The 126,282-nt window shown below is 45.9% G+C and overlaps 1 protein-coding gene across 12 annotated transcripts; it reads left to right on the top strand.

The window, feature by feature from the left end:
• The first annotated feature begins 13,346 nt into the window (after positions 1 to 13,346).
• On the top strand, positions 13,347 to 118,114 carry BCAS1 (brain enriched myelin associated protein 1). 12 transcript variants are annotated; one of them, XM_078443932.2, is made up of 14 exons: positions 13,351 to 13,494; positions 24,071 to 24,147; positions 27,119 to 27,197; positions 48,976 to 49,547; positions 70,038 to 70,196; positions 71,184 to 71,228; positions 73,664 to 73,798; positions 78,414 to 78,590; positions 85,067 to 85,108; positions 92,880 to 93,053; positions 100,895 to 100,960; positions 106,495 to 106,758; positions 114,148 to 114,218; positions 117,398 to 118,086. In XM_078443932.2, the coding sequence occupies exons 2-14, from the start codon at positions 24,076 to 24,078 to the stop codon at positions 117,462 to 117,464; spliced, it is 1,923 nt and encodes a 640-aa protein (XP_078300058.2). In that variant the 5' UTR covers positions 13,351 to 13,494; positions 24,071 to 24,075; the 3' UTR covers positions 117,465 to 118,086. The 12 variants fall into 12 exon arrangements, with proteins under 12 accessions (XP_078300061.2, XP_078300058.2, XP_078300060.2 ...); XM_078443935.2 differs by lacking the exon at positions 73,664 to 73,798 and having other exon boundaries at positions 13,347 to 13,494; XM_078443934.2 differs by lacking the exon at positions 100,895 to 100,960.
• The last annotated feature ends 8,168 nt before the right edge of the window (positions 118,115 to 126,282 follow it).

The raw sequence follows: 126,282 nt of genomic DNA, 5'->3' as shown, positions 1-126,282 counted from the left end.
AAATTTTACATGGTATATAAAGTGAGCTTTAAATAACAACAAATCACCAACGAAGAAAATGAGAACGTTATTCCTTCTGTAATTTTGTTTTTCAATTATCACTGAGGGCTTCTAGTTGTGTCAAAGAGAAAGTCTTCGTTTGATGCCAGAATTTCTTTAACATCTTTTAACCGCGTGAACGGGACTCCGCTGTGGGTCTTGGGCAGGCGGGATATACTAGCTAAAATGTAAGACCTTTCTTTGCGGTTGTTGCGTTATTTTTAATGTTACCTTTCATTCGTGGGAAATAATACTGGCTTTTGTTTCCTTGGTGACCCGGGTAAACTAGGCAACATGTGTCCCTTTAGAAAGCACAGCCAACATTTCAGTTCTGATCAGTTATGGTAAGAGAATAACGCCAAGTGGCCTTATCCACTTTCCTTTGTAAATGCATTAAGTAAGATTTAAGTCAATTTGAAGAAAATATGTACATAACTGTTTAAGTGGCATGGGGTTATGGTAAAAGCCATCAGTGAATAACTCACGTTTGGAAAACCCTGCGCCAGGAAGAAGAAAATGCAAACCTAGCTATACTGAGAATGTTCAAATCCACCTGTGGAAAATTTACCATCTTTTTTCTAGGTTTCTGGGTTTTTTTCTTAATACTTTCTAATGTTTATTCTTGAGGGGGGGGGGGTGTGAACGGGGGAGGGGCAGAGAGAGAGAGAGAGACACAGAATCAGAAGCAGGCTCCACACTGTCAGCACAGAGCCCAACTCGGGACTTGAACTCATGAACCATGAGATCACGGCCTGAGCTGAAACCAAGAGGCAGATGCTTAACCGACTGAGCCACCTAGGCGTCCCCAAACTGTGAATTTTTATATGCAGTTCTCTGCTTATTGAATGTTGGCAATTAATTCTTGCTTTTAAAAAAACCATTCTTTCGGGGCGCCTGGGTGGCTCAGTCAGTTGAGCATCCGGCTTCGGCTCAGGTCATGATCTCACGGTTCGTGAGTTCGAGCCCCGAGTCAGGCTCTGTGCTGACAGCTCAGAGCCTGGAGCCTGCTTCAGATTCTGTGTCTCCCTCTCTCTCTGCCCCTCCCCCACTCATGCTCTGTCTCTATCTTAAAAATAAATAAAACATTAAAAAAAAATAAAAACCACTCTTTCCTCTCCAACATCGTGAGGAATTAGTCACTAAGATCATGGCCCTCATGCCCTTTATTTGTACTCTCCTTGGAAGACTAATGAAACTCAACCAGCGAGGAGCTCCAGCGCTGGCCTGAGAGAAAAGTTAGGTGTCAGGACCCCGTTGTTTTGGCAGCTGACAAAGAATTAAGACAAATGCCCAGAAGCACATGATGACATTTTCAACCTCATGTTACCAAGGGAAAAATTGATGAGACAGAATACTGGTAAGAGACCATTTTCTTCTACTAAGCAAATACAAAATAATTTAACTGCTAAGGCCCGATTTTAACCTGGACACAAAGAAACAGTCCCTCTCATACTTTGATTTATTCATTCATCCATCCCACTGTGGAAATACCAATTTGAGTGATAGAGACCCAGCTCCTGGCTCACAGAAGGTCATTTAGTTGGAGAGGAATTTGGCTGGCTGGCGATCGATTGATCGATCGATCGATCGACCTATCATCGATCTCATGCTTTTAAAACATGACTACCCTTTGATCCAACACTTTACCATCTGGGAAGTGCTTCTAAGAGAAACATCCAGAAAATGGCTGCAATCCTATGGTTGCAAGAATGTTCATCTCTGCCATGATTATAACAGAAGAACGTGTCAAACACTTAAATGTCCAACATGGCCAGATGGTTAATTCATCTGGAACACAGCTGCTCAAAGGGATACCTGACCTCATTTAAATGACATATTTGGCATTGTATAGAATGGTAAACCAACCAACAAACAAATAAGTTGTTGGCCCTAAAACAGTAGTTCAACATTTTATTTATTTATTTGTTTATTTATTTATTTATTTAGACGAAGAGAGAGTGGGGGGAGGGGCAGAGGGAAAGGGAGAGAAAATCCCGAGTAGGCTCCACGCCCGGCACAATGTGGGGCTCAGTCTCAGGGCCGTAAGATCATGACCTGAGCCAAAATCAAGAGTCAGACGCTTAGCCGACTGAGCCGCCCAGGCGCCCTCTAAGTTTTGATCTTTAGAACTCTTTCACACGATTAAAAGTTCTTGAAGACCCCAACATGTTTTTATTTATTTTCGTTAGGGCTATCAATGTTAACCGTATTAGAAATTAAAACTAAAAATTTTTAAATATTATTTCATTAAAAAAATAATAATAAATCCATTCCATGTTAACAAAAATAACATCTTGATGAAAAATAACTGTTTTCCAACAGTTTCAAACAAAACTAGTTTGTTTGTTCCAAAACGGGGGGGGGGGGGGGAGAAAAGCAAAAATACGGTATGATCTTACATTTTTTGCAAATCTCTTTAATTTCCGCTTTAATGGAAGACAGCTGGAGTCTCATACTTGCTTCTGCATTCAGTATGTTTCCATAAGCTGTTTGGGTTCAGGTACATGAAGAAAACCCAGCCCTGCCCAGTTTTGTAGCTGGAAAAGAAAGAAGTTATTTTAATAGCCTTTTCAAATCTAACGTGTGCTAGGATACTACACTTGACAAGGGATAGTTTCTTAAAGTTAGCTGCAGTGCGAAATCTGAAACCACTTCGATGAACACTTTATTCTCTCTCCACCTGTGAGGAGAGGGGAGTGGAAAAGACAAGATCAGTATTATAATGAAGATTGTATGACTTCACAGATGCCCTGAGAGGGTGGAGGACGTCCATGGATCCCTGGACCACACTTTGAGAATCACCGTGTAAATGATACACAAACAAATGTGTCGCTCTGGGGAGGTAGCCTAGGACGGCTATAGCTCCAGCTTGTGGTTGCTGTTTGTTTGCATTTGTTAAGATGACCTTTTGAATTATTCTACTTTTCCCATGTGCATTTTAATGTCAAATATCAACTTTTCCAAAGGCCATCATCACAGACTGCTCCTATGGGCAGCGGATTCTGAGGTGGAGATTTGCCTGTAGGGAGTCCATCCCGACATGCTGTTGTGAAGCACCAGGAGAGGGAGGGAAGGAAGCGTGGTTGGGCAGCAGGAGGAGGCAGACACCGTGGTGTGGTCTCACCATGCCCTCCGTCAGATGGGGAGCTCCAGACTGAGTCACCCCTTGAGAGATGCCCCCAGTGAAGCAAGGTGACCAGGTCTTCATATCTCTATACCAACAGGTCATTGGGGGCCGACTGCCAATGGTCTGGGGAGAGGGCAAATTCCAGAGAGAGAAAGAGCCATGCCCAGCCAACCCTTCCAGAAGCTGGGGAATGAGCAGTCGGTCCCGGAGTGGTGGTCCGGGCAGGGTACCGCAGCCACATGGCTGTCAATGCCAGAGTTGGGATTAGTTGGCCGTCTGGTTGCCTCCTGAGACTCTGTAAAGAGACCCTCTGGACACTTGCTTCATCTAGTGTAGGCTCGATGACCATCACACCGGACTGATCTCAAGTTAACAACAAGAAGAAGAAAGGATGGTGTCCACACACCCTCCAGTCCCGCGTGACTACAGCTGGCCCTCAGCTCTCTGCTCCCCTCGCTAGGAGAATATGGTCCACCTGTCATGTGCAAATATGAAAATCAGGCTCATGTGCAATTCTCTCTGGGTCCCCCCGGGGTGTATTCTGGGAAAGTGGAGGACTTTTCCTGAAGGTGCCCTCACTGTCACCATGGCGGTGGAGAATGAGCTAATTGATCAGGAAGGAGAAAGGTAAAGGTAGAAACCATGCGTTGAGAGGATCATCTTGAATCTGAAGTGCTAATGTGAATAAAGTGAAACCGTTGGCATAGAAATCCGCGCCCGTCATTTAAGACTTGGGGGGTGGAGGGTGGGGGTCACAGCTACCGGGGTTACAAACGCGTCTGACACCCACAGAGCCATAGCGAACACAGTAGCTGCCTGTGTCTGGCCGGCACAGTAACCTTTGCCCTATCCTGGATGCCGCACATGAAATCTCTAACTGGCTTCTGTCTTACAGCTCATGTTTGCTCTAATATGGAGAAGAAACACCAAGGACGTTTACTGACATGGTTGCTCCGGAATGCCACCCACTTTCCTGAAGGCAGGAAGAGAAAACCCAACGAACCCTGCCTGCCCTCGAGTGGGTATTTTCTGCCTCTTATTTCATTCCCTGCAGGAAGGAAAATCTCCTGAGTGTCCACATGATGAGGGAGAATTATTAGCACCTCACCATACCATATTTCATCTCTATTTGCAAGAGTATTTGCAGATGCTTCTGAGAACAGCTTTCTGACCAAAGTCTCTCCGTAGCAGAGCATATCGACAACCTTGCAAATATCCATATGGGTAGGTTCACCGTAATGAAGACTTGGAACAAGCTGGAAAAGGGGCAGAAAATAGATTCCTGTCCTCTTGCCACGCCCAAGGACACCATTCAGCATGGAGACCATTAATTCTAACGATCAAAAGAAAGAACCCAGGGGCGCCTGGGCGGCTCAGTCGGTTAAGCATCCGACTTCGGCTCAGGTCATGATCTCACGGCTCGTGAGTTTGAGCCCCACGTGGGGCTCTGGGCTGACAGCTCGGAGCCTGGAGCCGGCTTTGGATTCTGTGTCTCCTTCTCTGCCCCTTCCCCACTCACACTCTCTCTCTCTCTCTCTCTCAAAAATCAATAAACATTAAAAAAATTGTTTTAAAGAAAAAGAAAAATAAATAAAAGAAAGAACCCAACTCCTGACACTGTGGGGGTCGAACACGGTTTAATTTCCTTGCCAGTTCACGCAGATTCATGCACTGTCTCAGTGGCCTCTCGGGGCTGTGCTGTCCCTCCCGTGGCTTTTATCTCGCTGTAGACTTGAGCAAGCAGGGGGCGGGGTGCCCTTGAAGCTGGTGTTGGAACCCAGTCTTGCCAAATCACGTGGGTTAGATTAGGTGAACCCCCTACCCACCCACACTCTAAATCTAGTCCCCAGGTCTACCCTAGGATCCCTGAAGTCAGTGTCTCCTTTCCCATCAGTGCTGTCATATAGGAGCTAACGTGGCCCCTCTCTTCCCAAACGCAGACCCAAGAGTGGCAAGGATTCTATCTCCCAAGAGTGTTGGATCACATGTAAGTGGGCCGCTCTTTCAAGTTGTATTTATCTTGAGAGAGAGCAGACAGGGAGAGAGAGCGAGGGAGAGTGGGGGAGGGGCAGAGAGAGAGAGAGAGAGAGGGAAAGAGAGAGAATCCCAAGCAGGCTCTGCACTGTCAGCACAGAGCACGATGTGGGGCTCGAACATGCCAACCCTGAGATCATGACCTGAGCCAAAATCAAGAGTCAGTCGCTTACCCAACTGAGCCACGCAGGTGTCCCCAAAGTGGGCCACTCTCAATAAAAATATCTACGAACGTTTGTGGAGACTCTTCTCTAAGAGTCTGAAGACACCGTTGGGCTTCTGTGTCAACCAAGGGAGCATCTTCCTGTGGATTTCCTGTTCACTAAACAAGAAATGTTCTATCTAAGCCCCTGTCAGTTTCCTGCTCTTCCTGGCTAAACGCACCCTCCTTGGTCTGTGGGTCACCGTTCCTTCCCCCCCGAGTGCTCCCTCCTCAGCAACGGCCCCAAATCACAGTTGCCGGATTTGGCAAATAAAACTACAGGACACTCCGTTAAATTTGAACTCCAGATAAGCAACAAATAATCGTTTAGTGCAACTATGTCCAAAAGAGTGCACGGGACATATTCCCACCCATCCATGCAACATTTGGGATATATATTTAAAGCTGTTACTCATTCGTTTTCTGGCTTTCTGGGAAAATTCAAATGGAACACGCATTCTGTATTTCCTTGTGATCAAATATGTGGGACATAACGTTTACCGTTTGAACCGTTTTTAAGTGTGCAGCTCGGGGGCGTTCCACACCTGCCTATCATTGTGCGGCCAGCCTCCCCCCGAACTGTCGTATCTTCCCCAACCCCAGTCTGTCCCCACTACCCGGTAACCGCCACCCCTCCTCCCCACGGCCTGGGAACCGCCATTCTGCCCCCTGTGTCTGTGAGCTGGCCTGTTCTGGGTTCTGGGTGCCTCATGGAAGTGAGGGTCGCGCAACATTTGTCCTTTCGTGCCTGATCTATGTCCCTTAGCATAAAGTCGTTAGGGTTCATCCATGTTGTAGCAGGTGTCGGAATCTCATTATGTAGTCTGGCCGACGCTCCCCCGAGGTGTTTAAACACCTTCGAGGGTAAAGCCCAGACTGCAAGGAAGCAAGGTAACAATCAAGCTCTCCTGATCTGGCCACGTTCACAGCCTTGTCCTTTGGTGTGAATGGTGGCGTTACGAGCCCCAGTAGTGATGTCCTGCGCTCCCCTGCCGGGCGACCGCATGACCCCAGAGCCTGCTGTGTGCTTCTCCGCCCCTCACCCCTCTCTGGAATATCTATCCTGCTTCCTCCAAGGCTCTTATCCTTCTGGGTTTGCAGGTTTCGAGAGCTCACGTATACCTGCAAAGCGGTCCCCACGCTCGCCCACCCTTTTCCCCGGTGGTTCTCAGCAGGGGTGATTTTACTCCCCGGGGGTCATTTGGGAACGTCCGGGGGCACTTTGGGTTGTCACCACTGCTACTGGCACCCAGCGAGGCCCCAAATGCTGCCGGACATCCCATATGGTCCAGGACACCCCCACAATGAAGGAAAACGTCAGCGCAAAGTGTCTACGAGGGCGAGGGAGCCTGTTCCACCTCAAGCAACACAAGTGGCTTCTCCCTTTCCATAGTCCTTGTCTCATACCTCAGGGATATTGTTAATAATAATAACAGGAGCTGCCCTCCGCTGACACCCGTCACAAGTCACGGACCGGGCAGCGTCCTAAACATCCGAGAGCCACCAGTCATCGCATTCCCGTGTCACATCGAGGAAACAGTCCCAGGGAGCTTAAGAAACCTGCTTCCATTCACCTGGCAGGTCTGCGGCAGAAAGAGGATCCAAACCCAAGTATGGTCTCTCCCACATTGGATTCAACATCCCATGAGCCAGTTAACAAACGAGGCAAGGTGCCGACTTTTGGCTGTCACTCCACGTACACGAGCAAGCGAGATGCTATTTTTGCAAGGAAAGAAGGTGCATGGTCCCGGGGAAGACACATTTAGTCTCTGAGTCAGTGATTGCATCGTGGTCTTAAGCATCCACCCATTTCCGTGGGCTGGGTGATAGACGACAGCAGCAGGTAGCCCTTAGCGTGGGCCAGCGTCTGGGCTTGGGTTTCTGTCTTCGGAAACATGTGATCCTCAGGGCAGACGTTAACGCTCCCATTTTAGAGCGAGGAGGTGCACCCTAGTCGGTTTCTCACAGTCTGGACGCAAGAGCCAGGATCCAAACTGGGGTCTGACGCCAGGGGCCCCGTTCGTCACCACTCTGCTGATGATCGCCAACCCTCTCTCACGGAGGCCAGTAAATCACACGGAATGATGGACACCATGGTTCTGGATTAGGGGAAATGGCAGACGTGGCCTTTGCAGGGGACGGCAACATAGCCCGACTCTGTCACCAGGGCCAGAGAATGAGCTGAGTCAGAAATCTGTGCTTTGAACTGAAGCGTCTCGCTGACCCGTCCTTTGCAAGGTGTTCTCACACGCCAGTGGGAGTCGGAGGGTGAGACGTGGGAAGGCATCCAGCGTAGCTCCCCAAATATTGCTTGAGTTAGAAACATGATTCCGAGACAGAGATTGCACACAGATGAGCGTAATCAAGTGATCGACGTTCCCTGCGGTCCGCGCGTGGGTTCTAGATCGCGTGTCGGCCTTGTTACTACTATTTTTTTCTCTCCTTTTAATGACCTGTGTGTGCCTTTTGGTGTCTTTACGCATGGATGTATATATCGTATTTTTATATATATCCAGCTGTTGAGAGCCCAGGTCCGGAAGTTACATGCATGTGTTTAAACCCCAGCCCTACCCGTTAAGTGGCTGTGTCATTTCGTTAAGCATCCTAGGTGCCAGGCACAGTGCTGAGCAGTCCCTGCAAATTAGCTCACTTAATTCCTACAACCCCTCTGTGATTTGGATGCTGCCAATAGACTCGTCTGATAGACGATCAAACTGAAGCACAGAGAGGGCAAGTCACCCGCTCAAGGTCACACAGCTAATCAGCTGCTGGAGCCAGGATTCTTTTTCAGACTGTTTGACTCCAGAGTCTGGGTTTCTAACCGAGACTGGGTCCCAGGTTTAGCCTTGGGAACTTGATTCCAGCATCAGCCCCTGGTCTGATTGAGGGCAAGACATTATGCTTCTCTGAGCCTGTTTTCTCCTTACCCAAATTATAAGGAGCATATTGGCGAACATATAAGCAAGGGCTCGGAAGAATGGCCAGTGATGGGTGGACACCCAAAAAACAAAGGCGTGTACTAGATTTTCTGTCTCGGCACACATGACCACGCTGTGATGTCTGGGTCATGTCCCAGTCTGGCTCAGTGATCAAGCACACAGCTGAAATGGGCTCAGAGGGAGAGAGAATCCCGCACATAGGAGGAGGGAGCGTTGGCAAGGCCGTCCAGGAAGAGACCCAGAAAGGGTGCCGGAGAGGGTTCAGGTTTCAGATTTCCAGTGGACTCTTTTTGGACACAGTTGACCGGCTGCAATACAGATTCCAGGAGAGCAGTTTGACTGCAGGAGCTGACAACTTTATGAGTTCGTCAATATTTGAAGAGGGGGTGGAGACTGTAAAGGGCGAAGATTAAGAGGCAAACTGAGTCACGAGGTGTGACGGTGACCACCACCGAAAGTACGTATGGCCAAGAAGAGCTCTCTACTTAGTGAACCCCCGTGGTGGGGGGGACACCAGGAAGTAAATCCTTCCACCAAAAAGTTCGTCCTTCTCAACGCTCAGGACCCCGAGTTTGGACTAATGCCCTGCAGTCACCATTTTGAAATCCTTAATAATTTCATCTCTGGACTCTTGCTGGTGGAAGTAAAATGCGACAGGACAGCCCGATCTGGCACCCCGGCCACATGATGTGCGGCCACGGATGTGGAGTGACATGTGGAGTGACAGGACTTCTTGGTCACTGCTGGTGGGAAGGCAAGATGGTGCACACCCTTTGCAAGACAGTTGGGCGAATTCTTGTAAAACTAAACACGCTCTTACCATATGGTCCAGTGTTTGTGCTCCCTGGTATTTGCCCCAAGGAACTGGAAGCTCATGTCCTCACAGACACCTGCTCGTGGGTGATTCTAGCAGCTTTCTTCATAATCGCCAAAACTAGAAAATAACCATGACATCCTTAGCAAGTGAATACTACTCTTATTATTACGGTACTCGGCACTGAGAAGAAACAAGCTGTCAAGCCCTGAAAAGACATGGAAGAAACTTAAATGCATGTCACTAAGGCAGAGAAGCCAGTCTGAGAAGGCAACATCCTGTTTGAGCCCAGCTGCATGACATTCTGAAACAGACAAAGCTAGGGGACATTGAAAACAGTAAGGGTTGGGGCACCTGGGCGGCTCAGTCGGTTGAGCGTCCGACTTCGGCTCAGGTCATGATCTTGCAGTTCATGAGTTCGAGCCCCACGTTGGGCTCTGTGCTGACAGCTCAGAGCCTGGAGCCTGCTTCGGATTGTCTGTCTCCCTCTCTCTCCACCCCTCCCCTGCTTATGTTCTCTCTCTCTCTCTCTCAGAAATAAATAAACATTAAAAATTTGAAAAAAAAGTAATGGTTTCCAAGGGTTGGGGCAAGAAGGGATGAATAGGTAGACTACAGAGGATCTTTAGGGCAGTGACATTATTCTGTACGACACTACAATAGCAGGTGGATGTCATTACACATTTGCCTAATCCCGCAGAACACATAACATCAAGAGAGAATAACTCTGTGGACTTCGGGTGAGTATAGCGTGTCCGTGTAGGTCCATCAATTGTAACCAATGGACTACTCCAGTGGGGGATGTTGATAAGCAGGGATGCTCTGCATGTGAGGGCGCAGGTGTGACTGCTCTAAAAAAAAGCAAAGTATTTTTTAAAAAATCTGATGGACACTGAGGCGTCTATGTGGGCAGAGAAGACACGTCCATGCACACGCCCCTGTCCATTGCCGTCCCTTTAGCACATCACATTCATGATGCCTCACAGGCAGATAATTCTAGAGGACCAGCAAGCCTCAAAGTGAATGCAAGACGTGTGCGTGGTATCTACAATGGAGCTTGTAGGGCCACTGACAGCCCCGAGAGGTCATGCTTTCTATTAAATTGGAAATCGCTCCCAATGCAGAAAGAAGGCAACGCATTCTCGAAAACACGAACAACAAAAGAACTCCATCTTGTCCTTTCTTACTCATGTTGTCTCCTGTTACTAGCCAGTGTACTGGAAATGAAGTCACAGAAAGGGAGGCAGAGAGCAACCCACAGCTTCTTTTCCTTTTAACCCTTCCTTGCTCATCAATAAACTGAAGGTAGAGAGTGTTGGTAGCATGTACAAGTATCTAGAAGTGAAATAAAAACCACTGAGTACGTGGCATTTACTTTTAGTAAGAACGAAACACAGCAATCCCTATCAAAGTAACACCAGCATTCTTCACAGAGCTAGGACAAACAATCCTAAAATTTATATGGAACCAGGAAGACCCCGAATAGCCAAAGCAATCCTGAAAAAGAAAACCAAAGCAGGAGGCATCACAATCCAGGACTTCAAGCTATACTGCAAAGCTGTAATCATCAAGACAGTATGGCACTGGCACAAGAACAGACTCTCAGATCAGTGAAGTGAACAGAGAACCCAGAAATGGACCCACAAACCTATGGCCAACTCATCTTTGACAAAGCAGGTGAGAATATCCAATGGAATAAAGACAGTCTGTTCAGCAAGTGGTGCTGGGAAAACTGGGCAGGGACGTACAGAAGAATGAACCCGGACCACATTCTTACACCATACACAAAAATAAACTCAAAATGGATGAGAGACCTAAACATAAGACAGGAAGCAATCAAAATCCTAGAGGAGAGAGCAGGCAAAAACCTCTTTGACCTCGGCTGCAGCAACTTCGTACTCAACACGTCTCCGGAGGCAAGGGAAACAAAAGCAAAAATGAACTACGGGACCTCATCAAAATAAAAACCTTCTGCACAGCGAAGGAAACAATCGGCAAAACTAAAAGGCAACCGACGGGATGGGAGAAGATATTTGCAAACGACATATCAGATAAAAGGATGGTTTCCAAAATCTATAAAGAACTTAGCAAACTCAACACCCAAAAAACAAATAATCCAGTGAAGAAATGGGCAAAAGACATGAATAGACACTTCTCCAAAGAAGGCATCCAGATGGCCAACCAACACATGAAGGCATCCACATGAAAAAGTGCTCAACATCACTCATCATCAGGGAAAGACAAATCAAAACCACAATGAGATACCACCTCACATCTGTCAGAATGGCCAACATTAACAACTCAGGCAACAACAGATGTTGGCGAGGATGCAGAGAAAGAGATCTCTTTTGCACTGCTGGTGGGAATGCAAACTGGTGCGGCCACTCTGGAAAACAGTGTGGAGGTTCCTCAAAAAACTAAAAATACAACTACCCTACGACCCAGCAATTGCACTACTAGGCATGTATCCAAGGGATACAGATGTGCTGTCTCAAAGGGGCACATGCACCCCCATGCTTATAGCAGCACGATCAACAGTAGCCAAAGTATGGAAAGAGCCCAAATGTCCATTGACTGCTGAATGGATAAAGAAGATGTCGTATTTGTATACAATGGAATATTACTTGAGCCTGAGTGGCTCAAATCCCTAAAGAGTAAAATCCATCCACATGGCAGTCACCGTCACAACTGTTAAGAGTGAGCCGGTCCAATCAAGAAGCGCTTGTCGAGCACCCACCCTGTGGCAGGAAGATGGCCATCTCGTTTTGCAGAGTGCTGGGAGTGGGGGATGCAAAGACAACCACAACGCTGCTCACAGCCAAGGGGGGGCAGCAGAGACAGGGGGCAAAGTGGCTGCTCCCGTCACGTAGCCGGTCAGTCAGTGTTGCGATCTGAACCCAAGCTCTTGAGCCCCCGGGCCAGAGGGCCTCTGTGATTTCGTTGGCACAGCGTGTGTGCGTGACAAATGCTTAATAATTAGATTTATGACATTCCAGATTTAAAGATAGAGCGCTGAGCTAGAATCCTGTTTCCAGCCCTCACTGTGGTGAATCTGATTGTGAATTCAGTATCTGTTTCAATAGTATGTTTGTCCCTTAAATGTTGCTCTCTGAAAGGGGCTTTCTCTGGCTCTCCCTGCTTCTCTCTCTTAGCAGCCTGGGCTTTGTTTCATAATGAGGATCACACTCTGTAATTCTATGTTTATTTGTAGGACTCCGTGTTCAATTACAGTGAGCCCAGGGAGGGCGGGGACAGGGTTTCTTTTCTTCTGCATTCTTAACCCAGGCCTATATATAGCCTAGTGTTCAACAAGTATTCACGATGAGTACTTAGATGAGCATATTAATGAATAAAGCCACAATAATTACTAGTTTGCATTTCTCCCGAATGTTTTCTCAAGAACGCCGAATAGTATTTACCATGTTTCTCTTTTTGCACTGGCTGTTAGGAAGCTCAAAGCCATATCTGTGAAGCCATCGCAGCAAGTCTGTAAATCCGCGTGCATATTTATTTACTATCCTGGTTCCTCGGACGTACCCACTCTTATTTTCCTATCTTCATTTGCTATTTTTAACTTACGCTCCCATACTGGGCTGCATATGTCCTTGTGAGAAGCTTTAATAGATATCATTGTGGAAATGAAATAAATTAAGCAGGCTGTCTTAAATTTCTAACCTGCAGAGAAAAAGAAACGCCCTTTCCGATGCCACAGGCTGTCTTCAGAGCCATCAGCCACCCTTAGATCACCTGCTTTCCCGTGTCCGACGCCCTCTGGGAGCGATGTTTGGGGGGCAGTGGGTGAGATGCTATTTCCTTCCAATTAGGCTGGTGAGGTGGCGTTGCAGGCGGTGTTCTAGAATAAATGAAGGTGAAAGGCAGACAGAACTGCAAAGCCTTACACGACGTGTTTTCCCTGCTCTGAACGTGGCCCGTGGTTACCAGGGAAGGGAGTTAGCGACCCGGGTGGACGTGAGCCGCTGCAGTGGGTGAGAGGCCCGGGCAGGATGCTCGGAGTGCCCTGCAGGCATTAGTGCGAGAGGAATCAGGTGCTGGGTTTTTATTGGCGAGGCGAGAACAGCCCCCGGATCCAGGAAGAGAACCTGCTTCTCTAGGCCGATCAGATCACCGGAGAGGAGGGCCCCACCCGGACTTGTGTGTTTGCCCTGCTATGTGTATTCAGCCAGCAGGCTCCGGACCAGGAGGCAAAGGGCAGGGAGCCGGGCTCAGTTGACCGCCTGGCACCAGGCAGCACCAGCTGGAGACAAGGCGCGCTGAGCTTCTAGAAGCATCTCCAGGTGACACCAGGGGACTGAAGACACTCCCACCGGGGACTCGACAGGTAACGGCTTCCAGGTCCTTCCAGCAGGCCATGGGGCTCGTTGTTTGGGGCAGGCAGTGAAATGTAGAAGCTGGGCGTCAGAGAGGATTGAGTTTCACCCCAGCTCTGCCACTGATTCCCTGTGCGGGCTTGGGTATGCGTGAGCCTCAGTTTCACCTTCTGCAAAATGGACCCAAAGATAGCCTTACCTCAAGGGGTTCTAGAAGGATTAGATGACAATGTAGGCGGTGTCAGGTACGAAACCATAGCTCCAATTTGCGTGGAATGATTGAGGGCCATTTCGAGTTAAGACTTGGGGTGAAAAACCAGCGAACGGAGGGGTATGCTATGTGATTCGGGGACTACTGGCAGGACAAGAGTCCCCCCCCCCCCCCCCACCCAGGTAAAGCTGGCTTTGAGTCTGTGCCAAGGGGCATTGTCTAAGGAAGTGGAGCAGACGGGGAGAAGGACTCCTTGTGTGAACCTGGCTCTTTACATGAATTGTGTTATTTAACATTCGGAACGATCCTTCGAGGTAAATGCTGGATTCAAATCCCAGCTGTCGGACTCCAACAGTCGGCATTACTCTGTGCAGCTCCTTCCTGCCTCGGGTGCCTTGGGGCAGCTTACTTACCTCTCTGGGCTTCATTTCCTCATCTGTAAAATGGGCACATATTACCGCGATCCAAGCGAACTTTGTGAGGGCTGAGACTGATTTCACGGACACTTACGCCCTTGAAATCAACACTGGCTCTCGCTTCTGCTGCCGTCATCGTCTTGATTTTACAATTCAGGAGATGAGGGAGGGACCTCTTCCCAGGTCTCACCGAACGGAACTGAGACCCAAGCCGTTCGGGATTTGAGTGAGGCACTCGTATGGGTGCAGAATTTAAGAGACACCAAAACTCTCAGTCATCAGGATAAATTCCGCTTTAAAGCACGATTTAAAATTGTTTTAAATTCATGCCAAAGCACCCACGGTGAACAAAACAACAGCATGTTAAGTAAAGATAGGATCAGTAATGGCATAGTTGTGGTTATTTAAACGCTGTGATGTCAGGTCCTCCTCGGGAGGAGGCTTTTTTCCCAAGATTTCTCAAACTTGCGAAGGGCTGTCTTTTTCCCAAGAAGGCATGTGCTTCTGGAAAGCAAGCATCCTGGCTGGTTTCCCACGATGGCGGGTGCTCACAGGGAGGGAGGGAAAGGGGCCCGGGAGGGCCGAGGACCCTGCTCCACGCAGGCTCATCTGTCTCGCCGGAGTGACACGTTTGCTGATCGCGGCACTGTTGGCGGCTTCTGTCACCTCTGCGCAGCAGCTCTGGGCGAGGTAAAGGACGTGAGGAGCCCGAGTCACTGGAACCAGGTTTGCCCCCAGCTTTGCCTCTTTGCAGCTTTCTGAGGGGGGGGTGTCATGACTCCTCTTATGCATTTAATCACCAGCGCCAATTAAAGATGGGCAGGACAAGGAGGCACCTGCCCTCGTGGAGTTTGCATTCTAGGCGGCAGGGGACTGCATCACGGAGCCTCAGTCTCTCCATCTCTGTAATGGAGGAGTAATGGGATGCTGCGAGGAAAAACGGACACAATAGAAGGAAAGGTCCTGGCCCTAGGACCAGGACTAGCGGGAAGCAAGCGAGGCACCCGGGGCAAAATCCAGGGCGGGTGCTCATTCCGGAGTGCGGATTCTGCACCTGCCCAGACCTCCCATGCCTCCTTGCGTTTGGCGCCTGTGTGCCTCCCTTGCCTTACCCTAATCCTGGCCCTGCCTGGCTCCGAGTAAGCCTTCAGATGATGCTACCCGCTACGCTAGTAGCTTAAAGATGTCTGCTGCAACACTAAGAAGGAGATAGTAAGCTCTAAGCCTTCCGGAACATCAACCATTTGTACAAACGTAACTGAGTGTTCTGACAGGAAGACGTCAATTGCCAAGCATTCCTGAAACCCCCAGTGCAGTTTTGATAAAGGCACGTCTCCCCCTGTGCCCACGTGGTCCCATACTGGAGAACGGGGCTTGGGGAGCACAGCGAAGGCTGATTTTCAGTCCTCACGTGCCCCCTTGTGACGTAGGCAGCCTGTACCACTGCACATGGACGCCCTCAGAGTATCTCCCCTTCCCAGCACTGTGCTGGGGGCCACAGGGAGATGCAGGGTCACGGCACCTGGCCGAGCAGGTCTGGTCTCTTTACTCATATTGATCTCGCCCTCGGAGGTGGGGGCCGGAAGGCTTGTTCCGCTGGCTGTGCCAGATGGCTGTGTGGGCCCTGCCCTTGCCGGGGCAGTGAGGAGGCCCCACCTCCTTGCCTGCATTCCATGGCATTGATCAAAGGTGTTTCTGCTTACTTGGTGACTAATTCTGTCACCATTCCGCCGTCGAGGACCTGCCCTTTCCACCTGACTGTCATTTAGCTGCTTGCTGGCCGGGCGGCTTCAGAAACGCTCTCTCCGGGGCAGCTGCACTGTGTTTCGTGTTTAATCTGTTCCCCGGAGCAGGACTTGTTAACCTGTAACTAACCCGAGGTGACGCGAACACCAGTCATCGGTGTGAAAGAGGAGGGAGGCATCCAGGGGCAGCTTCCGGTGTGGCTGTTTCACGCATGGGTCAGAACACAGAGCCAATGGGATCGTGACATTAATAAGAGAAATAAATAGAGGGCGCCGGGGTGACTCAGTCAACTAAGCATCTGACTTCAGCTCAGGTCATGATCTCTCAGAGCCTGGATCCTGCTTCGGGTTCCGTGTCTCCCTCTCGCTCTGCCCCTGCCCTGCTCGCACTCTGTGTGTGTCTCTCTCTCTCTCGAAAGTGAATAAACACTTAAAAATTAAAAAAAGAGAGAGAGAGAGAAATAGTATCAGTAAGGACTAACATTTTCTCACCTGACTACTGCCAAGCCCTTGTGCTAAATCTCTGCACAAAGATACTTGATGACCCTTCAATTTTGCATTCATCCTAAAATATGCCTTGACTTTAGAGCAGACCACATTCCTTGACCAGTTATGATTTTGATGTCTTGTCGCAAAAACAGACAGGCGATATTTCATATTCTGTGTTGTATTACGTTGCATATAAATATTTAATGAGATAAAAGCATAACTTCTAGGGCAGAGGACACAGTAGAAGGTGAGAAATAGGAAGTTAAGAGTTTGAACTGTGGTACCAGGCTACCGAGGGGTAAAGCCTGCTTCAGCCCCTTACCAGCACGTAATCTGTATCAGTCAGCTCGTGCTGCCGTAACAAAAATGCCATTCGCACAGTTCCAGAGGCTAGAAGTCCATGATGAAGGTCCTGGCAGACTCTGGTTCTGGCGGGAACTCTCTCCTTGGCTCTCTCGCGCCACCGTCCTCTCGCCGTGTCCTCGCACGGTGGAGAGAGCGCACGCTCTCTCTCGGTGTCTGCTGTTCCGAGGACATTAATCCTCTGAGTTCGGGGCCCCGCCCCGCTAACCTCCTCCGACCTTAATTGCTTCCTCAGAGACCCCATCTCCAAACACAGACCCAGGGGGAGTCAGGGCCTCGCCATGTGACTTTGGAGGGGGCAACAGTTCAGGCCATAGCATGATCGTGGGCAAGGAAGGTGTGCATGAAGTTTCTGCGTCTATAAAATGGGACAATGAAAACACCGGCCTGCCCGCCTCGGGGGTTCTATTTCGGACGTGATACGTCAATATAGGAAAACACTCAGAGCTGTGTTCAGCGTAGAGTAGGGACCGGAGAAGTATGAGGTGTCATTTTTACAAAGACACGGCACACTTTATTTGCCCTGTATAATAATGGCTGATCTTCAGTCCCTAAAGGGTATACACCAGCCGCTGGGCTAAACACCATGTGGACTGAACCCTTTTGATCTTCGCCCGAGAGTGAGGAGGACGAATGTGTCACGATCTTTCCTCCCCCCCTCACCCCTACAGAGCAGGAGCTAAGGCAGACAGCTGGTGTGAGCCGGGACGTGAACGCAGGACGGAGCGTTTACCGTCTCACCATTGGGACTAAGGTCGGCAGGGACGCTGGGCCACAAGCAAGAGGAGAAGGCTAAGTCCCCCCGCCAGAGCGGGATGCCTCATCCTCCACACTGGTGACATTTGGGGCCAGATCACTCTCTGCTGGGGGCCGTCCTGTGCTCCACAGGATGTTCAGCAACATCTCTGGTCTCCACCCCCTGGGCGCCAGTAGCAGCCCCGCCCTCGCCCCCGCCCTGAGCTGTGACCTGGAGGGCAGCACAGCCCCCCCGCCCCGTTCTAGAAACACTGCTCACCAGTTATTCTGAGAAACAAAGAGAAGCCTATTTCTAAAGCGAACCTTTGCATATAACCAAGAAGTCTCAGCAGCTCCCATATGCGAAATATAAACATAGAGTCCTGGGAATTAGGACCAAACACCCCAGCCCTTGGGTATGTACGTACCTCTCCCTCTCTCCCCTTGTCGGTGCCTGCTCCGTGCCGGGCACAAGGCTCCCTCATCGAACCTTCCCCGCAAAACTGGGGAGAGCAAGGGCTGCTGGGGGAAGTGCCACAGCCTCTCTGTCCTCAGTTTCTCAGCAGAAGATTGAGGGCAGAATAGCGTCCAACCCAGAGGGCTGTTGCAGGGACCCGGGGAGTCAATACACGCAGATTGGGAGCGCGAGGCGCATGGAAAACTCTCCAAGCTTGGGGCGCCTGGGTGGCTCCGTCGGTGGAGCGTCCGACCTCGGCTCAGGTCATGATCTCGCGGTCCGTGAGTTCGAGCCCCGCGTCGGGCTCTGTGCTGATGGCTCAGAGCCCGGAGCCTCCTTCCGATTCTGTCTCCCTCTCTCCCTGCCCCTCCCCGGCTCACAGTCTGTCTGTCTGTCTCTCTCTCAAAAATAAATAAACATTAAAAAAATTTTTTTTTTTTAAAGAAAACTCTCCAAGCCTGCTGATGGTTGTTCCCACTAGGAAGACCGTCATTTCCCACAAGGAAAATGCATTCAGAGGGCCCGGTGCCTTGTCCCAAACCTCGCAACTATGAGATGTATGGAGGCCTGGCTCGCGCCAGAGGGTTTCCCCTCAGGGACAGGCCGCAGTGCCCAGGCGAGCAGGGGGTAGTGATTACTGCCCGCTCAGGCCACCCTTCTCCCTCCTCCCTGGGGGCCTTGCTCCTCACTTCTCAACAGCCGCCTGGGAGGGGGAGGCTGGCCGGGGCCACCGTGCCCTGCACACCCCTTCTCGGGGAAGGACAGCTGGAGACTCCAGTTGCCCTGCATCTGCAGGCTAACAAAACACAAGACCCGCGAAGAGCGCCCTGACGAGGTGGGGGAGGTTTCCAGACGCCTGGGCTGATGATGGTTTGTGGGGCCTGAAGCACAGGGCCTTCCTCTGAGAATCCCTGTGACAGGCAGCATCCAGGGGCCAGGGGCCCCCCAAATATCCAAACCAGTGACCTCGGCTGCCACGGAAATCACCTGAAGATCCTGAAAAGGTACCGGTGCCCAGACCCCACTGTGGAGAGTCTGAGGGCACCGGTCCAGTTGGGGCCTGGGCCCCAGGGGTTTAAATCCGCCCCCGGTTGCCCTGTGCCCACTGGTTCTAATGTGCAACCCAGCTTGAGGCCTGGCCTCACGGACACAGACAGATGTGGAGAAGCTAAAGGGCTTTCGCATCTGGATGACCCCCAAGCAAAGACTGATGCCGTGCTCTCAAATGCTAAGGCCTCAAGCATGAGTTCGTTTTCAAAAACAAAACGCCTTGCCACATGGCCTGGCTTGTGTTCAATGTCAGAGTAGGTCATTAAAAACAAAACAACTAACACTATTAGTTCGTGAAAGAAAAGGCGTCACCTTCAAACTTTCTTTCTTTCTTTTTTTTTTTCCTCAAAGTAAAATCTGGCTCTTTCTTTTTTTTTTAAATGTTTATTTTTGAGAGAGACAGAGACAGAATGTGAGTGGGTTAGGGGCAGAGACAGAGGGAGACACAGAATCCGAAGCAGGCTCCAGGCTCCGAGCTGTCAGCACGGAGCCCGACGCGGAGCTCGAACTCACGAGCTGTGAGATCATGACCTGAGCCGAAGTCGGACACTCACCCAACTGAGCTACCCAGGCGCCCCAAATCTGGCTCTTTCAAATGAATACAGTGTTCTTGATGAAAAACTCTTGATCTGATTGATCTTTCTCGTTTGTGGGAGACCAGAGAAAACTTCATCACGGACAGGAATTATTGTCTGAACCATCAAGAGCCTCAGTGTGGCCGTCCGTTAACTGGGGGTAAAGAGTCCTTGCCTCACAGACTCCTTGAGTGGGGTTAGAGGGAGAGGGAGATCAGCTCAGCCTGGTTTGCCAAAGGCTTCCCTAGTTTCAACACAAAATTCCTGTACCCCCGAGCACCTTCTTTCCCAGGACAGCCCAGATTGACTCTCACCATCATGGTATTTGTTTTCTTTTGTTTTTAAAGTTTATTTATTTATTTTGAGAGACAGAGAGAGTGCACATGGGAGGGGCAGAGAGAGAGAGGGAAAGAGAGAACCCCAAGCAGGCTCCACAGTCAGCGCAGAGCCCGACGTGGGGCTCGATCTCACGAACCGTGAGATCGTGACTTGAGCCGAAACCAAGAGTCGAGTCGGATGCTTAACCAACCGAGCCAGGGGCGCCGGGTGACTCGCCTTCTTATCCTGTGTCCCAGAATGCTCAGCACTGGGCAGCCACATGGCAAGCTCTCCGTACACATCAGATATGACTATCATTATTGTTTTATTAGATGTACTATCTCCGGGGCATGAGAGGACTTGCCAGTCTCCTGCCAACCGTCAACAGAGGATGTAATTGCTAACTGTGATACTGTTTCCCTGGACCTCCCCAAACATTCTGACCTCGCCCTGTGGGCCGGCCGAACGCATTCATTTCCGTTGATACCAACGCTGGCCAATAGGTGGCAGGGACCTTTTGGTTTTGTCCCACGTAAATCCTGCTCTTTGCAAAATATGAAGGAAGAGCAGGAACGATTTCACGACACCTGTGTTATAACTGTGGCTGGGAAGCAATGTTACCCGAATCTAGGTAGTCCCTGCAAAAGACGGGCGAATACAGTGTGCTTCTTTTGGTCCACTCGGCCCTGAATCCGCCAAGAGGCTACTCCCAACGCGCAATGATCAGGAAAATGGAACCCCAGCTCCACGGGACGAAAAGGTTCTCCTGCCCACTCACATCACACGTCTCCCAGCCCACAGGTTTTCTCGTAACCCTCGAACATCTTTTGAAAGTAGCCCCCAAACGAAGTCCGAACTGAACAACGAGAGCTTTACACGTTTGCAAACCCATTGGTGAATCGCTTTTCAATTCTGTGGAAAGCCGGATTCCGGTGGTGATGTAATCTGCAAAATCAGAATGGTGTTGCCACTGCCTTGCTGATTTGCTGCAGTGACTCAATGAGTTTACTACAAGTCAAGCCCTTTGAACAGTTTCTCAACACATGGTAATCACTCACCAGATCTGTTGCCGTTGTTGTTGTTGTTGTTACTATTTTATCATCTTTGGTTGTTAGAGCTGTCATTATGTTTATATACAGCAGGTTCAACTCCTGGTCAGTCTTACTACCGGCAACATTTGTCTCTCAGCTGCCTCTCCCCCCTTTTTTGCAAACTAGGTATATACACTACTCAGTATATATCTCCAACAGCAGTTGATGAACTTTCCAGAAAGGGCCTATCTTGGACTTTTCAGGCCATAGAGTCTCTTGCAACTGTACAACTCTGTCTTTGTAGCATGAAAGCAGCCACATGGAGACCAAACATGAATGAATGGGCGTGGCTGCCTTCCAGTAAAATTGTACTTATGGATACCAAAATTTGCATTTCATGTAATTTTCATGTATCGTGATCTGTGATTCTTCTCCCGATTTTTTCTCCAGCCACTTACAAATTTTTTTAATGTTTATTTTACTTTTGAGAGAGAGAGAGAGAGAGAGAAACAGAGCAGGAGCAGGAGAGGGGCAGAGAGAGAGGGAGACACAGGATCTGAAGCCGGCTCTAGACTCCGAACTGTCAGCACAAAGCCCGACATGGGGCTCGAACTCACAAACTTCAAGATCATGACCTGAGCTGAAGTTGGATGCTTAACCGACTGAGCCACCCAGGTGCCCCTTTCCAGCCACTTATAAATGTAAAGCCCGTTCCTAGCGCACTGGCCACACTAAAAACAGGCGGCAGGCTGGACTGGCCCCACAGCTGTTGTCTGCCAACCCCAGTCTTGAGGATTCAATATTATAACCATTATGTCCCATTTATAGATGGAAGTGACAGTCCATTACAACTACGTGCATCATGGATTTTATAAACAGGAAATGTTGCAAAATAACCTAACATCCTGTAGGTTTTAGCATTGCTCAGCCTTATTACCCGGTATGATTAGAAAACATAAAACCCCCAGATTCTGTTACTACCAAACTCCCCCAAGAGAGCAGGTGGTCAGATCTATGGCCCTTTTTTGGCCTCCGAAATTTCTAATGACTGAATGTGTCTATTCCCATGGCAGGGAACCTCATACCATGGGCCAGAAGCCCATGGGAATCCTTGGAGATGCACTGGCTGTTTTCAACCAGAAATGAAAAGTCCCAGCTCTTATTCTGAAAGCCACCAAAAGCTGATGAGGCAGCTCATCCAACATACATTATTCTGCTTGTGAAAAAGAAACTTTTAGGTAGCAAGGCAGCACGTGTTCGGAATGTCTGAAAGAGCCCTACTTCTGAGAGCAGGCATACTCCGGGTCAGACCCTCACTTGGCCGCATTCCGGATGTCTGTCCTGGGTGAGTGGTGGAGAACTCATTCCCTCCTTTCGAAGGAGGGAGAAAATAATATGCGGAACATCCCGGTGGTTAGCAGCACGGGCGGCCTGTGTTTGAATCTTGCCCCCGCCATCATTAACTGGGTGACCTTTGGAAAGTAATGCAGTCTTCTTGTGACTCAGCCTCCTCATATCTAGAAGGAGGTGATGAGAACACCCACTTCACAGGGGTGCTGCAGGGTTCAATAGAACCAGACAGGGAGTGCATTTGGAACACGGTGCTGGGAACTGAGAACATGCTACATAATTGTTGACCTTTATCATTATTACTAAAACAAGGCTCAGTTAATGGTAGGAGCGGCACCTGCCGGGTGAGAGGTAGTTATCAATGATTATTCCCTCCATCCAACCAGTAAGTAATAAATTAGCATCTGATCAATGCAAACACCATGGTGAATGCAGAAGACACAACGATGGGGATGGGGGGGGAGGAGGGTGCCTGCGTGGCTCAGTCGGTTAAGCATCCAACCTCGGCATAGGTCATGATCTCGCGGTTCGTGGGTTCGAGCCCCGCATCGGGCTCCGCGCTGACAGCTCAGAGCCTGGAGCCGGCGTCCGATTCTGTGTCTCCCTCTCTCTGCCTCTCCCCCGCTCGTGCTCTGTCTCTCTCTCTCTCTCTCTCTCAGAAGTAAAGAAATATTAAAAACAATTTTAAAGAAGAAGATACAACAACGGCTGAAGACCAATGGTCTCTGGCCTCATGGCGCTTACAATTTGTTGGGGGAAGAGAGACAGAAGCTAAGTGTTCTGTTTTGCCCTCCCAGGCTGGACCAATTGTTACTGCATTCGAGAACCATCGTTAGTAGCACGGCCACCTCCGGCCCCCCCCCCCCCACCCTGGCCCCTGTTATATTACCAGTTTACTTTTATTCAAGGCATTGAACCCCGCGTGTTTGGGTTGAAGAAACACTGAGATATTACTTACTCTGAGCCAGACAGTGTTCTAAACATTTCACAAGCATTAATCGTCAAGTCCTCGTAGCAGGTCTATGAGGCACAGAGAGCCTAATTAACCCATGCAAGGACACACAGCGAGGAGAGGCAGGGAGAGGGTTCAAGGCCAGGTTGTCTTGCTTCGGGCTCCTGCTCCTAACCACTGTGCCATGCTGCCTTGAGCTATCGGAAATGGCCTGGCTTATGGATTTATTGTCTTTTTATTATCTACCCACAAGACTTTAGCTCCGTGAAGTCAGGGGGCCTAGTCTGTTTAATACACAGTCCTAGCCCTCATGACTGGCACAGCGTAAGGTGTAGAGTTAGTGCTCAGTACCTACTTGTTGAGTCAATGAATGAATGAAAACACAGCCAAATAAATAATTACAAGTAGCACTAAGTGTTATGGGAAAAAAAAAAACAAAAACAAAACCCAAACACCACCAGTGCTATGAGAGGTTTTAGCAAAGGATCTAATTTCGTTTGAGGATCAGAGAATACTAAAAATTCTAAGTATTATTTTAATTATCCTCTTTCTAAAATCTCCTTGATGCAACAGCTGTGATGGGCTCAGAGGGAAGAAAATGTTATCTGGACTGAATACACTTTTCATGATGATAAACATCTCCTCTCAGCAATGAAATGCAGTTGAAAATTGGAGCTGCATTTGACTTAAATTCTGTTGAATATATAAGTCCCAAACCGCTTCTCATCCCTCAAAATAAATATAAGCAATTGACCTAACTTGGGCTTGTGTTGACACATCCAGAGTAACTTGTCAAGTCTCTGCTGCCTTAACTTTAGAGGTGGGAAGAAGGTTTTTGTTTGTCTTGGGTTTTAATTTCTCTCTCTCTCTCTCTCTCTCTCTCTCTCTATTGCAGGAGTAATGGGCAACCAAATGAGCGTCCCACAAAGAGTCGAAGACCAAGAGAATGAATCAGAGATAGACACTAACAAGGTAGGTAGCTATGCTCACCGGGTGATTCGCCACTAGCAGGTGGATTTGGGAACGATGGCAAAATAAATGGCCTGTTCAGAGCTCATCACACAGACAGTATTGATGAGGATGATGTGCTGATATTCCCATGGAACAGTTGTATTCAAGTTCAGTCGGAGTCAAACCTCCAGAATCCATCAAGGAGCTTGTTCAAGATGGCGGACTCCGGGGCGCCTGGGTGGCGCAGTCGGTTAAGCGTCCGACTTCAGCCAGGTCACGATCTCGCGGTCTGTGAGTTCGAGCCCCGCGTCAGGCTCTGGGCTGATGGCTCGGAGCCTGGAGCCTGTTTCCGATTCTGTGTCTCCCTCTCTCTCTGCCCCTCCCCCGTTCATGCTCTGTCTCTCTCTGTCCCAAAAATAAATAAAAAATGTTGAAAAAAAAAATTAAAAAAAAAAAAAAAAAAGATGGCGGACTCCACCTAAGCCCCGCCTCCTCCCCCAGGCTTACTGAATCCAAGACTGCAAGGCCGGGGGTCTATGCAACCTGCGTCTTTAAGGACCTCCAAGGTGCATCCCATGGGGCTCATTTTGTACCTACTCGCAGGTGGTTCTCAACTGTGGGTGATTTTGCCTGCCCCTACCAGGGGACACTTGGCAATGTCTGGAGACGTTTTTGATTGTTGCAACTCAGCGCTGCTGATCTAGTGGGTGGAGTCCAGAGATGCTGCTTCACGGTGTACAGGAAAGCCCGTGCAACAGAGAGCGACCTGGCGCCAAACATCAGTGGTGCCTGGGATGGGGAACCCAGGGGGGGGGTCGGCAGCGGGCCGGCTTGGCTGCACATGGGGATCATCTGAGGTATTAAAAGATTGTGATGCCAGAATAGCACCCTAGACCAATTGAATCAGAATCTGTGTGTGGGAGTGAGGGCAGGCAGCCACATTTCTAGAGCGTCTAAGCTGCTGCCAGTGTAGCCAAGGTGGGGAGCCGGGTTTAGGAACCCTTCCTTCAGGAGACTGCTCTGGAGGGCAGAGGCCAGGGACTCCCAATCACTGCTCCTTGGATCTTCTACGACCCAGTCGCAGAAAGCCGACATTTCCACCATCCAGTGGAATCTGAATTCGATTCCATGTAAGACTTGGAGCCCGGTTAAACACGGACACCTCTGTAGGAGGCAGATAGTACCTACGAACTAATGTTGAGAATATCGTTGGAGAATCGCTGCTCAGAAGAGGCTGGATTTGGAGAAATGGGCTAAAACTCTGGTGCCTGTGTACTGGGGGCCAAGCCTGCCTGTGTAGTATGTCATCTGGGAAAGCTTTGCTGTCTGGCCCCACCGCCAGCAACCGAAACACAACGTCTGGATTAGCCTCAGGCATCAGGAGTCTCTCAAGCTCCCAAGCGACTCCTAGTCTGGGAGCCTCTGGCCTCTAGGAGCTCAGCAGTGACAAAAGTCAGTGAAGGGGGCAGGCAGGGCCCCCGGAGGAACGGAGACCGAGGGTCTATTTGGAAATGGCTGGCTCTGGCCGACAGGTACCATCCAGATGTCCCCAGAGTCTGGTTTTTCATTAGTAGTTAGAAAACAGTGTGAAAGAAAGCTGATTTTTAAAGATGGGCAACTGATTCCCAAAGACTTGAAAACAAAAACTCGGTAAGTCAAATAAACCAAATCGGCACATCCAGGATTGCCCCTGGGGGATGCCAGTTATGAGCTCGGGGCCAGACCGTCACATGGGTTAGACGTTTCCTTGTTGTGATTTCTTTTTTTTATGTTTATTTATTTATTTGGAGAGAGAGAGATTGAGAACAAGGGGCAGGGGGGGAGAGGGAGGGGCAGAGAAGAGGGTCACCAATGATCCGGTTTCTTTTTTTTTTATGTTTACTTATTTATTTGGAGAGAGAGAGATTGGGAACAAGGGGTGGGGGGGGGGGGGTGGAGAGGGAGGGGCAGAGAAGAGGGTCACCAATGATCCGGATCAGGCTCCGCACTGTCAGCACAGAGCCCGACACAGGGATTGAACTCACGAACCGTGAGATCACGGCCTGATCTGAAGTCGGACGCTTAACCGACTGAGCCACCCAGGGGCCCCTGCTTTCTTGCGATTTCTTGGGAGGGTTGATGATCTGATTCAAGACCACAGGCTTATTTTAAACAATGAGACCATTACAAACACATGAAGAAAGGGAAAAGCCTTCTGTGTCCGCCCCAGGAGGTTCCCACCTTCAGGAGCTGCCATTCAGTCTTTTGCTTTTCTTCTGTGCACTTACCAATCTAGAGAATAGGCTTAGCAAAATCCCCTACCACATGCAGAGTACTTAGCACATCATCAATATCCAATTAATGCCAACTATTAGTGGTATAATGTAGATGGTCTTATCACTAAAATAGCACCAAGCAACTTACCTTCTCTCTCGTAACATTTTTCTTTCTGTCCGAGTATATTCGTATGTATGCACGCACACGTATATACGTAAGCATAAAAGCTTTAAAAATACTTGCAAGAGATAACAAGAGGAAAAACTGTCAGGGCAGTGGCCTGAAATTGGAAAGAGGTTCCAGTGAAGACGGAGGGAGTGGGTGTGGAACGGAACCGAAAACGGCCAACTTCCTGCATTTGACAAGTTTGTTGACTAAAGGTCCGGCTGGGGACGGCGCTGTGCGTGCAGGAAAGCGGCACGCAGTTAACCTCACAGCGTGAGGAATCGGTGTGTTAAGTTCTCGTTCCCCACTGGTTAGATGAGTGGCCCCAGTTAGCCTGGGCGTCCCGTTTGTACGTTGGGGTCCCTCCTGCCTGTGTCTGTGGGGCTCACCGAGATGAATGGGTTATGTAGCTTCCCGGAGGCAGGATGGGAAGCTGGGTGGTTTCTGGAAACACAGCCTTTAAATTAAGTTTAATTTGGTGATGCGCCCTGTGGCCGTGAGTTTCTTCCTTGACTTCTGATTTTCCCCCAAAGACTTGACTCCTAATGCCAGAACCAATGTTCTGTTCCAGGCGGCGTCCGAGAGTAGATGTGCACAAAACGGGGTGCCGGTGATCATATCAACCCGCGACATTCCTTGCTATGATGAAGGTCAGTGCCATCGGGGAAGTGAGCCACTCCCCTTGGGGTGGGGAGGGGTCTGCCCATCCTGTTTACGGTGAAAGGAAAATGCAAGGCTTGAAGCCACAGGCTGGCTTTGAAAACGTTCGTATTCGTGTCCTGGGGCTGCCCTGACAGTGTCACAAACTGGGTGGCTTAAGGGACAGAAATGTGTTGTCTCACAGCACTGGAGGCCAGAAGTCTTTTCTTTCGATTGTATTCACTTTTATTAAAAAGTAAAACCACAGAAACAAAAATGAACGTACAAACAATGAGACGGGGTGGGCGAGGGGGGTGGGGGGGACCGCCTAGGTAGGAGAGAATATGAACACAGTGATGGAGATCCCAGCTAGGGGACAGTCCTCCATACCGTGGACGATCCTCGTTACCACAGCATCACCACATGGGCAGCGTGGCGCCTTCTGAGCACCATCGAGGGGGAATCTGTTCTCTGTCTCTGTCCTGCCTTCTGGCAGCCTCAGGCGTTCGGTGGCTTCTGGATGGTATTCTCTCTACGCAGGTTTGTCCGTGTGTCCAGATTTCCCCTTTCATAAGGACACAGTCACGTGGGATTGGTGTCCACTCTAATTGACCTCATCTTAACTTGGTCATTTGCAAAGACCCTGTTTCCAAATGGGGTCACAGGCACTGGGGGATACAGTTCACTCTGAACAGCACCCACTCCTTCTGGTATTCATAACCACTGGAAGGGGCCAAGGATCTACAGCAGATGAGATAAAAGCCAGAGTGAAAATGATAAGAGGTGGGCTTTTGGGTCAGACACACCTGGTTAAAATCGTTGCCGGTAACCGACTAGCTCTGTGACCTGAAGGAGTCATCTGACTTTTTTTTTTTTATGTTTATTTATTTGTCGGGGGGTGGGGTGCAGAGAGAGAGGGGGACAGAGGACCCGAAGCAGGTTCCGCGCTGACAGCAGAGAGCCCGACGCAGGGCTCGAACTCACAAACCTCGAGATCATGACCTGAGCTGAAGTCGGACACTTAACCTCCTGAGCCATCCGGGCAACCCGAGTGATCTGACTTTCAAAACCCGGATTTTCTCACCTCTCCTGTGGGGATAAGAACACCTACCTGACAAAATTCCTGAGAGCGTTAAAGGAGACCGTCCATGAAGTATTTACATATCACCCAGCACGTAGGAACTCCGCAAGAAACTAGTAAAGGATACAAGGCCACAGAATTTTCTCTACACAAGGGCAGTTTTAAAATGGGACAGTACACTTACCTGTTTTATTTTATCCTGCAATATAAGACCATAAATTCAATGCATCAAAAGTGGCTGGGTTCCACTACGCAGAGAATATGTACATAACTATATGAGAAGAAGTGGCAAAGGGCAAGAACTCTGGAATCAAACTGTTGGCTTTGCCACCTACCAGCCGTGTGACCTTAAGCAAGCTACTCAACTTCTCTGAACCTCAGTCTCCACGTCTCTAAAGTGGGATAACGACAGTACCTACAACACAAGTGTCAGATTTAATAAAGCACATATTTCAGTGCTTGCCGCGTAGCAAGTGCTGTAAGTCTTAGCTGCCATCATTATTATTTTATGATGATGGTTGCGGTCATTTGCATGTAAGTTTCTGGGCTCCCGTTTCCTCTTCTGAACAATGAGGAAGTGAGTTTTATTACTGGTTCTGGGGGTTTTAGAATCTCCTAGGGTAAGGGGGAGAACTCCTTTCTTTATACTCTACTACTCACACCACATCTGACATCACAAGTGTGGGACTGCCCACTAAGCCGAGACAGCAGGTGGGTGTCCCTTACGTCAGCGCAGTGCTCGCTCTGTTCACCTAAAGTTCATATCAGCCTCCATGGGCGTAAGCCTCAGTCCCACCAGATTTCCGTTGCCGGTTGCAAGCAGGGGGCCCCCAGGCTACCCACGTGCTCCCGTCCTACTTGGCTACAAGTCAGAGATTCCCATGACCCCCCTCCTCATCTCCTCAGGTTCAGTTATCTGCTAGCATGGCTCACAGAACTCAGGGAAACAATTTAATTGCTAGGTTGCCAGTTTATTATACAAGGATTCAACTCAGGAGCGGCCAGATGGAAGGAACGCAGAGGGCAGGGTAGGAGGGCTCCGGGGGAGTAGGGAGTAGGAGGGGGAAACTTCTGTGCCTTGTCTGGGCACACCACCCTCCCATGCCGCCCCCCCCCCCCCATGTGTTCACCAGTCCAGCTCTCCCAACCCTGTGCTTCAGGGAGTTTTGTGCATGCCTTATTACTCAGGCATGATTGATTAAGCCATTGGCCATTGGTGATTGAACTCGATAATCCAACCACTCCCCCCTCCCCAGAGAGGGGGGAAGGGGCTGAAAGTTCCAACCTTCCAATCACAAAGCTGGTTCCCATGGCAACCGGGGCCCCCATCCTTAGGGGCCTTCCAAAGTCACCTCATTAGCATAAACTCAGACGTGGTTAAAAGGGGCTGGGCTTGTGATGAATAACAAAAGACATCTCCATGGCTCTTATCTTTCATAAGATAAGTTGTAGGAGTTCTGGGCCAGGGCCAGGAACGGGGTTGAAGACCAAATATGGATTTCTTATTCTATATTACCATATCATTCCCGAGGAGTTTCTTAAAAGCTTAGGGATGCCAGGTCTCCTCCAGTAGCCTCTGTCCACCATTAACCTAAGGCTGGGAGCTTTCGAGAGGGGTCTGACACGCAGCCAGGATTGGCAACCACTGGCTGAGACAAGGTCCCAAGTTTCCTCCTGCCTTTAAACCTTGTGGGTCAAACTTACACTTTGATATACACAAAATGGATCGCACATACAGCCGCGACCTCGGACGAGACTGGTATGCAAGCTGGCCACTGAGAGGCACCGGCTTTGAAGTGAGAACCGTACCGTTTACATACTTTACAAACCGTAGATGTTTGTTCTTGAGAAACTGAGAGGCGTTGAGAATATAATGTGCCCCCCAGAAATCACTTTCTCTATCATAACGATATTACCATTCTCCTGCTTTCAGTATAGGGCACAAGGTCAAGGCGTGTGTACGAAGAAAAACACAGTGTTTGCGAATTGAGGAAGTCCCCGCGCCCCCACCTTCCTCCCTGGGTCCCTCCCTCCCTCCTTGTCTACGTCTTTCCCTGCTTTCCTCCCCAACAAATACATAGTCTTCCTACAAGGAAGAAAACAGGTAACAGAAATACAGGACGGCGGTCTGGAATAGCATATTGCTGTGACCTACACATGACGAGGGACACAGAGAAAGATAATGGCATTTTGGTGAGGCATGAGTTGGTTGTATTTAGCTCTATTGCCCTGCAGCCTTCCTTTCAACTTATCTGGCACCCGCCGGAGAATCTGTAAAGAGTTTAGATTAATCCTCTGAGGTCAGAATTCTGCCTGTCATTCATTGACAACTTGAGCCCAGCGCAACTCGCTTTGGAGTGATTATCCCATTTAATGAGGAAGGCGGCCTGTTCCCGCCCTCTTGCTGTTTTCCCCAGGTTATTAACTGAGTTATAATTTTCAATGCAGTTTTTAAAGGGGTATAAAAGTAGGATTCCGGGGGACTTTTTTTTTTTTTTTTTTTTTTTTTTTTTTTATCCTTTCGACAGAATTCTCTGACCATATCTTTTGAGACACCATCTGTTTTCATCTCTGGCAATGGGTACGTATACACATGCCCGTAGAGAAAAGTCACCAGAGAAACAGATAAATGGGATTCTGAGTGACTGTTTTCTTTCTTTTTATCTAGATTTCCCCCACTTTTTTCCTATTATGATGAAACAGTTCATCGCCATGCAGGAACGTTTCCTGTGAGGGCTTACTAAGAAGCAGGGGTGGGGGTGACTGGGCGCACAGCCTAGGAAGCCAGGGCGCTAAATTTGAATTGTGGCTCGGTTGCGTGAGCTTGGGCAAGTTTCTGAGCCTCTGTCCTTTCATCTGTAGAACTGGAACGATACTACTGGCAGAACCAAGCTTCTAAGGACCATTGTGAGGCTGAAATGGGTTGATAGGCATGAAATACTGAGCATCGCGCCTGGGATGTGGTGAACACGTGGGGAACGTGACTTGTTCTGGGTTGGAGTCAATGCTGATGCTCAAAGAGGTTGTCATTACAGTTGGAAGTCAACTGGATTATCTCCAGCGTAACTTTTATACCCGGGTGGGCCCAATGTCCTCTCGAGGGTCCTTATGAGGGGGAGGCAGGAGGGTCAAAGTCAGAGAGGGTGACGAGAGGGATGGAAGCAGACACAGAGAGAGACTGGAAGATTCTGCAGTGCTGGCCTCGACGTGAAGAGGGGGGCCATGAGCCAAGGAAAGCAGGGGGCCTCTCAAAGCTGCAAAGAGCAAGAAAGCAGATTCTCCCCTAGAGCATCCAGAAGCTGATCCGTTTCTGACTTCTGACCTTCAGCATTGTAAGATAATATATCTGGGTTGTTTTAAGGCACAAAAATCGTGGTGGTTTGTTACAGCAGCAATAGAAAACTAATGTGCGTGCACTCACGCCTTATTTTTTTTTTAATGTTTTTATTTTTGAGAGTGAGCACCTGCACGAGTGGGGGAGGGGCAGAGAGAGAGAGGGAGAGAGACAGACAGACAGACAGAATCCAAAGCAGGCTCCAGGCTCTGAGTCGTCAAGCAGAGAGCCCCACACGGGGGCTGGAACCCACAAACCTGGTGATCATAACCTGAGCCGAAGGTGGACGCTTAATGGACTGAGCCACCCAGGCATCCTGCGCTCACAGTTTAGAGTCTAACAGACCTGAGCTAATGTCCTTGCTCTGCCACTCACTAGCTGTGCAACCTTGGCAAGGAATTTGCAATCTCAGAGAGTCATCTGTAAAATGGGAATAATGACAGTAACTTCGGAGAGAGTGAGAAGAACAGTGGCTGGCCCAGGGTAAATGTGAGGAAATACAGGAGATGGGAGAGGCTGATGAGCAGAGTCTATAGTCACGTGTGTGCCGTATGTCCCGCTTCACCCATCATGTCACCCGACCAGATTTCCCCACCTGTATACTTATGCCTAAAACCTCACTGATCTTTGGGGAAATAAAAATGCCTCCTTTTTCTCCTCCTTCGACTCCTTTCTATCAAATGTATCACATTAGTTCCTGCTTTTTAAAAAAAAAAAAAATTGTTCAGTCCTCACTGCTATTGGATGGCAGAGACAAATGCATGATTTATCGGCCAGAACACATCGTTTTTCAGAAACAGGAGACTGTCTCTGTTTCTCCTGGATAAGAAGTTTCTCAAATATTAACACCTTCCCTTTCGGCTCCCAGTCGATTGTTCCAAAAAAGAATTGCCCAATTTTGCTTTAAAAAATAAAGAAAATTAAAAAAAAAAAAAAAAGGTGAGTCATCTCATGGGATTAGAAATTCTTACTCGAGTCCCCCTGCCGATGCGACAACATAATGAATGAGAAGACGCGCATCTGCCGATAGTGATGCTTGGACAAAGTGTCATGGGAGGCCCCAGGCCAAAACTCAGAGCTCCCCGAGAGGGGGAGAACGTGGGACCCACATCACTGGTCGGGAGGGGAGCAACTACATGTGTCCTTTGAGCATCTGAGCACTATTAACCCCCCAGTTGGCCTTCCCGACACTCAAATAAAAGTCCCTGAGAAGGGGGCGCGAGCCTTCCCCTTGTGGTTGTAGCGAACAAATGCACGACGGCAACTAGGCCAGGGGCAGCCGAGGGGTGAGGAAAGGGGGCTGATGAGAAAGTTCCTAGACCCCGACGTGTGACGCCACAACGTAACCCTGACTCAGGAAACACCCCTTTTAATTGTAACAGGAAGGGGGCGGGGGGGGGGGGGGGGGGGGGGCTCCAGAGCGTTTCAGCGCGATACCAAACAAGCGTGCCCGTGAGGTCACTGCTGCTCACAAGAGGGCTGCCACCGCCCCGACACCACATCCTCACACGATGGGATCCAAAAGCGGGAAGAGAAAGGCCAAGAACAAAACAAAACGAAGCAAAAAACCCACTAACAAACCATAACAGGAAGAGAAAGGCGAAGATCGGCCGCCATTTTCCCCCCTTTCATTAGCACGGAAAGAGCGACCTTTCCCAGAAGCCCCTGCCCCCAATAGGCATCCTCTTCATCTCATTGGCCGGAATCAGGTCATGGGGTCACGCTGGTCACGTGGCCAGGCTAGCCGCACGGAATGCTGGGAGGCCCGCATCTCTGGGCAGCAAGGGAAGGAAACGGGGCCGGCGTGGATAGGCCGTGGGGAGGGTAAGTGCCTGCCAGCGTGGATCTGAGAGAATTACAGCAGAGCAATCGAGAGCAGCACACATCTTTACTCAGGCCTCGCAGAAGACGTGAAAGGGCTCTAGCTCGTCTCCCAAGCCTCCCTTTTCCCCTCTTCTCCCCACATGTGCTATAGATTTCCCTACCCAACAAGCTCTTTATCCTCGGCCGTGCACCTGAAATCCTGCTCTGCCCCCATCCACGCAGGCCCTTGTGTTCTTCTCCCTTGCACGGCATCGCCTCTCGGTAGACAGCAGCGACCGAACGTTCGGGAAAACTGGCTCTCCCGGGGGGCGCCCAGCGGCTCCTTGCCCCTCCTCCCCCTTGGAAGCATGCCCTGGGAGGTCTCATCCCTGGTGCTTTTTCTCACCAAAAACTCTAGTGGAGAATTTCTGTCGGATAAAGTCATCTTGCCTGTTACACTGTGGTGGTTGACCGTCTCCAGATATGCACACCCCGACTTCCTCCCCTCCCTGCCCCGAATAATCCATGCCTCCCTGTTGTAGTTTTCTCGCATCGAATCTGGGCTGGCCTGGCCTGCGTAACCGGTAATAGAGTGGAGAGGAGGACCCATGAACTCCAGGCCTAAGCCTTAAGAAGCCCTACAGCCTCTGCCTTTGTCTCTTGCACGGTAGCTCTGGGGGACACTAGCTGCCAGGTCGGAAGTCCAAGTACTCTGAGACTGCCCTGCTGGGGTGGGGGGAGCCCAAACTGGTGCCACGAAGAAGCCGTGGGGCAAGAAAGAGAGCAAGGCCCAGCGAGTCCCCAAACGTGCATCCAGCCCAGCCCAGGGCACATCCCTGGACTACACAAACATGCCTCTCGTGCAACCGGTACAATCTTTAATTCATTGTTTTTTGACAGCTACAAAATGTTTGAAGGTGGGGGTATGTTATAGTTCATTCAGCCATTACCCCCATGTTGGGCATTCATTATTTTTCTTTCTCTCCGCTTTGAACGCTGTTGCAGTGAGTATTCTTGTACGTGTTTTTTTTTTTATCCTTTGCATTTGAGATAGTTTCTTCAAGAGCAGGTGCTTTCTGGACAGACCGCTTGAATCTGAGGCCTCGCCCCGCCTCTGAGCATCTGTGAGCTTAAACAAGAGACTTAAGTCCTCCCATCGAATGGTGTTATGAAGAGTAAATAAGATAATGCTTGTAAATCCCTTTGCTTCGTGCCTGAAACAGTAAATGATGGCCATTAAAATCATGGGGTTCCCAATTTTTAACGCACATTAAAATCACCAGGGGAATTTTGAAAATCCCATTACCGGGTCCCACCTAGAAGGAGTTAAATCGGAGGCTCCGGAGGGTAGGGCCCAGGCATAAATCTTCTTTCAGGTTGCCCCGCGGGCATAAGGATTTTTCGAGGGGCTGACGTTCGGCAGCGTTAGAAACCGTTGGGAAGGCACTCGCACAGAAAATTCCTTAGTCAAACGTTTTTCAAAAATAAAACATGGGCAGTCCTGTTTTAAAGTCTCCTGGGACTTTGGACACAGCTTTTTGTTCCAGGGTTCCCACGGTCTGATTTCATTAACTTCCACTAACTTCCACGTGGCCGCTGCCCACTGACACACAATCTGCTCGTGGCCTCTCTGGACCGCGAAGGATCCAGAACGGCACACTGGGCCCCGAACGTAGAAACAGCGACATAGTTTCAGAAGCATGAGCAACGTGAACCTGACCTCCTCTTGACGGGGAGGCCACGACAGCCCGAATGAGACCCAGAGAAAGCATGAAAAACAGCAAAGAGAGAAACAGGATCATCACAGGGGAGCTGAACTTCATTTCATTTCTCTTCCCCAGGGCGCATTTGAACCAGATCGTGACGCGGAATAAATGCGTCCACCGTAGTTCTTATCCTCGAGTGGACTTTTCTAAATACCTTCCTTTCACATCCTTTTACCACACTGGGGAGAACTGGCCAACGCTCGTCGCTGAACAAAACTTAAAAAAAAAAAAATCAGTGAGACCAAAGAAATGCTAAAAAGCCCTAGAATTTCTAGAAGTCTAACAATCAAAGCAGCGTATTGGTGGGCGGGATCGGCTATGCGCAGAGCCGACCTCAAAGACCAAATGTTTCGGAGAACAAGAGATGGGAAATGTGAACAGAGTCTGGCTGCATCTGTAGGTACAAAAGCTGTGATGCATAACTGACTCTCAGATGCCCCGACCCGCCGCGTCCGTCACCTTGAACAGGTCAGACCAGCAGATTCTGGGGCGCCAGCCCACACCTTGTGAGTCAGAAATGCTGGCGCTCAGAGCTCCGCTCAGCTTCGGGCGTGGCTTCCCTGGGGGAATCCCTCAGCAGATAGTAAGATGTTTCGGTGAAAGCCCCATTTTAGGGTTTTCAAAAGAAATTTCCCAATTCAAAAAAATCTAAACACCCTGCTGGGCCAACACCGTACTAGCCGCATTAGCAGATCTGGAAGTTGGCCACTTCTGAGAATGTAAAGTTGTTTTCCCTGCTTTTTGTATCTCAACGAAAGTAACTTTTAAAAAGGTGTGTGTGTGGTGTGGGGGGGGGGGGGGTGGTATCTGGGTGGCTCAGAGTCAGTGTCTGACTCTTGGTTTTGGCTCAGGTCGTGATCTCCCAGTTTGTGAGTTCAAGCCCCGTGTCTGGCTCTGTGCTGACAGCATGGAGCCTGCTTGGCATTCTGTCTCAATCTCTCTCTCTCTCTCTCTCTCTCTCTGCCCCTCCTTCATTTTCTCTTTCTCTCTCAAAATAAATAAGTAACCTTTAACAAAAAAGTGGGGGGGCGGGGAGCTGGGTGGCTCAGTCAGGTAAGCATCCCACTCTTGATCTCGGCTCAGGTCATGATCTCCCGGTTCGTGAGATCAAGCCCCACATCCGGCTTGGAGCGGAGTCCGCTTGGGATTCTCCACCTCTCTCTGCTCCTCGCCCACTAGTGTTCTCTTTCCGTCTCTCTCGAAATCAATAAATAAATAAACATTAAACAAAATCATCATGGGCAGCAGGCTATCCCAGCTTGAAGCAACTAAACATTTAATAGCCAATTCTCAGTGTGCTTGCTTGGCCTCTGGGCCCACCAGGCCTCCTGTCCTTGCTAGAGCTCCTGTATATGTTGTCACCAGGGAGGAACTGTGTGGGCCGAAGGTCACCAGTGGCTCCCTCCCCTTTGAAGCTGCCTATGCACTTCATTCATGAGTCCTTTTCAAGCCATCTCTACGCCAGCGTGGGGCTCGAACTTACGACCCGAGATCAAGAGTCACGTGCTCTACCGCCAGCCAGCCAGGCGCCCCATGAGTCCTTTTTAAAATGACCTCTGAAGGGTACGTCAACCCCAGGTGACTTAAAAAACTCAGACTCTCTGAGTTCACAGAGTTTGTGAATTTTTAAATGTTGATCTGTCTTACTAAATTATCCTCCAAGGAGACTGCCAAAATACATGGCCACCAATGATATATGCAGCTGCTTTTCTCATAGTCTCCCCCTCCCTACGCAGGTCACTAAACGTCTCCTTTTTCACTGGGTTGATAGGTGGAAAACTAAGTCTCGGTGTAATTTTATTTTGCTCATATTTAACTATTTGTGAAGTTGAGCATCTTGTTTTATGCTTGAAAGCCAGCTTTGTGTCTTTTCTCTTAACTGTGTGCTCACGTTGGGGGTTCATTTGCCCATCCTGTTCCCCACTGTCTGATGTTGATTTATGCAGTGTCTCCTTTTTCAAAATTGAGATATAATTCATATACGACAAAATTCATCGTTTTAAAGTATACAATTCAGGGGCGCCTGGGTGGCTCCGTCGGTTAAGCTGCTGACTCTTGATTTCGGCTCAGGTCACGATCTCACGGTTTGTGAGATCGAGGCCCGTGTCAGGCTCTGTGCTGACAACGTGGAGCCTGTTTGGGATTCTGTCTCTCCTGCTCTCTATGCCCCCCCCCAAATGAATAAATAAACTTAAAAAAGAGATAAAGGATACAGTTCAGTGCTTTTGAGTATATCTACAAGGTAGAGCAACCATCCCCACTATCTAATTCCAGAACATTCTCAGCACCCCAACCAGAAACCCCGCACCCATTAGCAAGTCATTCCCCGTATCCCCTTCCCCCCCACTCCTGGCAACCACTAATCTGCTTTCTGTCTCTCTGGATTCACCTCTTTTGGATGTCGCATGTAATCAGAATCATGTAATAGGTGGTATTTTATATCTGGGTTCTCTTACTTAGCGTCGCATTTTAAGGTTCACCCATGTGGAAAGTGTGTGGTCATGCTTCATTCTTTCACATGTCTGCATGTGACTCCACTGTCCGGACAGGCCACCTCTTGTTTATCCATTCATCAGTTGATTGAGGTTTGGGCTGTTTCCACTTTCTCCGCTATTTTGAATAGTTCTGCTGTGAACTTTTGTGTACAAGTTCTTGTGCGGACGTACGTTTTCATTCTCTTGGTTACCTACCGAGGAGCGGAATTACCGGGTCACACGGTAACTCTGTCTAACTCACGAAGGAACTATTACACTTCTTTCCAAAACACCTGCACCGTTTTACGTTCCCTCCAGCAACACATGTGGGTTCTGGTGGCTCCACGTCGTCGCCCACACTGGTTACTGTCCGTCTTTCTGACTATGGCCGTCCTGGTGGGTGTGAATTGGTACCATGTTGAGGTTTCGGTTGCCTTTCCCTAATGACTGATGCTGTGGAGCATCTTTTCATACGGGCCCTGATCGTTTCTGGAGAACACGATGTCTCCTGGATTCGTTTGCTTTTCCCGTTCTTCTTCCCTGAGCCTCTCGTCCCATACTGCCTTCTGGCTGGCTCCTCTTAGTGCACCAGAGTCCCAGGCTCATAATTGTCAATCTTCAGCAGTGTTCTTTGTGGCATGAATTCTGCTCACCCCACCACCCATGTCCAAGGCTAACCTTTGGCGTTCCAACAGCTGAGGACCCTCATAGAATAATATGTGGCCTTTCCTGGTACGTCTTTTACCATTTAAAATGTGCTTTATGTTATAGATCTGATCAGTGTCCTTGCTGCTTCACATCCCTGCTACCCTTGGGGGTGGGAGAGAGACACTCTGCTACTTTGCTGCTGAAATACGCATCTCTAGAGCCTATTTATGTATTTATTTTGAGAGAGAGAAAGAACGCAAGCAGGGGAGGTTCAGAGAGAGGGACAGAGAGAGAATTCCAAGTGGGCTCTGTACTGTCAGCATGGAGCCTGATGAGGGGCTTCAACCCACAAACCGTGAGATCATGACCTGAGCCGAAACCAAGAGTCAGACGCTTACCCTACTGAGCCACCCAGGTAGCCCTCTAGAACCCTTGTTTAGGAAGAAATCTGGCAGTGTCTATTTTTAAAACTTAAATGCACATTGATTTGGGAGCAACAGTTCTACATTCTATAGAAATAAGGCACTAGTGGGGCACCTGGGTGGCTCAGTCAGTTAAGCATCCGACTTTGGCTCAGGTCATGACTCACGGTTCATGAGTTCAAGTCCCGCATCAGGCTCTGTGCTGACAGCTCAGAACCTGGAGTCTGCTTTGGATTCTGTGTGCCTCTCTCTGTCTGCCCCTCTCCCACTCACACTCTGTCTGTCTGTCTGTCTCTCTCGGAAATAAACATTAAAACATTAAAAAAAAAAGAACTAGTTTAGGATTTTTGAACATGGAGGTTTATCTCAGTGTTGTTTGTAATAGAGATGGAAATGGAAACAATGACTTGAAAACGATCAGAATGTTCATTGATTAGGGCAATGGCTTAAATATCTTTTGGTGTGTGCATATAAGGAATATTAGGCAGTGTTTTAAAAAATAAGATAGACTTGGACATGTGGATTCTGAGGAATGACTATGGTTGTCTCAGTTTATTTAGGCTGCTCTAAAAAAATGCCACAGACTGGGGGCTGACACAGCAACCATTTGTTTTGCGCAGGTTGGGCAGGTTGGGAAGTCCAAGATCAAGACGCTGGCAGATTCCTTGTCTCATAAGACCTTGCGTTGCAGAAGGCCATCTCTTCGTTGTGTCCTCAAGCAGTGGAAGGGGCAAGGCAGCTCTCTGGGGCCTCTTTTATAAGGTCACTAATCGCATTCATGAGGACTCCACCCTCTCGATATAATCATCCCCCAAAGGCCCTGCCTCCTAACACCACCAGAGTAGGGGTTAGGATTTCTGCCCGTAAGTTTTGCAGGGGCACACACGTTCAATCCATAACAATGATATATAAAAGCGATCAAACCCTACATCTGTTCTGATCCAATTTTTATAAAAACGAGCAAGCCCCTGTGTACGTGTATCTGGAACACTTGTATGTATTTATACGAACATGGACAAAGCTTGATAAGCCACGCTGGGTTGCAGACGCTAGTTACGTTGCCATGAGGGTGGAGGGTCTAGACAGAAAAAGAGAGCTCAGAGATAAATCGTTTTGGATAGTAAACCCACGTAGAGTGTGTCTTATTACCAAATGGAGAAAAAAAAAAAGAACAAAAAACAAAATCAAACATTAAATGCGTCTTTGAGTGATGATATTGGCTCCCATTGAAACGAAGGTGGTTTTGTGCTTGAATTATCTTTGTATGTTCCAGACTTTTGAAGCATATGAATCATAAGAAATCTGTGAGCAGAGAGGAGAGTAGAAATTGTGATCTTCACTAGTACGGTCTTGCACCACAGTGACAGGAGGTCACAGCTGACTTCCGCGAGAGCACGGGGTGAGGAGTTACCTTTTGCCCACATGATGTTGGAACCCAACATTTCAAGCCAGCATTTACCTCACTGGATGTTCAGACATGCCGTATCACGCCAAGGGTTGGGAACCTTCAGCTCTCAGATGCCCCCTAGCCCATTTCTCCCTTTTATTTATGCTGGAATGTCTTGGCGAGGACATCGTGGCCTTTTCATATTGAGATGCAAAGCATGAAACGTGATCATTCCGTGAAATGTTCAAATCTAACATCTTCCTCCGAGCTATAAGTATCTGCCACATGAATCCTTATTTCAAGGCCTATAAAACAACAAATGCATTTGCACAACACAGAAAGCCACAGTCCTTTGATGTGTCATTTGACTCTTGCAGCGAGACCGCAGAAGGGTCATTTCGCAAAACATTTTGAGGTCTTCATCAGTTTTCCCAAGGGCCTCTCATTATCCTTTGCATTCAAGTAGAATTCTCTTTTGAAGAGCTTAGTGGGTCGTCGCCTAGTTTCCCTTCTACCTTCCTGTCTTCTTGGGTGAACTCTTTGAACTCTGCCTGTTTCTCACCCAACAAAACCACGTGTGTGATCTGAGTGGTACTTTCCAACACTCCACGAACTCCTGCATCTTCTGGAAGGTGTGCGATTCCCCTTTGCAACTGGTGTGCGTCGTACTTCCCCCGTACTTGTCCCTTCTCCTGATCGATCGGGGTATTGACACATAGGACGGCATTGCCCCGGAAGGGATGCCCGAGTGGGAGATGACCTTTGTAAGTGGACACTTTGTGAGTGAAATTATGATGATGGTTTCTTTAACCCTAACAGTCGATAGGAGGATTTGGATAATGGAGTCTTAGAGGAGGAGAGCTCTTCCTCCCCCACCGCTAGTATCACAAGGGTTGTTACTCTTGCCATGGTTATAGCCAGGTTCCCTTGGTGTTTGGTACGCCCCGGGCTCTGTGCTGCTGCCTTACCTGTTCCCTGACTTAATCCTGTTAGGTGCCAGGCACTTCTGGGGGCAGTGGAGACGCAGCTATGATCAAGATGGACCAGGTCTCTATCTACTTGTGCTTACGTTCTAATGGGGAAGAAGCAAGCAAGCGATGAATGAATGAGATCATTTCAGAGACTATGGAATGCTCTGCAGAGTCCAGAGAGGGAAGGGGGGTGAGTAGGAGGGTGACTTCAGAGAGGGTGGTCAAGGAAGACCTGACCTGAGACCTGAATGATAAGCAGGTAGCCATGGGAAGAAAGATCAGAGGGGAAGCATTCCCAGGCGGAAAGACCGACTAGTGCAGAGGGCTTCAGGTGGGGATGAGGTTGGTGTGTCGAGAGGAGGAACACGGGATGAGCTGAGGGTCTAGCTGGTGTCCTCCGTGGTAGAGTCTGGGCTGGATTTCAGTGGTGCTGAGGCCCCTCTTTGAATAGTTTTATGTAGATGAATGACATGATCTAATTTTTATTTAAAACAAAACAGAATCACACAGCAATGTTTCCCAGATGTGAGAAAACACAGGCTTTTTTGTTGTTGTGCATAGTGTTTTCGTGCATAGTGTTTTCTTGAAAATCCACTAATTCTGTTAACCAAACTTTGCTTTGTTCCCTCCCTCTCTTCTGTTCTTGCTTCTACTCCAACATGTCAGGGGGTTGAGCTTTGGAATCAGGCAAAACATGGGCTCACATCCTGCCTCCACCCTTAATACACCACTGTATTTAATATTTCAGAGTCCAACCGACGTCCTCTGCTCCACCATCTAAGTTCTTAACAATTAAAAGCCACTTGAAAAGTGACCTTACTTCTCAGAGCCTTGGTTTTCCCATCTGTAAAATGGGGGGGGGGGGGTGATGATAGTACCTAACTTAAACCCTTCCTGTTATACATAAATAAAATGCTTCTCATTACATACAGCATTTACCATAATGGCTGGCATATGGGAAACGTCCACTAAATGTTAGAGATGGTGGTTACAGTGGCAGCAAGTGAAAATTTCAAAACTCTGGCACATGAAAGAAAAACAACCCCAAAGATGATCCTTCCTCACAAAATCTGAAAAGATACTGTGTGTGTGTGTGTGTGTGTGTGTGTGTGTGTGTGTGTTTAAACATACAGTAGAACTTTGAGGAAGCAGCTGTTTTGACTGAAAATACTTGCTACTTAGAAAATGATAAGCATTCCTGAAACTTCTCTGGCCCAGATTCTTAGATTTCTGAAGAGAAGTTAATTCCTATCATTACTACTTTTGAACGTCTTTCCAGAGCACTCAAGTTTGTAGGTTAAACCATTGGAATAATTTTTTTTCTTATAACCTATGTTTAGAAATATGAAATAGTGATTATAGTAATAATATATATAGAACACACACACACACAAAACCTAATTTTTACTGAGGGTCCACCACATACCCGCAAGCAGTAAAGCACTTTGTAGGAAGTATTTCATTTAATCCTAAAAACTCTTTGAAGAAGGCACTATTGTTTTCTTGCCCATTTTATAGGAAAATTGAGGCATAGAGATATAAAGTAATTCACCCAGATCACAGTCAGATCTTCCTCAACTTAAGATGGGGCTACCTCTTGGGGCACCTGGGTGGCCCAATCAGTTAAGTGCCCAACTCTTGACTTCGGCTCAGGTCATGATCTCACAGTTTATGAGTTCAAGCTCTGCATCAGGCTCTGTGCTGACAGCATGGAGCCTGCTTGGGATTCTGTCCCCCTCTCTCTTCCCCTCGCCTGCTTGCTCTCCATCTCCCTCTCAAAATAAATAAAAATAAACCTAAAAAAAGATAAATCGATTGTACACTGAAAATGTATTTACTATACCCAACCTACTGACCATCATAATTTAGCCTAGCCTCCCTTAAACGTGCACAGAGCATTGCCATTATCCTGCCGTTTGGTAAACACATCTCACACAAAGCCTATTTGGTAATAAAGTGTTGACTATGGCACGAAATGTACTGAAAACTGCAGTGGAAGGGAGAGACGGGGTGGCTCTGTGGTAGGATGGTTGTCAGCCTACGGGTTGTTGACCTTCATGATTGCGTGGCTGTCGGGGAGCTGCCGCTGTCCAGCATCAGGAGAGAAGGGCTCCCCGCGTGTCGCTAGCCCAGCAAAAGATCCAGGTTCAAAATTCCAAGCACAGTTTCTATTGAATGAGATTCACTTTTGCAACTCTGTAAAGTCGAAAAACACAAGTCCGATCGCTGCGAGTCGAGGACCATCTGTATTTAAATATTTTTTTAAATTTGTGTTAATGTTTACTTTTGAGAGAGAAGGAGAGACAGAGCACGAGCAAGGGAGGGGCAGAGAGAGAGGGAGACACAGAATCCGAAGCAGGCCAGGCTCCAAGCTGTCAGCACAGAGCCCGATGCGGGGCTCAAACTCACGAACTGTGAGATCATGACCTGAGCCGAAGTCGGACTCTCAACCGACTGAGCCACCCAGGTGCCCCAAAGACCATCTGTATTTAATATTTTAGAGTCAAACCGAGGTCCTCCGCTCCGCCATCTAAGTTCTTAACAATTATGCTGAAAAGCCACTGGAAATAAGTTTTCAATCACATGTCTGCATAAGATGGCTTTCTTCTAAAAAGCCACACACATAATACAAAATGTATTTTCTGCAGTAGAAAGATCAAAATTTTCAACCCTCCTAGATAGTTGGGGTCTGTCATGTGCGTTCCTGCTTGATTCCTTTTTATCTTCCTTAAACTCTTACGCATTTCTTTCATGGAAAGTAAAATCTCTTTGGTATGTCATCTGTTTGTCTGCTTTAGGAGAAAACTTTTTATTGGAACCAGATTCGGGAGGGGCTTCTCTCAAGATTTTTCATAGGAATTGAAAGCTGAGTTCCGATCATCTAGAAGGCACTGTTCAATTCTTTCCATAATAATGTGAAGACGCCATGTAAACAAAATTTATCTTTGCAACGGTATAAAACCTGTAACTCCAATGGGTTTTCTTCCTATTCATTCACAGATTGGATGTGTGTGTGTGTGCGTGTGTGTGTTGTGTGTGCATTTAAGTCGATATCTTAGGATATATTTTCTTTCTTTTTTTTATTTTTTAAAAAACAATTTTTTAATGTTTATTTATTTTTGAGAGAGAAAGACAGAGCGTGAGCGGTGGAGGGGCAGAGAGATAGAGGGAGACACAGAATCCACGGAATCAGAAGCTGGCTTCAGGCTCTGAGCTGTCAGCACAGAGCCCAATGTGGGGCTTGACCTCACAAACTGCAAGATCATGACCTGAGCTAAAGTCAGACACCTAGCTGGCTGAGCCACCCAGGCACCCCATGGAAATATTTTGTTTCTAATGTTTATTGAAGGTCTCAAGAGGTTGCAATCTCTCTCCCAAAGTGGATTTTTTTCCCCTTCACTTTAAATGCAAAGACAAAGAGTTGGTGGCTCTTCTATCCAGTTCCTTGGAACTTACTTCCTTGTTTCATTCTCCTTATCCTCCTTCCTCCCAAGTAAATGCCTCCTAGACAGACTTGAGAGCCTGGAGACAACTTCCCAAGAAGAAGATTGCTAGCCATTACTTCACAAGTGGAGTAGGTACTGGCCAATTCTCTGAAATTCTCTCCAAGTCACTGAGTATATTTTTAGTAGAAACTGGCATAAGTGAAAAAAAAGAAAAAAAAAAAAGATCTGTTGGCCATGTAACGGTAAATTTCACCTTCAGGCACAGCTGGACCCAGGTGTTCAAATGTCCTCATCGGGCATTTATTCCCTGAATCTTTTGACTCTGCTTCCATCTGTGTTGGTTCTCAGGCAAGTACTTGTGAATGTGATGGCCAAGGCCACCCCTAACAGATGCACCCCCGCTGGTTTGCCAACCCAAGCATAAAGGGTGTAACTCTGTTCTAATGGGTTCAGCAAAAGCCACAGGATTATTCTAGCTTAGATCACATGCTCTCCTGGGAAGTAAGCATTTTAGTAAAGGAACTAGAAGCTCTGGGTGATAGACTTGCATATGCATTCACCAAGTTCGGGGGGCAGACCTTCATTATCGTGGAATGCCCCATCTAGGAAGTGCTAGTTCTTGTAAGTTATAAAACATACTTTTCCCATTCTCTAATATCAAGAGCTGTATAGTTTTCATCTACCGTGATTTGTAAATGCACTGAGGTGCAGCCTAGATACCTGGAATGTAAGGAATTTATCCTATATTAAAGCAATATATTGGCACTTTTAAAAAAGTCTATCCAGGGACTACCTCAAACCTAAAAGCTTCTGCACAGCAAAGGAAACCATCAGCACAATAAAAAAGCAACCCACTGAATGGGAGAAGATATTTGTAAATCATGTATTCAGTAAAGGATTACTATCCAAAATGTATAAAAAAACTCATCTCAATAGCAAAAAAAAAAAATCTGATTTAAAAATGGACAGAGAATGTAAATAGACATTTTCCAAGGAAGGCATGCAGATAGCCCACCAGCACATGAAAAAGTGTTTGGCATCAATAATTATGAGGGAAATCCAAATAAAAACCACACTGAGATATCACCTCACATCTATCGGAAAGGCTACTATCAAAAGGACAAGAAATAACAAGTGTTGGTGACGATATGGAGAGAGGGGACCCTTGTACACCATTGGTGGGAATGCACGTTGGTGTAGCCACCGCGGAAAACAGCATGGGGGCTCCTCAAAAAATTAAAAATAGAACTACCATATGATCCAGAAATTCCACTTCTGGGTATTTATCCAAAGGAAATGAAAACCCGAATTCCAAAAGATACCCGCATCCCCATGTTCGTTGCAGCATTATTTACAACAGCCAGGATATGGAGACAACGTAAGTGTCCATCAATAGGTGAATGGGTAAAGATGTGGTATATGTGCGTGCGTGTGTGTGTATGTGTGTACATATATATATATATATATATATATACACACACATATACATACATATATATACATATTATATATATACACTATATATATATTATATATATATATACACTATATATATTATATATATACACTATATATATAATATATATTATATATATTATATAATTAATAACATAATATATAATATATATATTATACTATATATTATATAATATATATTATATATATTATATAATTAATAACATAATATATAATATATATATTATACTATATATTATATAATATATATATAATATATAATATATAATATTATTATATTATATATATATAATTTATTATATAATTAATAATATATAATTATATAATATATTATATTATATTATATATAATATGTATATAATATATATATATAGTGTATATATATATAATCAATACTACTTGGCCATAAGAAAGAAGAAAATGTTGCCATTTGCAAAAACGTAAATAGCCCTTGAAGATACTGTGCTAAGTGAAATAAGTCAGACAGAGAGAGACAAATGTCATAGTCACGTATAGGTGGAATATAACAGACAAATGGACAAACAAAACTTGCAGATGCAGAGGACAGAGTGGTGGTGATCAGAGGGGTCGGGAGGGTTGGGAGGTGGGTGAACAGGGTGAAGGGGGGGTCAACCGCGTGGCGGCAGATGGTCACCAGACTTGCTGTCATATATACGAACGGTATGGAGTGTATACCAATATAGAATTATCACGTTGTACGCCCGAAACTAAGATAACGATATGGGCCAATTTTACCTCAATTTTTAAAAAGTCTTTCCTGGAGAAGGGTTTTCTTTTCAGAGACTTTTTCCCTGAGCGGGACACTCTCATTTACCATTAGCTCTTTTGATTCCCGTCTGGAGAGTCAAGAAGAGAGGAAAAAGGGAAAGAGACAGGCTGATGCTCTTGGCAATTCGAAAAGCCCTCCCTTGTTTTGAATCTCAGTCTCTGCCTTTTTGTCAACTGTTTCCTCTTCTCCTGGCATGGGCCATCCCCACAATTCATTTATATTCACTGTGATGCGTCAGCTGCCTGCCTGGCTTACTCAGCACCCTGACATCTATCACTTCCTTATTCCGGCTCTCCCTCCCGCCTTCTTGCCCTGAGTACAGTGTTTACCACGGTTATGAATTCCTAGAGCACAGGAAAGGGGTGAGGAAGAGCTGGGTGACATACCCAGTGCCCCTACGGGGTGACTTCCTCGAGGTCCGAGATTGTGACGAATATCACAACCTCGTGCTTGTGTGTGTGTTTCTCACGCATATTAACAAGCCGTACGAGCAGACCAACAGATTCTCCCTTTTCTCTTTCTCTCTTCCTGCAAACAGATATTTTAAAAGTGGCTGGCTGCACCTGGATAAAGCAAACCGCAATGCTGGCAAAGGCATGGGAGAAGCCTTCAGGATAATCACAGTGCCTGTCAATTATTAAGCAGTCTGTGTCCCTTAGACATCCGGGCAAATGCTGCAAGGGAGCTGTTAGCATTCCCATGTGAGGGATGAGGAAATCCAAAGCTGTTTAGTGACTTGCCCAAGGTCACACAGCTTATCAGTAGAGAATCTTGATCTTTAACTTTGATTCCAAAATTTGTGGTATCTCTCCCCCCCCCCCCGCCCCCCCGCGAATATTGCCCTGCTTTAGAAAAGGCAACAAGGAGGGGCACCTGGGTGGCGCAGTCGGTTAAGCGTCCGACTTCAGCCAGGTCACGATCTCGCGCTCCGTGAGTTCGAGCCCCACGTCGGGCTCTGGGCTGATGGCTCAGAGCCTGGAGCCTGTTTCCGATTCTGTGTCTCCCTCTCTCTCTGCCCCTCCCCCGTTCATGCTCTGTCTCTCTCTGTCCCAAAAATAAATAAAAAACGTTGAAAAAAAAAAAAATTAAAAAAAAAAAAAGAAAAGGCAACAAGGAAAGAGAGCAGTTCAATGGGACCCACACAGCCGTCAAAGCAGAAACAGCTGGATGCCAGGGCCCCTCCCCGGAGGGGGCGGAGCCTGCATCCACAAGCAGACCCTGTGCCTCTGATTCCGGGCCACCTGAAGTCTAATCGGCCTTCTTGCGTGGACGTTTGTTTTTCCAGCCTTCTGGAAACTTTCCGAGTGCTACTTTTAAAAATCTCCCCTTAGTCTCTGCTAATATAGGCCTCATGGTAAGACAGAGCACAAACTTCAGAGTCAGGTGTCTGCCCCTGACCACACGCGATTACTTACCAGCTCACTGGGCAGCCGTGGGGAGGTGCATCGACCTCTCTGGTGGCCGGGTTTCTCACTCGTGAATAATGACAGTGACCAACATGCATCAGGCACAGTTCTGTGTGTTTTAAGCACATTAAGTCACGTAACCTTCATAACCAAATTAGGAGGGAAGTTCTACTGTTTGCCTGAATTTACCAGAAAATCAAGGCATGGGACGGTTGGGTACCTCAGGTGCAGATAGACACTTTAGCTCAGCGGTCCTCAAACGTGAGTGATTTTTGGCCCCCAGGGGACATAGGGGGGCATTTTGGGTTGTCACAGCTTGGGGGTGGCCCTGGAATCTATTGGGTAGAGGCCAGGGATGCTGCTAAGAATCCTGCAGCGCACAAGAGGAGCCCCCCTGGCAAAGAATGATCCAGCCCCCGATGTCAGAAGTCAGAAGGCTGACTAACTTTGTTCTAGCTCCAGAGCCCAAGCTCCCGACCGCTGTGCTGCCTCCCAGCTGATATCGTGACAACACTCTTCTCTCGGGATCCCTGCAACAGGCCGACAGCGTCATTAACGTGCGTGTCACCTGTGCAGCGCCTGGTGTGGGCTTTCTGCTAACCGGCTTTTCTCCTAGCAAGGTCACAGGAGTTCTAGGTGACCAGGTTCTGCTTTGCAGCGTGACCGGACAGCCACAGAGCCCCGGCTGCATTCTGGCCTTTGTGTATCAAACGTTTGGAGTCCATTATCGATCCTTGAATTTCCTCGCCGGGCTGAATAACTGCTGTTTGTCTTTGTGTTTACAGTTGATTTGGGAATAAGTGTCAAGGAGGATAATGCGGTCACTTCTTCCCCCGAGACAATGGAGATGAGCACTGTTGCGGATGCCAACGGAAAGAATCTTGGGAACGAGGCCAAAGCCGGGGCGCCAGCTGCTAAATCTCGTTTTTTCTTGACACTCGCTCGGCCTGTACCAGGACGTGCTGGAGACCAAGCCACGGATGCATCCACTGGGTCAGTGAAGCTTGATGTCAGCTCCAATAAAGCTCTAGGGAACAAAGAACCAAGTGAGAGCGTGACTCTTCCGGGGGCAGCTGCACGGGGGCACGACCCAGATAAAACCCCGGGGCAGAGCTCAGCCGGGGACGAAGGCGTCTCTGCCGCTTGGGGACCAGCGCCCGTCTCACCTGAGTCAGGGGGAGCAGCCCCTGCCAAGCCTAAGGACTCTGGCTTTTTCGACAAACTCTTCAAACTGGACAAGGGACGGGAAAAGGCACCAGTGGACAGCCAACAGGAAGCCAAGAGCGCGGAGTGTCAGGACCAGGCCGAGGAAGTCCCTGGATTGTCAAGGCCGCCCGATGATGTCCCTGCAGAGAGGGTAAGTGCTGACGAGGGACGATCCCTTTTGTTAAGCTCCGGGGGGGGGGCGGGGGGGGCAGCTCTGATGGGGTAAGCGGATGGCGTCTATATTGCTCTCCAGTCGCCAAGGGGCCCCGACAAGGTACGCAGCCCTCTAGAACAAATGGCACATTGTAGTGTCCCCCATGTTCCTGTGGACAGAAACATCTGTTTGAAGAACAATAACAGCTGTGGCATCTGTTTTATGTAGAAGAAGAGAGGAGGTGAGTTACACACAGATGAATCCGTCCTTCCATTTATCAAAGGTAGAGGAAGACAGGTTGCATTTATGATCAATGGAGTCTGGAGGGAAAGGCCTTAGCGGAATAAAAACGGTTCCTAAAAGACTTAAATACCTCGCCTGGCCTCGGTAGCTTGTTTCGCAACCAGCATGTTTATAGGCTTTTGTTGGAATACATTTCATTTCTTATTTTTAATAGCCTGGATTGATCTTTAACTATCTTTTGCACCAAAGCATGGGTTTAAATAAAGAGCTTTTACAGCTCTGGGCAGACCCTTTTATGTACTAATTATTTTCCCACAAGCTGGGGTCATATCTTTGTAAAAACTAGATATTTTTAAAGGAGGTATTCCACATCAGCTACTTTCTTTCCTGCACAAAGAAACACGAGTTCTTTTGATCTGAAAAAGAGCATTTGCTTTTTATCTTGAGTTTGTTTGTGTTCGGCCGAGAAAAGAAACTCCTCCAATGAAGAAGGAAATAAAAGTTGATACACTGTGTTTCAAGGGAAGTTGCTAATAACTCTGGCTGTCATGTATTGAGCACTTACAGTATACCAGGCTCTGTTCTAAGTGCTGTACGGATATATTATTCTCCATAAGGAAAATGAGTATCACCTCAGTCTGTGGTTTTAATGCACGCAGGACCGTGTCAAACATTATACTGTACACGTCAGGCACCAGCTGTAAGTCCTGGAGAGTTAAAATTGGGGAAAGGTCATCAGGCTCGTGGGTTCGGGCTCTCACTATCAGCGTTCTTGATCTTTCTGTAAATCTCTACTGCACAAACTGATTTTCAATTTTTCTTTCAAAAGCTTAAGAACTTGTCCCGCAAATGCCCGGTTCCCCAAATGCACCAGTTCAGATGCCAATCGAATAGCTTTCTGTATAATTCAAAGTAAGTTTTCAAACGCATCCAGGCACCAAATCTTTACTGAGTGGGATGCTGCCGGGTGCAGGTGAGGCCAGGCTACAGTGAAGGCTGGGACAGAAGGACCTGTCCTCAGGGACTTTGGTCCAGGAAGAAATGCGGTACAACCTCCCCACCCCCACCACCACCATTATTATGGGAGATGCCAAGTGCTCTCGCTGGGGAGGCCGTGTGTTGGGCAGGGTGCTCCGACACAAAGAGAATTGGCCTCCCTGGATCCCAGAACATTCCATCAAATGTATAAACCGGGAGTTGGAATGTTATTTGTCTTGGGGCTAGAAACTGGTCATCCATATTCATGAATATTTGAGAAACGATTTACTACCTGACTCTGAGTGGAAACTCTTGTTGAGTTCTCATTTATCCATCGTGGGCTCCTAAGGTTGTTCTGAGGTTGTGATTTTTTTGAATAATCACATTTCATTCACTAGGGCATCCAAAGCCAACCCATCACTGGAGTCAGGAAAAGATTGAGTTACTTACGGGACAAGGATGAAGGACTGAGCTTTACCTGTCTGGAGACAGGTGTCTAAGTAACTTATCCAAATCCCCACCTTAATTAAGAAAACCAGTGTAGCATCTGATACCGGACCCTTAAACATTTTTAACCATAAAGCCCCAATGCGGTCAATCCACTCCTGTTCTAAGAAAAGCACAGGGAAGTTCAGACTTGTACTTTACCAGCCCAGTGTTTTGTTATTGGAGACCCTTAGAGACAGCACCTCGAATTGAGTGGAGTGAGTTCCAAAATGAGATACAATTCAGAAAATGGGGGCTTGTATGGGGAACATGGCAGGTATCTGATAGAGTCAAGCCCGTGGGTGATATTTTAAAGTTACAGTGACCTCTCAGAAGACCCTCAAACTGTCAGAAAAAAAAGCGAGTCAGCTCCCTAAGATTCACCAATGAGGTTGGCATTTGGTCTTGTTACACTACAAATTTCCATGTTTTTATTGGCAACATCATTGGAATTTAAATATCGAGTACCGCCCCGAACTATATGCATGTAAAACATGGGAAAGCTAGGCTACGCCATTTATTTCTCCTTCAGTCTGTGACCTTGCGGACATTCAAATACATGCATCTGTAAAGACTGTAAACGAACCACAGCCTCCTGATTATTAAGGTTTCTCATCTGATCCCTGGCTGTACAGACGGCTTTTGGGGGAGGGGGAGGGAGGAGGAGGGATCGATTGTTCTAGGAGTGTAATGAGAGAATCCAGCCCCCGGAAAGTAACACGACTAAAACTTCTCAGCCAATGGCTTTCTTGGTGGGAGTACCACACTAGGCATAAATGGCCGTCAATGTATTGATTCAGAATTCTTAGCGTAAATTATGCCTTGGGTTCAGCCACATCAGCTGTCCCCTCCCCACCCACCCACTCGAACCTTTCCCCCCTGTCTCACTGCATGCTTCTCCCTGGCTTGGAGTTCCAGCCGCAAACCTGCAGAGCTGTGAATTGGGGGAAGGATGCCCCCATTGCATTCTGGGAGAGGCACACAAATCTTCTGTGTTTTCGGATCGACAATCTTATTTTTGTGCCTCATAAAACTACATTCAGAGCATAGCAGAATTAAAACAAGGCCAGAATTCATGAACAAATGAAGCATTTAGTGCATAGGTCAAAGAAAAGATAAATTATATGCCTGAAAGGTTTCACTGAGCTGTGATTCACACAAACTGTGTTGGCAGGGATGAGATTTGTTTTTTCTTAATTTTTCCAGCCCCTCGACAATTGAACGAGAGCTATAAGATACACACTTAAGAGATTCATTGTCCAAAAAAAAAAAAAAAAAAAAACCCATAATGAAAATTTGATCTTCATCGGTTTAAAAAAACACACTAAGTGTCTGTTGTCAACCAGTAATTCCAGAAGTGTCTTTGTGTTGGAGGGAAAGGGGAGGGGCGGGGCTTAACCTGTTAACAAGCACAGATTCAAGAGATCTGAACAAGAAGATGCCTTTCTTCTAAAGTTTTATTAAATCCTGCAACTGTTATTTAAACACCAACCTTTGCAAAGGTTTAAAAGATGAATCACAGTCTAGTCCTTCAAAGATCTAGTAAGAGACATAATTTTTTTTAAGTTTATTTATCTTGAGAGAGAGAGAGAGAGAGCATGTGTTCGGGTACACATGCATGCCCATGCGGGAGGGGCAGAGAGAGGTGGGGGTGGGGGAGATCTCAAGCAGGATCCTGCACTGCAGGGCTCAGTCCCACAAACTGCAAGATCATGACCTGGGCCAAAATCAAGAGTCGGACCCTTAACCAACTGAGCCACCCAGGCGCCCCATAAGAGACACTTTTTTATGGGAAGTTGTGATAAGTACACTGATCCCCAAATTCATGCAGGCTCCAGATATTAAGAAAAATACTCAGTTTTTGCTTCCTCGTGTCCTTTTCTCTCTTGAACACACTCCATTCAGGCTTTTATCCTCCACATAAACTGTTCTTGTCAATGTGGCCAGGATGTGGCCTCCCCCAACCCTCAACGAGGCTGCCAAGCCCCGGACGTCTCAGGCCTATCCCACTGGACTTGCCAGCCGCATCGGCGACCCTTCCTTCTGGAAATATCACCCTCAGTTAGTTGCCAGTTTCTCCCCCTCGCTGATTAAGGAGTTCCTCAATCTCTTTTGCTGGATCTTATCTTCTAAACGTTGGAGTTCCCCAGAGCTGAATTCTTAGACATCCTCTCAGACTACAGTTATTTCTGTAGAGTCCCAAGGGTTTAGATACAGCCCCCTGCTGACGCGCCCCAAGTTCATGTCTATAGCCTACACCTACTCCTCAAGTCCAGCCTTAAATATCCAGCTGCCTCTTGACACATATTCTTGAATTTCGACATCTCCATTCAAAGGTTCGCCCGACCTCAATGTGTGCAAAACTGAACTCCTCATTCACACCCAACAACAAGCAACAACATGCCTACCTGTGTAATCTACAGGCTTCCTCATTTCACTTAATGGACACTCCATCCTGCCACTGCTGTTTGGTGGTAGAAGTGGAATGAAAGAACCAAGATTTCCAGAATCCTACATGGTGTAAAAAGCAGGTATAAAGAAGCCTTGCAATCAAGCAGCTTACGTTTCAACTCGGCCTCTGTCGCCTACTGACTGTGTGACCTTGGACAAGTGACTACACCTCCCTGAGCCTCGGTTTCTTCATGTGTAAAATGGAAATAATAATCGTATTGAGCACAATTTCACATCGTTCACACTTGTGAAAATTAAATGAGATAAGCCATGTGGAGTGAACTTAGCCCAGAGATCTTGCATTTTGAGAAAAGAAAATTCAGCTATTATTAATATCATGGCTTTTCTTCCCCCCCCCCCCCCCCACCTATTAATCAACATTTTTGTCTTTTACTCTGCCCTTCCGTAGTCCTCGGCCAAACCTCACTGAGATAGCACAGGTGAGTCTAATTTGAAAGCAAAATCACCAGAGGTGGAAGTCCGGATTTGGCTTAAAAACCAAAAAGGTGCAGGAGTTGTAAAATTATTTTAGAAACAATAGAAGTTCAATGCCCTTGCCTACAAGCTGTGGCTTCTTAGTGTCACGTTCAAGGGTCTCTACCAGCTTTCCCCTATCTTTCCAACTATATTTCCCGCTATTCTCTTAAATGTACCCAGTCAGAACGGCCCATGTGTGACCTGCTTCTCTGCATTTTCTCCGCCTGGCTCTTTCTCTCTCTTTATCAAAAATTCATGGGGCACCTGGGTGGCTCAGTTGGTTGAGCATCTGACTTCGGCTCAGGTCACTATCTCATAGCTCGTGAGTTCGAGCCCTGCATCGGGATCTGTGCTGATGGCTCGTAGCCTGGAGCCTGCTTCGGATTCTGTGTCTCCCTCTGTCCCTGCCCCTCCCCTGCTGATGCTCTGTCTCTGTCTCTCTCAAAAATAAATAAACATTAAAAACATTTTTTCTGGGGCGCCTGGGTGGCGCAGTCGGTTAGGCGTCCGACTTCAGCCAGGTCACGATCTCGCGGTCCGTGAGTTCGAGCCCCACATCAGGCTCTGTACTGACGGCTCGGAGCCTGGAGCCTACTTCGGATTCTGTGTCTCCCTCTCTCTCTGCCCCTCCCCCGTTCATGCTCTGTCTCTCTCTGTCCCAAAAATAATAAAAATAAAAAAACGTTGAAAAAAAAATTAAAAAAAAAACCAACATTTTTTCTTTTTAAAATTCACTTCACATTCAAGTGCCAAGTTCTCCATGAGGCTGACCAGATGTCCCCACTCCTGGGTGGTTTCTGGTGACATGAATCCTCCAGTGTTTCTTTTTTATATTATAGGTTAAGTCAAATTCTGTTGCGAAATCACTTTGAAGGAATCATCTTCTTTTTTTTCATGTTTATTTATTTTTGAGAGGGAGACAGAGCACAGGCAGGGGAGGGGCAGAGAGAGAGGGGGACACAGAATCCGAAGCAGGCTCCAAGCTCCGAGCCGTCAGCACAGAGCCCGACTCGGGGCTCGAACTCACAAATCACTAGATCATGACCTGAGCCGAAATCGGACGCTCAACCAACTGAGCCACCCGGGTGCCCCCAAGGGATCATCTTGAAACATCAGAGCTTAAGTGGGAATTTCTAGATCTTTACTATCTTCCAGATGAAGAAATCCAAGCTCTAGGGAAACTGAATCACTGACTCCAAGCTACGTAGCTAAAGAGAATTGCCCGACTCCAAAGCCCATACTTTCACGCTCCACATTATGTTTTTACCATTTTTTTGAAACTTGTGTGATAGTGTTGTGACTCTGTGAAATTGAATACTCATTTGAGGATATTTCGATTTAACTTTTTTTAAATGTTAGGGTGTGCAACATTGCAAATGACAAGTTAGTCTCAAATTTAAAAATTTAAAACTCACCTAATTCTAAGGTTTAAGCTGTGGTTTTTTTATTGTCTGGCCTACCTGTCAGCCACAAGGCCAAGCCATTCCAACAGGCAAAGAGAACTATCCACCCCAAAGACTTTGTCAGTACAGAGGGAAAAATCCACCTTAAATTACATAAATTACGGAGTAAGCAGGGTTTTTAGCTCTACTAGTATAATGTTTATAAATTGCATGGATTTAGCACCACAAAACATTTGATAGGAAATGTTTTCAGCAGCAGAGGTCATGTGCAAGTGTTAGGACCTTGACTGATCTGGAAAGGAGTTCAGATTCTACCACTTATTAGCTGTGAGGTGGAGTTAATAATAATCCTTTTTAACAATCACTTTTTAAATAATCCTTTTTAAATAATCACTTTTTAACAATTCATTATTCATAGGCTGCGTAGTAAGTATTTTGCATATTTTATCTGCTATCTCCTTTGATTCTTATAACAGTACAACAGGGTAGATGTCTAAAAAACTTTTTTAATGTTTATTTATTTATTTTTGAGAAAGACAGAGAGAGAGCAGGGGAGGGACAGAGAGAGAGAGGGAGAGAGAGAATCCCAAGCAGGCTCCGCATTGCCGGCACAGAGCCCAACGCGGGGCTCGAACGCACAGACTGCGAGATCATGACTTGAGCCAAGATCAAGAATTGAATGCTTAACCACTGAGCCACCCAGGTGCCACCCCAAGGTAGATATTTTTATTACCATTTAACAGATGAGGAAGCTAGAGCTCAGAGAAGTGAAGTTAGTGGCAAAACCATAATCATCCACTGGCAGCCATCTGTTCCCAAAGTATGTGTCACTCAGTCATTTCAAAACCTGGTGCTTTCATGCAGAAGAGGAAGATAGTGCCTGAGGGGGTATTGTAAAGGCTAGAGGATGACACGGGCAGTCAGTAGCAATGACTAAATAAAACAGTATGTTTTCTAAGTCCTCAGAAAGTTAGAAATAAAGAATTACGAAATAGCTCAAATGGTCTTCCAGTATGACGGACTTTGAGTAGTATATCATTTCAGGTACCTTTGGCTGTGAGTAAAAAAAAGAAAAGAAAAGAAAAGAAAAGAAAAGAAAAGAAAAGAAAAGAAATAGCTCGCCCAATCACTAGTGGCATAGTTAATGAGGAGAATTTATTATTTCTTGAGCATAATAAGAATTCTGGAGGTAAGGGGTTTACGTTGGTTCGACATCTCCTTAGCCCTAGCATGAGTCAGTCTCCAGCGCCTGCCATGTATGATTGGCTTGGTACACAGATTTTGTCACTTGTGGCGTCTAGATGGCTGCCAGAGGTCCAAGTAGTGGACACACACAGTCATAGTGTCCTATGAAAGGGAAGAGAAGTTTCCGAAGGTCGATGGTAGATCCAGTCACATATCTGTGTCAAGGTACAAGGCGGGGCTTGTCAAGTTTCTTCAGCAGCGAACAGACTCTTCAGCAGAGATGATCTGCCATCAATAGAAACCAGATAGATTTTCTCGATCCAACTTTATATCAGGAAATCATCGCGTGAACGGAGCCGATAGAGACTGTTCCGGTGCCTCCCGCCCTCAGGGTAATTTACTTGAATTCACTCATTGCACAACTGCCTCATTTGACCATGGCCCACAGGAAGAAATAGATTTTACACCTTGACCTGATGCACATGCTCATGAATGCAGCAAAGAATGCACAGAACAGTGCTGTTCTTACAGCACGGAATACATGCTGGCATTTTGTATTCTTTTCTTTTCTTTTTTAATTTTTTTTAACATTTATTTATTTTTGAGACAGAGAGAGAGCATGAACAGGGGAGGGTCAGAGAAAGAGGGAGACACAGAATCTGAAACAGGCTCCAGGCTCTGAGCTGTCAGCACAGAGCCCGACACAGGGCTTGAACCCATGGACCGCGAGATCATGACCTGAGCCGAAGTCAGACGCTTAACCGACTGAGCCACCCAGGCGCCCCTTGTATTCTTTTCTAATGCTCTGCTGTTTGATGGTTTTAATGCTGGTCTTGACCCACTAAGCTGTTTTCCAATCCACTAATGGTCACAATATGAAGTCCGAAAGAATTTCTTCTACCGTAATCACCCTTCTCATATACAGAGACGGTGAACTTGAGGGACGTGACTGCGTCTCAGGCAGTTTGGTATTATTCTCAATGCCTGGCACCTGTTGGCATGCAGCAATGTTTGTGAGGTGAACCTAACAAGAATAAAGCTGGTGCACATCATGTCACCACTTTGCAAAGAATCTTGGAATATAGTCTCATTATCAGCTCTGCCTGACACAACTTGAAAGAGGAAATGACTTCAAATGCATGCAGGATATAGATGCCTTCACTGAGATAAGCTATGTAGAATCGCGTAACTGTATCATTTATTTGGTTTTTTTAAATCGGTCTTTAACATGTTATGGTGTTAATAATCATGGTTGAATATCAAGTGACTGGTGTTTTGCAATGAATTTGCAAAACAGATTTTGAGTTAGCTTTCCCCTTGGTGTCATCCAGTCTGATTCGCTCCTTCCAGCAAAGGAGCAGCGAAGGCAGCAAAGGCAGCGAAGGCAGTCAAGCAGTCCTAGTTTATTGAGCCTTTACTAACTCACAGAGAGATGAAATATCGTGCAGAAGATCATCCGGGTAGAAAGGAGCAGAACTGGAATTCACCACCAGCACCCACACGTTTAGCCACTGGGCCTAGAAGTTCAAAAACAGGGAACATTGTGAACATTTTGAACCCCCTCAAAAGGGGGCTTAAAATATATTTTTAAAAATTTCTGAAGCTAATACTTTGGGACATTAGTTAATTCTAATTCTATGCAACATCAGTCCAATAAGATGTGCCTAGAAACAGGGCTCGCCACCGAAGAGTTTGAGAAAATCCTATTATGGTTTGCCTCCGTCTCTGAAACCGTAAGAGATTCTTAAATACGGAGAACAAACTCCGCGTTGATGGGGGGTGGAAGAGAGGGGAAAATGGGTGTGGGCAAGGAGGAGGGCACTTGTTGGGATGAGCCCTGGGTGCTGTATGGAGGTGATGAATCACAGGAATCTACTCCAAAGCCAAGAGCACACGGTGTACGCTGTATGTTGGCCAACTTGACAATAAATTATATTAAGAAAAGGAAAAAAGAAAATACTGTTTGCCTTATCTTCTCTCCTGAAGATTCCCAATGGATATCAGCTTCCTAAAGACCTGAGAGGTCCTGCAGCAAGCAGACCTGATTCAGTTTGTTTAACTGAGAGTTTCTCCAACCTAATTGTCCATAAAACTACTAGTCCTCTAACCAGCTGGCCAGAACTTTCGAGGGACTGTTCTCAGAAATGCTGAGCTAGGCATATAGACCCAAGTTGGAAAATGGCCTCCTGTTGGAGGCTGCAAACCAGAGATAGAGTCTATGTGAATCTCACAGTGTTTTGGGTAATATTTTCATTTATTGATAATACTTCCGAATTGATCAAGTTGACAATATTTTAAAATGATAAAATTTGAACACAGATCCATGTTTCGGACCTTTCTGGGAAGTGGGAAGTTTCGTCCTGTGTTCTCAGATAGAATGTGAGTTGTGGCTGCCCCTGGGGATGGGACATTTACTCTCCAGCCCATCCAGTCCCCACCCCTCCCTTGTTCCCAACAGTGTGGCGTGGGGGTTGTCCTTTGCTAGAACACCTACATTATTATTTTCTTGTGGTAGGGCTGAGAGTAAAGTGAAATATCTCCATCACAGACCACTTTCCTTCCTTCCTAGCACTTATCACAATTTCAAGCTACTTAGGGGGGCACCTGGATGGCTCAGTCGGTTCAGCATCTGACTTCAGCTCAGGTCATGATCTCACGGTTCCTGAGCTTGAGCCCCACGTCGGGCTCTGTGCTGACAGCTCAGAGCCTGAAGGCTGCTTCCGATTCTGTCTCCATCTCTCTGCCCCTCACCTGCTCACGCTCTCTCTGTCTCTGTCTCCAATATAAATAAATAAATAAGCATTAAAAACATTTTTTAAGTAAATAAAGCTACTTAGGTGACCGTCTGGTTAATAAACTCTAAATCCAGCCCGAGAGGCAGGTGTGGTATAATAAAAACAGGAAGCGTGAATGCTTTCATTTATTCATTCAACAAACATCCAAGTACTTTCTTTGTGTCAGGAGTGATTTTAGGGCAGATAGAATGGTGTACCTCACGACAGCTTTCATTCCAATGAAGAGAGCAAGAGCGAATACGAAAATAAACAAGCAGATAGTTCCAAGGGTAGAAAAAGGGCTGTGAATTAAATCGGTAGCGTTTTGAGACAGAAAGTAGATTGGAGAGGTGGCTGACGATTAAACGGGTAGAGGTAGGGCCCAGGAGTTTGGTCTAATCTAGAAATTCAGGGAAAAGGATGGGACTTTTTTTTTCTCTCTTTCTGCACAAGGCCAAACCGTTCTTAGGTCTACAACCTAATTTTGGCAACATGCAAAACAGTTTTCTTGTTACTGAGAAGTGTTTAAGCAGATGACAAACATATTCTAGGCTGTGGGTCATTAGCTTTTAGATTTTGAAATACTTTTTTTTTTTTTTTTAAGCTGGATGTTTTCCCTGTAATAAATATGAAATGCCATGATCACTCTGGAACTTGTACATGTTGAAACTGATCGTGGAACAGAAGAATCTTCCACAAATCCCTTTTGCCCGATGTGACTTGCCCTGGGAATCCCTCCCCACCCACGCTTTGCCCACAGCAAATGTATTTTTCCATTTTATATCATACGCAGTGGCCTTTAAGCAGATGCCGAGTCGTGCGTCCTTAAGAATATCCCCAAAGCAATGACTGCTGAGGACGAAAAGAAGGAGAAGCAGGAAAAGACCATTTCATTGCTTAATTCTCTACCCACATTTCACTTGCCATTGGAAATCAAGTTGACAAATTCACTTACCCCTCAAGTACAGAGAAGTTCTGAGAGAGAAAATGGAAAACCCTTATTCACAGCAAGCAGGTGTGAATTGCTTTCTTTGATAGATTTCTTTCCACCCTCCGTCTCTGACCACAATACACAACCACTTTATTTAATCTTATAAATACAATATCTCTGCATCAGTCAACACGACGGATTAATGAGGCTGTACTACGTATAGGTGCTGTGTTTGGCTTTTGCTGCCGAGATACGAGATGAGTTCTTAATACCCTGAGGTTAGGTCTACAGAGTATTAAAGCAGGTGGTGATCTTACGATTTACAATAAAGAGCATCACGCTGGATAGCTGGTCCAGCCTAGCCCGATTCAATTAGTGTAAGTGGATAAAATGAACAATATTGCCTCTCTTCTCCCAAAAAAGGGGTTGGAAAGTGGATAAGTGGAACGTTTTTAGATCTGTGTCATGCAGCTTAAATTCTCCTCTTCGAAAACATGCCAGAAGACAAAGAAAAGACAGCTTTCACGTTTCCATACTTTTATATTATTTTATATTGCCCTCTGACATCTTTGGTAATTTCTTAATCCACTCCCCGGATCATTAGGAAGCTTGTTTCAACCACGGCACTTTAACAGTACACAATTTTAAAGTCTCAAAGCAGCGTGCGTTTGGAATGAGCAGTTTGACATCTCGGAATGTATTGAGAAAAAGGGCAAAATTTTATCCGCAAGACTTTTTTCTTTTTTTAATTCCAGCAACGTCTATAAGGGCAGCGTTGGGAAGGTCGAAACGATCCAGTAAAAGCATTGTTCTGTTGATTATGGCACACCCTTGCACTGGGCATCAAAGGCCGGCATGACATAGAGATGGAATGGGCGACCTGTGAAGGGCAATGTTAAACGAGGAGAGCGGGTTTCAAAATAGGAAAAGATGCCCTTAGGGTAAAAAGCATGTGTGCCCGCCTGCCCCCACATATTCGTCCTTCCGGAACCCAAAGAGGGGTGTGGAATGAAAAAAACTGCACATTGTGAGTAGCAGTCTGTCGCTTTCAGTAACGGGATGATGGGTGCACTTTACATTTTTACTCCTCTCATCTACATGCACTGCCTGGTAAGGTTATACAGGACCACAGTCTAGGAAATTTCCCGATCCCTCCACTAGGGTGCGCTGTGAGGCTTGAGGCCCCCCCGGGGTTGCACCACAACCGGGAGAAAGGCTGCTGGTAGTGACAGTTTCCACTAGGTTATTTTTTCTTCACGGTAATTCCGGAACTATGCAATTCAGAGCTAGTGTGCCAATTCCTTGTTCAGAAATAACCCCCACTTATTAAATCCGCTTACAACGAGTGCGTAGTAACCTCCAGTAGGGGATGAGCAAGAGGAATTTTGCGGTATCGGATGGGCAGTCTTTGAAGCCCTTCCATGATTAGCATTCCTTAGGCGCTGTGTTCTTTCCCTATTTTTGCCAAAGCTCAAACGGTGCGAAGGCATTTCTTTACCAGCTGATGTGAATTTGGGCAGGAATAGTGGGAAAAATAAAAATTAGCTACAATGATAAACTCTCCTTAGGTGGCTTGGAGCTTCCTAGTAACACAAAGGAAATGTATATGATATAGACGTATATAATATATGCAATATAGACGTATATAACATATGTAATATATATGTACCCCGATTGGCTTAGGAAAATTTGAAGTTCCACGGAAACGTTTTCCGTAGACTTCGGTTTTGCAGTTCCTTCCTGCTTGTTGATTCATTCGCTTTCCCTTTTAGGCAAAAGGCAAGATAAATTCTACCTTCAAGAATTAACCACATTCCATTTTTCTCCCTCCGTCTGACAATGGCTCCATGCAGGTGACGGGGCTCTCAGAAGAAGACGGTCTGGAGACCATTGCTGCCTGGCACACGATGCCCTTTGTGCTGTCGGGGCATCCAAGTGGGAGAGGAAAGAGACCTTTCCCTTTTATCCTAGGCAGCATGTGGCTCAAATTTCTAACAGATGGAAAGGAATGGAGTGATGGGTTTCTGTACCATTCGGTGTTTTCCAGACAAATTTTCCTGTGTTAAACTGTACGCTAAGTGCCGATTCCAGGTACAACATTCGAACCGAAACCAGTGACACGCCGTCAGAGGTAAAGCTAGAAGAGGGAGACATTTATCACTAATAGCTCCAGACAAGGCTTTTATGGCCTTGACCCCTCTGCCTTATGTTTTCACTTTGACGATGTAGGCTTTGCTTAAAGAGGCTGAAATCCAGCTGACAATTTACAGTTGAAGGAAGGTGCCAGAAGTTCCATATGGGTTTTATTATAGACAATCAAATTATGATAAGGCGGCATTATTTTTCAACATGACAAATTGTGATCACTTAACTAGTGTTCCTGTCTGTTTGCCCTTTGAAGGCAACAGCAAGGGGGGAACCTAGGCTTCTTCCACACGGATGAAAAACAAGCTGACAGCACGAACACCTGTTTGTATGAAAGAAGTTTCCAGATATTTCCTGAGGAACGTTTGTGCTTTGGTCTAAAATGTCTGGTGCTGAGAATGATCTGGAGGCCTGATGAGAATAGCAAAGACATATTCGTAGTTAGGAGCAAAGATCATTCCACAAATAACTCAATATTTGAGGCATCATCTTCCCAACTGTGTTTAGTTTCACCCTCTGAGTGTTTGGGTTTTGTTTTGTTTTGTTTTTTTTAATTTGGTATTAGTCGTCTACGTTTTAATTTTGGTTGTTATAGGTCATACCCGGCTCAAAATAAGAAATTGTAAGACGGTGTACTTGTGTCACAGTGCTACTCCTGTAGATAACTGCTGTGCATTTTTGAATGTATCCTTCCAGGGTTTCTTTGGATGTACGTAAGCAAATACAAGCGTAAATTCTTATTCCTTTTTCTTTACACAGAAAATAATATAATACACACTCTGTTCTATTCCACGCTTTTTTTTTCCCCAGTCGACACTGTATCGATATCTGTACACCCTCCCCATTTCTAACACTTGTGTAGTAATCCACTGTGTGGATGTGCAATGATCTATTTCACCAGGACGCTGGGAATGACGTTGGGCTGGTTTCCGAACATTGGCTAATTGCCTCACTGCGGTGAACGGCCTCACGCCTCTGTGTATTCACACGTGTGTGAACTGACTTTTAGAGTCAACTCTTAGAAGTGGAATTGCTAGAGAAAAGAGTCCGTTCTTTTGAAAATTATTGGTAGGGGCTCCTGAGTGACTCAGCCGGTTAAACGTCCGACTTCGGCTCAGGTCATGCTCTCATGGCTCGTGGGCTTGAGCCCCAAGCTGGGCTCTGTGCTGACAGCTCAGAGCCTGGAGCCGGCTTCGGATTCTGTGTCTCCCTCTCTCTCTGCACTTCCCCGACTCACGCTCTGTCTCTCAAAAATGAATAAAAATTAAAAAAAATTAAAAAACATATTGATAGATAATGCCAAATTGCCCTCAATCAGGACAGAATTAATTTATATTCCAATCATCACTTACAACAGTGCCTGCTTCCCAAACCAGCCTCCCAATGGAATGTTTTCAAACATTTGGATTTTTTTTTTTTAAATCTCAATCTTTCCTTTTATGGCCTCTGGATTTTGAGTCATAGTTACAAAAGACTTCTCAACGCAAAATTATAAAATATATACTTTTTTTGGTGTTTTCTTCTAGTGTTTTTATCCATTTGGATTTTGTCCTGGTATAGGATTGAGTTAGGACACTGTGTTAATTTGTTTTCAGATGACCACCTCGTTGTCCCTCTCTCTTTTATTGAGCAATCCGTCACTTCAAAGAGATCTGAGGTGTCATTTTTATCATACGCTAAATTCTCACATATCTTTGGGTAAGTCATGTTGCATAGCAAGGAAAAGAAATAGACAAGAGAAACTAAAATAGGAAAACCCTTGGTAGAAAGATATTTAAGTAAACACCGGAAGAAAGGGAGTTGTTTAAGGCAATGTAGAAGACAGCCTACACGTTTTTTGCTTCTGGAATAATTTGGGCTCAGAGTCAAACTCCAGCTCTACTCTATGACCATACACAAGTTATTTATTGTTGTCATGCATCAATTTTTTCATCAGTAAAAAAAAAATGTGTATAGTACATACTTCATGAAATCGTAAGAACTAAATGGGGCCTTTTAAACTAGTTTCTTAGGGCTGGCCACATAAAGCTTGGTCATTTTTATTATTTCCATAGGCATTTCTTTTCCTCATTATACGTTCCTCAAAGAATTCATGGCTACAAAATATTCCATCACATGGAACGTATGTTAATTCCTACATGTAGAAATGTAGGCTAATGTAGCTTAGAGGTTAATCTCACATGTTAATGCCACATGCTAATTTATCGATCTATTCCAGAATTGTTGGACTTTTTATTGGTTCTTCATTCTTACTCTTCCAGAACTACCCTACAATGCTTTTTTAAAATTTTTAAATCTTGGAGCGCCTGGGTGGCTCAGTTGGTTAAGCATCTGACTTTGGCTCAGGTCATGATCTCACAGTTCGTGAGTTCGAGCCCCGCGTCAGGCTCTGTGCTGACAACTCAGAGACTGGAGCCTCCCTTGGATTCTGTGTGTCTGTCTCTCTCTGCCCCTCCCCCTCTCATGCACACACACACACACACACACACACACACTCTCTGTCTCTCTCTCTCTCTCTCTCTCTCAAAAATAAATAAACATTAAAACAATACACTTAAATTTTTTTTATCTTGAAATTATAGATTCATATGTAGTTGTAAGAAGTAATACAAAGAAATCCCTTCATCCAGGGTCCCTCAGTGGTAACATCTTGTGAAACTATGATACAATAACACAACCAGGATATTGGCATTGATACAATCCCATGGAGAACATTCCCACCAAGACAAGGACACATCATGTTGCCCTTTTATAGGCTCATCCCCTTCCCTACTGTATCCACCCTTCCGTTAACTTCTGGCAACCACTCATCTGCTCTCTCTTTCTATAGTTAGGTCATTTCTAGAATGGTATGTGTACTCTTGGGACAGGCAGGATCCTCTGAAGACTCATCAAGGTCACGGACGCTATTAATTGATACTGTTCCTCTCCTTCCTTTTTTATTGCTGAATACCCTTCCATGCTACAGATAGACCACATTGTCTTTAATGGTTCATTCATTGAAACACATCTGGTTGTTTCCAGTTTGGGGCTATTCCAAACTAAGTTGCTATAAACTTTCCTGTGGAAGCAAGTGTGAATATATGTCTTCATATATTTTTTGTGAATATATGTCTTCATTTTACTGGTTAGAAAAAACCCAGGAGTACAGTTGTTAGGTTGTATTGTAGCTGTGTATTGAGTAAGAAACTGCTAAACCCTTTTCCAGACAGGCTGTATCATTTTATGTGCCCACCAGCAAGCAATGTGTGTGTGATCTAGTTTTTCTGCCTCCTTGTAAGCATTTTTCTTTTTTGTTTTTTGGTTTTTTTGGAGGGGGGTGGGGTGGGGTCAGTGACTGCTGGTATTTCCAGGTTGCTGGCTCCATTTCCAGGTCTAGAATCTATGAGGCAAAAAGAAATCCCAGGAACTCCCCACCATATGGTTCCTCCAGTCTGTAGCTGGTCTACCTGCCCCTGTCCACCTGGCAGAGAGAAAGCAGGGATTGGTTTTTCCATTTTGCTTACTGGGAGGATAAGGAAACATTCGTATTCTCCATCTTTCTGGAAGCAGAGTTATGTTTGTTTTAAAAGCCAGGCTAAGAAGAAACAATTATTTCAAGAGAAGGGCTCAAGTTCAAGCCGAGGATTTCAATTTGAAAGGCCATAAAGCTGTCACTGGGGAAGAGCCCCTGGCAGACAAACCATCTCCTTGCACTGAGCAGGAGGGTCTACGGGGTCTCATCTCTCAGCTGCTGTCCAAGACTTGAGACACTGCTGCCCCCGGGGAAATCAGGGAGGCGGAGGGAAGCATCTTCAGAGATGTCTGGAGAAGACGCCATGGGGCCGAGGACAAAGCTGGAGGACTCCTGGAGTCCGTCCCTGGAGTTCTGTTGAGCCGTGTCTCCTCCATTCAGACTGCTCTGTCCTGGGCAAGGAGGTACAAATGGCTATCTGCTGCCTTCCTCAGAGGGTAGCCATCATGGCGGGCTTTCCCTGATGACCACCTCGACCCATGAGCACCACTTGACCTTCTACCAATCCGTTTCCCCTTCATTGACTTCACTGTGTTCCGTTTTATTTCCAGGGAGTTCAGTAAGTGTTCCCTGTGTGTCTAGCCCTGGAGAAGAATCATCGCCTCTTTCTCCCTGCAGGAAGAGCCCATCTGGGAGCTGGCAGACCCTTCTAGATGCAGACTCTTTCACTCACTGTGAGGAGCACTGGGAGCCCGTGGGCTGTGGGGCCAGAGGGGCTCAGAGCAGCTGACCTAACCTGGAGGTCAGCACCCCCCACCCCCGGCAGAATAGATGCCTCCCCCACCCCCACACATAACCTTCTTGGAGGATTTCACCCAGTGACTAATTCACCCTCTGTTCTTTGATCTTCTTCATGTTTTCTCTTGCAGTCTTCACTTCCTGAGTCATGAAGTTCACTTATTGGTCCCTCTGTCTTTTTGTTGGGTTTTGCTTTGCCTCCCTGCTGGAATGTCAGCTGTCTGAGAACACGGCTGTGTGTGTCTCCCTCACGGCTGTATTCCCAGCGAATGTGTCCATTTGGGGCACCCGGTAGACGTTCGATAAATAGTTTCCTTCCTAACTCTTATGCTGTCATAGATCCCAAACCTTGCAGTGATTCAAAAGTCCAGTCCCATTCGGGAACTCTAATCTCATATCCATTTTCTTTTCTGGAGCCAAGCTCTGATGCCACCTTGGACTTGTAATCTGGAAGGAATAGGATTTTCTCTCTTACTTCTCTGTCCTCAGGTGTGTGAGTTCAGGGAGGAAGGACTGAGAGAAAAGGGCTCTGGTCTTTTTGCCTTGCTGGTGCCATTGTCCTTTCTTGACTGTGCTCATTTTTTCTGGTTTAGGCAACTATAGATCTGGTGGAGCGGGGAGTGTCTGGACTGCCAGCTCCAGAGCCCATGCTAACCCTCCGTGGTCTCTCTGAAGCTTGGGCACAGTCCAAGTTCCCCCACGTAGCACATGACTGAACGGAGATAACTCTGTCCTAGGCAACACCGTAAGTCAGACCCAGTGGGACACCTCTCAATTAGATTTATTCCTTGTACCACTTTCAAAATGGCTCATCGCCCAAAACACCTGTTGGATTATTGGTATAATATTCTTTGTTTCAAGTTTTATTTAAAATTTTCTCTTTATTCTTCTGCACGTCGCTGTCCAGTTTTCCCAGCACGCTTTGCTGAACAGACCATCTTTTTTCCCATTGGATACTCTTTCCTGCTTTGCCGAAGATTAGTTGGTCGTGTATTTGTGGGTCCATTTCTGGGTTCTCTATCCTGTTCCATTGATCTATGTGTGTGTTTTTGTGCCAGTACCGTCCTGTCTTGATGATTACAGCTTTGTAATACAGCTTGAAGCCCAGAATTGTGATGCCACCAGCTTTGGTTTTCTTCGTCAACATGACTTTGGTTATTTGGGGTCTTTTCCGGTTCATACAAATTTTAGGATTGTTTGTTCTAGCTCTGTGAAGAATGCTGGTGTTATTTCGAGAGGAACTATGAATGGATAAAGAAGATGTGGTATATATGTACAATGGAGTATTAATCGGCAATCAAAAAGAATGAAATCTTGCCATTTGCAACGACGTGGATGGAGCTAGAGGGTATTATGCTAAGCGAAATTAGTCAGAGAAAGACAAATACCATATGATTTCGCTCGTCTGTGGAATTTAAGAAACACAGCGGATGCACATAACAGAAGGGAAGGAAAAATAAGATAAAAACAGTGAGGGAGGAAGACCATCAGAGACTCTCAAAAACAGAGAACAAACTGGGGATTGCTGGAGGGGAGGTGGGGGATGGGCTAAATGGGGGATGGTCATTAAGGAGGGTGCTTGTCGGGATGAGCACTGGGTGTTGTTTGTAAGTGACTGGATTCTACTCCTGAAACCAAGACTACACTGCATGTTAACTAACTTTTTTTTTTTTAATCTCTTTTCACTCAGCTTCACCTAAGCAAAAATATCCACAGTACCAAAGGTCTGGTGCCAGGAATAACATTTTTTTAAAGCACACCAAAGCAATAACTTTCTGTGTGCGCGTGCGTAGCACCTAACATGAAATCCCCGTACCTGTAGGTATCTTACCACTCATCCGCTATAAACAACATTTTCAACCATCCTTCCTAACAAGTGAATAAATAATGTTGCTATCACTACATTATACCTTAGTATAAAAAAAATCCAACTCACGTGAAACCTGTTTTTTTTTTTCAAAAGAGCCTCTCTTCCAAAGCAAAACAGTTTCTGCCTGGAATTAACTAGAAAACCCAACAAGCTTGTCAAGGCCACAGCTTTTATCTGCTTTCAGTTTTACAAAGTTCTAGTTCTTTATGAGACATTTCACGAGAAGCACCTCTCCATTTAGAAAGAGTGCCAGGGCTGAGCCAAACCTTGCAGGATACGTGTGTTATTATTACCTTTTAAAATATTCATCAAAATGTATTTTTGTATTTTTATAGCCGTCCCACAAAAGCCCCATTTTTAATGCAGGCTACTCTGGCCCGGCCTCTGGCATTAGGCTAATCTTACGTACATAACCTGCGTCCAAAGTGAGTGCAGAGGAGAACGGGGCACAGAAACTCAGAGAAGGAAACAGATGTCGTGGCCGGCAAGACCCAGAGAGATGTCAGTGGTGGGGGGAGGGGGAGGGAAACTCGAGATCAAGCCTGAAGAATGAATGGGTTTGAAGTAACCTGACTTAGGCTAGGGTCACGGCTGTAGAGATGGGGAAAGGAGGACAGGGGTAAGGGCCTCTGGGTGGTTCAGTCGGATGAACATCCAACTCTTGATTTCAGCTCAGGTCACGATCTCATGGTTCGTGAGCTCGATCCCCACATTGGGCTCCGTGCTGAATGTGCAAGGCCTGCTTGGGGTTCTCTCTCCCTCTCTCCTTCTCTCTCTCTCTCTCTGACCCTCTCCCGCTCAATCTCTCTCTCTTTCAAAATAAATAAACTTTAAAAAAATAAAAAAATAAAACAACGGTACTTTTAAAAAGCTGATATGATTCTTACTGTGGAGATTGTGGGAAGTCAAATGGAGGCGTCTCTGGGGCTAACGTACGGATCGTTAGACTAGGTGACCACGGAGTTGGGAAATATTGGCATCATACACAGCCTCTTTGTAGAATTGGGAGAAAAGAGGTTTTGTTCGGGGATGCAACGTGCCCTGCTGTGTTTGTTCCCCTCTGGCTCCAAACAATGTCCCTCCAACTGACTGCAAATGCTGAATATGTTAGAAAGCAGAGGAGGGGAAGGAAGAGTGATTCTCATAAGCTCCCGATTGTTCTGCATCCCCGTGGGCAGAAGAAGTATGGCTGGAATTAGGGGGTAAGGGAGAGAGGGGTGTGAAGCAAAAATATTGCTGTGAGAGTCCACATTCAACAAGTGGAAACTGTGACGACTCTGTTTGACACCTAGGACATAGTTGACAGCAAGGGGAAGGAAGGACAAGAGATCCCGACTGTGAGGTGCTCTGTCCCTGGGGACCCAGAGGAACTGGACGTTGCAAAGGAGGACCCCCAGGCAACAGATACAACAGAGAATCGTAATTCCATCATGAGCTTCTTTAAAACTCTGGTAAGTGTTTTCCTCCCCCTCTTTCCTCAATCCCATTGCTCAAAAGTTTGGTTAATTCTAAGAATAACACGTACTTGGATGTCATTGTATTGAATGGGGTACCATGATGGGGCAGCTGGAACACTGGAGAATGGGGACAAGAGGTGCCTTGCAAGGGGATCATGTCACATCAGAGCTGAGGACCACGATATGAACGTTGGGTGCCCAAACTGTGTGACATGAGCTGTGTTGTCATGGAACTCTACAGTAGTTTCAAGTCTTACGGTCATTGATCATAAACATACTTGGAAAATAGCTCCTTGAGTTGTGGACCTATCAACGTAGTTTTGCCGCCCAAATGGCTGATAAAACCATAGAAATAATTCCCTATCTTGTTACCTCTAAATCTACTTCAACTGCATAGAGGCAAGGACCCGTGTCTTGTATTGCTTGCTTATCTCTGATTCCTCAAGGAAGCCACAGACAGTCACATGTCAGACATACAAAAGAGGGCTGAATGAATGAATGAATGAATGATCAAACAGACAGCTGCAGGTGTGTTCGAGTTATTTCCAAAGTCCGAGACTAACTTCAAAAGGTAAAACAAGTCAACAGAACGTGCCACAAACACCAAAGGGTTGTGCGTTTCTTTGGATTGGTGGTAGAATTCATGGAAAATCCGTGGCCTTCCAGGAGGCAGTTTTGAATGTGGTCAAGCCCTTAGTGAATGTGTAAGATCTGATACATTTCGTTATAAAATATTAATGTATTTTAGCTTTTCTATACCTAGAAATTATCCAGAAGTCCGTGGTTTTCTACTGAACTTGGTAGAACTCCTTTCTACTGGAAAGGACTTCTCATTACATTCTTTACCAGCAGAGTGAATTTTACCACCACCCCCCAGAAAAAAAAAAAAAAAGACAAAAAAAAAATGTATCTATGAAATCAAATCACCTTACCTAATGAGCTAGCTATGAGTTTTAATATTTGGTTTTCTTACATTTTAAGGTTTCACCTAACAAAGCTGAAACAAAAAAAGATCTGGAAGATACGGTAGGTAGTTTGAAGGGTGTTCATGCTTGGGTTTGTGTGTAGAGTTGGGTTTGGGTTTGTGTCTGCTGTTTCGCGTCCTGAGTTTTGCGTGTGTGCATGTGTGTGTAGGCACGTGTATACTTACCTATATATTTAGTAATTGAAAAGTGCTGTTAGACTGTCTTTAAAACATTTCATTCATGTCAACGATATTTTAATGAAAATTTTAGTGGAAAGCTTGAAATATATGCTAACTCTGGATATATAATGTCACAATAACCAGTTTCTTATATAAAGTAAGAACCGAATACCAGTAACCATATATCATGTTAGTCTTGTTAGCTGTGTATAGAGAGACCCAAGGAATATAGGAATAGGGTACAGAGTATGGAGTAGCCACTGGAAATGAGGAAGAAATGAGACTCAATTGGAAGTAGAAGGAAGCTGCCATATTTTCGGTTTCTAAAAAATACATTCTGTGTCTTTCATGTAATTTGAAAAGAATAAATCACCACAAAGGCAGTTGTTTGGTGAAATGAAATAGTCACCATTGGACTCTTGCCAAAGGAAGGAATGTTTAGAGTTAGAATGCCCTAGAGAGACCGAGTTTTTTCCTGTCTTCCTAGAGATTCAACCAATTCCCCTCAAAATAAATTTTGTTTGGATCAACTACTTTCTAGAGATGTTTTCCTTTACACTTGACAGAACTGATTATCCCTAATGGAACACATGGTTTAACTTTCACGGGAATCGGGAGGAAAGTTTAACTTGGTGACAGATAAGTGTCTTGGGTCCTCCTTTTGATAACGGCTTTGAAAGACACTGGGACCAAATAAATGGCGTGGCCAGCCCGATAACATCTGTTACCAATTTTCGAAGGGGCCAGGTTGTGAAAAGGATCCTGGAATTTATCTCAAGACCTGCGTTTGAGCTCCGGTCCTGCTATGTGGTAGCTGTATGATGTGATCCTAACCTATGTGAATCCAAATTTCAACGTCTGTCAAATCAGGACAACAAAAATTCCATCTCCCCCCCATCCCCCAGCATTGAATGAAAATATGACAATGCCTGGTAAACCACGGAATTCTATTCAAATGCAGGTGATCACGATTTCCATAACTGCTGCAGGACGTATTGAACCACCACTATTACATTTGTATTGTATTGATTGGTCCTTCCAGAATGTTCTTCTTATGTTAGGAAAAAAAAAAAATATATATATATATATATATATATATATATATGAGGCATCTACATGCATTTCCTTTAAAATTAGTCGTTTGCTGCAAGTCAGCTAGGGTCAAGTTCAATGAATAGTTGCGTCCAAATGTTTCTCTTTTGATTCCGTGTCTTGCATTGTTTAAAGTCACATAGTCAGCACAATAGGCTAAAAACAGTGGGGTATGTGGGCGAATTGTGTGGCTTCTCAAGTGACCTGATGGCGCTAATTCTCTTCCGCTGCTCATACAACAAGACTCTTCCCACCCCAGAATTGGTCCCAACTGCACGTACATAGCTGATAAAATCTCACTACCCTGCCCAGAGAGGTCAAGGTCACTGCTAGTAGAACTGAGTCTCAAAAGCGAGTTTGGTGAATGTAGGTTGTCTATGATACAAACAGATCCCTTTATACAAACCTGCCTTTTTAACATCCTTTCTACTGAACTTCTTGGATCCTTGCATTTGAAACATCTACACCATTTGTCCATCTTCCCATCTGGCCCAGATGGTTTTTAGCACACTACACGCCCCACACAAAATCCCCCGCCATTTGTAACTCGAGTCAACAATTCTGAATGGTTGTCGCTGGGTTATTTCAGTTCCAATCTCCCCCCACCCCACCCCCACTCTGGCTCTGTGGACTGGCACACAGTAGACACTTTTTTTGCCGGAGAGATCTGCTCGTCTAGAAGTCAGCTGAAATTTTTATGGATGATACTGCTTCCCTGAGGTTTCTAATACTGAATGAAAGATCGTCTGGAGAAAGGAAGCCACTCAAGGCAGTGTTTGCCTTGACTCCAGGATGCAAAAATAAATTGGGTGTCTTCAGGTATTTTTTTCCTTCCCATGTGACAATAGCATTTAAATACTTAGTGCTGTCAAGTAGGGGCTGTGTATCTTCTTTAAATCTGAATATTTTATATCATATAGACGGAGCTTAAATGTCCGGTCCTTGTCTTTAGCAAGTCGTGTTAATCTGGGTCATTTAAGTAGGTCGCCCTGATGAAAACTAAGATGTGCTTGAAATGGACTGTGAATATACTGTGCAGCACATTGTCTCTGAGCGTTTAAGAAAAGAGAGTCATTCACGTGATGTGAATGTTGTGGTTTGGGGATGGGGGGTGCTGTCTCGGCAGTTAATTGTCAAAGCGTTTCAATGCACTTAAAAACAATGGGAAAAAAATGGATTTTGTCTAAAAACAAAGTTCTAAGCTGTGACCGCTGTTGCCCAAAAGGCATCCAAAGCAGAAAGTGTCTGTGATGGACAAGCTGGGCAGAAGATCTGTGAGATCCAAGCTAAAGCCACCAAGAAAAAGCCCCTGCATAGCCCCAGGCTAGGATTCGCCTTTAGGAAATTCTTTAGGCATAAGGTCTGTATCTTGTTAAATGACAAAGAAAAAAAAAAAAAAAGAACCCTGGTCTTTACCACATGGTACAGGTGGCTGTCCCATGTCCTATGTCCCCTCAGCCCTGCTTCAGGGAAGACAGCCTTGTATGATTGGGATCATTAGAGGGCATTAAAGATTTTGCGAATCAAATTTCAGTGATTATTTTAAATCTCCATAGTTATAAATAAACATCTGGCTCGTTTCTTCCTAGTGTGGACCAGGGTTCTGGAATGATCCTTCTAACTCCGTGTTTCCCAAACGTCGGAAGTATGCAAACCATCGTAATCATTTTTGTCAGATTTAGCACGGTTCAGTTGATCTTTTTTATTAAAATGGACTCAATTCCTATTTAAAGGTATCTTTAAAGAAAACTTTTATTACATCATACATGGAAAACTGGAGTCATTTTTCACAAAGAGGTAACCATTAATATGGCTAATTAAAAAATAATGACCTTCTAGCTACCTTGTTTGTGTTAAGCTCTGAATCCAATGCCTTTCTAGCTCCATTAAAATGCAATTTGCCGGCAATAGAAAAATGTTAAAGATATACCGGCACCAGACTGAGCTTTTCCCCGAATGTTCTCAGGAAGATTAAATGCGAGTTGAAAAAAGAAAAGTATTTTTGCCATTTTCATGTTATTAAGCGTTACATGTCTGCACAATCTAAAATTACCTGTGATGCCACCAATGGTATGCTTCCTACGCTTTGGGAAATACTCTTCTAACCTCAAGAAAATAACATTGTCTTTCTGTGGCCTGTTCCCTCCATTTTCAGTATTAACCAAGCTCATCCTGAGCCCAAATAAAAGCCCAGACAGAACGAAACAGTGAATGAAGGCAGAGCAATTTCTATCTCCATGTCCTTGGAAAGTGAGGACAACATAGAATTAGTTGTGAAGATTTCACTCTCAATTTCTAGGAAGAGACCAGTGTTCGTCTGAAACCACCAGTTAAGATCCCTGAATTGGGCCAGCATGCTTGGACATTGTTTATTTTATTTATTTATTTATTTATTTATTTATTTATTTATTTATCTATCTATCTATCTATCTATTTTATTTTATTTTTTTAAATATAATTTACTGTCAAATTGGTCTCCATACAACACCCAGTGCTCATCCCAACAAGTGCCCTCCTCCCTGCCCATCACCCACTTTCCCCTCTCCCCCACCCCCCATCTACCCTTAGTTTGTTCTCAGTCCTCAAGAATCTCTTATGGTTTGCCTCCCTCCCTCTCTGTAACTTCTTCCCCCCCCCCTTCCCCTCCCCCATGGTCTTCTGTTATGTTTCTCAAGATCCACACAGGAGTGAAAACATACGGTCTCTGTCTTTCTCTGCCTGACTCATTTCACTCAGCATAATACCCTCCAGTCCCATCCACGTTGCTGCCAATGGCGGGATCTCATTCTTTCTCATTGCCAAGTAATATTCCATTGTATATATAAACCACATCTTCTTTATCCATTCGTTGGACATATGTTTAAAACATCAACCATTCTCCACTAGGTTGAATGAACTTGTTAAAAAAACTTCCCCAGCTGGATGTTAGAGTCCCAGGATGGTGTATGCAAAGAAAGGCTCCATAGAAAGATCTCCTGGCTGCATCTGTTTTTGCATAAGCAAACCGTGTTATGAAGCCACGCTTTAATTTCCGTACAGGCTTATTTTGTTTTGTAAAGACAGAGAGGGTGGAGTGATAGAAATTACGGGGCGGGGGGGGCGGGGGGGGAGGGTGGAGATTAAAAAGTGGTGCTACTCTGTGTGAGAGACAATTTGGTAATTGCTAGCGAAATGTGTCATAGACCTTACGCAAAGCAATCCAGCTGAATTCCCACCCGGAGCTTCTGTGAGGAGGGGGCCCTGAAAGTTTACAAAACGTATGACTTTCCCCCTCATGTCTGCATTTCATTAGGAAATTCATTTCATGCACAGCAAAGTTTCATGTCTCCAGAATCTCTTTCCTCCACACAAAGGGGACCACCCAAGTTCAGTATTCTTAAGGTTTCTCCCCCGATCATTGGTCTCACATCCTGCCACTGCCTTGCATTTCGGGCAAAGATAGGATTCGGGAAATATTGGCAAGAAAAGGTGCCCCTCCCTGGGATTCTGTAATGCCAACACAAGGACTGTAAGATTTTGCCTTGAGTTACGTTCAGTCTATTTTTTGTGTAAAAGTAAAGGAGACAACTCTCAAATGTTCTCAACTCTCATTTTTGCAGGAGTTTGGTAGAACTTACTGGCTTTTACCTCCTTTTTCTTCGTTTGTCATCCAAACAGAGAGAGAAATAGGGCCATTAAGACCAACCAGCCAGATTGTGGCATGATTATAGGAGCTGTGCCACTCACCCTCAATTTCATTGGAACCCAGGACAGAAAAGAGGAAATCCAAGCAAATTCAGGGATTAAACACCGTCTTCTGGTTTTGCTATCAAAAAAAAAATGCAGTGGTTACCAGTCGTGATCAACTCCTAGACTCATTTCTCTGTATCTCAATTTTTCTTTCTATAAGAAGAATTTTCTTAAAAAATTTTTTTTCTTGGTTTAAAAAAGTAGGGAGGCCAGGAATTAAAAAGTGAAATAAGCTTATTGTTATAAATAATAAGAGTGTCAGCTTTGCTGAATCAGGATCTTTTTCTCTTGGCTTCGTCACATGCTATGCTTCGGAATCAAACTTTTTCACATGTTCTTCTAACATTGAACATGACAACATGCACACAAAGAAAGGCATTGTTTTAGGACTTTTTTTGCCATGCCCAGGAATGCTCCTCTCCCCACTCAGGTTTTCCTGATGTCCGCCCTCTCTGCAGGGCAGCTAAAATTTTAGTAGCTGGCTCATTTAATTCATAAGCTCTGCCATACGGTCATTGTTTTCCACTTCAGTGTAATGTTTATATCTTACTAACCCCTCTCCTCTCCCACACCCAGATGTGAAGACATATTAGGGAAGAAGGTAAGGTCATCTGAAATGCAATCTCCAAATCTAATGTTAGAATTTCATACGTGGGGTTGCCAGATAACCTACAGATACTCCGCCAAATTCAAATTTCAGATAAACAGCAAATAATTTTTTAGTATAAAGATAAATATGTCCCGGGGACCTATGTTCTGATGCCTCAGAATTTTTCTTTGTTGATCTGAAATGCAAATGGACAGGGTATCTTATATTCTCATTACTGAGAGTGTTTGCTGTATTTGGCCTATCTGAATCCATCCAGGAGATTGACTCTAAAAAACACAGAGTTTTTGTAATCTCTTCCATAATGCAGACAGAGTATTAATTCAGTTTATGCTGGCAGAACGCCATCTGGGGCACTTCGTTGGGAAGTGAGGAGATGAGTGGGCAAGGAGAAAAGACTACTAGTAGCCTATGACCCCATAGCCCAGTAAGGAGGGGCAGGGTGGGTAGAAACACAACATAACAGGATCCCGTGTAGACGTTGCTCTCCAGTCCTTTCTAGACAATTATTTAGCTATTTATTTAATGCCTATCTTATGCCAGACACTGGGCCTGATGGGAGCTAGGGATATAATGCTGACCAAAGCAATGGCTCTTACCCTCAGAGCTCATGGTCTGGCCAGGGAGGTGCCTATTCAATGAACAATTACACAAATATACTAGTTATATTATTCTATATATAATAGAGTTATCCTCTTGCGATGTTTTTTTCAAGGGTCTCTGGGTACTTTCCCAGTGTAAAGAGAAGAGGAGTACCCATCAGTTTCCCAATGAAACTGATGGGTGTAGATGTGTTTCTCAATTTTTTTGTCATTCTCACCTTCTGGCCATGAAGCTTTTTTTTAGACATTTTCTCCCTGGCTGCATACGATAGCACAGGGAGTGGGGAGACCTTAGTTCATTAGAGGCAGGGTATTATAGGGGAGCTGGTAAGAGTTTGGGTGTGGGTATCAGACTCCCTGGATTTTGATGTCAACTCTGCCCCCTTATTAGTATAGTCGTAGGGAAGTTGTTTTTTTTTTTTTTAAACAACCTGGGACCAACATTTCCTTCACTGTAAAATGAACATAGTAATTAGTTCCTTCCTCGTAGAGCTATTGTTAGTACATTCAATCCCTTAGAGCAGTGCCTGGCACAGGTACCTTTTCTTAAAAGTTAAGTTTTATTAAAAGCTGCAAGTTGGAGATTATGTCCCTTATGCCTATACCTTCTTTATGTCCCTTATACCTCCTTTAATGTCTAATCTGGACTAGTGAAATAATATACGTTTATAATAGGAACGCGGATGTATTGGAGGTGCCTCTTCAAGATGTTTTTACTGGTGGGAACATGACCAAAACCACTTGAAGGGCACTCGATATGAACTAACAACATTCTAACAGCAAAGTGCCTCCTACGAGCACCCTGATCCCTACTGACTTACAAGAACATGGTATCGTTTTTTGCAAAAGGAAAATAACTTGACTTTTTCCAAAATTTTAACACAAATCCACATTCACATAGAATATTTGCAAGTACAGAAAATTGTGAAAAAGAAAACTAACATGCATAACCCCAGCCTGTATTTATAAAAAAAGAACCCTTTCGCTTTTGGAATCCTGACATCACTTTAATTTTTACTTCTTTTTTTACTCTACAGGGTGCTGAAAAGCCACCTGTCCCGTCACCTGACATCCAGTCAGACAAAGCTAACTTTATATCCCAGGAGACCAGAGGGACGGCCAAGAATCCTACATCCTCTGAAACAGCGAAGGAAGCCCCCAAGGAAAAGGGGGCACCCACCTCTCTGCCTCTGAGCAAACTGTTCTGGAAAAAGGTAAGTTCTATTTTCAAGACTTGGGGACACTTTGGGGCTAGGAAGACTTGAGAAACTATTTCAACTGGGCCAATTCATGTGCTCACAAAGCACGCAGTTTATTTTTCTTCTCCCAAATGACTCAACTAGCCATTGAGTTGAAGACTTGTAATTTACTCCTGGGAAGAATGAAATGCCTGTCGTGTCATGTGCATATGTTTCACGGGAAAGGAAAGGAAATAAACAAGCAGATTTTTTCATTCTTGGAGTTATTCCGGCTCGTGACAGGCAGTTGTGGTATTTGGTGACTTCATTTTCTTACTAAAATGGCTTAGTAGTCTGGCTTCTTCCTGGATTCCTCCGAGCACTCTCACTCCCGCGAGCTGAACCACCTCTGGGCTCCCTCCCTCTTTCCCCTGCAAGATATAATCTGTCATTAGGAACCACTAAGGCTCACTCTCCTTTTAGAAAACCAAGGTGTCCACCATTCTCCACCAGGGCAGGGCACACAGCGTGCTCTGTGATAGGGGCATTCACACCACCGTCCGATCTTTTTCCCTCTAGAATTAAGGTGGCGTGCAAGGGAGTGTGGTGGGTGGGGCTGAGTCAGTCTGAGAGCTATTCCTTGATCATCGTTGTTGAGCAAACCCCAGCTGCCACACATGTTCAGAACTCTTGCCTCTTTTAAATGTGGCCAAAGGATGAGCAAGAAGCCGTGGGTGAGACAGTGGAATATAATTCATAGAGCTGAAAGAGATCTAATTAGTAATTTCATCAAAACATCCACGCAAAACGTGCAAAACTTGGCACGCAATACAAGGCAGGTGATTAATACAGATGCCCCTGTGGTGTTCGTTGTATTCTTTGGTCCAGAATCCAGCTGGATTTCTGGAACTCTTCCCTGTTTGTTTTCTGTTGCACAGATATCTTTCTTCTGGGTCCTGCCCAAAACACAAACTCTAATACTTAATGAAAACTTTGGGTGATGTCATTTGGCATCCTGTTCTGGTCTCCTTCCTTCCCAGCTGCCAATTACTTACTTTTAAAAAAGCTTTTATCACCAATACAAGGCAGGGAACAGTTCCCGAGTGAATCAGACGTGCAGTTTGGTGGCCAGGAAGATGACTTAGGCAACCCGTACTCAAACATTTTTATTTAAACAATTATACAGATTTAAAGTGCATTAGAAAAACTGAGCCAGCACATTAAACTCAAGATTTAATATATATGTTGTTCAAGGTGAGACTATAGATGTTTAGCTTAAGAAGCAATCCTATTAAAAAGGAACTGTTACCTGATCATAAATTTGGATCCTTCAAGGAGCGACACTGAGACAGAATTGATGTGCAGTAGATTTATTGGAGGCAAGCGGCATGAAGGATAAAGGACAGGGGATAGGAGTAGGTAGAGAGAGACTTCACACCATAGTGAGGGTCTGACACAGGAGAAGAGAGACAGGGAAGGAAGGCGGAGAAGGTCAGAAAAGCCATGGACTCAGGGTGGCGCTGAGCCAACGGGAAATCCCAGAGCAGAGCTTGCCCACGAGGAGTCGTATGTTGAGCAAGAATGGCCCAGTACCCTGCCATGTTCAGTCATTGCCTGGGAGCGTGGCCTCAACATTTCACTCGGTAGTGGATGCCGAAGAGGTGTGGGCGGGAAGCTCTCTCAGCAGGGAAACGGCACACTCCGTGGCTGCTGCAGAAGGTACACGAAATGTGGCCAAGACCATGCAGGAGGCTGGCAAGTGACGGAAGTCTGAGGAACGCTGATTGGCGGCAGACAGATCTGACTCTGGGTCCGATGAGTCTGGATGAGCAGCCTCAGTTTCAAAATTTGTAAAATGCAAATAATAAGGGTACCTAGACGGAGAAATGAAGATTAGATAAAAAGAATGCCCGCAAACCCCCTAACACCACGCCTAGCACAAAAGTGGCCGATGACAGGGGTCTGGGTGGCTCAGTCGGTTGAGCCTCTGACTCTCGATCTCAGCTCTGGTCACGATCTCATGGTTTGTGGGATCAAGCCCTGTGTCAGGCTGTGCACTGACAGCACAGAGCCTGCTTGGGATTCTCTCCCTCCCTCTCTCTCCACTCTTCCCCTGCTCATGCACACGCCCTCTCTCTTTCAAAATAAATGAATAAACTTTCAAAAAAAGGTGGCCAATGAATTGTCCTTCTGACCTATGTCATTTATCTCCTGCGTGTTCAGGAGGGGACACACTTCATCTTTCTATACCCTCCGGTTTGGAGAAGCTGCTAAGCTACTGAGCTTCAAATACTTTATTTTTCCTTATCTTTGGGGTCTCTGAGGGATATATTGGTTCCTCTTTGAAATTCAAGCTATTTCCATTGAAGAAAAAACAGGACCAGTTGACATTCATCCCCCTAATGATCAGATTTCATATAGGTCAGTCTCATTGGTTTTTTTCCTTTTCCTCGATTATCTGGCTTTATTTCTTGAGTAGATTATAAAAATAATGAAGAGACACTAAAACCCAGTCACCGGTAAATCTTGTTTTCCTTTCTTCCACCTAATCAGGAAGACAGCTCTAGATGAAAGTAAAACACAGGCAAGATTCACTCATGCAAGAGTATTTTTAGCTTCTTTCTTTGTGCTGAGTTTTTTTGTGCTAAGTGCTGGGTGCTAAGGCATTGAAAAGATAGAGCGAACAGACTGGTCCCCTTGTGTAGCTGAAAATCTCATGGGGGGATGTATGTTTTAGTAAAAAACAAAATGAAGACCTCTGTTTTCTTTAAATTAGAAAGCACTTGATTATAAAATCACTGTTGTAAAAATTTTTGGAAAAGAAACAAAGAGGAATGCTAGAGAATTTTGATATTTCCGCTAACCCAAGCTCTCTTTCTTTTCCTCTTGTAACTGAGAAGCTTTTACACAAACTGACTTTGAAGTGTGTGCGTCCACAATATGAGCATCAGAAATAAAATTCTCCCCTAACACACTGTGGATATGAGATTATAAGTTATTTTGATTTATAGGCTTGATTGCGAAAGTCATTCTTATTATAAAACAAAAATATCGAAAATAACCTTTGAGAAAATTAATTTCAAATGATGTCGTGTTTGCCAAAAACTGTTTCGAATCCAGTGACTGGACTACCTATGCCCTTTATTGTTCTGGGGTCTTTCGGATACCATTTGTTCTGTGACCTCCCAAAAGTTACTCAGCCTCTTTGAGTTTCTTTTTCCTCATCTGTTGAAGGAAAGGGTTGATCTTGAAAGGAAATAGATGATCTTGAAAATTTCTTGTACGTGGCAAGTCTTGCACAACAGACAGAATCAGAAAGTTTGGACACATTGCTTGACCACCGAAAGCCTCTGTTTTCCTTTGTGTAAGTAGGGACGTGTTCATCTCACTGTGTTGTTGTGACAGTCCGATAACTGTACCCAGAGAGACCCTCGGACATAGTAAGGGCTCCACGAACAGTTTTATCATCTCTTCAGGTGTGAACAGTTGCTGGTGATGATCTAAACATCCATGTGTGGCGTTTGATGCCAACAAAAGGCACAAAACAAGACTAAGGCTCGTTTGTACTGCTGTCGAAACACCTAAAGTCCATTTGGGGGAACAAGGCACATACACATGCCTGCACTTGCAAGTGTGTGTGCACGTGCACCATTAGTAAATGCTGCATTTGAAATCTCTTCAAACGGGTATTTGAAGGTAGATGCACATATACAATCCGTGTCCACGGCGCAAGAAGACGTATCTGGGAAGGTCGATTCCTTTATCCCCTCCTCCTGCATAGTGTAAAGGTAAAAATAAACACAGGACTTAGACCAAAATGAACATAGGGAAGAGTTCTTAGCCTGGAAAGCAGCTTTCCCTGCTTTCCTTTGGAGGAGAGGAACGATGGTGTGGGAAAAATAATGGGAGCCCTGAAGTCAAAGAGACACATCATCAAATCTCAGCTCTGACAGTTACTGGCCATTTGAATGTGATGGGGTGACTTGAATCCCCCCTGCTCCACTTTCCTCAGCTCTGGGGACAGACCGTGGCATCTACTTTCTGTGGTTAGTGGGAGGACTGAGTTGGAGAACGAATGCAAAGTGACTGGCCCTGTTCCAAAACGATGATGTTGGAATCCGGTGTTAATGTGTGGGGTGCAGATTACAAATGCTGTGGGTGTTTAGAAAAGGGAGCAGTCGGTGTAGGTCAAAACAGACTGAGAGGACTTTGAAAATCCTCTGGATCCTCTGAGTTATCTGCTTCAAACACAGATGCCTGCATTTGATCCCAGAACCCACGGGAATCCTGGTTAAGAGAGTCTGGCATATGGCCGGACAATTATGGAAGCACTTGAAAGGCGGGCCGAAACGTCTAAGCTTGAGGAAAGGTCTTAGGGCCACTGTGAAACCAGTGAACTCAGAACAGCTGTCACATGATCAAAATGATGCTTCCAGAAGACCTGCTAGCCACAGGATGTCTGTTAGCTTAAGTGCTACCATGTGATAGGATTTTAAAGAAACATCCTTTCACGAATGTGCTCTTCAAAGGACGGGATCCTTTGCCGTGCGAGTTTATACTGATGAGTTCAGGAGCTGTTTAGGCCCTCGTTCTCAGCAATATAAATGCCCAAGCAGGATCCTTTAGTTTCAAAGTGGGTTTTGGTTGGGATGGTGAAGGAGGCTGGACAGTCCGTAGGCTCAGCAGATAGCAGCCAGATGCCCAGTTCATTGAAGGAGATGAGAAGTTTCTAGTTTGAGATTTGAATGGGAGTCCTGCGCTCCATGTGGCTCCCGATTAGCCCCACACCCTCTTGTGTTCTTCTCACCGGAGAGCTTGGGAACCCAACGAGCACCTCCCGGCCTGCAGAAATGGGACTTGCGCCGAAAGAGCCCCTCTCGTCTGCTTTGAAGTGAGCCGTTGCATCAGCAGCACCGTCCAGTTTTTGTTCTCGTCTTCCATCTATCACACCGGACCCCCTGGCCGTGGGAAAGAGCGAACTGCAATTCGGTGCTGCTGGTTGCTCTGCCCGTGGGCTTTCTGCTCGGCGCGAAACGTAAAGAGGAAAGGGGGACACTGCCTGAAGCCTCCAGTTGTCGTTGTGTGTTGAGCGCTGGTGCAGGTACGCCTTACATGTGAGATCCAGGCTCCGCTCACAGAACGGGTTCCGTAGAGCTACTGTTGATAAATGGCCCAAGCCGAACATCTCATCTAGAGAGAAAGCAAATCTGGCCGTGGAGAAGGAAGCTCACACAGCTACTACAAAGCGTGACTCAGACCCTTGACGTCTGAGGGTCTTGGAACTTGGCTCTTGGAACCACTTCGACCGCTCCCTAGCTGTACCACCTTGAACAAGTGTCTTCGCCTCCCTGTGGCTCCATTTCTGTCTACGTAAATGACGATCACCCTCCTGACCGCTTGGGGCCACTTCCAGTGCGATGGTGTGTACAAAGCCCCTGCACACACAAGGTAGATGCAGGTGTACGATCCGTGTCCACGGCACAGGGAGACGTATTTGGGAAGGTCGATTTCTTTCTCCCCCCCTCCTGCATAGTTTAAAGGTAAAAATAAACACAGGACTTAGAACAAAATGAACATAGAGAAGAGTTCTTAGCCTGGAATCCAGCTATGAACACCCTAAAATGATGGGCAAAATATTTGGTTCGTGCTTATTTTTCTGGAAAGAGAGTCCAGATCTGCCAAGCGGGTCTCAAAGCGGTCTGCGAACATCACCCCACCACAACCCCTCCCTGCCAAATTTAAGAACAACTGCAAAGATCATCTCCAAAGTTGAAGCTTCGCAAACGGTCGTCATGTAATGATGGCCTCGACCTTTGACAGCACTGGGGCAATCGCTCCCCTCCTTGAGGCAGTCTGCGTATGACAGAATTACTGTAGGGAGGAATAGTGTTTGAAGTTGGGTGTGTTAGACACCAGCCTTCTGGGCCTCCAGAGAAGGGTTCCAGCCGGATTCAACTTTGGCATATGATGCCACCGGCCTATGTTGAGGGCTGAAGCAGCTACCGATGCTGGCCACTGCACTACGGTCAGGATAAGGCCAAAGACCCTGCTCGTTACCTCACCACCTATTTGCTCTATGTGTACCATGGGATGGATGTCTCTGGACTTAACTGCCAGAATTTTCCTGAGCGGCTCATTTGTTTTTACCTGACAGCGACTGTGTCTTATGTGATTTTCATCAACAAGCAGAAAATGTTAAGGCAGACGTGTCACTGACCCACAGCCGAGGCTGTGGTCTGTGTTTTCTGTAGCAACGCTTCTCCCCCACTCCATTCGTGTCCTGGCCGCGTCTGGGTATTTATTTTCCCTTCGTTGCATTTTCAAATACGTAACTATTTATCATCTTGCTGTACCGTGTGATCCCGCGCAAGTCTCTCTCAAGTTCTCTTTGGAACCAGGTGTGCGTAAGCAATTCAGTGTCCAAGAATGGCACCAGAGGGCTGTTGGCCCAAAGAACTCTCCATTTTTTGGTAACATTCTGACTCTTACTTTTGTTTTTATCTTCCCTTTAGTCAGTTAAAGAGGATTCAGTCCCCGCAGGTGCAGAGGAGAATGTAAGTTATGCGTTAAATGGCAGAACCATTTCATTCTCATCTTCCGCATGCTGGACCATTGGGCATTTCAGCTCTGGGGTCCTGTGTTCTTGCATTGCCCCAAGTGTCTCCCATCTGCCGTAGACTCTTTCAGCCTTTCATGTGATAAGGGACCAGTGGGGATAACATTGGGTGAATATTTGCAATGCCTATGAAATCAGCACAAACGAAATCACAAAGTCAGAGCATGCGTTTTTATAATTTGTCGTCATCCAGGGGCTGAAAGAGTCTATCACACTTAAGACCATCCTTCCACTTCCTTAAGGGGCAGTGATGCTGCCCCCTACGCTTCTTCTATCTTGATCGCTCTCTGTTTCCATGGCAACCCAGATTCTCTACTAACTGTGGGCGGTACCCAGGACAGATAGGTGCGTCAAGCATGAGAGCATCTTGCTGCACTTGATGCTAAGACTGTTGTTCTTGGGCGGGAGAACCGACTCCTTGGGTCTACATCTGGGAGACATAGGTTGGACCTCGCTGTCCAAACCCTCCAGACTGTGCGTTCATGTCTAAAGGGGATGGCTCCATAGAGGCACCGCAAAAATGCAGTTTTCCAAAAACATCTTCCAGGGAGATTAATCAATTGTCCTCATGAGTCAGCAGCTTTCTGCTCTGAATGGAGTACAGTCTTGGAAAATTTTACAAGTGGGGATAAGCGAGTTCACAGCTCCTTAAGATAGAAACTGATCATTATCGTTTTGCCAAAGCAAAATATGTTTGGCTCTTTCTAGGTGTCTCTTGTTTGCTAGCCTTGGAGAGAGCTTGTGTTTTCATTTTTATTTAATTGCTGGCATTGAACTGATGTTGAAAATCCAAGTCTGTTCCAGAAATGTTGTCTGTGATGTGGGATGGAAATTAGAATGCTTGTTACAATTCTTGCTAGGAGAAAGGTCTTTCAAATCTGCTTTTTTGTTATTGTAATTGTTTTTCTTTCCCTCCCCCCTCCCTCTTCCTTCCTTCCTTCCTTCCTCCCTCCCTCCCTCCCTCCCTTCCTCCCTCCCCCCACCTCTCCTTTCTTCCTTCCTTCTTTTCGTCCTTCCTTCTCTTTCTTTCTTCTTTCTTTTTTTCTTCTTTCTTTCTTTCTTTCTTTCTTTCTTTCTTTCTTCCCCTTCTCTTATGAGTCAAACTTACGAGCTCAGCAAAGCCCAGATCTTTCATAATTCCCAAAAATTCTCATGAATTTACCAGCTATTTTCTACGGAGCCAAAGCCTCTATTTCAGCAACCTGTGAGGAGGAACAGTGTGAGTCTTTTCCTCCATGAACTTTACATTTAAAAGCTGCAGGTTAACCCTGGGGCATCAGTTAGCATTGAGGTTCTGAGTTTTTTGGAGAGAAACTTCGTTTTGGATGTTTCTGTGCCATTACCTGTTTGAGGAACCCCACATCAATGCAGGGTTGACCTCTGACAAAGAGGAAGTATTTCCTTTTCTAATGTGAAATTCGGAACAGAAATATAAACGTAAACTAAAGTCAAATTACTGATGCCAAAAGAGAACAAAAAAGCTGCTGAAGGTATCAAAGAAAGCAAAATATTTTCTCAAGAAAATGAAGATGCATTATGAAAATGGCTTTAGGTTACTTAGCCCTCAAAAGAACATTTCTGTTTTTAAGCTCCAGCATTTCTTTGTCTGCCTGTTAGTTGGAGGGATGAGGCTAAAAGCAGTGGGTCTTGGGCCCTTTATCCCTAGACTCTGCCCCCTCTTGGACCTCAGTTTACTCATCTCTTAAATGCCCACAATGATATTACCCACCCCTTAGGGTTCTTGCAAGAATTAAGTAAACAATGCATTTAACGTGCATGTTTCAGTGCCCAAAACACAGAAAGCATTCAGTAATTCAGGGGTCTGCAAACAGCAGCTCACAAGCCAATTCCAGCCCATTGCCGTAGGGCCCACAAGCTAAAATTGGTTTTTACATTTGGAATTTTTTTTTAACGTTTCTTTATTATTGAGAGACAGAGAGAGACCGAACAAGAGCAAGGGAGGGGCAGAGAGAGAGGGAGACACAGAATCGGAAGCAGGCTCCAGGCTCCGAGCTGTCAGCACAGAGCCCGACGCAGGGCTCGAACTCACAAACCACGAGATCATGACCTGAGCCGAAGTTGGACGCTTAACCGACTGAGCCACCCAGGCGCCCTGGTTTTTACATTTTGAATCATTGAAATAACTGAAAGAATAATATTTGTGGGGGGGGGGGGGTGGTGCATAAAAATTTCACCAACTTCACATTTTACTGTTTATGAATAAAGTTTTATTAGAATACAACCACACTCATTCATGTGCATATCACCTGTGGCTGCTTCCCCGCTTCAATGGCAGCGTAGAGTGAGTGCTCCCAGTGATCAGAGATTGTATTTCCTCGAGCAATTACACATCCCTAAGTGCCCACGTCGAGTGAAGGCATGCATGAAATAATTAGTTTAATTTCCTCCTCCCAAATAAGAGAGATGGCATTAATCAAAACAACGTACAGTTAAAAACAGAACTATTAAGTGTGATTAACCATACTATGAGAGTCCTATCTAGCGACGTCTGGCTAGAATATGGTTGGTTCGTTTTTGTTTTGTTTTGCTTTTTTAAAAACCTGTGGAAGTTTAGCACTTTTCCTAGAATGTGCTTCGGGTCCTATCAGAAGTAAAATCTGCTACAGAGACTAAAGAATCATTCCTCTGTCATCTGAGAATATTTTGGCCCTTGCTTAATTCAATTAATGTGCTAGCTAATGGGGGAAAAAATCTTTCCCTCCCAATGACCTATACCATCAAGGAAATAGGTACTTCTGTTTTTTACCTCTCTTAGGAAGTAACCTCATGGTTGCAAGTGAAAGAAAACCCAACCCAATCTGGATTTGTTTTTGAAAAGCAATTTATTGGCACTCATCACTGGGAAGCAGAATTGGTTTTAAATAAGTCTTGATTCGGGGCTTTCCTGTGGCTCAGCCTTCCTGGCCTGCCTACATTTCCACCTTCCGATGTCACGTCGCCCAGTTCTGAGCAAAGGAGAGATTGGTCCGGTACAAACTCTGCCTGTCCTAGAATCTGTTCTCCTTCATGGACCTACACGGATTCACGTGCTCTATTAATCAGCTTTGGCCAGATTTTGGTGCAAAATCGAAGCCCCACACTGCAGTGGCTTTCAATAGCAAGGATTCTTGTTTTCCTCATTCAGGCTATGCGGCAGCTGTGGGTTCTCTGTGGCTGATCCATGTGGCTCCTTCCTGCTGAGATCTAGACTGAGAAAAACAGCCCCTTCAACAAGGATGTGCAATTGTAGTGACCAAGGGAAGACAGTGCCGGGGGTGAACCATGCAAGGGCTCTGAGACCTTCCGCTCAGTCCGGCTTTCCATCACATCTGCTCACGATACATTTGCCAAAGCACGTCACACAACAATGGGCACAGATCTATAAGCGCTGTGCAGGAAGCCAGAGTGAAAAATTGGGAAAATAATACATTCTGCCACATGTTCCCATCCCTAAACTCATATGGCCAATGAGCTAGACCATGTGGATTGGCTTAGATCTGCTCAAGCAACTTCAACCCACTTATGCAGTCTTACAGTTAGGGCGTATTGTTCCCCCAAAGCAAAATGGGGGTTCCATGAAGAGAACGAAGGAGAATAGTTCCTGGGTTGAAAAAGAAAATCTTCGCCCAGTCTTGGTAATCAAATAATCGTGTTATAAATTAAATCAGACAGCATCTTAAAGAGATTCGAAAGTAACAACTGTTAGTATCAATATTTTTGTATTATGGGTGAAGTTTAGGTGGAAGAAATCTGTTTTGCTGTAAATCAGTCTCCAGAACTCGCAGTTCTAGTGAAAACTGTATAATCCAAATGCCAAAAGTAACGATGGTGTAATCTTTGAGGCAAAAAGTGGAAACTTGCTGAAATGTGTGTTCTCTGTCTTAAATGCACTAGCTGTCTTCATGCAAAGTATAATATCCCCTAATGAAGTCAAGCCAATCCACGCGGAAGTATAGCACACATCTGATTTTCACCGCATCCGTCATGCCCCAAATTAAAATGTGCAGATGCAGTTATATATTCTAAAGAAGGAGCGACTTCTTCCAAAGCCTTGGCTGGAAGGATATCGGAAAACTATCCGGACAAAAATCAAATTCTATGTCTGTATATGCAAATTAGCTCCTCACTCAGCTCAAATCCTTCTGGATTTCCACACTGGAAATCGGTGGATTTTCCTTGGCTGCTGAAAGCCAATTTCTTGGCCTGACTTCAAAGCTAATGGGACTCTCTAGAAGTATCGCCCACATCAGCCTTTTTTTTTTTCACCTACCGAAATAGTTATGTTTTGAAGAATGGACTCTGGCCTAGGATTTATGAGTTGATACCACTTGCCATTTGTAAAGGCCCAGCAAGAAAACCATTGGCAATTGAAAGATTGATTGATGAGGTTACCATACAGTCTGATTATTTTATTATGTAATTTTCCCTCCAGGCCCTTACATACAAAAAAAGGAACTCGCTGCTTCAGAGACAGAATAATTCTGAACCCAGATTCAATGAGTCAGACTCTGGTCATTACCGACCTCAGGGTTATTTCCCATTTCTCCACCCTTTTCCCCATGATCTCAGGCAAGGTTGGCAACTACCATACCCACAAAGTATTTGATCATTATTAGTCTAAAACAGTACTCCCATTTTTTTTTTCAACAACAATTTGTCTAGGGGTAAGGATGTGACAACTTCTGGCTAGTGCAATGTATGCTAAGGTAGGGAATCAAAATACAGACGTTCGTTTGGAGGAAAGCTTTTGCTGGGAACTTCCTCCATTTTTTAAGACATTGGGTTGAGGATGTCATGCCTGGAACTGTGGCAGCTACTTATATATCCATGAGGTAACAAATAAAAGGGTGAAAATCCAGCATGCCAAAGATGGGAGAACCAAAGGATAGAAGGAACCCATGTTTTTAAAGACATTGTGGAGCCATAGAACCAATCCTAGAACTTCCTACTTTCAAACTGATTCTGTATCATTACTGGTTAAGCCATATTAGGTATTCGGTTACCGGTCCACAACTCCATCCCCATTGAAATGGCTACTTACCTGTGCTATGACTTTGGCCAAGCCGTTCAGTCATTCACATTCTTCATCTATAGGATAGGGACAATGTTATCTTACTCTGAGCTCTTTAATAATTCAATAACTATTCACTGGGGGGATATATTAAAAATACTCTGCACGATGTCAGGCATGGTAAGAGGTGGTTATTAATATCATCTCTAAAAAATGGGCATGTGCATGGCAGGTGATTCCACATTATTCAGGCCCATGAAATAAACAGCTCTCATAATAGCTCAAGTAACAGCCAGTGGCGTTAACTGAGTGCTTGTTATATGTCAGGCACCGTTCTAAGAGCTTCACGTGCACTTCCTGGATTTAATTTTGCAAACCACTTTCTGATGTGTATACTGTCCCCGTCGAGAAGATGGAAACCCCATCGTCTCGATGTCAGGATGTTGAGTAGGGACCTCTGTTTAGAGCCTCCGTAAGGGGTGAGGTCAAGACTTGGAGCCAGGAAGGCACTGCAGGCTGATCTCGTGATCACTAGGTCAGACCGCCTGCCTGTCAGGGTCACCCCGGGACCCTTGTGGCTGAAGGTTCTTTTTCAGAAATGCAACTGAACTGAACCAGGCCCAGATATGGAAACCCATGACCACGTCTGACCACCACTCCCAGTATGTCACCTGGCTTCAATCTCATCCTGGTTTCCCAAGATGGGCCTGGGTCAGGGCAAGGCAGCCCTGCAGCAGGAGAAGCCTCTTCCCAAACATTTGCTGTTTGGCTGTCCAGTGCTTTCATTCTTCCTATGTCTTAAGATGGGACAACTTGGCTTGTGTTCACCCCAGCCCCTGCAGCTCCTCGTTCTCTTATGGTCAATCCATGCCGACCTCCCCTGCTTTGCGTCCTTCAGACTTTCGAGTTGATGACTCCCCAGATCGATTGATGACTTCCCCGTATCTTTGTCGACAGACGGAAGATGCTCGAAGTCATGCTGATGTGTTATGAAATGGAAGGCGGGGAGAGATGGCTGTGATTCAGTTGCTATATTTCAGGCTGGTTCCTCATGCTGATTGGTTAACGGGCACCTCCCTGCTTCAGTTGACAGTGCAGAAATTCAGGGTCTTTCTCAGTCTGGATCCCTGGGGTCACGGGCAAACCAATGGTATATTCTGGATGAACGGAAGGAAGATGATTTCTCCACCGGCATGCTGTGTTTCTAGAAATACCTAAGTTGCCTCCCCCCAACTCCCTGACAGCAAGAACAAGATTCCGAGGAAGGGGCGGCGCCTGGCACCAGCAAAGACAAATGCACAGATAACTTTGGCTCTAGAGCAACTGTCTGTGAGGCAGGGGAAGGCAAGCGTGTTGTGCAAAGGGCCGGGCAGTAAATATTGCAGACTTTGCAGGCCACATGTGGTCTCTGTTGTCTACTTTTTCATCTTTTAAAAAAGCATTTTACAACCCCTTAAAAATGTAAAATCCATTTGTAGCTCGGGGCCGTACTAAAATAGTCTCTGGGCTGGATTTGGGAGTAGCTTGCCAGCCCCTGCCTGAGGAAACCAAAAAAGAAATTATGAAGCCCTCTCAGGGCCAATTAAATCTGTTGCAGGGATCAGTGTGAAAGCAGAAACTGTTCCAGATGTGACTGGGGCACAGCACAAATGGGGCGAGGCGATGCAAAAAACGGAATTTGGAATCAGAGTGCAGGTGAATGGGATCTTCCATCCAAACCCCACGTTGCTGGCCATCCCTTGTCCCCCATGGACATCCAGGGGGCACTGAGCTCACTAGGTACCTCGCTGGGGGCCGTAAGGAACTTGGCCGATTTTCTTGCCAAGTTTGGTTTTCTTCTGAAAGCATGAATTTCAGTAAAGAAACAATGGCAAATGACCGGCCCTGGGGTGGGGTGGGAAGTAAGTTTAGGAGGAAGCCCAGTCTGTTCAATCCAGTGTGGCTTTCATCCTATCCTTTCCGCAGAGACAACGAATTCGCCACAGTTGCAGGTAAATGTAGGGCACGTGATGGGAGATGTCACGGTCACCGTCTCTGAGGGTGGACCCTTAAGGAAACAATTCACTCCTGATTTTTACACAGGCTAGGTGTAAGTCACCTTGATGGCAGACCAAAGAGGCGGGCCTCCTGGAAGGGAGGGGCGTTGAGCATGTGATGGACGGCAGTCCCCAAGAGGGGCTTTCTGTCTAAGCCTTGAACCTCAGGCAGGAGGAATCTCACTACTCCCAAGTCAGTGGATTTGGCATTTTTTTAGAAGTTGGCTGTTTGACAGCACATTATATGGCGGCACCTGGGTGGCTCAGTACGTTGAACATCTGACTCTTGATTTCGGCTCAGGCCATGATCTCATGGTTCATGAGATCGAGCCCGAGTCTGGCTCTGTGCTATCAGCAAGGAGGAGCCTGCTTGATTCTCTCTCTCCTTCTCTCTGTCCTTCCCCTGCTGGCATTCCCTCTCTCTCTCTCTCTCTCTCTCTCTCTCTCTCTCTCTCTCTCAAAATAAATAAATATAAAAGAAAAAGAAAGCCCACTATATGACATGAGCATTACTTCTGGAAGATGTGCCTGCGTAGAAATGATCATTGGCTCAAACCTGTAGCTACTCTGTGAAGAAGGGGGGACCAGGACCCCACTTTCTAAAGCCTCTTTTGGGGAATGTCTTTTTATTCACTGTCTTATTACCTGGCAAAATAATCCAGGTGGTGTGTGAATCACCAGTAGAGGTTGTAAAGTCCGAGGAAGTAGAATCAGCCTTACGAACGGTGGATCTCAACGAGGAAGGAGATACCACACCTGAACCCACAGAAGTAAAACTCAAAAGAGACGACCCCAGACCACCAAGAACCTCCCTGATGGCGTTTCTCAGACAAATGGTAAGCCACCTGCTTCCAGCACAGGAAACCTGAAATACCCAGATCAGCTTCCGAGAGCGAAGGACCCGAGCATCGTAGGTGGGGTGAGACACAACTGTGGGTGGTGTAGATGGGATATAAGTGGAATCTGAAAATTCCCTTTCATCCCTCTGACTCCATCACAGAGAAAGTCTCAGGTTATTGCTAATATTCCTTAATCTCTCCTTGACTCCTGCCAACTCCCTCTTTAACAAAGACAGAGCTGGCCTTGGGTCCTGAGCTGTGGTAGCCAACCGCACCTACCTGGAAGTCAGTATTGTTGTTCACTTTTAATTTAATTTATTTTTAAAGTTTCCTTCTGTGTATGGCAAATGATATTATTTTTCTCATTATGGTAATGACATGCTGTTTCCTTTGAAAATCTGTATATTTACATAAAGAACATAAGGCATTGTTTAGAGGACCAGGTAATAAATAGGCCAAGTTACATGTTGACGTTAGAAAAATTCTGAAAGTGACATGTGAGTCACACAAATGTGGACAAAGCCGATTTATAAATAGTTCCAGTTATAAAGTGGCAACATAATTTCTAATAGCGAGCACGTACAACTCGTTCCGTGCTTTTAGCTTGTATAAAATGGAAAGAATGTGGGCAGACGTGTTTTGGTGTCTATGAAGTGTCATGTACATGAAATAACTAAACATCCAAGAACTTAAATAATATAATGCAACAAAACCCAACTTGGTTGGAAGACAAAAAACAAAAACCCATGTAAAAGGTCATTGGTTTAATTCTCTTTTAATGAAAAACAAGAATTTCATTATAGTGTGCCGTTATTTTCAGGAGTCTTTGGGAGTTTAATCCTTTGAGAAAGCAACTCTCTGGTTTCACAGGCTCAGCCTGTTAAGAAGTTCTTTCTGGTCCACAACACAACACAACACAACACAACACAGCACCACACAGCACAACGCAAAACCCATGCCAATGGGAGCTGAGGCATATTAAGGAGAACCCTGCCAGAAATTGTTGACAGGATTCATTTTCTCTTATCAGTGGATTCTCAGAGAGTAGGAAGTATACAGTAAGTAGCAATCAGCCTGTATGGCTGGGACTCCATGTACATTCCTTGTCATTTACTCTGCAATTTGGCGCTAAAAATGGGGATCAAGATCTGAGATTTTTCAACCAATTTTTATGCTATGTCAGGAAAGAAAAGAACATTTGGCCCGTTTCTGGCAACCCATCTACATTACAAATGGGATCCCCAAATAGCTCATCATAACATTGAGAGCGATCCAACTTTCCCATTTCTGGATGGAGTTGAGAGATACCCTCCCCCACCTCCCCGATAGCAAAGAGCATGATTTTCTCTTCCAAATAACCAACCTGAGACTTCTTTACTTAAAAGACAAGAAAATGCAAGAGATTCCAAATAAGGCATGAAAGACATCTAAACCACTCACTACATCCGTTCGAAACAAATCCTTAAATTCTAATGAGGTCTCACATTACTTAAATTCATCCTCCAGAGCTATCCTTTAGAGGTTTCTCGGGGATATTTTCTAGCAATACAACCTGGGTACCTCTGAACTGTTAGGGGAACAAACTGGAAACAAAAGAGTCTTTTCTAATTAATTCTCCCTAGGACAGGGATAGGAGTAGAGGAAGACACATTTTTCCCCAGCAACCCTCAGTGGATTCATAGCATCAGGTCTTATAACGTCCATTGTTCTTAGTATCTACCATGCATAGAAAGAGTTATGTCTGGAAGCCTGAACATTCTTCCCTTCTATTAAGGTTTGAACTCCAAACCTTCCATGATTTGGGGGATTCTTCCTAAAAATTCCAGATATCCTAATGATTTTTGTCTTGCAGTCTGCTTTGTTTTCCTTATAACAATATATTATCATTGTGAATAATTCAAATACACAGAAGACATGGCTTTCCAGCTCACCACATCCCCATCACTTCCTCTTGTCACACCCAGCCCAGTTCTCTCATTTATGTCACTGTCCCTGTCCCTCGGGGTATTTGGGGTTGCATCCCCAATGTAAAGCCACCTCGTTCTTTACAGCAACTTCACTGAATCCCATCGTCTAGATTTATCGTACTCAGATTAACCATTGCTCTCTTGATGGACATTTGATTTGTTTCCCACTTGTGGGACTTCATTTATGTATTTATTCAGCAAATAATTGTTGAGTACCCCCTACATTCTAGACACCGGGATACAACAGTGACCATAAATAGACGTGGCCCCTGTCCTCATAGAGAATAAGGCCTAATAAGGAAAACGGGTGTTTATTTTAATCCTAGGCCATAGGCAGTGAGCACACACCATGTGTCTCACACACACGATCAAGGTGCTTTGCGGACCTGCATGAACATCCTTGTACACTTACCTTTATGCCTCTGTGTTATTATCCCCACAGCATGCAATCTTGGCTGTTGGCTTCAGCAATCGTTTTCAGGAAACACTTTTAGCTAACGTTTCATGACTTCCAAACTAATCTGAAGTGCGGATTTATGCAGTAAATCCAAACCAAACCCTGCTGTAAGGACTTGAAAATAGAGACAACATCCGACTCATCACTGAGCTCTTTATTTTTTATTTTTTGAGCCAAATAAGTGAATGTGTCAAACTGATTTGCTGCCCCATGGCAATGTGACTCATGGTTGCATATTTCTTTTAAACTAAGCACATTGCCCAGTTCACTTCTAAGAGATGTTTTTCTTTCCGGAAATTAACCTCTCGTAAAAATAGAAATGAAGAGAATATCATTTTTCAAATAAGTATACTTCAGGGAAAATAAACAGAGTCACATAAAGTCCTTGCACTGCATTTGACACACGTAGATATATGCCACTTCACGAAAATCCAATGGGCTCCTACAGATTTTCAAAATACTTGCAAGAAATAGCTAAGACATCTGTCGTGCCCTACATAGGACAAGATCCTTATATGTATTAATTCAACTGTATGTCAAGAGATTGGGTATTTGAAGTGACAATGTATTTTTATAAAGTGAGTGGGTGGAGAATTATATTCATGCGCCCACAAACCTCATAGGCAGATGAAACCATAAAGGTGGTGGATAGAAATACAGAGATAGAGATTTATAATTTGTCAATATTAATAACACCCTGTCCTGGAAAAGTGCTTTTCCTCCTCCAAACCATTATCACACGCTGTTTCATTTAATCCTCCTCCTGTCTCTTTCTTTAGACCATTAGTTTTGTAAGAAGTCTTTGTATTAAGACTATGAGCCTTAATATTGGGCAAATGTAAGACCGAAGGGGGAGAGAGCCACGCAATAATGGTCTTTTCTGGCTTACATTCAATCTATAAATCTAGTAAAGCCTGTTGAAATGTACCCTCTGGAGGAAAAAGGGGATGGTTTGTGATGGTAATTGTAAAACAAAACAAAAACAAAAACAAAAACCAAAAACAGCAGTCTCCTAGCTAAAGTTCTTGATCTCAGATTCTTCCCTGAGTATTGAACTATGAACACGCAGTTTCTCTTCAAGAAAAGGTTTCTGAAAGTAGCATTTGTGTGGGCAATTCCTGTCTCCACAGCAGCTGGCATTCCTTCCTACCCTTAAAGGGGATTCTGTGGCCATTTGGCACTCTCGGTTAATAATAATAATTAGTAAGAATGGCTGCTGTTTATGTATCACGTGCAGGCAGCATGGCCGGCACTATGCTAGCACATTGCTTGCGTTATCTCATTCATTAATGTAAAAACTCTGTGCAACACATTCCTGCCCCTCTGTGCTCAGAAGGGCATGAGGACTCAGAGTGTTTTAAGTGATCTGGTCAGGGTCACAGAGCCGGTAAATGGCAGAGCCAGAATTCAAACTCAGGTTTTTGTTCATTCTAAAGCTTACTCTTATACTCATGTTATTGCGGCTTCCTGTGCTCCTGGAAAGTGATTTTCTATGAGAGTAAAAGGAGGTAGAACAACCATCACCCTGTTTTTGTGATTCTCCTAGTAGTGTTTCCTGGGGAAACATCTTTCTGTGCTGGGCTTATCTGAAATTACAACAAGGCAAGAGAGGGGAGAATTAATACATGATTTGCATAAAGCTCGGATGTACGTTTTCTGAATATATTTGTCATTAGAATGAGAATTTACCTTGGCCGTGTAATTTTGTCCTATTGTCCAATTCCGTTTCAAGTGAGCATCTTGATAAAACACAAAGGTTGGGACGCATAGCCTTTGTTGATTCTGGATATTTCTAGCCGGTGTAGTTCCTTAGATTTGTTCCAATGAGGCAGAGCTAGTAAACAGTCTTGCTGATAGACTCACACTAAATTAAAATATCTGCCCAATTCTTTTTTTTTAATGTTTATTTGTTTTTTGTTTTTTTGTTTTTTTGAGAGAGAGAGAGAGAGAGAGATTGCGAGAGAGAGATCAATCATGAATGGGGGAGGGGCAGAGAGAGAGAGGAAGACAGAGAAGCCCAAGCTCCATACTGTCAGTGAAGAGCCGATGCGGGGCTCGAACTCATGAATGGTGAGATCATGACCTGAACTGAAGTCAAGAGTCAGACGCTTAATCAACTAAGCCACTCAGGTGCCCCATCTTCCCAATTCTTTTAAATCTCAACTTCAGTGGGATTAGAGATCCATCAAAATACACTTGTGTTCCTTTCAAAAAAAATGTGAAGTGACCACCAAACATTTCCACTAGAATTTTGACTAAGTAATATATGTTGGAGATGCCTCAAATGTTCCTTAGAGTATCAAGCTATAGGAATGCGTGACACGGTGAAAGAAATAAAAATGACTTTATTACTATGCAAAGCTTGGATGTCACAACCAGATTCCATCTCAACACCGCAGTCTGGATGCCCTAAGGTGCTGTACTTTGGCTCTCATGAATAAAAATAAAGCTCTGGAAGAAAGTTGCTCGGTACTGAACTAGAAAATATCTGAAATTAGTTGGTGGTCTTCAAACTGTTCTTTAAAGTATTAGATAGATAGTCCCTGAAAAAATGTGGGGTTCCTTTCAACAGTAGCTCTATTTTTGACAGCTGGAGAAAATGAGTGTCTGTGGTTATGGTCTTTGGACTACAAAGCCCAAAGTGAACTATTTGAATTGGTCTCTGAAAGAGGACTCAGCAAAGAGGAAAGAAGAGGGATAGAAAGAAAATGAAGGAAGGGAGGGAGGGAGGAAGGAAATTGTTCTTAACTGCTGTTATTGAAAGTACCTCAAATGGACCGAATAAGACCCTTAGTCTAAACTCACCATACGGTCACCTTTGATTAATACAGCTTTATCTGCCTCAAAATGAGAGAAAACAGAAAAACCATAGAAAAGCTTGAGGTATTCCCTTCTTTTTTTTTTTTTTTTAAGAAACTGAACTTCTTTGCCATGATCTCCCTGGCAGCCTGAAGGGCTGTTTTCAGGACGCTTGCCTAGACCCACCGCTGCCAAGAAAGCTTCCTGATTCAATCCAATTTCTCCTCCAAAGGTTAGCAAGGAAAGGGATGGAAAGAAAACAGATCAAAACCTTAAGCTGGCAGGGGACCTACCAGATACCAAATTGAAGCCACTGAAGAGAAGTTACGAGTCTCTCTCAGGGAGGAAAGGTGGCACCAGGGCTGTGCCTCCCAGTGTCCATTCAGGTTTAGCTTAAAAAGCCACTTTGTGTGTTTGGCTGCCTGTTTTTGCCATTCAGAATTACCTGACCAACTAATGAATTTGTGACTCCATATTTCAAAGGACGCCAGGGAACGTGTTTGGGCAGGAAGGGCTCCTAATGACGGCCTGAATTCTGGAGGCAAAGGAAATCCCAAAGCGGTAAAACCTTTGGATGGGGCGAGGAGGCTGACTGAACTGTTTATAGGGAGAGAAACTGTAAGCAAGAGACTCCATTTCTTTTTCTACATGTTCTCAAGCAAAACTGGCCCTTGTAGAGCAATGGAAAAGACTCAAGAGGAAGAAAAAAACCCCACTTTCCATCTACAAGGATCTAAAGTTTATGTAGAGGACAAACAGATCTTTCTTTGCCTTTGGGTTGAACACCTTGGTGAAGCCCATGAGGTAATGTCCCTAAGAAAAGTATCTGGAACTTCCAGATCCCAGGGGTTCAGGCTGAAGAAAGATCGCTTCCATTCCTAACCAATTAAAAAGCTCGCATCAAGGTTCTATGCTATGCCAAGCTCTGTAAAGGTTGTTTCTGAGGTAGGAAAGGACCTGGAAATTCCCATTCTGTGTGAAACCACTGACGGTCCTAGTGGGACTACTGAATCAGAGCAGTACCAAGTAATATTTAAAGATGAGCATGATTGACCTCTGAGGGTGGGCACGTCCCACAGACCTCCCTATTGGAGATTCGTCAACCCGCATCTTATCCAAGCTCCTGCCATTTTTCTAAATTGGGGAGCTTCATAGTGGACGCTTGATACATATGGGTTCATTGAATGGTATCTCCTGCCTTATAGGGGAGGCAGTTAAGAGGGTGGAATAGAGTGATTGCCCGGAGTCACATCCTGACTCCCTAACATGCTAGTTCCGTGACCCATGCTAGTTTCTCTGAGCTTCCATTTTCTTGACTATAAAATGAGGAAAAGAACACTATTCCTCTATCTTGAGGCTCTGCATGATGAATAAATGAACCAGTGTGGGTTACTGCCTCACTGGAGCGCCTAACCCTTAGTAAGCACTCCAGGAAAAGTTAGCTTTCATAAATAACAATTTTTATTATCTTTACTAATAGGACTACCGTACCCCAGATGACAGAGGCATATAATATTAATCGATCAAAAAATTATTTGAGTGCCTTTGATGTTGTTAACTGTTCTCTGATGCAGGTGTTATGGATCCTTGCCATCTGCTGGCAGAACAGCTAAGATAGTTAACAGTGGGATCTGAAGTCTTCCTGTTTGCCCCCCATTGCTTAACCTGTTTCCTACACCCCCTCCCTCCAGCAGGGGAGGAGGAGATGATTAGCGATGACTTAGTGGTTTAATGTGGGAATGAAACCTGAGTCAAAATTGTTGATAAGAGCGGAGCAGTTCATTACCGGATTTCTTAGGTGCTTTATCGGGCATCGGGCATCGGGCACAGAGCATCACCGAGTCCATAGTTGAACCTGCAGTCCCCAGTATTGGTCGGCGTTTGTCTATACCAGTTAGCTGAAAGCAGTGATGCTCACACTGAGACGTGTCTCACCTGAAGGGCTTGTCAAGTACAGGTGGCTCGGCCCCAGCCCTGAGAGTTTCTGACTCTGTAGATCTGGAGTGGTTCTCAAGAATTGGTACGTCTAACAAACTCCCAAGTGATGCTGAAAGCTGTGGTCCCAGGAACGTGCTTTTAGAGCCTTTCGCCGAGAGTCAGTTTTAAGGAGCCAAACCTATGAATTCAGCCCGTCCAGCTCTGTCACTGATGCCACAGGCCACAGGGGTCACTAAAATGGAAAAGAGGGTGTTCCACATGCCCCATGTCTCTGCTAGAGGAAAAAACACAAGGAAACATCACCACCTATGTGTTACCAAGAAAAGCCTACCAATGGTTTAATTGTTCATTCATTCAATACATTCAGCCACCTCCTGGTTCCAACATTAGCACGCTGATCATCATTTATTTATCCCAGAATTCCCTAACCCCAGGGTTTAAGACTTACGTTGTTGTTGTGATTTGGGGAAGCCAACACTCGAATGTAATCGGACTCTGGTTGGAAGCCACATGGAAATCACGCATCTCAGTTGGTCTAGTTGGTCTTCCAACTGCAGAAGTTGACGTTGCATCTCAATCATGAATGACCGAGGTCAGCCATTCCAGAACTCCCCTTGCCTTGTCCATGTTGCTGTGCTTGTAGTAGCTGAAAGGCCGTTGTCTGTTTGTTATTTTAGTCAGTGAAAGGGGATGAAGGGATCACCCACTCAGAAGAAATAAATGGGAAAGACTCCAGCTGTCAAGTAAGTGACCTGTCAACTCTGTTCGGTGGTGGGGTTAGCCTGCATGCTCTTACTTCTTTCTAGCCTAGTTCCCAATGCAATTCTCAACCACAAGGCGGCTCATTTACCGACTCTAGGTTGAGCGCTTGCTGTACGTGAGGCACTGTCTTGGGCTCTACAGACACATGCACGAACAGGCTCGAGTTTTCAGCTATTTCTTATTTAACACTTACTTTTCCACCTCTTCTCCACAGAGCAAACCCCTTCCCATCCTTCAAGTCTTGTCCTGAATGTCCCCTCCTCAAAGAGATGTCCTATTTCCACCCATCATTGTTGTGTCTTGTTCTTTTACTTCGTGGAATTTATGACACGTTGTAGTAAGTCATCTGTCTACTCGTTATCCGTCTCCTCTACCCCTTTCTTTCTGTGTCTGGAGCAAGGGAGGGGCCTCTTCTAATTTTCCATCACACTGCGTGGTGCCTGGCATATAGTAGGAGCTATTTCTTTGAAAAACGAGTGAAGAAACATGGGATCGTGTGGTTTTTTCCATTATTTTCTCCACTCTAGAGAAACACAGCTAAGACATGTTGATAACTCCACATATTCATTTCTTTAAATGGGGTCATCTCATGCTCCATACCCTATTTTATAACCTGCACTCTTTCTTCACTTAAAAACACACCTCCACGAAAATCTCAACAAGTATCCTTCAACTAATTTTTGCAACACAGAGAACTGGTTAAGAGCAGAGCTGCTGGCTCAGATTGCCTGCGTTTGAACCCTGGCTTTGCTATCTTTTACCTGTGTGACTGAAAACAAATTACCCAATGTCTCCGTGCCTCAGTTTCCTCACCTATATCACAGAGCTAGGAAAAGCGCTGCCTCACGGCACTGTCATACTTAGATGAGTCAGTGCACGTAAAGCACCTGGAAGTCCCAGCACGGAGGACGCGATGAATGTTAGTGGCCGTGCGAATCAGCACGGGCTGCCATACCAACTGTCATAGATGGAGTGGTTTAACAATGGAAATTTGTTTTCTCACAGTCTTGGAGACTGGAAAATCCAAGATCAGGATGCCAGCAATGGTTTGGTTCCTGGTGAGGAGAGCTCCTTCCTGGCTTTCTGACAGCCGCCTTCTCACTATGTCCTCACGTGGTGGCTTTTATAGGGACACTAATCCTATTGATCAGGGCCCCATCCTTCTGACCCCAGTTAACCTTAATTACTTTCTTACTCCAAATACTTTCACACTGGGGGTTAGGGCTTCAGTCTGGGGAGCCATAGCAGTTGCTATTGTTTTGTTACTGTTACTTATTATGCCGCTGATAAGAAATTACCACCCTACAGTATTTGTTCTTATCACACACGCAAATGGACAGCAGTGACTACCATTCATTATATTTCCATGACCATAATACTTGGATTATCCTATATATTCCAACAGGGAATATATTGCTTTTTGCTGCATTCAAATTATTTGTTTTTCTTTTTCAACTTCCTGCTGTGCTTGTCCCCAAACGTGTTCTCCGGACCACTGGGAACCCAAAACTCCTCGAGTTAACTATCTTGGAAACACGATACATGTACTTTATTCCATATGAAAGTTTTAAACATAATTGTACATTTTTGTCTAGAATGTGAACGTGAAACAGTTATGCCGATCGTCTTGGATGCAGACTTGAGGAGACGGATGTGTGATCGTTGAAAGAATGATAAATGCTTTGTTTAATTTGGGGGATGGGAAGAAACATTCTCTGTTCCCTTCAGAATTGTCCTCTCAGAGTTATGAAAAGTCTCGGGTGATGATTCTAGGAAAAGGAGCCCAAGGCAACTCCCAGTTGAGGTGTGCCTCAGGGTCTGAATCAAACGGGATGTTCCCATGACCTTGTCCCCCAACTACCAGCCAGTGTCACTCAGTTCTACAAGAGGATACACTCAAGATGACTCAGATGAGAATAATTTGTGTGATACATCCTGAGACAGAGTCAAATCCCAAGCAAAGATTTTAAATCATCTACATTTAATGACGAAGCAATCATCGCACAGTTTAGATTCTTAGCTTACTCTGAATGTAAGGAACCAGCCATCTGTTATTTCCAGGAGTTAGTGTCTAAGCCATTAAAAAGAACATTTAAGCCCTAATAGCAGTGGTGTAATTATGCGGTAAATGGACCTGATCCACTGAAAGCGCCCCTCCTGAAAAAAATCAATGTCCCGTGAAAGCTATTGACGTGTGGGCACTTCTCACTCCCCACCCCGCAATGATTTGCCGAGCGAAATAGTGTAGAAACATCTGGAAGGCAAGTTGCCGGCCATCCATTCAACCCTTTTTGGTGGAGACTTACTGTGTGTCAGACGAGGTGCTGGGGATAAAGCCATGGAGGACAGAAGAGTGCTGTTCTCCAGAGCTCCCCTTCCAGCAGAGGGAGGCAGACGGAACGTTCTCAAGTGAGCCAAGAAACCCCCAAGATTAATGCAAGCATGAAGGAAACACAGCCGTGTTTTGTAAGAGAGGGGTAGATTGTCTAAACAGGGGCCACTGCCCCAGGGAGGTGACATCTAAGCTGAGACTTGACGGGAAAGAAGTGGCTGTCACGTCAAGCCCCGCAAACGTCCTGAGCAGGAATTACAGCAAACGTGAGGCCCCCGTTTTGAGAATAAGCTTGTTCACGGAAGAAGAGGAGACCGTGTGGTCAGAGCAGAAGGAACAGAGGAAAAAGGGATTAGAGATGAGGTTGGGGAGGCCCAGGGACACTCCATTCAACAAACATTTGCCGAGTCCCTTGTCTGCCCCCGGCTCTCGGACCCACACGGAAAGAATCTGTCAGGAAGGATCACCGTGGACAACGTTGGGTTGGGATGACGGACTCTTCTCAGTCAGCCTGGGTACGCACCATGAGGTACGATGAGGCCACCATGAGGTACGATGTCTTCTGTGACTGCCCCACAGATGAGGAAGCTGAGAGACCCAACAATTCATTCCAGGTCACCCAGCAAGGGTGTGAAGGGACCCAGAGCCCACCGTGTGCTTTCGGCTGCAGACGCTAAGCCCTTAGCCAATAAGTGGATCTTAAATCTTCTATACGACAAAAACTGTCAACGCGGTGTGCAAGTGGCTTGTGGCCTTTCTGAAGAGCATCACGGTGGGCGTTTCTGTCTCCTTGTGCAAGGGTACCTGCTCTCGGGGCTTTGTTGCCCTTGGACCTCTGTGTCTTGACTTTTGCTACAACTTTGGCACGTGGGGTCTGACGGAATCGCTCAGCATCTTTGGGATGCCCTGGGTGTTTCCTTTCTCCAAGGAATCCTGCCCTCCACGGGGCTGCGACCTACGGAGCCTTTGGGGACGGGGCAACCTTCTCTCTTCTTGCTTATTTCTCAGGGCTACACTTGATACTGAGGGGGAACTTTGTCCGAGAACTTTTCAACTGGGGGACAATATGTAACTTTTACAAATCATAAGTTGTGAGCGTGTATTCTGTGTGTCCCATGCGGCCCCCGGGGGTGCTGGGGCTGTGGTTTTCTGTGAGCAGGGCTTTAAAACTTCTTTTAAATAATTTATTTATTTTTAAAATTTACATCCAAGTTAGTTAGCATGTAGTGCGACAATGATTTCAGGAGTAGATTCCTCAGTGCCCCTGACCCATTTAGTCCATCCCCCCCTCCCACACTCCCTCCAGGAACCCTCTGTTGGTTCTCCATATTTATGAGTTTCTTATGTTTTGTCCCCCTCCCTGCTTTTATAGTATTTTTGTTTCCCTTCCCTTAGGTTCATCTGTTTTGTATCTTGAAGTCCTCATATGAGTGAAGTCATATGATTTTTGTCTTTCTCTGATAAGTTCACTTAGCATAATACCCTCCAGTTCCATCCACATAGTTGCCAATGGCAAGATTTCCTTCTTTCTGATGGCCGAGTAATACTCCATTGTATATATATATATCCCACATCGTCTTTGTCCATTCACCCATCGATGGACATTTGGGCTCTTTCCATACTTTGGCTACTGTTGATGGTGCTGCTATAAACATGGGGGTTCATGTGTCCCTTGGAAACGGCACCCCTGTATCCCGAGGATAAATGCCTAGTAGTGCAATTGCTGGGTTGTAGGGTAGTTCTATTTTTAATTTTTTGAGGACCCCCCCATTCTGTTTTCCAGAGTGGTTGCACCAGTTTGCATTCCCAGGGCCTTAAAGCCTTGAAGTCAGTATCTTAAACTTGACATATTTTGCATTTAAAACAATTCCTTTTCAAGTTTCCATGTGAAAAATACAAGATTTCACAGCACTAGGGCCGCAATCCTGTAGAGCATCTGGCTGGGTCGGAACAGCCATTGCCCCTTTAAACAGGGCATGTGATAAGTCGCCACAATCCCCTCCAACTCCAGTTTTCTCCCCAACATCAAAGCCGGCGTTGCTTGAACTGGTGTTTTTCTTACACTAGAAAAATAGTTCTTATGTCGCTTTCCCAATGGGGGTGTAAAGTCTCCATGTGATTATTCTTACCCCAGGCCTCTGGCATGTTTTAATTTATCTGTGTGGCCCCCAACTATGGGAAAAAGGCTTCTACTTCACAGATATTTTGTTATCTGTAATTTACCTAGCATTTGCTAGAATTTTGGATTTTACAGCTTCCTCCCTCGGAATTATAAGGAACCAAGCAGGATTGCAAAAATTTCTCTGTAGCATGAAAGCTGTACATTCAAAACTAAAAATAAAACACTCCTCTTCTTTCACCACTGTTTTATAAGTGAAAGCACACTTTCACACCAGAAACCACGATAGACGTAATCAGGAAGAAAAGAATAGGCATCACCCAGAAAAGAGTTGTAAGTGGAAGAAACGCTCTCAAAGCTGGCTTAAGCTCAAAAGGGCTTCAGGAACAGCTAGATCCAGGGACATATGTGATACCATCAGCTTATAGACTCTTCCTCTCTCTCTCTCTCTCTCTCTCTCTCTCTCTCTCTCTCTCTCCATCTCTCAACTTTGCTTTCCTATTGGCTTCCTTTTCAAGCAGATTTTTTTCCCTAGAGATGGTGCTGGTCTTGGAAGCTACACCTTCAAACCCAATGGAAAGAGGGCCGACCTCTCTCTTGATTGATTTAGCAAAGCTCTGCGATTGGCTCAGTTTCTAATGTGTGTTCAGCCACTCTGAACCAATCACAGCAGCCCAATCACGTGCAAGGCTCTGATATCGCCAGGCCCCAGCCACAGGGGTGGAATAAGTTTGTCTGACATGAAAGAGAGGAAAGGGAATCCTGGTTCCCCAAGGAAAACGCAAGTTGTAGTCCCAGGAGAGGGAGGAAAGAATACTGGCTGGGAAAGCATAAATTAGTGAGTGAATTATTAGATAAACAAATAAACATCCCCTACTGTGACCTTGAACCATAATGAGGATTCGCACATTTTTTCTTAATTTTTTCCCCCATCTCGTCCAGGATGCATGAAAAAGTAGACACCCTCCAACACTTGAACACCTCCGTTTTGACACGTTTATTCACCTGCTATGGAGACTTGTCTTGCAGCTACTAAATATGCGTTTTGTTTGAACTTGCTGTAGACATCGGACTCCGCGGAGAAGGTCATCACGCCCCCGGAGCCGGAGCCGGCAGGGGCGGGCCAGAAGGGCAAGGAGGGTTCCTCCAAAGACAAGAAGGTGGCGGCTGAGGGGAACAAGCAGAAGAACAACAAGCAGGACGCCAAAGAGCCCGCCCAGTGTGTGGAGCCGGCCGTGGTGGAGGTGAACTCACTGCAGAACGGGGACAAGTCCCAGAAGAGACCGGAGAAGCGGCGACAGTCCCTCGGCGGCTTCTTTAAGGGCCTGGTAGGTGGATTGTGCGACTCTTCTTTCTGGGATCTTGGGCCGGAAGTGTGGTGCCCGCCTTCAGGGAGGGACTGGCTTGGACATTGGCCCCACAAATACTGACGGGGCACCTTCTATGTGCCAGGTGCTGTGCTAGGCACGCAGAGCGAGGTGGACACAGACATCACCCACCTGCAGGGTGTGGATTGATGGGGGCGGGGGTACTGAGTGCAGGGAGAGCCAGGAGGTGAAGGGAACCTGAGCATGAGGATGTGGCCCTGCCCTGGGGTTGAAAGGAGTATCGGGGAAGGCTTCTCAGAAGAGGTGAGCTCTAAGGTGGGGCCTCAAATTAGCCTGTGCAGGAGGAGGCAAGGGGAGGTCTGAAGGCGCAGTGTGTTCCTGCCTATGGAACAGCAGGTGCGTGGGGGTGCTGGAGAGACAGCACGGAAGCGAAGTTCAGTCTGGCTGGAAGAGAGCATAGGAGGCAGGCACGGGTGGTGATAAGGAGCACCAGGGTTGGTCTGTGGCCAAAGGGAGACCCGAAGTGTTTAAACCAGGAAACTGCTGTGAGCCCGATCTTGGGTGTTGGGGATATACAGGCGACCAAAAATTAGCTCCTTCCTTCCAGAGAGGCCTACACAGGGGTGAGCAGAGGCCAGACATTCAATAATCGATTAACCTTTGGGTTATTTGTGTCTATTCGGTTCTTCTCTGTCTCCTGCCCGAGACTGTTAGCCTTGGGAGGGCAGTGGCCATACTGTCACGGGCAGACGTGCTGTCCTCCGCAGCGTGGTGGGTAGAGCATAGTAGACACCCCGTAAGTGTTTGTTGAACGGATGAAGGCGTAGATGAAGTGAAATACGACGCCGGTAAATGTTTTATTATATAAGTCCTGGCAAACAAGGAGAGTCTAAAGGTCGTTAATCAAATGATAAGCGCGGTAATCAAGCATCCATTCGCAGAAGCCACAAGCGGAGTCATACCTAGACCCCGCGGGAATGTGGCTGGAGCCCATAGAGGAGGGCACGGAAATAATATTGAGAGTAGCCGTGGGGCCGGGGTTCACTGGGGTAACCTTCATGTCGTGATAGAGCTGGGGGTAGGGACATGGTCTAGGATGTGCCCGAGACCAACTGATCGCTCCTGATTGCCCTGGTCCCTGAATATCTGTTGGTATTGTTGACTTCCGACAGATGGAGGCTGGAGAGTCCGATGGTTCCCCTGGGCCCAGCTTTGGTCTCCAAATATCATCTGTGGGAAGCCTGTTAGAAATGCAGTGTCTCGGGCCCCAAGTTTAAAGTCTTAAGATAAATGCCATCACATTTCCATCTGGTCTCAGTGTGTGTATAGAACCTCAATGTGAGGCAATGCCCAAAGTCAAGCTCTGGGGCTGTTTGGAAAAGGGAAGCCTGGCCCAGAGTCCCTCCATCACCCCCAAGCCTCCAGTGAAAAGCTCTTCTCCAGTTCTTAAGAGGTGAAGGAGACCAACCACCAAAGGAGGGGGTGTCTGAAAGATTGATCGTGCTTTGGGTGGTTTTGCTGGAAAATTTGTCTCCATTCTCAGCTCTCGCTCCTTGGAGAGGAGTGTAAACCCTAATTGCACTTTTCTAGACATTTCCAAACGACTACTACCCAAAGTTCTGGTTGAACCATTCCCTGCCAAACCACAGTGCACAGGGTGGCATAGGGCATGGGGAGGGTGCTGTTCTAGAAAGGTTCTGAGCTCACGGGCCCAGTCTTTCTTGTTGGTTTTGGTTGGTTTTTTGGGGGGGTTTCTTTTCTTTCTTTTTTCTTTGTTTTGGTCGGAGGCTCATGGGGGTGTTCTCTGCATATCCCCTTACCCATGGCACCCCTGGACGTGACAGGATGGCTCTCGTCCAATGGTTCTGAATCAGTGATTTTATTTGTGGGGGACGCTGGGCAACATCAGAGACCGATTTGCTCGTCACAACTAGGAGTCAGTGCTATTGGGATGTTGTGGGTAGAGACCAGGGACCTTGCTAAATGTCCCATAGTGCACAGAACAGCCCTCCATGACAAAGAGGTATCCAGCCCAAAGTGCCAATGGTGCCACGTAGGACAGTAGAAAGGACAGAACGGTGCCGAGGAGTCTGTGCCGTGAAGACAGGCAGCTTCACTTACTCGAGTCCTAGACCTACCACTTCCTACCTGGCTGTGTGACCTTGGGCTAATCACGTAACCCCTCAGAGCCTCCGGTGTCCCTTAAGCAAAACTGAGGTGATGATTACAGCTACCATTTGAGGGTTCCCATGAGAATCAAATGCATATATGCCCTACGGGGGGCGCCTGGGTGGCTCAGTCAGTCCCACTCTCGATCTCGGCTCAGGTCATGGTCTCACAGTTGGTGGGTTTGAGCCCCGCGTTGGGCTCTGTGCTGACTGTGTGGAGCCTGCCTGGGATCCTCTCTCTCCCTCTGTCTCTGGCCCTCCCCCGCTCGTGCACTCTGTCTCTCTCAAAATAAATAAATAAACGTAAATACACACACAGACGCACACACACACATGCACACACCCTACTGGATCCAGCACCTGGCACGAAGCAGGAGTTCTGTAGTAGACGCTCTCATCTCCCTGGCAAGTTTTATGGGACCTTCCGTGTGGACTGGAGCTTAACCCCCAGCAAAGGGGGGACATCAGCCCACGTGGCTCTCACCTTAAACCCCCCCCAGGACTCCTTTCCCTGCATTCCCTTCTCCCTCCGTTCACTGCCACCTCTCTCTCTCCCTCCCCAAGACCATCTGCCCCAGTCAGTTCCCCAAGTTCACCGCCAGCCAATCCCTGCTCGCTCTGTGCCCTCCCAGCGAGGTGGTCTCTGCTCGGCTCCTTCCTTCCCCCTCCTCCAGCATGCTGCCTGAATTCTAACAGGGAGCAGCCTCCTGAGCAGTTCATGCGACGTCTGAAAAGAACTGGAAGGAAGCCTTTAGAACTCGGCAGGTGCAGCTGTTTGCAAGCATTTGGTTTTTGAGCAGAGGGACTTCGTTCACAAAGCAACTGAGAACCTTCACGCGTGTGCGTGCGTGTGCATGTGGGTGTATACACACATACGTGTGGACATAGAAACACATCTACTTGACCAACACGGAGCCCCGATTGCAGGGGGAGTGGGCTCCCCACACCGTCTTGCCCAAGAACCCCCTAGCTGGTGGCCCCCCCATCTCTGCCCCTGTGGGAGCCCCTGAGACACCTTTATGTAGCGTTAGAAGATTCTGTGCCGTCCCATCTGCACGTCTTACAGAGGAGGCGGTGGGGATTGGAAAGAAAGCAAGGCCCGCTCTTCGTTCCCCAGGGGCCCCTACCTGTCATCGTTGCCCGTCTCCCCTGGGCACAGGCTGAACTGAGGCTTGTGACAATTAGCTCCGTTACTCCGCCCAGGGCTTGGAAAGAGCAGTGGTGCGCGGGATGGAGCCTGGACGACAGGTGATCTGAGGTCCGGATTCCCAGTCCAGGTGGCCAGTCCGCTGCTACATAAGCTGGCCCTGGCTTAACTTGGAGCCGGTTTGCACATCTGTAAGACTGGTTACTAATCACTGCCCCTCCTCACCGGGCTGCTGAGAGGGACCCGGTGGCAGTGGATTTGGTTCGGCTGGTTGTAAACCGTGAAGCACCGTCCTGATACACCAGGCAGGACAAAGGTGGCCTCCAGGGGCTCTGATCGCCAAAGTCCATGCCTGAGGCGGCCAGAGGGGGAACGTATGTGAGCGAAGAGACCTGGGAGGGGTCTGTGGCAACTGGAAAAGCAGGTGCCCCATCTAAAAGGGGGCACCGCCCCTCGGTCCCAGTCATTTATCGCCTTGCAGGTTTATGGGTCCAATATGGCAGGTCTTCTCGCTTTTCAAGAGAGAAGAACAAAAGTGCGGATGGTAATGTGAAACATTTCATTTTTATTTTTTTTAATGTTTTTTACTTAGTTTTTGAGCGAGAGAGAACACTAGTTGGGGAAGGGCGGTGGGGGGGCGGACAGAGGATCTGAAGTGGGCTCTGTGCTGAGAGCAGAGAGTCCGACGTGGGGCTCAGACTCACAAACCAGGAGATCATGACCTGAGCCAAAGTCAGACGGGCCACCGACCGAGCCACCCACGTGCTCCAAAGCATTAATCTTTAAATGTCAGCATTTAACTTAAAACCTAAAAGAAGAAAATCTGTTTGTCATAACCCATTTACAAGCCAAGTTCAGCTCAAGACAGCCACTTAGCGAGCTGAGTTTGATAGACTCAGCCCATCAAGACCCTCAGCACTGGGGCGCCCGGGGCGCTCAGGTGGTTAAGCATCTGACTCTTGATTTTGGCTCCGGTCATGATCTCACAGTTCATGAGTTTGAGCCCCACACCGGGCTCTGCACTGACAGCACGGGCCCCGCTTGGGATTCTCTGTCTCCCTCTCTCTCTGTCCCTCCTCTGCACGTGCTCTCTCTCTCTCTCTCTCAAAATAAATAAACTTAAAAAAAATCTAATAAAAAAATTTAAAAAGACCCTCAGTACCTGAAGGAATAGGACCTCTGGAGGCTAAGGCTGAGTGTCAGGGGGGAGGCCTGTGTGAACCAGGACAGACAGCAGCACAACGGAGGGCATGCTGGGTGACGTGGGGACGGAAGGGATCATTTTCCCCAGGGCCAGCCTAAGTCCAGCCCTCGAGAAGCTCGTCCCTGGATTTGCACCCAGCTCTACCACTCAGTGGCCACGTGACCTTGGACAAGTCGCCTTCCTGAGTTTCAGGTCCCTTATCAATGGGCCGATTCGGTCACAGAGTTAGCCCGAATGAAATGAGATCAGATATGGCAACCTTAGAACCATCCCTGGGATGTTGTAATTTGTCAGGGGGGAACAGCGATTTTTATTCTTACGATGATTATTATGATTCTTCTTCAGTCAGCCCCTCCCTAGGCTGTAAAGATGCAGGTGAGTGAGAGGCCACCAAGTGTCCAGCAACTTTGTGAGTTAGGTGTTCACGGTGCAAGGCAGACGGCCTGGCTGGGAGCCACCTAGAGTGCAGGACACGAGCTCAGGACTCGGGCACACGGGACACAGAGCTCGGGTCCACCACTTCCTGGTGGAAAACGAGTGACTTGAGCTCACTGAGCTCTCCCCTTTGAGTTGATAATGACAGTGATGATGGGGTCAGCTCCAGAGGATGCTGGGAGGACCAGGGTGACCTCACGAATGAGACAACAGGCTCACAGACAAGGGATTGATCAGAGGTCAGGAACCTGAGAGGGACGGAGCCGTCCTCGAGCTTTGAGTCCCAACTTTCACTACTCCGTGTTGGCCTCTCCTCTTCGTCTTCCCAGACGGACACGGCGTATTGCAGAGAGCTGTCCCGTGAATGAACGAATCCAACAAAAAGCAATCACAGTAACTCTTTTAGAGCACCTACTGTGCGACAGCACTTCGCATACGCTCACATCTCCTCTGCACGGGCCTCCCTGCGAAGCTCCGCTGGTAAACTTGAGGTGCACGGGGTTAAGGCAACTTGACCAAAGTCAAGCAGTCAGGAAGTGGCCGATCTGGACTTCAAAACCCAGCGATCTGATGCCAGCGGTAAACTGCACTACACTGCATTCTCTACAGAACATGCTTTCCACTGTACTACTCTGCATTACACTATGCAACATATACCGCAGTACGTTGTACTGTATACGCACCATATACGCACCCTGTGTACATCCTATGTGTTGTACTGTACTAAGCCATGCTATATTAGTAAGCCATGCTATATTCACGATACCATTACACTATTGTCCTACACTGTGTGTTGTACTATCTTATCCTAGACTGTGTATGCTCTACTATACTACATTATACGACATGATACTATGTGTATTACTAGGCTATATACATATACTAGGCTATATACATATATAAATATGCTTTATAATAGCATATTATACTATTCTACCCAATATTATACTATACTGTAGTATATATGCTATTGCATACTACACTGTGCTACATACACTATACCATACTATATTTATTGTATTATATTACCCTATATATATATATCATCTGTATTATATAATATATACTATACTATTTGTACTATGCTATACTATAATATGCCATGCTACATTTAATACGCTAGATTTCATTATATGCATACTCTACAATATACACCATCCTATATTATGCCATCCTATATTACATAATACTAGCTTGTACTATGTATATATACTATACTATATATACTTTATTATACTATTATTTATAGTATGTATTATACTATACTATATTACACTGTACTATACAACTATATATACTTTGCTATATCACACTATCTCATATAAATGTATATATACACACACACACATATACACACCTTACTGAAATATATATACTATCCTATATTACACTATCATTGGCCTATACTACATATACTGTAAAACAGGACCAACAATAAAATACCCCTTATATATGCAGCAACATGGATGAATCGCAAATCCATTATGCTATATGACAGAATCTGGACTCAAAGGCTATGTACTCTGATTCTGTTGATATGATGTCCTGGAAAAGCAAAATTCTAGGGATGGAGACAGATCAGTGGTTGCCAGGGTCTGGGGGTTGGGGCCAGGGGTTGACTCCAAAGAGACTCAAAGGGGATCTGGGGAGTGGTTGCACTACGCTATATCTTGATTTTGGTGGTGGTGACATGACTACTTGGGTTGGTCAAGGCTCACAGAACTGTACACAAAAAGGTTGATTTTATTGTATATACATTATACTGGGCAGAAAAGGTAAAATAATAATAATAGCAATAGTAATAATGATACTTGACTCAGAGTTTATTCCATTCAGGTGGAGGAGACAGATATCAGGGCATAGATAATAAGATCATTTCAGACGGTGATTATGTTTCATAAAAAGTTAAGCAGGGCAACGTGTTTCACAAGTGATCGGACGGGGTAACTAAAGCAAGACACAACTGTGAAGCATTCTTCACAGCGCAGGTAGTGTTCTAAGTACCTCACAGGTATGAACTCACTTTATCTTGGAGCAACCCTCTGAGACATTGTATTGTCCCCATTTTAAAGATGGAGAAGCTGAGTTTACAGAGGTAGATAAGGGGAGCCTGTCTGGCTTAGGCGGGAGAGAACACAACTCTTGATCTCAAGGTGGTGAACTCGAGCCCCACTGGGTACAGAGATTACTTAAAAACTAAATGAAAAAAAAAGAGTTAAGTAATTTCTCCAAGATTTCGCAATGCTAGAAAGACTATAACTGGGCATTGCACTGCAACATCTGACTGGTGGCCATTCTTTTATCCACCACTCATGAAAAAAGTGCATTTGTTTAGCTCAACACCTGGCACAGAGTAAGCGCTAAAGAGACGGCAGTCGTTGCCCTTGATGGTTCAGCCTTTCATTAGGGTGCAACTTCTTTCTATTTTTCTCCAGGGACCAAAGCGGATGTTGGACGCTCAAGTGCAGACAGACCCTGTATCCATCGGACCAGCTGGTAAAACCAAGTAAACAAATTACTACAGTTCCCACCAAGTTGTCCTGCACCAAGATGTCTTCTCCCTACTCCGTTTCCTCCCCCAGCCCACTCCATGTACATAGTCTTCTTCTCGTGGCCATCAAATGAAATTCTGCCTACAAATTAAGCCTGAGCTGTTGTATATTGAGGTGTATTATTTACGTCTCGGGTCCAATCTTTTCCGGTAAATGACCATAAAGATGGTTTAGCAGGTTAACCGGTTAGGTCAGAAGAGTTGAAGGTTGCCAAGCAGAGAGCGGAGGGGGCGGAGGAATGCATCCTGGCGAAGTTACGAAACGTGGCAGTGGTGAGTAAGTTGCAGAGGGAATTAAGTTCTGTAGTACATGCAGGCTCCTCTTCTGAGCTCCAAGAGGAGAGACAAAAATCCGGTTAAGTTCACATTTGGAGGAGGGACAACATGGGCTCTGTGCCGGGAGGTTGCCAATTTCCTGAAATGGAATGTGTGGGGAATGGAAAAGGAATGAATACGAGTCGCTTTTCGAATAGGGTCCTTGAAAGTTATTGATGAGAGGGAAAAGATTGACCGCAGAGGGTTTGAAATGATTTGGGAAGACGGCTGTGCTCAGTGATGAGGGCAAGGATTACAACTTCAGGGGAAAAAAAAAAAAAGGCACAAAATAAATGAAGTTGCAAGTTTACTTTGCGACACAAGGGGGCACCGAGGTCTCTGTTTTAATCCTGCGTCCTGTACTAGCAAAGATTTGGTCTCCGCATCTTACATTATTAATGCTTCTCAGATGGCTGAGGGACTTCCTTCATCTGTTCTGTCTGACACTTATCTCAAAGTCTGTCTGTAATTTCCTAATGTTTCAGGATGTGCTCCGATAAAACCCTCCCCATAACCCCAATTAATAAAAAATTTCCAGAAGATTATTCAAATACCCGAGGTTTTTTTTTTTTTAATACGTGTACAGAGGAGTAAATAGGACCATGAGTCTATTAAAATGTAATTCAAAGTAGCATATGATTGATTGATATCATGTATACTGTACCTTTCTTTTTCTGATTTAATAAAAAAAATACATTTACATCTAAAGCATCTTTTAATTTTCAACTTTTAAAGCAGGTCTCTTGTCCTCTCTGAGACACCTTCATCTTCCACAGCATGAAATCAGTGCTCTTCCTCCATTTTGTTTTCCTTCGCAGATGCTTCTAGATTTTTCCCCTTGTATATGGGCACGTACACATGCAAATGTGTACACACATATATTTCATGCACACACTCCCACTTACATAAAAGTCCTGCCTTAGGCCAGGCTGCCTGGAGTAGAGCCTGAGATAGGGATTCAGAAGCATGTGACATGCTTCTGGTCCAGGGAGAACCAGGAGGGGGGAGGGAGAGGAAGTGAACAACAGGGCAGGGGAGGGAGCTGAGCAAGGATTGGTCTCAGCTGGAGATGAGTTCCATCCTGATCCCTCAGGGGGCTCTGGAGCCAGAATTGCACACTGCAGTTGGGTTCTATCTTGAGCCAAGGGGGTCAGCCTTTGTACCCTTGTTGATGAGTCACGGGCCACCCTGGGAAGCGGTGGGACAGGCCCGGTGCTCCCACTAAGCTGAGAAGCTGGGATCCCATAACAGCTAGAGGAGAGGGGCTGGGCAGAGTCCATTACAGATATGCACATGATATTCAGATATGTGTTCATTCCCACGTAGGGACACGTCCATACATATAAACATACTTTATATGCAGAAATGCACAAATGCATGCACGCATTCATACTTCTATATTACATACAGGAATAAATTCATGAACATATCCATAATCACACATACAAACAGGCACGTGTAGCAAACACAGATTCGCACATACGCGCTGGCTTGTGCAAAGCCGTCACGCGTTGATCTGAAGTAAACATTGAATATGCTCTTCTGACAAGTCTTACATTAGGAAAATAAAACCATTGCTTTGGCCAAAAAAAAAAAAGAAAAAAAAACAAGGCACTTGGAAAATGCATTCAGGAAAAAAATGGTATCTCTAAAAAAGCAGATGGGGGGGAGGGCGTGGCGTCGGCTGCTGCTGTGGCCAGCTAGCTGTCAGCGTGGATGCCCATTGCTAGGTTTCAAATAAAGATCAGAGGTCTTTTCCTTGCAGCTTTCCCTTTAGCCTCTTCGGATCTGCTGCTCCAACCTGGAGATCAGTGTCTGTGACTCACCCGGTTGAGAATGACCTCATGCCGCCTCCTGTCTGAATGCTTAACTTGGCGCAAATCGGGAAAAAGTCCTTTGGGGAAGCCCTTACTGGCTGGGTGACTTTCCTCCACCAACATCATCATAGAACACAGGGCCAGGCAGCTGTTTATTCCTTTGTCCCCAAACGCCAGGGGGGGCGCCTAGTGTGACCTTTGGTGAGCTCTGGGCCATAGTCATCCATTGAGAAAGGTGACAGTTTCATTTGCAAGTTTCACCTCGCTGGGCACAGGGGCTTTTTGCCCTGATGAGAAATGCCCCCAGGCAGGGCTGAGTCACTAATGCAGAAGGAGCCCTCCTCCCATCCCCCCCACCTCCCTGGATTTAAAAAAAAATCTTAAATGAGTTCTTTGCTGAGAACCTCTCTGCAAACCCAACACTTTCTGTAACAGTTTCATATCATCCTGGCCAAAAAAAAAAAGAGAGAGCAATCTTTTAATGAAATTGCTTTGGTTTTTTTGTTATTGTCATTTTTAAAAGGCAAGAAAACTGAAGCCAGAGTAGACTCGGAAAATGACTTATTTGGGAGATTTGAAATCTAGTAGTAGCCTCAGAAGTGCGTTAAAACCCCATTTTTGAGTTTTGAGGGTTTGCTGTGTGTGTGTGTGTGTGTGTGTGGTTTGTGTGGTGTATTTTGTTTTGTTTTTTAGTTGGGAGCTCATTCCTGGTGCGTTTACAGACAATACTAATTTCCATGCCTCCCGCTGAACTCCTGTGAAAAAGAGCAGAGACTCCCCAGATGAGCTCAGGAGAAGGCTCTCGGGTCTCAAAGAGCCTTGAGGGACCCAAGTTCCTCAAACTGCGGAGCCCAGAAGGGCCACTTGGAAGGCAGAGCTGTGCACGTCGAGACGCGAAACACACTCTCTGAAACTGAAAGGGAATTATGGCCTGCAGGAGGGGCCGGAGGGACCTCGTTAAAAATTTACAAACTCATTTATTTATTTACTTTTTATTTTTAGGTGCACAGGGAGGTGTGTCTTCTCCAGTGTCAAGAGGAAGTGGCCCTTCCAAGAACTGAGCTTTTGAGCCGAAATGGCCGCCACTGGGGGAAAAAACAAAAACAAAAACCAAACAAAAACAAAAACAAAACCCACTCTGCTTTTCAGTTGCAGCTGATGGTGACTTTTGGACTGATATCCGTAAAAGAGTTCATTCAAAAGCGTGCTTGTTCTCAGCAGCCCGTGAGGTCCCTCACGAATTCATCATCTAGGGGAGGGGAGGCCTGCCTAAAGAAATGCCAAAAACGGAGGGAAAAGAGAAAGAAAGTTAAGTTCTTCGGTTTTTGTTGCATTCCCCCTGCTCTTTTCTTGGAGCAAGCTACCCAGGATTTCAACACGCACACGCACACGCACACGCTTGAGCCGGACTGTCCTTGTTTGCTTGCAAACAGTCCAGAGGCAATGGCAATGGAGCCCCATTAAATCAGACTCCAAGAGACTGGAATCTGTGTCCCGCTGGCTCCTTCTCCGACTGCCCCCCCACCCCCAGAAGGGAACAGATTTCTACAATCCGGACCTGACAAACGCCACTTCTTAGGCCAAATAGTCCCACGTGGATCTTAAGCCACAAAAAGGTAAATCAGCTAGCCTTCCTACTTTAAAGACAATTTTGGAAAGGAAGATGATTTCAATTATTAACTCACCCAAGCCGCAGACGCAGGGCATGCACTTTGCAGAATGGCAAGAATGATAAGGGTGGGTTTTAAGCATCCTCTGCATGTCCCTTTTGAAGACTTCTTAAAAGGGGGTCCGCGCGGGGAGTAGAAATACGTCTCCGCATGCTAGACCTTCCTCATGCCATCAGTGAACACAAAGTGGCCGACTGGAAATTAACAGGCTCCATTAGGGGAGGAAAAAAAAAATTACTGAGCAGCAAATTCTGTAAATTTGTAATTCAGATCTTAGCGCTGGCCTGAAAACCGGTTGGGATCTAACCCTTTGCATACATTGGTGTTCTGGGGAGCTTAACCCTTTCGCCTCTGTCTCCTCTCCCCAGAGAGCTACTCATTTGGTCTTCTCTATCCCCTGGCCCTTTAACTGGCCTTGGCAGGCATAGCAATCCGGGCAATTTTGCAGAAATAAGGATAATAATAATAATGCTTCACATTCTCACACTCCGCAGTTTATAGAATGCTTTCTGAATACATTATCTAATTTAAAGCTGTCTGCCCCTAATGGAACTTAATTGCCACCTTTGTTATAGTTTATTATGAGGACACTGGCGTGCACCTGTATGCCTTTTTTGTTTTTTGTTTTTCTCCAAAGGAGTACTTCTTGACAAAATGGCCCCCAGCTGCTTTTCTGCCAATGGTCGCCACTGAAGGAGCTCATTGCTTTCCCGTTGGGCTCTCACTCACGGATGCTGTTGTTTAAATCTGGCCACATGGGGGAGTTCTAGAACATAGGGTGCTACCATCTCCAGCCAAGCTCTTTTCCCTGACTCCCTAATGAGGAAGGAGGTCGGGCCAAAACAGCTCTTAAGAATGTGTTTGTTGATGAACTTCTAGAAAGCAGTCAAGTTTAGAATAAGAGGGCCAACCTGGGCAAGTCAACTGCCTTGGGTGATTCCCAGGCCGCCAGGCAGAGATAGAGTTGGTTGGTTGGTTTTTCCATTCTTGTCAGCTTCGTCTGGAAAGAGGCTTAAGAAAGGATATTGTGATTGCAAGCCATTTAGGTTGGTGTCACTGCAAAGCATATAAATTACCCTCACCAGCTTTTCATGCCCCACGACACAGCCTTACCTCTCACGTCTCTACACGCAACTAGCGGGCAAGTGACTTGACTTCTCAGTTTCCTCCCTAAACAATGGGACAGTCTTAGTGCCTGTTTTGCGGAGCTGGCGGCTGGTGCATAATAAAGAGTTAATAAAGGAGAGTTATTATGTCATAGGGAACTTCCAGCACCAAGTAGCAGAAAACTCCCATTCCCACTGGCTAATAATAATAATAGCAGTAAGGATGTTTATCATTTCATTTCTCCGATGTTGTATCATAGCCTAGCTCTGATTCTCTGGACTCTGCTCTGCCATGTTCCATGGGTTGACTTCACCCTAAGATCAATGCCAAGTGATGGCTGCAGTTCCAGACCAGGGGATTCTGGGATTAGCATAATCAATTTTTGATGTATCATTTTGGTGAAATAGATTTTTTTTAACGTTTATTTGTTTTGGGGAGACAGAGAGAGAGAACGAGCAAGGGAGGAACAGAGAGAGGGGGAGACGCAGAATCCGAGGCGGGCTCCAGGCTCTGAGCTGTCAGCGCAGAGCCCGACGCCGGGCTCGAACCCACGAACCGTGAGATCGTGACCGGAGCAGAAGTTAGTCGCTCAACCGACTGAGCCACCCAGGCGCCCCCGGTGAAATAGATATTTAGAGGCAACTCCAGTGATGCAATAAACAGGCACTTATTGACATCAGTATCTTTAAAGTTAGCCACTCCTCAGACCGAGGATGCCCTTCAATTCCGACTGATGGGACATGTGCATTTATGATGCCTTGCCCTCCAGAACGGGGCCATTAGACCGAACTCATCAACATCAGGGACTTTATGTCTGTCTCACTCACGGCTCCGTCGTCAATGTCTGGCATAATGCTTAGATGCAGTGGATCCTCAACAAATATTGGCTGAATGGATGTATTAATTGATAGATACCCTATGGCCACATCCATTGGGCGGTGGGTTGCCCTATGCTCTGGTATGAGTTTATTTCAGCACGAAGTGTTCGATCACTTTAATCAGACATCCACCCTCCCCAGCTGCCTAGGCTAGTGGTTCTCAGAGCATGGTCCCCTAACAATCGGCATCAGCAGCACCCGAGAACGAATTAGAGCTGCGAATTCTCAAGCCCTACTCCAGACCCGCTGGATCAAAAAGTCTCAGGGTGGGGCCCAGCATTGTGTGTTTTAGCAAGTCCTCCAGGTGGAAATTTGAAAAGCACGGGTCTAGGTAGAGCTGCCACGCCACTGATCATCAACTTAAAAAGATTAGCCCGGAAGATGCGTACGTAACGTTGGACTTACTAGATGCCAGATGTCCTGCGCCACATAAATTGCCTTGCTTCCTACCCATTTTACAGATGAGGAAACTAAGGCTCAGAGGGGAGACGCAACGCTGCCCAAGGACACACATGTCAGAGTCAAGGCTGAAACCCAACCTAAGCTCCCAAAGACATGTTTCCATGTCTGTGGGAGAGACAGGCAGGCAAAAGGACAATAACAATACAATGTGTGATAAGTAAACGTAGGGTGTTGTGGAGCTCAGAGGAAGTCACTGCTACAAGACTCCAGGGGAGGGAGGTTGGCCATTTGAGGTGGTAACAGTTGAGCTGATTCACAAAGAATGAGTAAGAGTCGGCCAGGCGTTCCCAGCAGAACAGGAAGTGCCGAAGCCTAGGGTCTACAGAGACAACGGCAAGTAGCTCAGTGTGGCCAGAGTGAGGCCATGGGGAGGAAAGATAAGACAGTGGAGGCTGGAGAGGAGGCACAGACCAGATCATCAAGGTCATAAAGCAAGGAGCCCAGAGGAAGAAGTTTAAACTTCTCCTGAGAAATAGGGAAGAAAATATCGGAGCTGGAGCATGGCAGAATCCAACCTGTATTTTGGCGGTAGGTAGGATCTAACATAAACTCAACCCGACTAATATTCATTGCGTGACCCGAACTCTCTACTCAGTGTAACAAAATGTAATCATTTTCTTCTTAAGCCGCTTCAAAAAGCAGAAGAAATACCCATCTAGATAAAACCTCGAAATGGGGCTGGTCCCTACAAGAGTGCTTAAATACTCATTTCCAAGTGTCATAAACGTGGGTTTGGAATTTGGCCCCTGATCCACGCAGATGATCCGCGCCTATGACCCAAGGCTGGGAGACTGTGAGCAAGTGATTGCACATGTCGGAGCCTTAATTTGTTCCTCTGTAGAATGGGAATAAGAGTAGTACTTAACTCAGAAAGTTGCTGAGAAGAGTAAGTGTGACAACACGTGGATAGCTTGTAAGTAGAATGCCCAGCAAATAATAAGTGCTCGGTGAGCATTATTGATGAGGAGACAGATGGTATCTGCCCAAGGTAGAACACGTGGCTTCACTCTCATGGGCTCAAAGGCCACCCAATCTTTAGGATTAAACCGTGTGCCAGGCTCTCCCCATCGTAGCAATGCGTTGGCTGGCTGGCTCATCCAAGAAAAAAGAAAAGAAGGAGGAGAGAAGAAAAAGAAAAACACTGACTTTTCCCTGATGGCCATCCCATTCTCAAGTAAAGTAGAATTTCTGGGGAATTCTAGAAATTCCCCAGAATTTGACTTGAGTCTGCCTTTGGCTTTCCTTGACTGTATCTTCTTATAATAGTAGCTAGGTTGCCATGGTAGCAGACAGGGTGGATGGTCCGCCTCATTTCTCTTCAGCCCACTTCAGAATTCCCTCCACGATTGGCTTTTCCTTTTGGTGGCTTTCTCCAGGCGCTAGGGGAACTTGTTCAGCTCACCTGCGGGGCAATCTGGAAATGCCTAAAATTTTATGCCCGGAGGGACAGCTTTCAAGCAATGGGGGATGGGAGATAGCAGATAATTATCTCTGCTTCCCCATCTCTCCGAGGGACACTTTTGATGTGTCTGCTGAATGTCCCCCCGGGGTCCCCAGCAAAACTGAATCCTACCTGCTCACAGTAGTGACGCACTCATGAACATACTCTCCCTCATTTGTGCTTCCTGGGGTCACCTCCCAAATAAACTACCTGCCTCCAAGCTCTTGTCTCAGGGTCCGGTGTCTGAGGCACAAACATCTGTATCTCGCTTAGGGTCCCTTGCCCCGTGGTTCAATAGAGGGGAATTTATAGGGGCTGGCAGAGCTGAGAAAGGAAGCACGTGACAAGGAGACCACCTAGAGATTAGACACAGAAGAAGAATGCCGCCATACCATGGGGGCCAGACAGACAGAAGGAAGAGGCGATACTACCAAAGCAAGAGAATCTGAGAATCTGGACACCCTGGGGGGGGGGGGGGGGGCGGGGCACCGCATAGGGGTGGGAGAGGCTGCCTGAGGGTAGCTGGGACCGGAGTGGGGCTCTCAGGGAGCACTGCCTTTCGGCTGACAGAAGGGCAGAGGAAAAATATCTTGGAGCTTAACTAGAATCCAGTTGGCAATGGAACCTGGGAAATGCAGTTCAAAGGGAAACATGGAAAGAGGCATTAACGGGCAAATGCCCAGCACGACCTCAAGCCCTGCTATGAAAGAAAAAAATAAAATGAGAAAAGCAACAGTGGTTAGGGCCCCACACCCACCCTGTATCTAGAGAAATGAACATGTCTGTGAACGGTCCCAGTAACGCCACCTCACTAAACTTGTCTAACTTCGCTTTGACATCCATCAAATAGAGATGCCAAGTGGATTTAATGATCTACTCCACGCCAAGCAGCCAGCACTGTGCCTGGCGCATACGTGTCGAATAAACGCTCATGCTCATTGGAACGTTTTGAGATCCGACTGTTCTTTGAGTATCTGGGAGCCCATTAAAAGCCCTGCTCAAACTTGTCTCTTCCCCTCTTTACCACTCAAAGCCTCAACTTCAATGTCTAGAATCTGCCTCTAGTCTCTTTTTCATTGCCTTAAAAAAAAAAATCTCTCCACTTTCACTGAAGTTCTGCCAGAGCTGACGGAGGAATAGCTCTCTCCTCCCCTCTGGACTCCCAACCCTCTCCCCGAAGCCCCCACCCCCTCCCCATCTCCGCTGGCCAGTTGTTCACCAGGAGCTTAGCAGTTCTGAGGGTACAAAAACAGGAAACTATGCCCCAGTCCTGACTAAGGCTAAAAACTCATGTGCAAACCCTTCATCACACAGATTTCTTCAGCTCTCCAAAACTGGGGCCTTGAAAAATCAGGTCCCGGGCCAAGAGCGTTGGATTTGCTTAATCATTTCCTTTGCAAATTTATAACCTCTTTAACCATGAAGAAGTAATGGTGAGAAAGAGGGAGGTGGGAGCTGAAATATTTTAAGTCAACCACAAGACAGGACAGGAAATTCTGGAAAGGGAGGGGGGGTGGTAATTTTTCTTTAATCCCTCGGTGCCACAGCAGACTAAAACGGCAACTTTGGGAAAGTGACCATTCTAGGAGATTCTTTTACTGTTGACTCTGACCCAGAGTGAGATGGCATAGCTCTCTTTACTCAGGGCTAAAAAGAGAATAGAGGAGAAAAACTCTGAGATGACCCTTTACTTGACTCAGGCAGCAAACATTTACCGAGTGACCTCGTCAGCCCTTGTGCTGTGTAGAGAGAACTAAAATGGGTTCTCAAACAAGCAAAATAATGTCCTCACTTGCTCAGTGCCAGTAGAAAGTTAACATGCCTATTGGAGGCTGCCTACCAGAGAATCTGAAGGGGGTGACCCAAAGCTGTTCTGTTGTTAAACTCTCTGAACAACAAGATAAGTGGCTTTTTTGCTTTCAGAACTTTCCCCAGCAAATCAGAGCTGTGTATTTTACTAATCCTTAAGGTAAGTCATTGTCTTCAGCAGTGATTTTTATCTGAAATGGGGGACCCACCCATTTATGTTGACCCAGCAAATAGAGTGGGATGGATGAAATAGAATGGAACCGAACAGAATGGAATAGGAATAGAATAGAATAGAATAGAATAGAATATTTCATGATGTATTACACATAATATGGATAATATTGATTAGTGAAAGTTTTGATTATGAATATGTGCATATCGATTCATGAGGTATTTCTCACTTTGGTTTATAATCAGATAACTTTAGAAGGCTCTGGTCTTGTAGCTTAGAAGTTAAAAGTGTTGGCTCTGGGGATGCCTGGGTGGGGCTCAGTTGGTTGACCTTCCGACTTCGGCTCAGGTCATGATCTCACAGCTCATGAGTTCAAGCCCCGTGTCGGGCTCTGTGCTGAGAGCTCGGCGCCTGGAGCTGGCTTCAGATTCTGTGTCTCTGTCTCTCTTGGCCCCTCCCCTGCTCATACTCTGTCTCTCTCTCTCTCAAAAATAAACATTCAAACAATTGAAAGTGTGGGCTCTAGAGCCTACCGGCATGGGTTCAAATCTCAAGAGGGGTACTAGCTATCTGAGATTACGCATGTTGATTAACCTCTCTGAATCTCCATTACTTCAGGGAAGTACAACATAATAAAGAGAAATAAAATGTAATATTGGCCATCATAGTCTCTCAGATTCTAGGGCCATTTATTTTCATAAATTGCCATTCTGTCCCCTATATCTTTCCTATGGTCGCAGACATCTGCTAATCTTCTGGGGTCCACTCCTCTTAAGTAAAGTTACTCTGTCTATCTTAACCTCTCTCTCCCTCTGATCTTCTGTCGTTCCCTCAACCTCCAGCCGCTAGCTCCAACATCATCTAAGGAAAACCAAAGGCATTTAATATGCAAAACTCCTCTCTGGGAAACTGTCCAGATAGCTAGTTGCAGACCATCTCACCTAATGGAACAAACAAAAGCTAGACAAGAAAATTGATATGAAGTTATCCTAAAAGAGAGACACAGTGCTCCACTTCGATAGAAAACAGCAAGGAGATGGGCAGTTGCTTTTTCAGAAGGACTGATGGAAGTCCAAAGACAAAACCCTTTAAAAAATTAAGACCTGAGGGGCGCCTGGGTAGCTCAGTCAGTTGGGCCACCAACTTTGGCTCAGGTCATGATCTCACGGTTTGTGGGTTCGAACCCCATGTCGGGCTCTGTGCTGACAGCTCAGAGCCTGGAGCCTGCTTCAGATTCTGTGTCTCCCTCTCTCTCTGCCCCTCCCCCACTCATGCACTGTCTCTCTCTCTCTCTCTCTCAAAAATAAACATTACCAAAAAGAAAAAAAATTAAGACCTGAAAGAAAATAACTACCAACCTATAATTCTACATCCAGTAAAAATATCCATCAAAATTTAAGATGAAATAAGTGTATTTTCAGACAAACAAAAACTGAGTGGCTACATTGCCAGTGGACTTTAACTAAAAGGAAGACTAAGGAAAGTCCTTTAGGCAAAAAGAAAATAATCTCATAAGGACGACTAAAATTTTAGGAGAGAATGAAGAGCAACAGAAGAATAAATGTGTTGTTAAATCTAAATGAATATTGACTGCATTAAAAGATAATAATAATGTCTTGTGGGGTTTAAAATATATGTAGAAATAAAATGTATAGCAGCAGTAATGCAAAATATGGAAATAACAAGCTAATAGGAGAATGACCTAAAAAAGATGTCATTAATGTAAAAGTTCATAATAAAGGAAAGAAAATGGAACTCACAACAGGTGGAACTAATTGAAACAGCTAGTAATGTGTTAGTATTATGTTAGTAATGCATTAATTATTACATTAAATGTAAATGGACTAAATACTCAAATGAAAAGAGAGATTATCATACTAAATATTTTAAAAACCTACTATTTTCTGCTTGCAAGAGACAAACCTTAAATATGAGTATACAGACAGGATGAAAATAAAGGATGAGAAAATATATTGCATACACTAATCAAAAGAAAGCTGATTAGTTACTCTAGTACCAGATGAAGTCAATTTTAAGGTAAGAAGCAATATAATAGGTACAGAGGGTATTTTATAATAACAAAAAGGGTCAGTACCATTGAAAGATAGAACAATGCTAAATCTAGAAACATTTTCTAATATAGCCTCTATATGTATAAGGCAGAAGCAATCAGATCTAAAAGGAGAAATAGATAAATCCACATTCATAATGGTAGGCTTTAATATTCCTCTGTCAGTAAATAGTGGGCAAACCAACAGAAATAAATCAAGAGGAATAGAAAAATTTTGACCAACGTTCTTTAACACACTTGACCTGACATTTACTGAACAAAGCAACTGGTAACTGCA

This window comes from Panthera onca, chromosome A3 (assembly GCF_046562875.1).
Source record: "Panthera onca isolate mPanOnc1 chromosome A3, mPanOnc1 haplotype 2, whole genome shotgun sequence".
Taxonomy (NCBI): domain Eukaryota; kingdom Metazoa; phylum Chordata; class Mammalia; order Carnivora; family Felidae; genus Panthera; species Panthera onca.
This window is presented reverse-complemented; position numbering and strand designations above follow the sequence as displayed.

Bases quoted from the DNA above. Each gene is read 5' to 3' on its own strand.
- BCAS1 (XM_078443932.2), top strand. From the start codon at position 24,076: ATGGGCAACCAAATGAGCGTCCCACAAAGAGTCGAAGACCAAGAGAAT. The intron at 85,109-92,879 runs GTAAGTTATGCG...AAAATAATCCAG, and splicing joins CCGCAGGTGCAGAGGAGAAT to GTGGTGTGTGAATCACCAGT. The intron at 93,054-100,894 runs GTAAGCCACCTG...TTGTTATTTTAG, and splicing joins TGGCGTTTCTCAGACAAATG to TCAGTGAAAGGGGATGAAGG.